This window comes from Dromiciops gliroides, chromosome 2 (genome assembly GCF_019393635.1).
Source record: "Dromiciops gliroides isolate mDroGli1 chromosome 2, mDroGli1.pri, whole genome shotgun sequence".
In the NCBI taxonomy this organism is placed as follows: domain Eukaryota; kingdom Metazoa; phylum Chordata; class Mammalia; order Microbiotheria; family Microbiotheriidae; genus Dromiciops; species Dromiciops gliroides.
In genome coordinates, this window is record NC_057862.1 from 101,620,377 (window position 1) to 101,764,555 (window position 144,179).

Here is a 144,179-nt window from a genome sequence, read left to right on the forward strand (position 1 = left end):
TGGAGGAGCCTCCTATGGTCTGGGAGGAGACAGGAAGGAGGAAAGGGAGCCTGCGCAGAGAGCGCTGGCCCTTTTGACTTGCGGACTTGATGGTGGTGGCGGCAGAGGACTTCACAGGAAATTTGAGGAAAGATAGGAATGCCAGGCTGTTAGAATTCTGTTCTCAATCTTTTTTTTTTCTATTTTCCAATAAACCCTTAAAAACCTAAACTCGTTTTATCAGTGATTTTGTCAGTTTCCCCCAAACTGGGGGAACACATTAGAATCCACATTTAGAATCTTAAATTACACAATACATTTAAAAAGAAAACCAAGCTTTTCATAGAGATAAACATTTTTTGTACAAATTTTCAGTTCTACTTTTATTTACTAAAATGCTTGTTTTATTTGAATTGTTAAGTAAAGAACTTTTTAAAAAAAGAAATAAAGTTGATGTGAAAACGAAAGATCAATGAATTTTAATAAAATAAACTAAATTTCTAGGGAGTGTGCACTATAGAAGAATTTGAATGTTTGTTGAAAATTCTTATGTCATAATTAAAAAAAACAATATCAATGTTATAAAAGGTTAAGGAGATGGATGTATTTAATATAACTGAGACTAAGAACCTAGCCAAACAGGAGGCGAAGGGGTCTCCATGTAATAGAAGAAAATGTCAGAGAATCCTAAAGAATCAACTAAAAAACTGCTTGAAACAATTAACAACTTTAGCAAAGTTGCAGGATATAAAACAAACCCGCATAAATCATCGGCATTTCTATACATGACCAACAAAGCTCAGCAGCAAGAGATAGAAAGAGAAATACCATTAAAGGTAATGATAGACAATATAAAATATTTGGGAGGCTACCTGACAGGACAAACCCAGGAACTCTATGAACACAATTACAAAACGCTTTTCACACAAATATAATTGGAAAAACATCAAATACTCATGGATAGGCTGAGCTAATATAATAAAAATGACAATTCTACCTAAATTAGTTTACCTATTCAGTGCCATACCAATCAGACTACCAAAAATTATTTTATAGAGTTAGAAAAAATAATAACAAAATGTATCTGGAAAAACAAAAAAGGTCAAGAATATCAAGAGAACTAATGATAAAAATGCACAGGAAGGTGGGCTAGCTGTATCAAATTTGAAGTTATACCATAAAGCAGCAGTCATCAAAACTACTTGGTACTGGCTAAGAAATAGAGTGGTAGATCAATGGAATAGGTTAGGCACAGGAGACACAGTAGTAAAGGACTATAGTAATCTACTGTTTGATAAACCCAAAGACTCCAGCTTCTGAGATAGGAACTCAGTATTTGACAAAAACTGCTAGAAAAACTGTAAGATAGTATGGCAGAAACTGGGCATAGACCAATATCTTGCACCTTATATAAAAATAAGGTCAACGTGGCTTCAAGATTTAGATATTAAGCATGATACCATAGATAAATTAGGAGAGAAAGGAATACTTTACCTCTCAGATCTATGGAGAGGAAAACAATTTATGTGCAAACAAGAGATAGATAATATTAAGAAATGCAAAACGGATGACTTTGTATACATTAAGTTAAAAAGGTTTTGTACAAACAGAAGCAATGCAGCCAAAATTAGAAGAGAGGCAGTAAACTGGGAAACAATTTTTACAGCCAGCATTTCTGATAAAGGCCTAATTTCTAAAATATATAGAGAACTAAATCAAATTTATGTCATTCCCCAATTGAGAAAATGTCAAAGGATATGAGAAGGCAGTTTTCAGATGAAGAAATCAAAGCTATCTATTACCACATGAAAAAAATGCTGTAAATCACTATTGATTAGAGAAATGCAAATTAAAACAACTCTGAGGTGCCACATCATACCTATCAGATGGGGTAATATGACAAAAAAGGAAAATAATAAATGTTGGAGAAGCTGTGGAAAAATTGGAACACTGATAATGTATTGTTGGTGGAGCTGTGATCTGATCCAACCATTCTGGAGAGCGATTTGGAACTATGCCCAAAGGGCTATGTGACTTTTCATACCTTTTGGCTAGTGGTACTGCTGCTAGGTCTGTATCCCAAAGAGACCATAGAGAAGAGAAAAGGACCCACATGTACAAAAATATTTATTTCAGCTCTCTTTGTGGTGGCAAAGAATTGGAAATCGAGGGAATGTCCAGCAATAGGTGAATGGCTAAACAAGTTGTTGAACATGAATGTAATGGAACATTATTGTGCTGTAAGAAATAATGAGCAAGAGGAGTTCAGAAAAACCTGGAAGGACTTACATGAACCAATGCTGACTGAGAGGAACAGAACCAGGAGAACATAGTACACAGTAATGACAACATTGTGTGATGGACAATGGGGATAGACTTGGCTCTTCTCAGCAGTGCAATGATTCAAAACAGTTTCTAAGAACTCATGATAGAAAATGTTCTCAACATCCAAAAAAAGAACTGTGGATTGTGAATGCAGATTGAACCATACTGTTTCTACTTTTGGTATTTTTTCCTTCTTTTTTGAGGTTTGTCCCCTTGTGCTCTGATTCTTTTTTCACAAGATGACTAATGTCAAAATATGTTTAATGTTATCGTACATATATAACCTATATCAGACTGCTTTCCATCGTGGGGAGGAGGGAGGGAAGGAAGGGTGGGAGAAAAATTTGGAACTAAAAATCCTAAGAAAACAAATTTTGAAATCTACCCATATATGGAACTGGAAAATAATAAAATACTTTTTTAAAAAAGAATAAAAGGTCACTAAAGAGTACTTTATAGAGAGCTTAGATGTGAACCCAGACAGAGCAGTACAATGGAAGACAAGGGAGCAGAGAGCACCCTGGATGAGGAGCTGGTCAGCACCATCCTGAGCTGGAGAGAGGTGAAAGAAGATAAGAAATGAGAAATGACAATTTAATTTAGCAGTTAAGAGATAACTGATAACTTTTGAAAGATACATTTAAAGTCGGGGGGGTTGGCAGTCATAGGTTGGGAAGTAAAAGGAAGGTAAGGATGTAAAGGCAGTGTATGTAGATGACCTTTTCTAAAAGTTTGATAATGAAAGTGAGATTAGATGTAGGGCAATTATGGAGTAACTACATGTAGTAAAGTAATAATAATAAAATGTAAAATATGTTTAGGAGGAATGAAGCAGACAGGTGGAAGAAAAATACATTATTATTGTGATCAAAGAAGGGAATCTTAAATTTCAAGATGATGACAGCGGAACAATTCATAAAACCTTAAGGATTTTGAGGAAAGGAGTAAAATGAATATATTTATAAATAAGGATGATGAGCTTGACATTGATGCAAAACATATATCAGAAATGGGAGAATGAATATTAAATGATCTATTAGTAAAATATTGCAGTATTTCAGAGAATGGTGATCATTTGAGTTTATACTAGGGTGGTAGAAATGGGAATCCAAACTGACTGGAAGGAGGAGTGAAGAAGATGAAATCAGTTTGTAGCATGGTGGGCTTGAGGTACCAACAGAACACCTAAGTCTAAACATCTATGTCCTGAAAACATCTGGAGTTTTGAAGGCCTGGAGCATGGGAGAGAAAATAATGCTATAGATTCAGGTTTGGAAATTATCAATATAGAAGTGTTCACTGAACCTATGGAAGTGAATGGAATTACTAATGAAGCAGAAGACCTTGGAGGAAGGCACACTTTAAGGAGCCAAAAAGATCCAGCAAGAAGAGACAGAAATGCATGCTTAAAAAAAAAAAGAAAAAAAAATGAGGAGTGTGTGTATATTAGAAGCCAAGGGAGGAGAGTGTACCCTGAAGGAGAAATTAATCCATAGTGGTAAATGGTAAAGAAGTTTGTTGTTGTTTTTGTTTTAAAGACAAGGATAGGGAGAAAACATTAGGTTTGGTGATGAAGGAAGCTCACTGGTGATCTCTGAAAAAGCACTGAGTGGGGAGTGAGGAAGGGGATGCACCTACATGGTAATGACAAGGAGAAGACAAATGGCTCAGTAGCTAGATACAGTAGCAGGGTCAAAGGAAGGCCTTTTTAAGGCAGGATAAAGAAAACAATTTAATGACCAGGTAGAAGATGTCAAAGGGAAGATCAATGTTTCTAAATTTGGCAAAAGCCTCCCAGGAAGAAGAAATTTTTAAGGACTCATGTGACCTACATTCTTAACCTCCATTTCTACATCTGATCCATCAGGGAATAGTAACTACTCCCTAGAATTCATTCTCAAGACTTTCCCCTCATTCAGATGAAACTGGCATCAATTTGCTAAACTTAGAATAATTCCTCAGTTGATATTAGATCATGATGGCAAAGCCATAACTCCATTTTTCAAAAAAACATTTTTATTAAACTCTTATTATGTTTAAAAACTATGCTGAGAACTATGGAAGATAAAGATGCTCAGAAAGAAGATCAAAGTTTCTGCCCCCCAGGATTGTTTGAGTAAGGTAAATAATTATAGCTCACATCTTGATAATGTTTTATGGTTTATAGAATGAAGAGATTCTTCCTCTGAAAAATCAAGGGTTTGGATTAGATAAACTCTGAAGTCCCTTCCAACTCTACATTGATAATTCAAGGAAGTGAGTTATGGAAATAATCCTAGCTTCATTATGTAGATGTAAGAACTGAAGATCAGAGAGGTAAGGTGATTTGCCCAAGTCCTTGAACCTAGAACCTTCTGATACCAAGGCCAACACTCTTTCCACTATACTATAAAGGACACAGACCTTAACGACATAAGACCACACATAATGAGTAATGTGAATAGAAGAAGTGAGATATGAGATAGTATTTCAGAGGAGGGAAGGAGAAATCCATTTAACTGGAGTGGTCAAAGAAGGCTTTCCAAAGGAGACAGCTTTAAGCTATATCCTCAACAGAGAAGTAAATAGAGATGGCTATAACCTTGTGAATTTCAAAAGGTCAGAAAATCACGTCACCAAAGTTCTAAGAACTTGAGTCCATATGAGAGTTTACTGACAGTGACATGCCATGAGGCATGACTTGTGGAATCCAGCCCAGTCATAAATAGACCCAAGGAACCTTAGAAAACATTTTCTGTAAGTGAGAGGGTGATTCTGTCCATCAGTTAGGTTTTTTTTTCAAAGTGAACTTGGTATTTCTAATTCATAGACAAATGATAGAAGGGAGAGTGGCCAACGGTTCAAGGGGAAGTGTAAAGGTTTCCTACATTCTTTCTTCCTATATATTTTCAAAAATATCCCTTTAAAACTATGGAAATTTTTTTACATTTACATATTTTATTTGCATTTATTATCAGTTCCTATCTCTCCTCCCCATTTGTTTATAAATAAATAATGTCCTTATAATAAATATGTCTATTCAAACAAATTGCCACAATGAGCATGTCCCAAAATGTATGTCTCTTTCTACATTTTAAATACATCACTTCTCTGACAGGAGCTGTGTATCATGTTTCATCTTTAGGACTCTGGGATTGTGGTTTATGATTTTATTGATCAGAGTTCTTAAATCTTTCCAAGTTGTTTTTCTTCAATAAATATCCTTTTATAAATGTCTTTTCAAAAAGAGGTATAGCATTTCAATTGGTGGAAATTAGGGAGGAGGTTGAGTAAGAGAGAGACCAAGGGAGTACAAGGCAAATTACACCTGAACCATACCCTGTACACATTCTGAAGTTAATTGATGTGTACAGATCTACAAATGATTGATATGCCAATTAGAATATTACTCTTCATAAAAATTAAATGGCTGCAAAAGCAATTCCCAAATGGTGTGGCAAACTATCAAAGCAGTAGCACCATCCACACTGGGAAAGTTGCCCAGAGTTTGCCTCAGTCTGACAGAAATGAGAGTTGGAGACAGATCCCCTCTGACACAGAAGCATCTGCCACAGTGGGTCACATCAAACTCAGGCACATGCTAGGTTTCCACATTTTCTACAGCTGTTTAAAAGCCTATGCCCTGCCTACAAACAACTTGGAGACTCACCTGTTGCTTCCTATGAGTAGGAATTAAATACTCCTTAGTTTAGGGGATTGACCTCTTAAATCCACTCTGTCCTTTTCTGTCTCTCTCCCTCCAGAAGGATCTAACCAATTCCATCTACAGAAGCCTCATCCTAGGGAGAATAGCACAGTTGGGGGAATGTACCTATACAGCTGCAAAAAATATATTTTCGTTCACCTTTGAAAGACAGGATCACAAAGAGAGCCGAAAAAAAGTTGAATTCTGAAGCTGCCCTTAATCTGCAATGAATTTGGAGGGTAGTTTTGCCCTTGAGAAGCAGATTCATTGAAAAGTCAACAGGGCCCCATTCTGCATGTTGGTGTCAAAGGAGTTACATGCAACCCATAAGTGTATCTGTCTTTGTTTTTGTCTGTGACCTTGACATATAGATGTTGCCTTGAAGACGGTGTGAGCAAACTGCAAATTCCTGCAGTGGGTTGCTGCTCTCAACACCTCCTAGATAGTTTGTTATTCTCTAGACAAACACTAGGTGGTAACTTGCTCTCAGTTACATAACTCCTATTTCAAAGTGCATGGAGAAACATAACAAAATATTCATAGCAGCATTTCTTGTGATTGCAAATAGCTGGAAACAAAGTAGGTGTTGATCAATTATGGAATGGCTGGAGGGGAAATATGGCATATAAACATAATAGATTTGCTGGGCTGTAAGAATGTTAGGAATTCAAGAAACATGGAAAGATTTCTGTGAACTGATAACATGGGAAATAAGTTCAGTCAGGAAAGCAATAAAAAAAATCTAAATGTAAAGAACCCTAAAAGAAAGCAAAATGTAAAGTGATTATGTTGAGCAATCTTGACCAAGAAAACAATCGTGCAAATGTAGCTCCCACCCTCATTTCCTTTCATTAACTTATTCATTCAGATAAAGGGAGAGGGGATGCTCTGGTAAAGAATGTTGGGGATCCTATCAGATGTGGCCAGGTGGTTATTTGGTTTGAATTTGGTTTTTGTCTATGTTACAAAGGAAAGTTCTTTGGAGAGGGGATGGGAAGGAGGTATAGCCCTCTGGAAAGGATTGTGATGTGAGAACAAAATTCATTCATCAAGACATCCTAAATCAGAAACAAAAAAAACATGGGACAGCTAGGTGGCAAAATGGATAAATATCAGCCCTGTTTTCAAGAGGACCTGAGTTCAAATCTGGCCTCAGACACTTGACACTTACTAGCTGTGTGACCCTGGGCAAGTCATTTAACCCTCATTGCTCTAAAATAAAAATTTTAAAGTGTACTCTAAAAAAAGAAACAAAAACCATATAAGAAACACATATAGATAACGCTTATTTATATTATTTATCACATATTTGCCTAAACACATTGAATACTCTCTATCCATATGATTGCAACTACCTGTTACATATAAATAATAATATATAACAATATTACACACCCACATATTATAAATATGTACTATTCCATCACATTTTTATATATAGTATATGTAATCCTATGTTTTGATCTAGTTGTATCACATATGTGTAATGTCATATTACATATATAATATACACACATTGTATTAATGCATATTAACACTTCATTACTACATCATGTAGGTGATAGTTCATATCACAAATAGGTAAGATTACATGTAATACACCATAAACACATACCTGTGTGTCATGGTTACACATTTATATGCACATATGTATTCATACACATACACACAGAGACACATATTACACACCCAGATGGTCCTCAATGTCTAAATTCCCTGGAATAAGTGAAGATGGGGAGAGATCATGTTGCTTATAAAGAAGTGTTGGGAAAGTTGGGAAAGGGATACCACATAAATAGAATGCTAAGGGTAGTATAAATGTCAATGCAGTTATATGTGTATGTGTGTACACATATGTATAGACACATGTGTATTATACATATATACAGATATTTTAAAGGATGAACACTGTATCCATGCACACACACATACATGCACATACACACATGAAAACAAATATATATATATACACACATGCATGCACATGTGTGGTATGAACGTATATATGTTGTATATATACATATCTGTATATATCCATCAAGTTACATTTCTTAGGTTGTTGCATATCCAAAATTCTTGGGCATCACAATTTGGTGGGACTAAGGTTTTACAAATTACTCAAATGAAGAACTCTTTGAGTGGAAGAAACAAATCTTATGTATTTTTCTCTTTCTCCCAGGGTCTGGCACAGAGCAAGAATTCAGACAATATCAGCTTCTTTGTCACTGAATGTGGTATCTTACCTGTGATTATACAGTTATTTTGTATGCTTATTCTTACTGGTGCCAAGTCCTTCATTGGGTCTACTCAATCCTATACCTCTAAATCCAACCCTAACTCTAACATAATGGAGAATGGGAATAGACACTATAGAACTCGCCCTAAGACTCATCTGGAACTTTTGTACCTATTAACAGCTCAGAAAACATGCCAGCCACTCCATGGATTGTTGAAAGGTCCATTAGGTTGCTCAGGTATAAATTCCTGAGGGGTTCCTTGGCTTCAGGGAAAACAGAGTCTAGCTATATGGATCATTCATTAATTTAACAAGCATTTATTAAGTACCTGCCACATGCCAGGGACTCTGCTAAAGGATAAAAGATAAAAATTAAGCAGCTGATATTCTCTTGAATAGAAACAGAATGTGTAAAAATAAGCGAATACAAAATATGGACAAAAGAGGCAGAATGGTACATCAGAAAGTGATCTACGTTATGAAAACGCTGGTTCATATCTTAGTCTTTCTTACAACTTATATGACCTTGGACAAGTCATATAACTTCTATTAGCCTCAGTTTTCTCAACTCTAAAATGAGCAAATTGAATTAACTAGCTTCAGAGCCCCTTCCCACTTTCGATCTTCCTTGTCGCTAAAGAAACTTTCTATGGTCCTCACCTTTCTCTGTTTGCTCATCTTGCCTTTCTTTTACTTTGACTTTTAGCTCCTTAAAGTGGGTCACTGTTCCCAGGCTGCACTATCCCAAGCTTTAGAAGGTCCCAGGTGGTATGATATAAGGAGGAAGAAGTTCTTCACCTGTTCCCTGGTCTGTGGATGACCCCAGACCAACTTGCTAATCAACCAGCTTTACGTGTTGTTGTTGTCAGCTCTGATGAGCCTGTGCCCCTCCCCCACCTGGGCCACTGCTACTCAAGCCTATGTCCTAGTTCCCAGCAGGGGTGAAAAACCGAAGTTCTGCCTCAGCACCAGCATACACCCCTGTAATCTCCCCCCTACCAAGGGCTCAGCCCTCTCACCAGACTGTGAGCTTAGTTCCATGTGACACTGGCACTACATCTGATTCAGGGGCTGTTGGGGGTCTCTTTCTCTGGTGACGTCTTCCTGGGATGGGATCTGTGTCAGGGTGACTGTGGGGTTGGACTCTCCTCCTGTCTCAGCAAGCAGTTCCTCTTTCCAACCTTCCAAGCTGTCCTTGGTTGGAAGATGATTTCAACACATTCTTCTGTGAGTTTTGCTGCTCCAGGAATTGTCCTATGGCATTATTTGGATGTTTTTTGTAGAGATCATGTCATGAGTTCGAGAGCTCACTGCCTTTCCTCCACCATTCCCTTCCCACTTTCCATCTCTGCTGTTGTAATTCTTGGATAAAATCTGAGTACTTTCAGTGGGGGCATAGAGAAGTAGAAAATTAGCAACTAAAAGGTTCAGGATAGGAAGAATCATGGAGGAGTCACCACTGCCATTTGTTATCTAGGTGACTTTGGCTAAGCCAGTTTCCCTTCCTAAGCCTCAGTTTCCTTTTTTGGGGGGGAGCAATGAGTGTTAAGTGACTTGCCCAGAGTCATAGAGCTAGTAAGTATCAAGTGTCTGAGGCAGGATTTGAACTCAGGTCCTCCTGAGTCCAGGAGGGTCAGTGCTTTATTCACTGTGCCACCTACCTTCCCCCTTCAGTTTCCTCTTTTTAAAAAAATGAGGGAATTAGACTCCATAGCCTCTGAGGATGCTGACAGCTCCAGATCTGCAATCCTCTGATCTTCTCTAAGAAACATCCCTGGCATAGCCCACCCACATGGTGAGTCTCCCTATCTCAACACCCTCAACACTAGTGCTCATATAACATAATTATATACTTGCCTAATTACTTCTAATTGTTGTTTTTTGTCTAACGAAGCTGATTGTAAATCTTGATGGTAGTGGCTTACTTTATTTTATTTTTAACAAAATGTCATTTACTCAGTCAATAGGGTAAAGTGTGTGTGTGTGTGTGTGTGTGTGTGTGTGTGTGTGTGTGTGTGTGTGTGTGTGTGGTAGGGGGGGTGTATATGTGCATGTGCTCTCAGGGTTTTTTTACAACCCTAATATAGACTTCAACATACTCCAGGAACTAAATAAACAACCACAAACTGAAGGACTTGGTCCTCCCACAACTCCCTGTTTCTCTTCTAATGAAACTGAGCCAGGTATCATAATGTTGCCATTTGTCTCTCCTTCTTTCCTAACCCAACTTAAAAGCCTCTTCAGATCAGATCCAACTGGGTCTTTCACTATTGATAATCAAATATTTGAAACTCCTCAAAGCACAAACAGAAAATAAGTCCTCAATATTGGCCCTCAGAGATTTTGACAGGAAGTCAGGCAAGTAGGACACATTTTCCAGGCAAGAAATGTTATTCATGGGAATAGCATCCAGGGGGATTATTTGTCAGAGTTTCTGAGAGGGCGATACCCTAGCCCTCTTAAACTGAAGTGGGGGGGGGATGGAGAGAGGGGAAGGAGTATCTGGGAAGGAATAGGTTATTAACCTGGTATCTGTGAACTTGCTTTTTAAACTATTTTGATAATGATATTTTTGTATAATTGTCATTCTTTATAATACCGTGTACAATTATGCCTTCCATATAATGGGGTTTGGGGGCATGACAAACCTGAGATCTAGAAAATCCACAAACAAATTTTTGGCCCTCCCTTCATACAAAAGAAGAAGTCTGAATTGTTTCTTTTTCCTTTATGGAGTGTTCACAGTACCTTATTGTAGAATTTGGGTTAAATATTTGGATATAGGCTCTGTGTCATTTGCTGGCCTTCACATATCATCTGCAGCTTCTGCAAAACTCCCTCAAAATTCCTGTTTAATTTCTTTTGCCAACCTGTGATGTATTAAAACGGTGATGAGGAAAGTCACAATGTGGAAGGGATAACTGAATTTTCTTTTATGCATTTAAAAGCACTATGTTGAGAAGGGGTCTATTAGATTGTTACTTAGATCTGGGCATAAAGGGGTCCATGAGGAACAGAAATGCTGATAGGAACTCCCCTGCTGGGGACCATGATGGTGAGGGGGAATGGCCTAAATAAAGGTGAAAGTGCTCTTTATTCAGAGTCTACATGTAACACAAGGATCTGCAGATTTTCTCAGGTATGGGAGGTAGCATGGCATACCATAGTCTATAGTATTTAGAGTTGTCTTGGAGCTAGAAAAAAGACCAGGAGCCAAGTCTCTGCCCCTGCCTCATGCTGTATGTATGATTCCAGTTTGATTCATGTTTACTACTAAGTGCCCTAGGAATCCCTCTAAAGTCTAAGTTGCAGAAAAGGCACCAACCAACAATGAAGAGGAAACATTCTCATCTAAGAGTTCCCTACATGTTGTTGCTGTTGCAGTTTTTCCGTCCGTTTATTTTCAAAGAGTACCATTGCCATCCCAGTTAACATCTTGACTCCGAGGGTGAATTGAATTTAAGTGAGGCAGATGTCCACACAGTTCAGTCAGCCTCACTCTCTCTTCCAGAGTTATCAAAGCACCAGTAGCAAGACAAAAGTCAAGATAACGGGTGATGGCCCAGATCCAGTGGATGACCTTGGAGTCTTTGATGCCTGGACCATGCTCTAATCCCTCCTCAATGGCCTGTTTCACAGCCACCCTCATGGCCACTGAACAAATTGTTCTCATCAGCTCATTCTACTAGGGGAAGTCTTTCTCATGCTTAGGGTAACATCCCCCTAACTCACTGATAGGATGGTCTGTTGGTTACACTCAACCTGGCTTTGCCCATGTACAGAGAAAGTTTTACCATGGTGTGCATCTGTACATGATATGGCTTCTTGGAGCCAAAGGTGAGAGTTGAGAAAGGTGGACACCGAAGGGGGTGAGCATCCCTGAAAAGGGCGCAGCAAGAAGCATCACACCAGAGCTAGTCGTCCCTGAACACCCCATACACCCGTCTTTACATGTAATAATGAAATCTCAACGCTAGTCTTATCTCTACCTCTATGTACATTGTGGGAATGAATAGAAAACTGACATTGGAGTCAGAAAGACCTGGTTCAAGTCTTGACTTTGTCTCTCATACATCCTGGCTATGGGTGACCCTGAGCAAGTAATTATTCTCTAAGGTGCCCCAGAGAATTCAGCTAACCCAGTAAGTTTCAGAACGGTACCCATCAGGTTAACTTGAGGAAGTACCTCTATGACATCACATATCCAATTAATTTTTTTCCAATGCATTATTTTTAAGGGTTAAGAAAGAAAAAATACCAATACTAGTAGCACTCATATCTTCAGGTGCTGCTATATAATTCACCAAAACTTGGTGAGATAGGCAGCAATAATATCACTGTGTCCCAGTTTGGCAGATGAGGAAATTGAGCCTGAGGATATAAAATAACTTACGACCATGTCACAACTCAGAACCAAGAATACCAAACTCAGGTCTTCTGATTTTAGGTCTAGATCTCTTTCTGTTACATAACATATGTGCACATAATAATTGCTAGAAAGAGCTACAGGGTTAATAGTCAGGAGATTCAGGTTCTAATCCTGGCACTTATTAGTTATGTGGCTATGGTTTCATTGATGCATATATTCCCTCCAGTGGTACAGAACACAACCTACCTGTGCCTTATGTGATTTTTGTTGACTGTAAATACCACCAACCCAAGGCAAGCTTGTGAAGTGTAAAAGTATCACCCCATCCTTGGAATATTCCCATTTCAACAAAGATGAAAATCTCAAGCTAAAGGAATAAAGTTCTAAGAGTAGAATCTGGGACATCAGACAGTAGGTGAGATAGCAAGCACTAGTAGGAGTATCAGGGCCTTCCTAGAGGGCTGAAATCCTGCTCCCTAGCAATTAACTAATAAATCTAATTTCTGGCGAAGAAATGTTGTCATCATGTGGACGTATCCTGCAATATCTCATGTCAGTGAAGCAGTATTTGTAGAGAACCTGCTTAAGGACCAGAGTGGAAAATGAGAATTCATCTGCATAGGTGACTCAAAAGCCAGGAAGCCAAGCACATCACAGCCAATGGGGAGCTCGGCTGCCTGGAGCCCAAACATTGCAGATGCTTTCAGCATGACTGAGTTTATTACCATAGTAATGGGGCTAATGGACATAAATCAAGTCTGGTGTCTGGTCATTTCTTGGCACTATTCTTTATAACTCTACAGTAATTTAGATTTGATATGGAAAGAGATTCCTTTATTCACATTCACACAAAGCAATATTTCCATTTCTGCTCCTCTCTTCCAGTTTTTTAGCCACTGCCTACATGCTTTGTCTGGACCCAAAACTCATCAGACCCAAAGTCATCTCCCTTCCAAATCATGGAATCATTTGTCTTCCCTTAAAGTAGAATAGAAAGGTCCTTGAAGGTGGAGGATTGTTTCTTGTTTGATCTTTGTATTCCCCAATTCCTCTCACCATCCTTGTATGAGCACAGATGATTAAGTAAATGTTTGTTTTAATTCAATTGAATCACAGGCCTTTAGTATTAGAAGGCAGCTCAGAGGCATCTAGTCCAACCCATAACTTTACTTCAACCCTTCTGGGGATTCAGTCTTTCTATAAAGGGCGTCTAGTGCTGGGTGGAAAGGTGATGTAATCGAGATGAAGAACAAGACACATATTTGGGGGCATGGCCAATGTGGGACATTGTTTTGCTTGATTGTGTACATAGTTGTGCCAATTGGTTTTTGGTTTGTTTCCGTTCTTCTTTTTAATACAGGGAGGGAGAGAAAGTTGTGTGGACCATTTTTTAATTGGGGATGTTAGCTAAGTGGCTCACCGCAATATTGGGGCAAGAAAGGAGACGGGCAGCCTCCCTCAAAACAGAGCAGGATTTATTAACAAGAAAAAAACTTAAATAACCACACAAACAGGATCAGTAGGATCAAGGGAATGGAAATAAAATGGGGAAAGGGAAAGTATACAACCTGAACAACACAACCACCCTGGAATCAGCTGAGAACGACACAGCAGTGTCCGGTCACCTGCCAGCTTCAAGATAGGATGGTGAGAAAAAATCTCCCGTCTTCCCACAGACCCCAGGCTGACCACCTACAGCCCCCAGCCAATTGGCTGCCACTCTGACATCACATGACTTCCCACACTGGCTTCCAATCATTATAAGTTTGCCAGGCCCATGTAAGCATCTGCAAGTGGTAGGAAGAAGTGCCAGCTCCATGGGATGGCTACAACCAGTGGGTGGAGCACTGTGTAAGCCAGTTGCGAAGCCCCAGAGGCCAGTGTGCGTGCTGAGGTTGTTGGGGTTTTTTTAAATTCTAGCCAAAAGATTGGGTCATAAAAACCTCAAATAACAATTAATTCTTTACAAAGTAAATGCTTATTAATTGAAAAATATAGAATGTTAATTTAAAAACCTTATCTCAAAACAGTCTACTCTTGTTTTCTTCCTTCCTTCCTTCCTTCCTTTCTATTTTTTGGATAGCTGTTGGCATCAGGAAGTTTTGCCCTACATTGTTTTTTACATTTTATTTCATTTTTAATTCATGATAGGAAACAAGTATTTCTATAACATAGCATAATAAAAAGATGATTTAGCCTGAAACAACAAATCTATTATGTACAACTACCTATTTCTTTTAAATATAATAAAGGTAGCATGTAAATTTCTTTTTTTTCTTCCCTCATGCCCCCACCAGCACCCTAGAGATGCCTACCATTGGATCTTTCTGCACCCACCAACCATTGCTCACCATTCTTTCCTTTGGATTCAGATAGAAAAAGTCTAATCCCTCTCCCACATAATAATCCTTAAGATATTTGAAATTAACTTTCACTTCCCCTTACCTCCACTCCATTTCTTCTTTTCTCCAAGCCAAAATATTCCCAGTTCTTTCAATTGATTTTAATATAATATTTGCCACTAACTGCTCTTCTTGGTTCTGACTCCAACATCATTGTCATCATGCTCCACCATACAAGGATAAGCTTGTCGCTAGGAAATTCATCATTACAGAGATAGTTTCAGTTTTGAAAATTGCATCTCATAGTATCCCTCATTGCTACTGCTCCTCTAATTTTGAAGTTGATAACAGAATGAAAAACTTTTTCCAAATACTTACCTTCATAGAGAGCTCAAAAATGCCAGTCATCTTTTTATTTTCCACGAGCTGTTCTGCTTGGTTTCATCTTTCAACATCATGCCCCCCGCTTTTCTTCAATTTCCTTTTGCGTGTTTCTTTTCCCTCCTTATATTTTAAGCTTCTCAAGGACAGAAATGGACTTTCTTTTAATTATTTGTCTCCTACTTGTATTTAGAAGGCATTTGTTAAATGTTATCATATAATATGAAACAGTTCTCAGTCCTCTTAACATCTTGATTTTCCTCCCCTAAATCCATTTCAGTGCATTAATGTCCTTCCTAAAGAATGAAATCCAGGAACGTGTCCCTCATGAAATCCTTGGGTATCCCAAGCGCCTAGAACAGCATCTTGGGACATTTCCTTCCTAGAAATTTCTGGCTTCACTTGCATAGGACAGTGTAAAAACTCCAATGCTGTAGTTAAATTATCAGAGTTGTCTAGGGGGAAAAGAGGGGAATTTTAATTCAGTTGAATAAGATAATTGCAGTCATCACCAAGAGGACTCCTTAGGAGAGAATGTTAGGCAAAGGGATATATCATCTGTGGCATCCTTGATAATCCAACAATGCTAAAACGAGTTAGTTCTGTACAGTAACAGCATATTGTTTGTAAGAACAACTTTGAGTGACAAATCATTATGAGTATTATAAAACCTAAATTAACTACAAAGGACATATGAAAAAAGATGCTTAGTGCATTCAGATATGCATCCAGAATGATTTTACATATATTTACATTACATATATACATACATATGTGTATATACACATATACATATATACGTTTGTGTGTAATGGTAGCCATATGGGGGAGGAGAAAAAAGGAATAGAAAGTTACTTGATAACTCATATATTTAAAAGGAATAGCAAGTTATATATAATATAGTTGCAGTTTCATGTACAATCATCTATTTTCTATTCTACTACTATTATGGAAGTGCTTCTTTTTTATTTAAGGTTAGAATTGTTGTAAAGTGACATAAATTAATAAGAAGTAAAAAAGAATGGCATCCAAAATGAACATGACACTACAGATATAGTCTGGCTAGAGCAGGGTCTGCCTTCCACGAGACTGATATCAAATCAAGGAAAAGCTGTAGGCTTCCTCAACTAGTCACTAAGCGTTTATTAAATGTCAATTCTGTGCAAGCTATGCAATAAAGGATAGATCTGTTCATCTGTCCACTAATTTCTCTCCTCCCTGACTCCGTTCTGCATACACAGATGCTTGTACAGACAAATACATCATGATTGCCTTCCTCCCTATTCTTTCTACCACAGTTACTACTGCTATAACCTTCAACCCTCCTCCCCCACTCCTAGAGGGAACTGAGAAAATGAAACGTATGATATCCAGAAATCTTCATACTGCATTGTGCAGGAAAACAGTGGCCTGCATGATCAGCCTCATGCTTCCTAAAGAATCAATAAAAAGTATTCATTGATTAGGGAAGCAAGGAAGAGTCCAGTATAGTCATATCAGTTCAATCTTTGGGGATGCATGGGATCTCTCTTTTTCTGCTCTTTCCTCTATCTCTGCCCTCCATTCCTCTCTCCATCTTCTTTCACTCTTGCCCACTGCCACCTTACAGTTCCTGGAAGTTTCAGGAGACTTTGGAATTACATATCAACCAATGATGATATGGCTGAATCCAAGATTTAGTCAGACATCTCAAACCACTGAACAAAAGTTTTCCAAATGCCTTCCCTGCCTATAATCAAACCACAGAATTATAATAGGGCATTATTTTGAATCTCCATGGATACAGAGCTTTAACTTGGTGTGGTTTGCATGATTATCAGGGTTGTGCTTTGTTTTGATAAATCATAGTAAGAAAGGACCATTGGGGAAAATTTGAGAAGAGACATAGATGTCAGTAGTGGGAATTACCTTAGAGGTCATCGGCTCTTTTATTTCTATTTGTATATCCAGAACTTAGCACAGGCCTGGCACATAGAAAGCTTTTAATGCTTTTTGACTACCTTATGTATGAATCCCTTGATTCTACAACATCCTCAATGATTTTATAGTCTTTCCCTTTCTTCTAGACCACCATTTCTCCTGCCTACATTTTCATGGTACTGTCTTTCTCTGGTTCTCTTTCTAGCTGTCTTTCTCATCAGATTTATAAGATAATTACCTTGGCCCATTCCCTATGCATGGATGTCTTGCAAGACTCTCTCCTGGCCCTATTTCTTGTCTCTGCATGTTCTCCCTCTAGACTTTATCAGTTCCTATGGTTTGAGCTTCTCACTAATATGCAGATGACTCTCAATTCCATATTCCAGCCCTAGGTTTCTTGTGTACTGTAGGCCTCCACCAATTGTCTATGAGCCATTTCTAACTGGATGTTCTATCGCATCTCAAACTCTACATATCCAAAACAGACCTCATTATTTTTTTTTTCCTCTTCCTAACTTCTCTTTTCATAGCCTTGGAGTCACCCTTGATTACTTCATTTCCTCACTCTGTCCCCACTCCCTGCCAGACATCTAATAACTCAGAACAATCTTATTGAATCTACCTTAGAAGCATCTCTAAAAGTTATGTTTCTCTCCACTCAAATAGCCATAGCTCTAGATTGGAATTGGACCATCTCTCTTTGACTATTGAAATGTCTCCTAAGTGACCTCCTTGCTTCTCTCCTCTCCAACCCATCTTCTGTAGAGCTATCAAATTTTTCATTCCAATACATTACTCTGTTTGAGAGGCGCCAATGTCTCCTTACAGTTGGCTTTTAAAGTCCTTCAGAATATGATATCCAATTGCCTTTCAAGGATTATTATATATCACCTCCTTCATGCATGACATTCCAGTCAAACCAGTTTGCTTGATATTCCCCACATACTGGCCTCACCTTGCATTTCCATGCCTTGTACAGGCAGCCCTCATGATAAGAATGAAGTTCTTCCTTACTTCTGGCTTATAGAAACCTTAACTTTCCCCTAACATAGTCCCAAGGGCCCACTTCTATCAGAAGACTAGTCAGTCTCCCAAGTTGTTAGTGTACTTACCTCCACTACGAGAAATTACACAATACATTTTGTATTTATTTATCATGGTATATATTATTTGCCCCAGTAGAGCAGAAACTCTATCATTTGTATCTTTGTATTTTCAAATGTTTCACAGAGGCATAGAGTAGCCTTTAACAGATGCTCATTAAATCTAGCCTCTTGAGTGAAGCAGATAACATTTACCACTAAGGGGATAAGGAGAACTTGAGATGAACCTCAAGTAAAACCGAAAATGTCATGGGTTAGAAAATGTGACTTTATGTTGACCCCAAATCTACCTCTTTATAACCTCTACCCATTTGTCCCAGTCCCATCATGCCTAATGGTATGGGGGCATAGGAAGCCTTTAATTCACTGCCATGTCCTTCCTTTGCTTACTGACATACTGGTTTATAAAATGAAAATTTAAACAGATTTCACAAAGGGGTCCTTACTATGTGCATACCTGGTTCCAGAGCAGCAAGTTCAACTGGGGTTTGTTTTGTTTAGATAGAAGATAACAGTATCACTTGAAGGAAGTTGGCTCTAGGAGATGGTGTCCTGTCCTGCAAAGCTGTTATTTGCCCTCTCACGCTGTAGGAGAGAAGAGGTGGGCCCTGGAAGAGGAACTCTGGGTATACAGACAATAGTCAAAAAAGGATATAGAAGAGGGGAAATGCATTCTCCTGAATGTTTCATTCACTTCCCCTCCCCACTATTCCCCAGAGATCTTTGCCTCACTAAAGAACTGTGGTGACCTCATCTTTCCTCCTAGCCTCTACTTCTTCCAAAGGGGAAAAGCCAAAGGCCACCATAGCATTATGTACAGAAGATGTGGCATTTATTTTCTCTTTTAAAATGCAAACAATCCATTTGCCACATTCTCATTCTGTCACTATCCTGGACTAGGCAGACTACAAGGAATGTACCTGCCTTGGGTTAATGGCACTGCATTTATCATTATGAAGCCAGAGTGAGGGAGGCCATTATACTGAGTATAGTGCGTTATCAGGGCAGGGTTTATTTTTTTCCCCCCTGAGGTCTGTGACTCTGCATAACACAATAAATAAAAACGACCTAAATTTCTCATCATGAGATATGTTCAGACTGCACTTATTCAGTTTCACAGACCTGGTGATGCTTTCGGTAAATAACATCAGGCTTCAGTTTCAAAGAATGATTGAAGACACATTGCTCTTTATGTCCAGCAACAGCACCAACCCCTTATGAAAATTCCTGGATCCTTCTTTTTGTTTTGCGCTGAAGGAACATCAAGGTTTTATGGAACGATAGGATGTCTCTACCATGCTTGAAATGAACAACATTAGGAACAAAAGACTTATGGTTGGGGTGGTAGTTGTTTAAGAAACTCAAAATAGGGCTTAAAACTGCTCATTTCCTATAGTTGCCTGCTTTGCTAGGCTCAAGTAATCAGTAATAGCTTCCAAGTTGCAATGGATTCAGGGATGCCAGCTAGTCACTAATCATTTTTAAAAATTATTATTATTGATTTTTTGGTGGTTTTAATATTACCTACATTTCTGGATATACCCTTCCTCTTCTCCCTCCCTTGAGGCATCCCTTGTATGGAGAAGTGGGGAAAAGAGGAAGTAGGTGGGGTTCAGCCAAATTAACCAACATATCCAAAAAAAGTCCACACTCATAGTTGCCCACCTCTGCAAAGAAGCAAAGGGAACTGCCTTCTAATAACTCTGCTTAGGGATCAGGGCTTATTAATGTCTAACAAGGACACTGGTTTATAAAGGACTGTCCCAGAATGAAGGGTGGGTCTCCATCTCTTTCCTCAGGAAAATAAAATAAGTTTCTGTGACTCAGTTACTTCAGAATAAATTAGAAGAGCAGAAATATCCATTGAGAAGAACTTAATTATCTCCCTAGGAAGTCAGCTATCTTGACCCTCAGGCTCTTGCTACATATTTAGAAAGAAAAACAAGAGAAGTATAAGAGCTCACAAAATGAATCTGGTGGCATTGTGTTCTGCCTTCTTAGGCACTCCTATGTTTCGACTGATGGATCCTGGAGTCAGAACTTCACTTGTTAGCTCTGCTGGCAAGCAGGACTTCTTCCACAGCTCTCCTTCAAAAGGCAGCAGATACAGCAAGGGCAGCTATATGCTAAATACCTCTCAGTCTTCGGGAATCTGGAATTAATTTCATATTGTTGACACAAAGACGAGATAGTGAATTTCAGCCACCAGGTTGGAAAAGATGTTCATATTACTACAAACATTTATTTTATGTATAGACATATAGGCACAGAAACACAAATATACATGTTATATACACATACATATATTCATATTTATGCATACATGTACATAAATGTATATGTATATTTACATGCCATATATATATATATATATATATGAGTTTTTTAAAAGAAGGAATAAACAAACATTTATCAAATGCCTACTTTGTTCCAGGACACTGTGCTAAGCACTTTACAAATATTATGTCATTTGATCTTCACAACAACCATGGAGGTGTTATTATTATCCCTATTTTACAGGTCAGGAAACTGAAGCAAACAGAAGTTAAATTATTCACTGAGGGTCACACAGCTAGTAAGTCTCTCATTTCAGGACCAGCTCTCTATCTACCACATAGCTGCCTCCAAGTGATGAATAGAATGTGAAATAGATTTAAATTCCCTGAACTTCGCTAGGGCTGCTTTAAGTCTTTCCCAATCCATTCTGGACCTCTTAAGTAAATGGATGTTTAGCCTACTTGATTGGCACATATCTATTTTTAATTGGGAAATTTGGCAGTATTCATAGGACTAAGAGACCTGAGTGCCAAAAGGAACCTCAATGTGTATCATAAAATAAACATTTTAGAATTAGGTGGGAATTTAGAGGTCATCAAGTCTAACCTCATTAATTACTAATGAGAAAAAGGGAGCTCAGGAGCATCTTCACTGCTACTTTCTGCTGACCTGATATGACATGTAAGTCATTTAACTTCTATGAATCTCCATAAAATAAGGAAGCTGGGCTTGATGCTGTCTTATGTTCCTTCCAACTAGAGGGATCCTATATATGACTTCATCAATCAGTTATCACACACTTACTATGTGCCAGGCACTGTACTAGGCACTGAAGATATAATGACAAAAAATGAAATAATTCTTGCTTATTCAGGAGGGAAGGAAAATTTAATTGAAGGAGACAATAATGAGACAGACAGGCAGACAGAGAAACAGACAGGTAAAAGGAAGGAGGGGAAGGTAGAGGAAGGGGAGACAGAGGGAAGAAGGGAGAGAGACACAAAAAGAGATAGAAGGAGGGAGGAGAGGTAGAGGGAGGGGAGGTAGAGGGAAAGAGACAGAGACAGAGAGATAGGAGGGAGGGGAAGGAAGGGGGAAGTAGAGAGAAGAGGGGAGGTAGAAAGAGGAGAGAGATAAAGGAAGAGAAGGAGAGAAGGAGGAAGGGAGAGACAGAGAGATAAAAATGATAGAACTAGAAGTAGAGGTAATAGACATAGATATATAGTTAGAAATAGAGATAGAGATACAGGTACAGACACAGATATGGCCAGCTTCCAGATGCCAAAGAACACCTGACTTGCCCCCATTATAATTTGTCCAGGCCCATGTAGGCATGCAGGTAAACGGTGTGAGGTCAGCGCTCACAGGCACGCACTGGTGTTTCTAATTTTAGCCAAAGATGGGGTCATGGAAACCCCAAATTCAAACAATTATTTATAACTAGAAATGTTAGCTCTAGCAATAAGAGAAGAAAAAGGATTTAAAGAAATTAGAATAGGCAAAGAGGAAACAAAACTTTCACTTTTTGCAGATGATATGATGGGTATACTTAGAGAATCCTAAAGAATCAACTAAAAACTACTTGAACAACTAACAACTTTAGCAAGTGCAGGATATAAAATAAACCCACATAAATCATCAGTATTTCTATACATGACCAACAAAGCTCAGCAGCAAGAGATAGAAAGAGAAATGTCCATTTAAAGTAATGGTAGACAATATAAAATACTTGGGAGGCTACCTGCCCAAGACAAACCCAGGAATTATATGAACACAATTACAAAACACTCTTCACATAAATAAAATCAGATCTATATAATTGGAAATATATCAATTGCTCTTGGATAGGCTGAGCTAATATAATAAAAATGACAATTCTACCCAAATTAATATACCAATTCAGTGCCATACCAATCAGACATACCTGAAAATATTTTATAGAGCTAGAAAAAATAAGAAAATTCATCTGGAAGAACAAAAGTCAAGAATATCAAGGGAACTAATTTAAAAAATGCACAGGAAGGCAGCCTAGCTGTAATCCAGTCTGAAGCTTTACTATAAAGTATGCAGTCATCAAAACTATTTATTACTGGCTAAGAAATAGAGTGGAGGATCAATGAATAGTTTAGGCACAGGAGGACACAGTAGTAAATGACTGTAGTAATCTACTGTTTGATGAACCCAAAGACTCCAGCTTCTGGGATAAGAGCTCAGTATTTGACAAAAATTGCTGGGAAAACTGGAAGATAGTAATGGCAGAAACTAGGCATAGACCAATATCTTACACCTTATACAAAAATAAGGTCAAGTGGCTTCATATTTAGACATTAAATGTGATACCATAGATAAATTAGGAGAGGAAGGAGTACTGTACCTCTCAGATCTATGCAGAGAAAAACAATTTATGTGCAAACAAAGATAAGAATATTAAGAAATGCAGAAAATGGATGACTTTGATTACATTAAATTAAAAAGATTTTGTACAAACAGAAGTAATGCAGCCAAAATTAGAGAGGAGGGAGAAAGTTGAGAAACAATTTTTATACCCAGAATTTCTGATAAAGGCCTCATTTCTAAACTATATAGGGAAGTCAATCAAATTTATAAGAATGTAAGTCATTCCCACAAATGAGAAAATGTCAAAGGATATGAGAAGGCAGTTTTCAAATGAAGAAATCAAAGCTATCTATTGCCACATGAAAAAATGCTCTAAATCACTATTGATTAGAAAATTGCAAATTAAAACAACTCTGAGGTACCACCTCATACCTATCAGATTGGGTAATATGACAAAAAAGGAAAATAATAAATGTTCGATAAGCTGTGGAAAAATTGGAACACTAATGTATTATTGGTGGATCCAACCATTCTGGAGAGCGATTTGGAACTATGCCCAAAGGGCTATGGAACTGTTCATGCCCTTTGACCTAGTGGTACCACTGCTAGGTCTGTATCCCAAAGAGATCACAGAAAAGGGAAAAGCACCCCACATGTATAAAAATATTGATAGCAGCTCTCTTTTGTGGTGGCAAAGAATTAGAAATCGAGGGAATGCCTATCAGTTGGTGAATGAACTAAACATATTGTGATATATGAATGTAATTGGAATACTATTGTGCTGTAATAAACAATAAGCAGGAGGACTTCAGACTAAACCTGGAAGGATTTACATGAAACTGATGTTGACTGAGGAACAGAACCAGGAGAACATTGTACACAGTAACAGCAACATTGTGTGATGAACAATGGTGATAGACTTGGGTCTTCTCAGCAGTGCAATGATCCAAAACAATGTCAAGAACTCATGATAGAGAATGTTCTCAACATCCAAAGAAAACAACTGTGGATTATGAATGCAGCTTGAATCATACTATTTTCTACTTATTGGGCTGATTTTTTCCCTTCTTTTTTGAGGTTTTTTCCCTTGTACTCTGATTCTTCTTTCTACAAGATAACTAATGCAGAAATATGTTTAATGTGATTATACAATATATAACCTCTATCAGACTGCTTTCTGTCCTTTGGGAGGAGGGAAGGAAGGAAGGTGGGAGAAAATTTTGAACTAAAAATCCTATGAAAACAAATGTTTGAAAACTATCTTTACATGTAACTGGAAAATAATAAAATTCTTTTATTAAAATAAAAACAATAAAAGCTGATGGGATAGAATGTTTGAGAAATATCTGATGGTAACTAAAATATTTTTCCCATTCAATTCTTTTTTTGTTTTGTTGTTGTTTTGAGGTGGGTTTTTTTGAGTTTTTTTGCTATTTGTTTTATTTTGTTTCGTGGGGCGATGAGGCTTAAGTGATATGCCCAGGGTCACACAGCTATTAAGTGTCAAGTGTCTAAGGCCAGATTTGAACTTAGATCCTTCTGAATCCAGGACCGGTGCTTTATCCCACTGCACCACCTAGCTGCCCCTTTCAATTCTTAATCTTTTAAATTTCACAAAAAGCAATACTTCAATTTAACCATCCAAATATCACATATAGACAGAGCCGAGACAGGCCTCAAGAGTCCTCTAACCCAACACCTTCATTTTATATATAAGGAAATTGAGGCCCAGAAAGGTCAAACAACTTGCCTAAGCTCAGTGGGTAGTAAGCAGCAAAACCAAGACTTGAACTCAAGTCTTGTGATGCCAAGTTCAGCTGTGCTAAAATCACCAGGTGCCTTACTTGCCTAGCAATGTGCAAAGTAGATATGAATGAGTACAATTTCTGGCTTGACTGGTTTGAGAAAGCATTGGCCAAGAAATCAGAAGACCTTAAATTGAAGTACCAGCTCTCATTCCTTCTCTATGGGACTTCAGTGATAAACACGCATTAGTTCTCTGTATCTCAGTTTTCCCCCATCTGGAAAATGGTGGAAGTGTGTCTTGACTGCTTTGAAATGGTTGGAAAGAAAAGTAAGATGATCTATAAAATACTTTAAAATGCATGTTGTTAGGTAAATACTAGATTTTATAATAATTACTTGATTATATTTATATGAATATTAGCTATTTAAGGATCTCAATGCCTCAGAGTGCCCATTCCAAATGTTAATTTTGTTATATATATCAGGAATAAGATAGATAGATTAGACAATATCTACTGAGTCAAAGACATAGCCATAACATCTTTGTAAAATATGTTATTTGCTGCTTTCCCTTAAAAGGTAACTAAGTACAAGGAGAAATATCTGTAAAGTCAAAACTTTTGGTTCTTTGAATTCTGATTCATAAAGGTTTTCTTATATCTTGTTATTTCAATGTTACAGATTTACCAAGTCAGGAGAGAAGCATATGAGAACTAACCAGATGTCTTTGGAAATTAGGGCTTTTCACCAAAGGAGTTTGTTCCACCTGATTTTGGAAAGGCACCCCATATAGAGCAGCCACAAACTGTCAAGAACAGATGCCATCACAGTCCAGCAAATGAGGCCAGCAATAGAGAGAGACAATTCATATCTCAGTTTCTGGCCATTCCCATGTTGGGGGGTCTTAAGGTCATATAAGGTATGCTTAAGTTGAGAACTGGAACACAAGGAAATAACATTTCCTCACAATGGTAGGAAAGCAATGGTAGTTCCATTCAAGGGATGGTTTGGCTCCAGTTTGAATGAGGTAGTAGATAGAACTAGTAAGATTCTGGGAAGTGGATCAAAAACATCTCTTATGATTATGAAGTTCTTCCATTGCACAGTTTTTACAGATGGCAAAAAGGGAGACCAATCCAAAAAATGATTTTATTCCAATATCTTTAAGTAGCAGGGACCCTATGAGGTGGTAATGTCTCAAAAAATAGAAGCAGAAGAGCATGGCAATGGATTAAATTGAAATGTACATGTGTAATGTTCACTGACAATTTGTTTTTAGAAAGGGAGGAAGGAATCACTTTTATGCCAAATTTTTGAGAAAACAAATATGTACTTTCTCATCTATGAGATTAATCTTCTGCTTTAATAGAATAACAAGAAATAAATGAATCTGGGAAATTATGTTCAGTGTATGATTTCCAGCCATGTAATTATTTTGTAACGATACATGTCTTCAATTCCTCTGTTCCTTTTGAAACACAAATCCATTTCAGATTTTTTTGTTAATAAGCAACTTAGCTCACAGGAAATATTTTCTTTGTGTTGGCGATGGAGTGCTACATGTACACAGAAGCGAATTTATGAACTACAACCTCATAAAGAGAGCATTAAAAATAATTTCATTGAATGCAAGAACCATTAACATGAATGCCTCAACATCAAAATTCCTTTCAGTGACCTGAGGGAAAAATAATGGTTTCTCCTTTCCAAAAAAGTGAAGGTAGATCCTCCCAGAGCTCTATCAGCTTAAGTGTGGTGTAAAGTAAATTGAATCAAAAAAAAGAGAAAAATAAACCAACTTATCAAATTAGGAAAACTGACCCTGCTCAAAAGCTTACTACATTGTGGTTTCCCTTTATATAATCAGAAATCCAGCTTGTCAAACCTAAGGTTCTCTTATAGGAGGAAATCTTGGGAAAACTAACATTTATTTTCCTCTGTAGTAACATGCATTTATTAAACACCAATTATGTTCAAAGCACAGTCAGGGGCATCATGGTTCCAACTGGGACAAGAATCTCAATGTTCTATGATTAGGAATGTTGGTGTGAGGAGCTTTGGACCAATCCTTTATAAGCTGTAATATCCCAGATCTCACTACTTTTAAAGAAGTAGCAGACAGGAGTAATGTGAAAAAATCTCTGGTTTGGGGTTTCCTTCTTTTCTTCATACTCTTTCCTTTCCAAATACAAGAACAATTGGGATTTTTTTTTCCGCTCTGGTCCATTTTACCAATTTCTGGAGTCAGTTTATTTCTCCTAATTGCCTTTCAATCTGGTTGTTATGTGGGTCATTTGTGAGATAAGAGCACATCTTAGAGGGGAGGTGTGTGAGCTAAGATCAGCATAATTCTAGTCTAGTGTACTATATTCAAGGAAAAACCCAGCAGGCAGAGAACAGTCCATTCAGAAGGAATGTTGTAATTTGCATCAAGTGTCTCTTCCAGTCAGATTCTGAGGTGGCGTTATTATACAGAGCACTGAGATGGTGAGTCCAGTTTGTGTTGAGGATTGTCATTTAATTTGAGTCCATAATTTCCCTGCCAATCCATCCTGGGTCAGACATTTGTTATTCCTGCTCTGTCCAAATTGGAATAATTTTTCCCACTGGAGCTAAGCTGTCTCTTCTAGTGAGGTTATTTCCAATTATCTGAACTTCTTCCTGGGAGTTTATCAGGTGATAAATTGTATCAAGAAATTAAGCAGAAACCCATTAGTAATGTTGACATTATTCTCACATACACATGAAATATTAAATAGATTAGAGAGCTCTTGGGTGAATTTTGCATACAAGGGAATTGTGTAACTTAGAAACTCTTTTAAATGCAAATGCAAGTTTTCCTTGAATGTGAGAAATATCCATAAATATAATTCCCATGAGTCATAGCCTATCTTACTAGTGCTATTATCAGTGTTTTCACTTTGATTCCACTTAATAGTATGGAGGACCACTCATTGTTTAGGTAACTGACAGTTACCTTTCAAGCTTGGGAAATCTGAGAAAAAATTATTTCATGGCTAGTTTAAATATACCCCTACCCATCTGGTGATCAATGGTGAACAACTCAGATTTAAACTAAAGTGCATTGACTACAAGCTCTTTAGGTTTATGAAGCAGCATATGGGGGAAAAATCATGGCATCTTATTGAATGGGAACATTTTGTAAGAAAAATATTTTAGTTCTCATGGGCAATATTTCCATTAAATTGGTTCTAAACATGTAAAAAAAAAACCTCTAGTGGCAAGAGAATACCCTAAGGATTCTAGGAATCGTGCAAAGCTGTGGTATTATTTTGATAATGAAAACAGATAGTGGATAATGATATTTCCTAATACTTCCTTTCCTTTGGCAATCTTTTTCTTTCTCACACTGTGATTTATTTTCTAAATATGGGAACTATTCCTTATAAGCCAGCTATCTGTCTCTGTCACGTCTCTTTCTGTCTCAATATCTATCTCTCCATTTCTCTGTCTCTGTCTCTCTGTCTCTGACTGTCTTTCTGTCTATTTCTCTCTGTCTCTCTGTCTGTCTCTGACCTTCCCTATCTCTTTCTTGCTGATTTCATAAGTCTACTCCATTACTTTAACAACCAACTAATTTTCATCTGCAATTATTAACACTTTCTCTGTCATGTTAACATTTTCTGTCACCTTCTTAAGTCTAGACAATCAAAAAACAATAAATAAAATTTGCTGCATTTACCAATTTCCAAAGTACAAGTGCTCACGCTAAAAATTTAATATTCAACTCAGTACACCACTGATTGCAGTGATCTCTTCTTGTGTGCATGTGTGGAGATTTGAGAACCAAACCAATATTCCCTGAAACTTCATCCCCACGTGAAGGGAACCTACATACAATTACATGTCGGGCTTAATACTGCCCTAGATGTCTTTGTTCTTTATTAACTGATCTACCACCTATATATGTAAATGAGATTAGGAATTCTAGAAACCTAATTCAAAACTGTAGCTATAAAGGTATATGTTTGGGTTTGGTGTATTCTTTTCTTCACTTAGATAACCCCCGAAAATAAACCTTTCCGTGGCCACATTTTTTTGGATTGTCTTCCTATTTTGCCCAGGCCAAATGAAGCCTAGCAGCTTCTCATGGGCCCAATCCCATTGTTGGTAAGAAGCTTGGACTTAATCCATTTCTGATATGGGATGTTTCACCTCTTGATAGGTAGCCTGGTGACCCCCACTCTTAGAGGCTTACCATATTGGTGCTGAACTTAAAGTTGTAGACATGCCATCAACTTAGTTCATATCAACATAGCTTACATCAGCTCAGAATTCCTAACCTTAAGCAACCCACCAGCGCCACATTTACATCAATAATGTCAAAGTTCTTTCCTGTCAAAGCCATTCAAACATCCACAGTCCTGGACAATTACACTTTACTCCTTGAAAGGACTAACTCTACCAATCATCTACTCACAATTCCCTTGCTGCCTTTTATCAGCTCAGATATGGCCCACAGAATCCCACACATCTGTTTGGACTTTGGTTTTCCCTAACACCAGGAACTGCCTTTTGAATTCCAATCTAATAACACTGTGTTTGTCCCAATAATGTCAATTTACTTCAGAGCCAATAATATGCCTTATTTACTTTTTTAACTTAACCAATTACTGGCATCTTTTGCCTATACAAATATTCTTCTTTCAATGTTTTAGGGTGCAAAGTGGTCAATAAGAAATATAGCTGTGTTTTTTAATGTCACTTAGTTGCATCTGAAAGTGTTGGCTCCTTGCCCTTTATTGTCTGATTTGTAGTTTGAATCCCCAGCATTTAACATACAATCACATAGTTGAGAGATTGTTGATTATTTTATTCATTCATTATATGGACTGCTCACTATCATTTGTACAATTCCAGCTATTCCAGAAAGACGGGAGATAATACCTCTACCCATTATGTCTACTTTTGAAATATTCATCCATCAAGCCCTACCTCAAATGGCACCTCCTCCATAAAAGCTTCCCTGACACTCCTGATAAGAAATGATCTTTCTCTTCTTCATCTTCACATAGCACTTGCTTCTCTTTTATCTTTTTCTGCTAGCATGGCATCTACTTATCATATACATTTTAATATCTCACCCCAATCTCCCTGTTATATTACAAAGTCTTTGATGGCAGAAAGAATGTTTTATTTATCTTGAACTTCTCATAGCACCTGACTGTGCTTTGACTCATAGTAAGCACTTAATTGTTCATTAAATGAATGGATAAGTAAATGGATAATTGAATGGATGTATCGATGAATGAAGGAATAAGTGGGTGGATGCATGGGAGAGGGTTCATTTTTTCATGTTATAAACTTCTCCCCTTTCTTTTAATTATTGTTCATTTGTTTCCTTAAATATCAGGTAGGACATGAGAAAAGGTCTACTCAAGTCTGAGAGACTGAATCGGCAAGATTTTGTTTGTGTGTGCCAATGTGCCTTTGTAAAGCTCAGCTGGCAAGGCTTAACTACTTGCTAAATGGACTTCACTTAAAAGCACAACAAGAGAAAAAAAAAAGCTCAGAATGAGGACCCTCCTAGTTGTGTAATCTGTGAATTAGAAACAAACTCGAGTCTTCTCTATCTCCAACCCTTCCATTTCTCAGTGCCTATGTATGTAGTAGATTAGAACAGGAAGTCTCTGCTGATCTTAAACAATCCCTCCCTGCTCCACCCGCCCCCCTTGCCACATACACACACACACACCACACAAACACACACACACACACACACTGGCCTGGGCACAACCTCCTACTTGTCAGACGGAAGGCAGATTTTGTGTGAATCATCCTCATTCCAAATACAGTTTTTCTCACTGTTCCCAAAGTACTTACTTTCACAGATGACAACTTACATAGTAACTCTGGATATTTTTAAAGTTTCTATGTTGGTATGTTAAAGAGAAGTCTTTGATTTGACGTCATTAAGACCATCACTGTACTTCTTTAGTGGGGCTGTTGCTGCTTGAAAAAATTTGGAAATAATTTCCAGACTTATGAATGACAAGGAGGAGGAAGATGGTAAATATGGTGATTCTTTCCTAAGGTCAGGAGAAAGACTTCATACCTGTGGTGCCTCCCAAATTTGCTCAGCTATCACCATCCCTCAACACAGTCACTGCAATCACTAAAGGATGAAGTGTCCCTTGATAGAGCCTCTGCCCAGACCAATGGGAAAGAAGTAATGATGGATAAGAATGTTATGAGTGAGTTTGGGGACCACTGAATTCTGTTTGACTACATTGTGAAAAAGTAGAGCAACATGCCCATGGGGACTAGATTGTGGCAAATGTTGACCACTACCATAATGAGAACTAGGGAGGTGATTGCTGTTATACTCGGTAGCTTATGAGATTGCTAAAGGAAACTGGTGTTGTTTCTCCCAAGAAAAGAGTAGAGGAGGACAGATGGATGTAAAGTATTTTAAAGGACTTTTTTGTGGAAAAACTATGTCAGGTTTTTCTTGTTTGGTCTCCGTTGAGAGGAAGAATAATGTGTGCTGAAGTTGCAAAGAAGCCAATTTCCAGCTAGCTATAAGGAGAAAAAAACTGATTAATCATAAGAGCTGGCAAAGGTAAAATGGGTCTCACGAGCTTGTCCCTGTCCACAACCGAATTGAATTAACTCCATAAAAAGTCAATACAGATGTTACATCAAAGTCACTGTACTATGAAAGCAGCTCAAATATATCCCCTCCCCATCAAGCCACTCTACAAAAGTAAAAAACAAAAACACAAGTTCCACCTCCAAAAAATACCCAAAGGAATAATAACAAGGATCATAAGATGAACTAAAATAAACCTGAATGATGACTTGCTAGCTATGTTGCAGAGAGAATTATAGGTTAAAGTAGAGAGGAATCAGAAGTACCTCTCAATTCTAATTCTATAATTGATATTGCTGTCTCTTTGGGGCTACCTAGGCCTGTATTCTTAAATAGTCCATTATATTGGGCTGCACAGCTGATTGTCTTATCGGAAGACAAAAAAAGCAGGTGGGAGCTGTTCATGGAAAAACTGTTGAAATAAATTATTATTTTTTTATTAATAACCAATTATTAATATTAGAATCCAGTGTTTTCTCTTTTTCCTTACTCATTTAAAGACTAGTCCTTCTAGGTCAATCAGTCTCTGAAGGACAGGGCTGATAAAATTGGCCTAACCCTCTAGGAAATTTCCTCTATCTTAGGGTGGGGCACCCAAATGGAAGACCTTATTTCTGGTTAAAGGGTACAGAAAATCCAATTTAGGTAATGCTGACACATGTGTCAATTTAAGTGGTCTGGGTGGAGATGGATTATTTTGTCCAGATAGCTGAAGGTAGCTGAGTCTCATGATCAAGTCAACTACTCAACAGGAGGAACTGAAGACTTTGGGAGAACCTCCTCTTTAATATGTCCACCCCCTCATTAATTGTTCATCCAGTCAGGGTTAATCTCCACCTGTCAGCAACTCCCACTTCTCTAAAGGTATTTAAAGCATTCAGTGAGATCTATGGCTTGTCTTTGTTACCAAGAGAAATCAATGACCTCAATTTATTGATTATTGCTACCCTAATTAATAAATGTTTATTAATCACCCAGAAATTCTTCTCTTGCACTTTTCATTGATCTCACTTTGAATCTCCTACTATATGATAGATCTGGAAATATTTCCTTATATCCTCCTGTGTTGTGCATATTCCTGTGAAGTTGTGTATGTTGGATTAGCCTGAAAGCTCTCTGAGGTTATAGGTACAGAATGTACTGATGAATTTGAGTGATGATGATTCTTTGTCATAAGATCAGCAACAAGATATGTCCTGAGAAAACTTTCTGAGCTATTCTTCAATGTCTTTGGTGGGACTATGCCAGTGGTCCAAAGACCCTAGAAGTCCATATCTGATAGGAAGTCATATTTGGTATGCTGAGTCAGTAAGATATAATGCCCTATTTTATTATTAGGGTAAAGCATTTTGGAAGGGGTAACAAACTGGGAAGGACATTTATGATCATAAGGGGGTTACTGAAGACATGTAACATGATGACTGAAGGTATTTAGCCTGGAGAAGAGAGAAAAAATGAGGTAGAGTACATAACTATATTCAAATATATGAAAGTTTGTCATTTCTAAGAGAGTATAATTTTTTTTCCTGTATAGTTCCAGATAACAAGACTAGTAATAGTGGTGGAAGTGATAGAAGGACAATTTAAGGTTTATTATAAGAAGGCTTTTCTAAGTTGATACATAATTAGAATTGAACTCCCTTGCAAAGTAGTATGTTCCCCACAACTAGAATTTTCAGACAGAAACTAGAGCAAGATCTGTCAGGGATATTATAGAGAAGATTACTTTCACACACAGAGTCAAAACTTGATATCCTTTGAGGTTACTCTGAATCTAAGACTGTTGTGGTTGGTGTTTTATTTTGTTTTGTTTCCATGATTTTAAAGTGATACTTTACAAATAGTCAGATTTTGGATCAGATGGGACCCACATTTGTATCTTTCAGGAGAATCAGGGCATAGTAGCAAAAGCATTGTACCACATGTATACCAAAACATTTATAGGTTGTACTTTTTGGTGGGAGCAAAGAAAAGCAAAGTAAGTGCCACACCAATGAGAATAGCTAAAGAAATCTTGGAATATAACATTAAATTGGATACTATTGTACTATAACAAATAAAAAGTAAGACAATTCAGAGAAACCTGGGAAGGCTTGTATGAATTGATGCAGATGAAAATAAGAAAAACCAGGAAAACAAAATTTGCAATGACTACAAGAATGAAAATGAAAAGAACAATAAAAAGAAATTAAACACTATGTCATTATAAGCCAATCTTGGTCTGCAAGATGAGATGAAGAAATGCCAATTCTCCTGTTGGATAGGTGGAGGACTTTGGGTGTGGAAAAGTTAAAAAAAAATAGTCAGATACGGTCAATATGTAGGTGGTTTTATTTAACTCATTGTTTCATTGTAAGAAACTCATCTAGAAGATACCTCTTGGGGCAACTAGGTGGTGCAGTGGTAGAACCACTAGCCCTGGAGTCAGAAGGACTTGAGTTCAAATCTAGCTCAGACACTTAACACTTACTAGTGTTGATCGTGGGCAAGTCACTTACCCCCAATTGCCTCACCCCCAAAATATCTATAAATTATATAGCAATGTAAGTAGAAAAAGACATCAATGATACTTTAAAATAATTAGAAACCTATAAAAAAAAGAAATAGCATTGGGCCATAAATTGAGAACCCTTGATCAAATTTCAACTGTCAAAATCTGTGTCATATCATCTTTACCTCCTGAAGGCTGTGTTCCTTTATCTATAAAATGAGATACTGCATGTCCCATAGAAATGTTCCTTCTATTACCTTGTTCTAGAAAGAGATTGTGCCAATAAGGAGTGGAAGTAGATATCAAAAGTGACTTTGATGCAAATTCATTACAATAGATATTTGCTAAACATTTACTGCATGCAAGTTAGGAGGGAAAAGCATAGCCCATATCTAATTCAAGTCCTATAGGTAACATAGACAATATAGAGCCTATTAAAAGAGTCTTTTAACTTCTCTGAAAGCCAAGAATACTCTGAGGTGGGGGAGAATAAAAAAGATTTCCTGGACAGTAATTGAACTCTATTCTCATTCCCTTTGGAAAAATAGACATAACCAACTGATAGTCTTCTTTGGAAAAATGAAGATCATATATTGTGCAGGCAGGTCTCAATAACTTGCTACTTTCCCAGCTGAGCGTTATAAGAAAACCCTATATCTACCTCAAAAATTCAGGCTATAGAAGTTCATAATCTGTTAACAGAGGAAGATGTTGCAAGAGGAACACTGAAACGTGTTCTCTTTAAATGAGATTCTGGAGTTTGGTTCCATGCTATACAGCCAGCTTTGGCTTTTGAAACCTATATGTTTATAATTAAAGTTAATGGGAGTTCCTTGGATGTAGAAGTCCTAGACATGTTTATACCTGAATTACTGCGTGGGTGTAAAATGATTTGTCATGAAAATTCTGGTATGACAAACTAGGGGCATAGATGATGACAAATTAGAGATGACTAGGAGACATTACACTTTGGCACCTTAAAAAATACTATGTTACTATGTCCTAAGTGCTGGGGATACAAAGAAAGGAAAAAAGAGGGTTCCTATCCTCAAGGACTTCACAATCTAATGTGGAAGGAAGACGCTGAGTCAAGATAGGAGAGTAGAGACAACAACTCAGATGAGTTGTCTTAGCTTTCCCCTTCAAACAACTTTAAAACAATGCATCAAATCAAATTCTGGAGCAGCATAGGCAATAAAGGGTCAAGGTGAGATATTTTTCAAGCCCAACACAAATTAGAAGGTCAGAAAATTTAGCTGCTTCCACTTTAAAGAAGTGAAGGATTTGGGATATGATATCCTAGAAAGCAAAGGATTTAGGATCCTTTACAAACAATAACCTACCTAGCAAAACTGAGTATATTCTTAGGGGGGGTGGGTGGATATTTAATGAAATAGAGGGCTTTCAAGTATTCCTGATGAAAAGACTAGAGTCGAATAGAAAATTGAATTCAAATGTCTCAAAAGAGGCTTAAAATGTAAATATGAAAGAGAAATTCATAAGGAACTTAATAAAGTTAAACTATTTACATTTTTACATGGAAAGATTATAAATGTAATGCCCAAGAACTTTAATCAGAAAGTAGGGCAGTTGGAGCAACTAGGTCGCATGGTAGATAAAGCACCGGCCCTGGATCAGGAGGACCTGAGTTCAATTCTGGCCTCAGATCTTGACACTTACTAGTTATGTGACCCTGAGTAAGTCACTTAACCCTTATGCCCCCACAGAAACGTAGGCGTTAGAAGGAGTCTGCCATAGATAGAAGGTATGGGTATAAGTGATTATGTTTGGGTAGAGGTGGCATGCACTGAGAAAAGGGGAAAGGGAGAGAAGAATGGGGAACATTGTCTAATTTTTATCTTAAGTTTTTTGTTTTTGGTTTTGGTTTGGTTTTTTAGTGAGGCAATTGGTGTTAAGTGACTTGCCCAGGGTCACACAGCTAATAAGCATTAAGTGTCTGAGGCCAGATTTGAGCTCAGGTACTCCTGACTCCAGGGCCCGGTGCTCTATCCACTGCGCCACCTAGCTGCCCCTTTTATCTTAAGTTTTAAGCAGCTTTTACATGCTTCTCTTTCACCCTCAATCAAGGGGCATTTTAATTCTTCTTCACTTTCTACAATCAGAGTTATATCACTCTGTATGTCGCTGAGATTGTGGATATTCTCCTGGTAACTTTGATTCCAGCTTTTGATTCATCCAGTCTGAATTTCATATGAAGAAATCAGAATATAAATTAAATAAATATGGTGACAATATATAGTCTTGTCATACTCCTTTTCCAATCCTAAATCAATCAGCTTATCCATGTTTGATTCTAACTTTGCTTCTTGGCCCACATATAGGTCCTCAGGAGACAAGGAAGATGGTCTGATCTTTTTGAGGACTTGCCACATTTTGTTGTGATCTATTGTGTGTGAAATGAGCACAATTGTTTGGGAATTTGAACATTCCTTGACATTCCCCCTTCGTAGGATTGTGACATAAACAGATTTCCGACCCAATGGGCACTGTTGTGTTTTCCAATATTGCTAGCACATAAGTATATTGTATTAACACCATCATCTTTAGGGTTTTAAATATATCAGCTGCAATTCTGTCACTTCCACTAGCCTTATTGTTAGAAAGTTTTCTAAGCCCTACTAGACTTCATTCTCCAGGATATTTGGCTCTAGGTCAATAACCACACCCATCATGGCTATCACTGCATTTTGGATACTTTCTGACCTGAGGGGTATCTTCGGTTTTCTCTTTTTAATATTTTAGTACTGTTTTCTTGCAAAGATACTGGAGTGGTGACCATTTCCTTCTCCAGTGGATCACTTTTTGTCAGAAATCTTCACTATGACCTATCCATCTTGGTTAACACTGCATGGCAAAGATGACAGTTTTCATTGAACTAGGCAAGCCCATCTGCCATGACAATGGCAGTGATCTAGGGGGAAATTACATGGAATACTTAACTCAAAGGTCTGGTCAATGCATAGAAAGTGAGTTAGATATGCATTTGATATGAGATACTTTATATTTTTATTCTATTTTTTCAATCATTTCACTTTAATATTTCTTGTATCATTACACCATAACTTCTCTTTTGTCCTTTCCAATTTTCCTTACTTGGGTAAGATTTTGTACCTCATGTGTTAAGCTTGTTTTTTTTCTCCTTCTAAGTCTTTCTCCCCAAAGCTCTCTTTCTTTTACAATTCTTTCTTCTGACACTCTCATTTCACTGTACAATGATAACTCTTTAATTAAAAGAATACTCTTCTTCCATTGCCTCTAGCAATTCCAGTTGACATTGTGGCCAAGCTTGAATTTTTTTTGGCTTCAGTTTATAGGTATTTTTGACTAATCCTCTTCCTTTGGGTTGTGTCTTAGACATTCCTGGCATGACAAGGGTTCACATCATGCCATTTGACATGGAGTGAGAACACTGAGAGAAGAGATGCAGGGCCAGGGTGGAACCTTAGGGGATACTAAGTCCAGGAGATGGATGTGGGTGTTGAATGGGCAGGAAGAAGAGAGTAAATAGGAGAAGGAGGAGCTGGCAACAGTGTCAAAAGCCTCAAACAGGTAAAGAGAGATAAGCACAATTAGCAAATGGGAGAGAACAGCTTAGGTAAATTAGTGATCAGATGCTAGATTGCAAAAAATTGAGAAACAAGTGAATAGAAGTAAGGAAATGAGTTGCAAAAACCTTCTATGAATGGGAGAAAAAGATATAGGTATTGCAGAGTAAGGAGATGGGAGCATTAAGGGAAGAATATTTTGAAATAGGGGACCTTGTCATAGTTGTTAGCCACATGAAAGGATCTAATAGATTGTGATGTTTAAAATCTAAATGTGTTGTCTAAAAATCTAATGTATTGTTGCCTTAAATTAGAAGCTTTAGCACCAGCTCTTTGGGCATTAAACATTTATTAAAGCACACAAGGTATTCGTGTGAATTCAGAAAGTTAGACAAGCCTATCTAGCTGAGTTCCAGCTGGGTCAGGTTCTTCCTCAAGTCCTCTTCCACAAGCCTGCTTCAACCATGATCTGCACAGCAAACTGATATGGAAGCATTTTTATGTCCAGAGCAAAGTGGTTCTTATACACTGCTTCAAGCTGATTGGTTAGTGTCATTCAAATCCATTGGTTCACTGGACTTTGAAGGTGGTCTCGAATTGAGTTCAAAGTGCTTAGACTTCTGAGAACACTACCTTCTTAAGGGCCAGCCAGGTGTGGTTAAAATCTAATAGCTTAAGTAGGCTAATCAGCAAGCAATCACTCAATTCAATCAGTTTAAATTAATCTCTAGATGGGCCTTTGATTATCTGCCAAATCCGATTATTTTATCACAAGATAAATAATGAAATTGAGAGGAATTTATGAATTACTGTAGGATGAGCAGCTAGAGTACAAATGATATGAGATGGAATCAAGGGTACAAAGTTGGCCTTGGATGAAAGGCAATGGGTTATCAGAACATGTAGCAAAGGTAGAGAGAATGGAAATTATGTAGTTTTTAGTGTGAATGGAAGAGGAGCTGTTAACATGCTAAAGTGCCTTCATATGCTTATCAAAGTAGGACCATAATGTCATCTGATAGGGAAAGAGAGAGATTAGATGATTACAAAAGTAATATCAGATTTAATGACTAAAGATAGGTCTTAAACAGTCACTATATTGTGAGGGAATAGGAATAGAGTCAATCAAGAAAATATATATTATCACACAATGTTCAAGTGAATAAGCATTTGTTAAGCATCTACTATGTGCCAGGCATTGTGCTACGTGCTGTGGATCTGAAAAAAGAAGGCAAAAAGCAAACAAATAGGCCTCTACTCTCAGGGAGCTTCCAATCTAATGAGACAACAAGGGAGGCAGAACAGTCATCCAGAAGGATATTGCAAATAACTACATACAAACCATAAGAAGACAGGATAATTTCTTCTTGAAATTAGTATTTTTTCTTATGTGTTTTACTTCCATTTAATTTATTTTTTCCAGTTACATGTAAAGGTAGTTTTCAACATGTCATTTTCATAAGATTTAGAATTCCAAATTTTTCTCCATCTCTCCCTTTCCTACCCCCTCCACAAAACCAATCTGACATAGCAACCAATCTGACATAGGTTATATATGTACAATCTACAGGTGCTCTTTTTTTTAGTCTGTGTTCAATCAATAATCGATATTAGTTCTTTCTATGGGAGTGGATAGCATGTTTCATCATTAGGTCCCTTGGGATTGTCTTGGATCAGTGCTTGCTGAGAGTAGTCAAGTCATTCACAATTGCTCATAGAGTAATACTGCTGTCACTGTGCACAGAGTCCTCCAAGTTCTGCTCACTTCACTATACATCAGTTCATATGAGTCTCTCCAGGTTTCTCTGGAATCATCCTGCCTGTCACTTCTCATAGCACAATAACACTCCATCACAATCATATACCACATCTTCTTCAGTCATTCCCCAATTGATGGACATTCCTTTGATTTCAGATTCTTAGCCATCACAAAGAGTTGCTATAAATATTTTTGTACAATTTCCCCCCACACCTTTTCTCATTTGTCACAATTACTATTGTTAATTGTTTCACTCCATCCTATTCCCTTCCCATGATATTTACTCTATTATCTATCTTCTTTCATCCTTACTCACTTTCAAAAGTGGTTTGCTTCTGACTGTCCCCTCCCCCAATCTGCCCTCCCTTCTTTTGCCCCTCTCTCTTTATCCCCTTCCCCTCCTATTTTCCTGCAGGGTTAGATAAATTACTCTACCCAATTTAGTGCATATGTTACTTGCTCTTGAGCCAATTCTGATGATATTAAGGTCTTTGAGCCATTCTGATGTGTTAGACTTATTTACTGCCTAGTTGAAACAGATTACTCCACCCAACTATTTGTGTGTTAATCCCTCCTTGAGGCAACTCTGGTGACATTAAGGTTTTTGAGCCTATTTTGATGAGTGTAAAATTCATTTACTGCCCTGCTCCTCCCCCATCTCTTCCCCCACTCCATGAACCCTTTCCTGTTTCTTTCATATGGGATTTCACCCCATGCTAACTCAGCCCCTCTCCCCCCCCCAGGGCATTCCTCTCACCCTTCAATTTACCCCAAAAATATCATCATGGGGTAGCTTGGTGACGCAGTGGATAAAACATCCACCCTGGACCCAAGAGGAGTTCAGCCCCAATCCTGACTCAGACACAAGACACCCACCCATTTCACAACCCCAGTAATGTCACCTAAGTCCAACTTTTTATGGTTCTCTAGGGTCTTGTATTTGAAAGTCAAGTTTTCTATTCAGTTCAGGTCTTTTCATCATGAATACCTAAAAGTCCTCTTTTTCATTGAATTCCCATTTTTTTTCCTGTTTTGCTGGATACGTGATTCTTGTTGGTAATCCCCAATTCTTTGCCCTCTGGAATATCATATCTATGCCCTTCAATCCTTTAATGTAGAAGCAGCTAGATCTTGGGCAATTCTGACTGGGGTTCCACAGTACTTGAATTCTTTCTTTTGTTCAGCTTGCAATATTTTCTCCTTGACCTGGGAGCTCTGGAATTTGGCTATAATACTCCTGGGAGTTTTCCTTTTTGGGATCTCTTTCAGGAGGTGATTGGTGAATTCTTTCAATTTCAAAAAGGCAAGGTAGTTAAGGTTGGTTTAACTATACAGTTAGGGTGGTGAAGAGAGAAAAGTGATACCAGAATAAAGTAATGCATGGGGGAAATGGAGGGATTGAGGTATTGGGGTTTAGATGAGGGTTCTATTTAAGTTTAAGAGGAGTAAGGCAGAAGCAGAAATAAAAGGATTATAATTAAATCAGAGAAGAATTCCAGAGTTCCAGATAATAGATTTAGTGATTTTAAGATCAAGGACATAATCATCCTTGTGGATGGCTGAGGTGAAATAAAGATATAGGACATGGCAGTTTAACATCCATATAAATACTGAAGCCACCAAGAATGAGGACAGGAGTTGAAGTAGAAAAATAATTATTAGTGATTAAAACCAAGATTTTGATGGTATGACATAGACCAGTGACATGTACATGAGAGGAAAAGGTGTTAAATGATGGCATCCAAAGGAGGGTCTGGAAATGGCAGTGAAAAAATGCAAGAGATATGCAAATACCTGATTTTCCAGTGTATTGAAAAGTACTCTGTGTTGGAGAAAGAGCCAGGGATACAGTGTCTTCCATGGAGAACCAGATTTCCATAAGTACAAGAAGTTGAAAGAGAACAAGAAGAAGAGGTCTATGATAAAGTGAGGTTTGTTTTTAAAAGGATGGGGCTTCCAGGGGAAGCAGAGGTGTCCCAGTCCTACTCTTCCTATTCCTATTATTCATGAACTTAAAAAATAATTCTGTGGCTTATCAATCATGCCACCATTCTACTCAATAAACTCCTGTGGCTCCCTATTGCCTACAGGATCAAATACAGAACATTCCACTTGGCATTTAAAGCCCTTCATAAGAAAGCTCCCCCACCTTTCAAGTCTTCTCATTCCTTACTCCCAAACACATACTCTTCAATCTAGTAACACTGTCCCCCTGGATGTTCCATGAACAAGACACTCCATATCTTGACTTCTGGCATCCTCTCTGGCTATCCTCAATTCTTGGAATCCTCTCCCTCCTCTACTCTAATGATGACCTCCCATAATACCTTTAAGATTCAACTAAAATCTCACCTTCTACAGGAAAATTTCCCAAACCCTCTCAATCTCAATGCCTTCCCTCTATTGATTCATTCCTATTTATCCTGTATATAACTTGCTTTGTAATTGTTTGCATGTTGTCCTTCTCCCATTATATTGTAAGCTCCTTGAGGGGAGGGGACTGTCTTTTGGTCTCTTTTCTTATCCCAGAACTTAGCACAGTGCCTGGAACATAGTGGGGTGTACAATAAATATTCATTGAACTAAAATGAATATTTCTTTGAATAGTCTGAATTGTAATTTTTCTCAGTCTGACAATTTGAACACATTGGGGGCAGTTTAAATTATCTTTTAGTGTTTTCAGTTTTCTAGCATTTTAAGCCACTCATAGCCATTTTGTATTCAGTTCTTTCCAATCCAAAGATCATTTTCCTTGGCAGAAAACAAAGTGAAATAAAACATGGGACTTGTTTTCATAGTCAATAATCATTGCCCCAGTCACTATGAGAGGTTGTACTATCTATTGTCAAAAACAGAAACCTGCCCCCCCACATACACACACACACATAAAACTGAAACAGAGTGAATCACAGTTATAAGACAAGCACCACTTATTAAAATTTTCTCATCAACCTGTTACATCTATTGCATTGGAAACCTCTCAAGAGCTTCTACCAAGTCTTGTGGAAGAAGACCATTTAAGCAGTTGAAGGGGGACAGAGGACGTTGTGAAGTCCCTGGACAATTAAGATTTTTTGTTTTGTTTTGTTTTTGTTTGTTTGATTTTATTTTATTTTTTGTGGAGCAATGAGGGTTACATGACTTGGCCAGGGTCACACAGCTAGTAAAGGTCAAGTATCTGAATCTGGATTTGAACTCAGGTCCTCCTGAATCCAAGGCCAGTGCTTTATCCACTTTGCCACCTAGCTGCCCTCTGGACAATTAAATTTTAAGACTTTATTGATAAATCAGGTCCAGATTGATTAACTCCCTGCTTCCTGGTTTTGCAAAAAGACACTCATAATTCCATTTACACAATGCAAATCAACTTGATAGCTTACTCCTTGAAAGTAAACAAGGTGATAGGAAGTCTCAGGGAATCTTTGTACATAAGGAAGGTCCATGTAACCATCAAGTTGTTTCAGGAATGTTGGAGAGGCAAGATATCAGACTTTGAAGGTTCAGGAGAAACCTGCTTGGTTTGTGCTTCTATTGTTCTCTGGAATGTCCGACTATTTGCATATCCATTCAAATAGATAACTGTCACCACAGAGAAATTTTAATGTGTTAGGCTAATCTGCTACATGGTTCATATGGAAAAAATAAGGAAACTTTAATGAATCATCATTATCTATGTATTCTTCCCCTTTTCCCTAACATAACTATAATTATGTGTATGTATGAATGCATGTATGCAAGTATGTATACATTTTCCTAATCTATGGATATATTTTTAACATAATTACATATGTACATACAGTCATACATCTTTGTGTTATCCCTGGAATTAATTTATTCATTTTTAAGTTAAAAGTATAACTCATAGGGCCCCACTGTAAGAGGGAGCTAAAAGTCAAGTAAAAGATGACAAGATGAACAAGCAAAGAAAGTGAGAATTATTGAAGGTTTCTTTAGTGACAAGGAAGATCGAGGTACACCCTCAGAAGAGGATAGCAATGAAGGGCCCCTACATCCAAAGTTTCCAAGAAAAATATGAATTGGTCTCAGGCCATGGAAGTGCTCAAAAGGGACTTCAAAGAGAAAGTAGGAGAGATAGAAGGAATATTTAGAGAGGTGGAGGAAAGAATTGAAAGCAAAATGGGAGCGATGCAGGAGAGTCATGAGAAAAAAGTCAACTGCTTAAAAAGCCAAATGGAAAAGGAGATACAAAAGCTCTCTGAAGAAAATTATTGCCTACGAATTAGGATTGAAGAAATAGAAGCTAAGGACTTTATGAGAAACCAAGACACAGTAAAGCAATCCAAATAAATAAAAACTAGAGGGCAATATGAAATATCTCCTTGGAAAAAAAGCTGATGTGGAAAATAGAACCAGGAGAGATAATTTGAAAATCATTGGACTACCTGAAAACTATGACCAAAATAAGAGTTTAGACTGCATCTTCCAAAAAATAAAAAATAAAAGCAGCACTAATTATTAAAATATAACCAATATCTCTAAGCATTATTTTCAAATAGGAAAACCTACTTAACCCAAGAATTAAAGAACAAACCTTCTAAATATCACTTAGTAGCTTTACCACTTTATCTGTTTTTAAGCAATAATTAAACTAACACAGTCTTTATCCTCAGGTTTTAGTAGAATGCTTATTGTTTATCTGCCCTGCTTTAGTATTTTGAAGACAGACTCTTCCCATGAGATCGCCAAGATTTTAGACCAGTGTGAAATCAGAATATTGTCTTTCAGTGATTTGTCCTCAACTGTTTTTTCTTCTATTTAAGCCTGATGAAATTTATTTACCTGGTCTTGACAAGGCATAAAATTTTAGCCTTAAAAATTTCCATGAATTTTGCATTCTCTAGTTTCTTCTTCTGCAAGCGGCAGAACCTGAAAAAAATAATTATAACCACATAGATCATCATTATGTATGGGGACCTCCTAGAATTGCCTTTTTAAAGGGAAGCTGAAATATGGTAGGGAAGGAAGGAAAGAATTAACAAGAATTCTTGGAGTACAAAGATAGCAGACTTCTTAGCCAAGAAAAAGGACATTAGAACAATAATAAGGACAATTAAAAACTTGTATCTATAGGATGTTTTAGAATTTTTAACTGCTTTCCTTATAAAAATCCTGAGGGAAAAAAAGCAAATGTTAGTATTATTATTCCCATTTAATAGTCTGTAAACAAGCTCAGAGCAGTTAGGTGATGAATAGATAATACTTGTACTTAAATCTCCTGTATCTCCCAAGCAAGCCAAGCAAGGAGGGAGAATGCCTGAAACATCAGAGCAAGGTCTGGAGAAGGAAAGAGGGAGAAAGGGGAGAGGATCAAATGCTACTCAAAGTTTGTAGCAAGACAGATCATGTCAAACAGTCATTTCACCAACACTCCTAATTCATGAAAACAGTTGTCTCAGCTAATGCTTCTAAGACCTTTTACTGCCTCTGTTTTCTCCTCTGGATTTTCTCCAACATCTCACCTAAATTGTGGCCCTCAGGATGAAGAACCCTGAGGCAAAAGACAGTAGAATTTTAACTTATTCCTTTTTTTTAGGGGAGCCTCAAATCATATTAGCTGTTTGTTTTGGTTTGGTTTTCGGTTTTTAGTTTTTGTTTTGTTTTTGCTTTGTTTTTGTTTTTTGGTGGCCACATCACACTATTCACTTAGATAAAAAGCACTAAAAAACAAGGGAAAAAATGACAAACTGTCCTTCCCCAGGAATATGATGCCATTTGGTGGGTGATAGCTGCTATGATTGAAATTTCTCATCCTACTCCCTGTAAATAACCTCCCATTGGAGTTGAGGCCACCAGATATTTCATGAAACAAATTTTCTAGCTCCATTCTTCTCTTTCATATCATCTTTGATTGGGGTCCCCAGTTTATGTTGGGTTATACTATTCACCAATTTCAAAATATATATTCACCATTCCACAAGGTAATACCCTCAATTCAGTGGGGAGACAGAGTAGACCAACTATGGCTGGAACATTTATTCTGGCTTCCACCATCAATATGACCAAGCTGCCCTTTTGTCGACCACAAAATTTTATTATGGTTTACTTAGCCATTCAGAATACATTGTTTTGTAAATCATTGTTTCCACTCTCAGTTCTTCTCTAATACTCAGTGGGCAACTGTTCACAGGGTCATTGACCAACTGGCAAAAATGGAGGCTGCACCCAAACGCTGTGCAGTGGATCCCAAGAAACCACAAATTCATACAAACAAGGCATCAAAAACCCCAGAATCCTACCCCACCCCTGGTAGCCCCTGGTAGACCAGGTGATGAGACTTCTGAACCAGAAGACGTTATTTGAAATTGGGAATTCTTCTCCATCATACTATTTCATGATCATGCTATACTTCATTGGTCATTATGATGAGTTCATCTTGACTCCACCAAACCCTTGACTAATATTGCTAATTGAGGATGGGAAGAATACATTTTTCTATTTACCCTCTGTTCACAGGAGCAATGGTATTGCCTGCAGTAGCTATTGTACTTATAGTAAAAGGAGAGAAGGTGGGGAATCAATGAACACAACATTTATGCTAACAAAGTGGTGGCAACCTTCTATCAATAGTAGCCTCAAGGGCCATGAAAATATTGTGGAAGGAGGAATGGCATCTGAATCCATACCTTCACTGTCACTCAGTTGTGTTGATGCAGGTTAAATGCCACTTAGACTAGATGTGAGAAGCAACTTCTTATCTATTACAACTGTCCAAAATTTGGACCAAGACCCAGGATTCTTCTTTGGAAATAAAGCATGTGTCCATCAATTAACTGCCTAACGAACTATGACATATAAATGCAACAGAATGTTGTTGTGTCAAGTGAAACGATGGCTATGATTAATAAATGACAAACATGACAAAAGTTGAATGAACTAATTTAGAGCAATTAAAGTCATCAAGGTGGCACAGTGGATAGAGTCTAGGCCTGGAATCAGGAAGACCTGAGTTCAAATCTGACCTCAAACATTTACTCTGTGATCCTGGGTTATTTAATTAACCCTGCTTACCTCATTTTCTTCATCTATAAAATGAGCTGGAGAACAAAATGGCACCACTTTATTATCTTTGGCAAGAAAACCCCAAAAGAGTTCAGGAAGAGTTGGACATGACTGAAAATGACTAAATAACAACAAAGTCAAAAGAAAAATATTTGCAAGTAAAAAATCAAGTCAACTCTAAAAAGCACATAAACTCTGAATAATGCTGATGAGAAATTGATATAGTGACAAAGTAATCTGCTGTGGATTCTGTGAGAAAATAATTATTAATAATGGATTTCTAGGAGAAACCCAGACATTAGTTTTAGCTGCTCTCCTGCGCTCACCATAAAACATCCTAGAATGAGCCTTTACATGAACAAAAGGAATGCAGATTGATCCTTTTGTTTATCTAGGGAAAGAAGCACACCTAGATGATTGGAATTTGATCTCTAGACCACCCCCCAAGTCATGTCAATCAATGGAGCTGAATGATGTTAACCAATTAGCTTAGATCAATGTATGGTGACCTTCCTCTACCAAAAAGAGGCTAAAAAGACTGGACCACGAGGGGCTTGCTCTCTTCTTCCCTGGACTCTCTTTTACTCTCCATGCACCCTTTCCTCACCCTCTTGGCTCAATACACTGGATATGCAATTTTTTAGGCCTGTAAGCCTGTGACTAGTGGGGAAATCAGGGAGACACATGGTCAACACTTTAATAATATATGATATTAATTAATAATAAATGTTTACTGCCCCCAAATGGTAGAATAGCCATTAATATATAATTTAGTAATATTTGGGAAAACCCAAGCCTAATCCCCCAATAATTTAAATAACACAATTCAAATCTAGGCTCTACCACTTCCTACCATGGTAATTGTAGGCAAATAACAACTTGTTTCCTCAACTGTAAAAATAAGAGGTTTGGCCATTGTGCCAATGTTAGACATGGATCCTTTATACAAAAAGAAAAAATACTGATGGCAGCACGTTTTATAGCTGAAAAGAACTAGAAACAAAGTAAAAGCCCATTCACTTGGGAATGGCTGAACTAAGTGAGGTAAGTTAATGTTATAAAATATTTTTCGTGGTATAAGAAACAATAAATATGATTAATATAGAAAAGCATAGGAAAAATTTATGACATTATAAAAGTGAAGTAAGCCTAAGCAAGAAAACAATGTACATAATAACAATATAAAAAAAGAACAACAGTAATAAAAAATCAAATCTGAACATTGTGAAATTATAAAAACCAAATGTGGTATCAAATTATAGATTTGAGTATGTATTTACCTCCCTTCTTTGAAGAGGTAAAAGACTATGGACAGGGAATAGTCCATATGATGTCTTATTTGGTTGATGTGTTGACTTAATTTTGCTGGACTTTTTTATGTTTTTATTCTTAATTCTTTATGATGAGAGATGTATCTCTGGGATAGGGAGAGATGAGGAATATATTGAGAAATGTAGGCAATATAAAAACAGAATATACATACATAAATATATGTATATTAATGAGGCAATTAACTAGGTGATATTTATGATGACTTCCAGATTAAAATCTATAAATCTATGATCCATCTTGGGTCATCAGAAAACAGATGATGAAACATATTTCAAAAATGTCATACATGTATCATTAGATGAGACCATTTTTCTCTTTTTACAAGAGGGAGTTCAATTTTGGTGGAAGAGGCATATATCAGAAAATGTATGTGGTATTTAAAAAAGAGGTATTAATAGAATTTTAAAAACAAACTATAACAAGGGGCAGCTAGGTGGTGCAGTGGATAAAGCATTGGCCCTGGAGTCAGGAGTACCTGGGTTCAAATCCGGCCTCAGACACTTAAACACTTACTAGCTGTGTGACCCTGGGCAAGTCACTTAACCCCAATTGCCTCACTAAAAAAAAAAACAAAAACAAAAAAACCAAACTATAACAGAATGAATTAATTGGACCAGATAATTTCTAGGATCTCTTTCAGCTCCAAAATTCTATAATCATCAATGAAGTCCTAATCTAAAAAATATCAAAATTTCATAGTTAGTCAAGATCATATGTCTTCTAACCCCTAGCTTCTTTTTTTTTTCTTTTTCTTTTTTTTAGGGCAATGAGGGTTGACTGACTTGCCTAGAGTCATGTGTCTAGTAAACGTCAAGTACCTGAGGCCAGATTTGAACTCAGGTCCTCCTGAATCCAAGACTGCTGCTTTATCCACTGTACCACTTGGCTGCCCCCAACCCTAGCTTCTTAAACTGTGGGTTGTGATCATATATTGGGTCACATAACTGAATGTCAGGGTAGTGAAAAATCTGGCAACAGTAAAAGGTTATGTATACCTATTTTATATACCTACATACCTGGGGTCATGTAAAAATCTCTTGGGCAAAAAAAGGTCACGAGTAGAAAAATTTAAGAAGTCCTGATATAGGGGCAGCTAGGTGGTGCAGTGGATAAAGCACTGGCCCTGAATTCAAGAGGACCTGAGTTCAAATCCGGCTTCAGACACTTGACACTTACTAGTCACTTAACCCTCATTGCCCCACAAAGCCAAAAAAAAAAAAAAAAGAATAATAAGAAGTCCTGATATAGTCCAACTCCTACCTGAAAAACAAATCCCTTCACATTAACTAATTAATTTTAAATCATTTGAGTATTGTGCTAGCCACATAGAAGAAGAATACAAAAGTGAGACAGATCTGTCCTAAGTGAACTTATATTCTTTTTAAAAAATTTTTTTTTAAATTCTATTTTGGTGAGGCCATTGGGGTTAAGTGACTTGCCCAGGGTCACACAGCTAGTAAGTGTCTGAGACCAGATTTGAACTGAGGTACTCCTGAATCCAGGGCCAGTGCTTATCCACTGTGCCATCTAGCTGCCCCATGAACTTATATTCTAAAAGGGGAAACAACACAATGATGTTCAGGGAAATGAGTTTTAGTCTAGGGAGTCATAGAAATGGTGAATGAAACCAAATATCAATTAATTGCCGTGCCTTTTCAGAAAGAAGGGTAGTATCAATATAGATTTGATTATTACTACAAGGTGTAGGGAGGTGGGAAGGGAGGAATTACTCATGGTGGTCAGGCAGATGGCAAGAGGTACAGGTTAGACAGAAGTGTGGTACAGCCTCTTGTTTACCAATCAGGACAGCTAAGCCCCAGTGCAGTTTTGGTAACTCCCCCAAGGCAGGTCCATAGTCTCTAGAGCGATGATGATAAGAATATTGGTCCAGATGAGGAAGAGGGCAGCTTCTAGGTGGACAGGAAGAAGTAATGAGGATAAGGAGGAAAGGATGAGCAATGGTGAGAATAGATTTGGGGACAGTCAGTCCTGTGTGACCCCTACAAATGTTCAGCCATGGCCTGTGCTCTAGTGGACAAGAGGTTAATCTAAGAGAATGACCCTATTAACAGCTTTGCATGAGGAAAGTGCATGCTGGACAAGCTCAAAAAGGAACAAACAAGGCTAAGATGGGACATGTCTGCTAGAGTTAAATCTTTACTCATAGAGGAGGTTAACGAGATTTTTATTGACAGGAAAATAAAGACTTCAGAGAGAAATATGATTCACTTTGCTCTGTCTTTAAATGAAAAATGAGTTGAGCTTGAGAAATAACAAATAGCTTCCCCCCTTTGAAGACAATGACTATAGTTTCTCTTCAGTGACAGTAATACCACTGAGCTAAACACAGGGCAACTGGTTAAATGGCTGCCTAGACAGTGGAGCAAGGAGGGATGATATATGGAGTTCATGGAAAAGGGAACAACCAAGCCTTATGCACCATCGAGAATCTTACAACAATAATAAAGCAAGGATTTATTTAAGTGCCTTCTATGTGTCGAGCACTGGAGATGCTAATACAGTGAAATAATTCCTGCCCTCAAGGGGATCAGTTCTTGAAGGTTCTCAAGGGCTTTAAATATAGTGCCTAATTGGATTCTCATGACAACCATAAGAGAGGGTGCTATTATTATCCCCATTTTACAGATGAGGAAACTGAAGCAAACAGAGGTTAAGTGACTGCCCAGGATCATACAGCTAATAAGTGTCTGAAGCAGCATTCAAACTCAGGTCTCCCTGACTCATACTTAATGTTTGCTGAAATAAATGAATTTTTCTACATACAAATAATTTTATTCATTCAATAAACACCTATTAAGCATCTACCATGAGTGCACAAGTTCTAGATGCTATGCCAAAGGTCAAAAAGGTCAAATCAGATGCAGTCCTTGCCCCAAAGGAGCTTAAAATGAAAATATAAGACTGACATATAATAATTGCATATTTGTATAGCCATTTATACTTTACAAAGCATTTTTCACACATCACATTTGACTTTCACCTACCTGTGAGGTAGACAAGACAAGAGACTTTTTTATCCTCATAAACCAAGGGATTAAATGAAATATTCCTGCTTATATAGCTAGCATCACAACACGGATGTCCTTGACTCTCAATGTAGTTAATTTCTTCCTTACAAAAAAAGAAAAGTTATATAACAATAGAAGTCAAAATAAAATTAAATGTACAAGAGACAGAATAAGAGATGGAGTGCTCAACTTAGAGCCAAAAAAGTCTAGATCTTTCCACTGATATTTAATAGCTATGTGACTCTGGGTAAGTCAATTTACTTCTGGAAACCTCATTTTCCTCCTTCAACTTAAAATGAAGGAATTGCACTAGGATGATCTCTAAGGTTCCTTCTAGTTCCAAAGGTATTATTCCATCACAGGCCCAAACTATGATAATGAATGATACAGAAGTTTAGAGGGGGAAAAGTCACTGTAGACTGGAACAGTCAAGAGAGACTTGGTATTTGAACCTAACACTAAAGAATAAATGAAGAAATGGAAATAAACATGGTGCATTTTGGAAGAGTAACAAGAATTGTCTGACTCAAACTGTTGGGAAGTTTGGAAACAAAAGTATTGGGGAGCAGATTTGAGAGACCACAGATACCAGGTCCACCAATTTAAAACTTATTGCAAAGCAAACAGGGAACCATTGGACTACAGGGCAGTAACATGTTCAAAATAATGTTTGGGAGAAATGCATCAGATACTTTTGCAGGATAAATTAGAGCACAGAGAAATGAGTCAGGGAAACTATTTCAGAAGATAATTCAAAAGCAATATAGTTCCTTCATCTATAAAACTAGAAGATTGTATTAGAAGTACACTGAGATGGCACCTAGGTCTTAAAATTCTATGATTCTATAACATGCAAACAAGTATGTGGTACTGTAGTGAAGACAGAATTTCATCAGTACCTGCTCAGACAAAGGAAGGAGGGTGATTGCTCTGGTTGAACTTGGTCTTAGTGTTTGATTTGTAGAGAGAAAGTTTCATTCCACAAACTATAAACAACCATCTAAAAATTGTTCAGATTCACTAATAATCAGAAAACAGAAATGAAAGAAACCCTGAAGTATCATCTCAAAACCATCAAATTAGCAAAGATAGGAAAATTCATTGCTGGAGGGGCTGATAGAAAATAGACTCACATTCACTGCAGGTAGAACTGTGAATTCTTTCAACTGCTCTGGAAAACAAGTTTAACTTCTGCCATAAAAGTTATTAAATTGTCCTCAGACTCAGCAATTATACTTCTGAGGCTATAGCTCTGTGCCTCCCCCCCACCCCAGCAAGCTAATGATATCAATATTTTAAAAAAATTCCAAAAAAACAATAATTCAAACAACTAGCAAAATATTTAATGATACTTTATTTGTAATAAAAAAGCTGGAAAAAATAAATGTTTCCAACAATTAAGGAATAACTGAGCAAAGTGGTATATTAATGTAATGAAAAGTTTCTTACATTGTAAAAAATGTTGAATATGAAGAATTTGGAGAAATATGTCTAGACTTTCATAAAGTGATCCAGGTGAATGAAGGAAAGACAAAAGGACTATATACATGATGGCTACAACAATTTAATAAAGTCAATATTAATGAGTGGCAAAGTGTAGAAGAAGCACAAAGGCCATTATTACTACCATACTATCAAAGTTAAAGTATACTTATTACTTTCTATTAATAATCAATAGATTACAAGAATAGAAATTAACACATTCTCCTATTCACAAGCATTCTGTGTTGAGAAAAAGTACTTTGGAGAGTTGAGTGTTATTTGATTGATTTCTAAGAAGTGTTTGTTGTGTCAAACAAAATGGAGCAATTTGAAATTATAAAAAAAAAAAGAGAAAATGTCCATTTATACTGTGGATCTTCCCCCAGGAAATATCTTTAAATTCCTTTTCTGAGTATGTAGAATCTAGGAAATTCACTTTTGCTGTATGATATATACATTGGGTTGAGGCAAAAAGGATTATAAGAACCAAGAAGAAGAAATAGGGAATGAAAGGATGTCAGGTTTCATCAAATGAACAAAGCTGGTGAAAATCATGTTAAAAGGGATATATAGGGGCACCTAGGTAGCACAGTATATAGAGTACCAGTCATGGATTCAGGAGGACCTGAGTTCAAATTGGACCTCAGACACTTAACACTTACTAGCTGTGTGACCCTGGGCAAGTCACTTAACCCCAATTGCCTCACCAAAAAAAAGGGGGGGATATATAGCAAGACAGAATATCAAACTGTCTCACATCTCAAGAAGTTTATATTTCACTGAGGAGATACAAAATGCTCACAAATAAGAAATTGCAGAGCAATTATAATTTTTCAGAAACAATTTCAATAGGGAAAGAGTGCTAATAACTAAAGGAGGGAAGCAGAAGATGAGTAAAGGCCTCATAGGAGATAGCACCTGAATTGTCCCTGAGGGAAGCTAGAGATCCTAAGAATTCAGGATGGAGTGGTTTTTACTGGAGCAAAGAGTAAGTAAAAGAATATTAAGAAATAATGGAGGGGCAGCTAGGTGGCACGGTAGATCAAGCACCAGCCCTGGATTCAGGAGGACCTGAGTTCAAATTTGGCCTCAGACACTTGACACTTACTAGCTGTGTGACCCTGGGCAAGTCACTTAACCCTCATTGCCCTGCAAAAAAAGGAAAGGGAAGGAAGGAAGGAAGGAAGGAAGGAAGGAAGGAAGGAAGGAAGAAGGAAGGAAGGAAGGAAGGAAGGAAGGAAGGAAGGAAGGAAGGAAGGAAGGAAGGAAGGAAGGAGAAAGTATTAATGGGAAACAAATTGTAGAGGGCTTTAAATACCAGGCTGAGGATTTAAGAGGGAGCCATTGAAGACTTTTTTAATGGGGGAGGGATAAGGGGACTTTTCAGTTCTTAGTGAAGAACAGATTAGAGAAGGGCAAAACCAGAAGAAAGAGGACCAATTAGGAGGTTTTTGTAATAGTTCATCTGAAAGCTAATAAGTACCTGAATCATCAGTCCAGGTGAGTAGACAAAATGGTATAAAGGGCAGAGATGTAGAAGAGGTAGAATTCACAAGATATCGAATCTAATTGGGTTTGGGAATTTAGGTAAAAGAAAGTAATGGATGACTTTGATAGCATTGATAAAAATATAAAAAGATATAAATTCTTAATTGAACAGTAAGCTTTACTTTGAAGGGGTGACAAATGATATCAGGAACCAAATATTATTTTTTAAAGTTGCATGGCATCTTTATTATATACCTTAAAAGAATAGCAAATTGAACACAATAGATTTGCAGTTTCATGTACATTCATCTCTCCCCCCAATTCTATTATGCTATGGAAATGCTTGTATTATTTCTTAAGTCCAACATTATTTTAAGCTTAAGAGGTCCTTTGCCCTAAATATTCAAGACCTTGCTAATAACAAGATACAAACCATTTAAACCAAGTCAGAACAGCTGCATCTTTTTTCATGTTCCATCCCTTTGATGACACTCTCTACAAGCTGCAAATTGTCCTAAACTTATAATGCTTTCACATCTGTGTCTATGAATAAAAACCTCTGTGTGAAACTTATTCTTTGGGGAGAAAGATCTAACTAGGTATTGACCTTATGGTTTCTATTCATAGTAATCAAATTTTAAATCTGTTTCTGGTAATAATTCACTTTGTTAATGGAAATTATTTTCTTTAACATTGTTCATCTGGATGACTGGAAGGATGGTGGTAACATGAATCAAAGTTTGGAAGAGGAATACATTTGGAAAACAATATAATGGACTCTGTTTTGGACATGAGTTTAGGTGTTTATAGTATTTCAATAATAGTAATAAAATAATAACAACTTTATACACAAATTTCCATATATTATCTCATTTTTTTCTCACAAGCCTGTGGTAGATGCTGTTATTATCCCCATTTTATAGATGTGGAAACCAAGGAAAGAGAAGTTGTGACTTGCTGAGGGTCACAATGCTAATAAGTGTCTCAAGAAGGAATGGAACTCAGTTCTTCTATCCACTACATCACATAGCTAACAATTAATAATGAAAGACTAAAGTTCAGGAGAAAGATTAGGTCTGTATATATGGATTTGGGAGTATAAAGGGATAATAATTGAACTGATAGGAGTTGACAATATCACCAATGGAGAAAGCATGGAAAAAAATAAGACAGTACAGAGTCTTGATAGCCACCCATGTTTAGTGGGCATGACATAGATGAAGAACCAACAAAGGACACCAAGAATAAGTAGTCAAATAGGTAGGAGGAAAACTAATAGAGAGCAATGTCATTGAAATGGGGGAGGAAAAATTGTCAAGGAGGAGGGTATGCTTCATGGTGTATAAAGCAGCAGAGAAGCCAAGAAGGATGAGAAATAAGAAAAGGTCTTTGGATTTAGCAGTTCAGAGACCATTGGTCATCTTATAAGAGTTTTTCTAGAAGTGTAGAACTTGAAAGCAGAAGAAAGTGTCATATAGCTGCCTCACAAAATTAAAAGCCAGTCAATAAATACATATTTTCCACCCCATTGGGCAGACTTTTTGATTCTATTACATCCCTGGAGAAATAGAGATATTTAGTATTGAGACAGTTCTTTCCTAGCTATGGTATAGACTCTTCTATCTCTACTACTTCTTTGTTAACTGGGTAAATTTCAATGGGCTCCTTTTTCTTTACACACAAAAAGGTAGGATCATGCTACCTACTTATTAGAGTTGTTGCAGAAAAGTATCTTGGAAACTATGAAGTGAGCTATTTTTATTAACATCTTATCTGCCATTTTGTGGCGGTAGTGATGATGATGATGATGATGACGATGACGACAATGACGACAATGACGCCATGCTCTGGCCCTGGTTTCCTGATTTGAAATTGCCTCAGATAAAGTTTGCCATATTATAGCTTCTCTGGTTCATCCTATTTAGGTTCATGTACAAGCAGTTCACTGAGGGTCTTTAAAACTAAGGCTGTGGTTTCATGCTCTACTATTAAACACGTCTTCTGAATCACCTGGATTATATTCTGACTGGAAAGATCACTCTGAAAGGAGAAATGCTATATTTTGACAATTGATTTATAGTCAGTCACCAGCTAATTCCAGGTTTCCGAAGACTGGTTTGAGTTCAATCTATTCCAATTAATCCCCATGAGATCTCTCCTCCCCAGACCAATTGTTATTAAATCACTTGACTTCACACGCTCTGAAAAAGAATTTACTCAAAATAGAAAGCTTTGTAATGTAAAGAAACATCAAATGGCAGTGGACATAAAACACGGCTATCACTTTCACATCAATTCCCAAAAGAGCCTCCTTCCTCCTCCCTACCCCTCTGGCTGAATTCTAATCTCTCCACACTCTCCAAAGAGATGGTACTTAATGGGAAAGGAAAGGAGGCAGCTTTGCCGTCTTTTAATTAACCCCTCTGTCTATCAACACTACAGGAAAGGGAAAAACTCATTCACCCACAGAGAGTAGTAAAGAAATTTGCTGCAGTTGTAGGGAAACATTGGCCCACCTAGCATGCCTAAGATGATCACAAGAAGCTTGACTACCCTCTGTATCCTGGCTTTCTCTGCTGCACTATTAGATCCTAGAAAATCCCCTTTGCTGTATCACTTCAATCCAAAATGATCTATCTGAATTTAATAGTCATCAGAACTTTTCAATAATTACCCTGAGACAAGGAGATCTGGCTCCCAGATTGCTACTGTCAATGCAGTCATTATTCTTTCTATCAACTAAAATTTTCTCCTCTATTTGGTCACCCTATTTCTTTAAAACGCCTATATGTAGAGACATATACCTATGGTTCATGCCTCTTATAATATTAGTATTGTGCTTAGAACATCATGTTTTCTCCAGGATAAGCTGATCACCTGAAATCTCATCATCATACAGAATGATTTAGGCTTTGTTACTCAACAGTCTTTCTTTTTTTTTTTTTTTTTTTTTAGTGAGGCAATTGGGGTCAAGTGACTTGCCCAGGGTCACACAGCCAGTAAGTGTTAAGTGTCTGAGGCCGGACCTGAACTCAGGTACTCCTGACTCCAGGGGCAGTGCTCCATCCACTGTGCCACCTAGCTGCCCCTACTCAACAGTCTTTCAACTCCCTCAATTGCCTCTCCTCTCTGATTGGAGGGTAAGAGGATAGAGTGGTAAACTCCTCCAAAAGTCTTCCATTAAAGAGGGCTCAGAACTTTCAAGACTTTCCAGTAACTCTCCATTTTCCATCAGAATCCTGGTTTTGACCCCATGGAGCATCACACACCCTGTTTTCAGCTTGTTTTTGTGTATTGTTTTCATTAAATTATAAGTTCCACAAGGGCAGGGACTGTCTTTTTTTTATTTGTACCCCCAGGGTTTAGCACAGTGCCTGTCATATAGTAGGCACTTACTAAATGTTTATTCAGTTCAATTTCCTGAAAAGATGCATTCAGGATGATGGTCAAATGAATATGCACCTTGAATCTAAACCTACAATTTCATTCTTATAGAGAGCTCCTAGTAAGTAATTCCTTCTACCAATTTAAATGAGCACATGCTTTATAATTTCTAGTCTTAGAGAACTGCCTGGGGACACTAAGAGTTTAAGGGACTTGTCCAGGGCTATGTATCATTCATGTATAAGCTGTAGGACTTGATCCTAGTATAGGCTTTTAGATTCAGCCCTGGAAGGGAACTCAGAGGCCATCAAGTCCATCCCCCCACCCCAACCCACCCCTATCAAGTCCAACTCACTATAAGCCAGGGCCACTAAATCATCTCTAAGGATCCTTGCAGGCCACATATTGATTTAGTTTTTAAATGTAATATTAACTATATTTTATCATATTTTCACTTATTTTGTTGAGTATTTCCCAATTACATTTTACTCTGATTCAGGTCACACACTCTGGAGTGTTGTGAACAGCCTGGGGCCTGTGTACTTGATACATCTGCTCTATACTATGCTGCCTCCAAATCCATCATGGAGGGCAAAACATGGACTATGAGAAGTCTGAGGGGGAAATGGCTAGCCATTTCTTCATGCTGGTAATCTTTGGCCTAATTTCACTCTACTTATTTTCAAATATTCTATTCTATAGTCCAACCAAATTGATCTACTTGTTGGTCAAAAAATACATTCTTTGCTTTTCTGTCTCTATTTCTTTGCTTTATGCCTTTCTGTATTTCTAGTGAGGTTCCTCTTTGGAGAAAGAGAGGGAGAGAGAGAGAGAGAGAGAGAGAGAGAGAGAGAGAGAGAGAGAGAGAGAGAGAGAGAGAGATTCCAACATAGGCTCAATTTTAAGTCTAGGTTAATTTTTCCAGGGTGATCCTTTGTCCTTTCTGATAGTATGGTCACCCATTTATAGCAAACACTCAGAATATAATAAAATCAGCTTATCTTTATTTGGAAATAAAACATACTATACAAGCAGAACAAGTCAACAAGATTTAAGTGATTTTTTTAAAAACTATTTGACAAAAACTGCTGGAAAAACTGGAAAACAGTACGGCAGAAACTAGGTATAGACCCACATTGCACACAGTACACTAAAATAAGGTCAAAATAGATACATGATTTACACATAAAGGGTAATAACATAAGCAAATTAAGAGAACATGGAATGGTTTATGTGACCAATTTCCAAAGAAGATGCAGAGAGCATCTTACATTTGTAAGATACAAAATGTAAAATAGATCATTTTGATTATAAGAATTAAAAAGCTTTAGCACAAACAAAACTAACCAAAATTTTAAGGAAAGCAGAAAACTGGGAAAGAATTTTTGAAACAAGTATCTCTGATAAGGGGCACATTTCTCAAATATATAAAGAACTGAATCAAATTTATAAAAATACAAGTCATTTTCCAATTGATAAATGGTCAAAGGATATGAATAGGCAGCTTTCAAACAAAGAAATCAAAGATATAGTCATATGAAAATTGCTTTGGATCACTATTGATCAGAGAAATGCAAATTAAAACAACTCTTAATGATCACATCTCACCTATCAAAGTGGCAAATATGTGAAAAAAGGGAAATATCATATGTTGGAGGGAATGGGGAATGTGGGGAAACTGGGATGCTAAACCACTCCTAGTGGAGTTGTGAATGGATCCAACCATTCTGTAAAGCAATTTGGAATTATGCCCAAAGGGCTATAAAACTGTACCTATCCTTTGATCCAGCAATACCACTGCTAGGCTTATACCTCAAAGACATCCCAAAAAAGGGGAAAAAAGACCTATTTGTATAAAAATATTTATAGCAGCTCTTTGTGTGGTGGCTAAGAATTGGAAATCAAAGGAATTCCCATCAATTGGGCAATGGCTAAACAATCTGTGGTATATGATGGTGATGAATATTATTGTGCTATAAGAAATGATAAGCAGGATAATTTCAGAAAGGCCTGGAAAGACTTGTATAAACTGATATATAGTGAAGTGAGCAGAATCAGTAGAATGGTGTGGACAGTGGTAACAATATTCTTTCATGAAGAACTGTGAATGACTTAACTATTCTCAGCAATACAATGATCCAAGACAATCCCAAAGGATGAATTATTAAGCATATTATCCACCTCCAAAGAAAAAACTGAAATTGGCTGAACAGAGCCATTAAGCATGCCATTTTTCAGTTTCTTTCATTTTTTTCTTTTATTCAAGTTTTCTTATACAAAATGACTAATATGGTAATGTTTTTACATAATTGCACATGATAACCTATATCTAATTGCTTACTGTTGCAGGGTATGGAGGGGAGGAAGGGAAGGAGGGATAGAATTTGGAACTCAAAGGTTTAAATAAAGATGTTTATTATTATTTTTATAAAGATGAATAAAATGGTAAGTGATTCTAATTCACCAGGTAGGATCATGCAGAAGAGGTAGGGAAAGTAAAGAGGGGATAAATTCACCACATCCTCTAGTAGCAACACTCTTAAATCTTGTCCCAGCAGACCATTCTTTATATGGGTCACAGCAATCCAAGAAGGCTCCAACTGCTCATGATAATATCCAATTCCTTACAATAACACCTTTCACTTAGAATTGTCTCCCATTTTCCTTCAATCTATTCTTAAGCTGCAAATAATTACACTTCACATCAGTTGCTTTGATAATAAAGGGCTATATTAGGATGCCCTCTCCCAACATGTCTACCTGTTAAAATCCTACCCACCCTTCAAGATGCAATTTAAATACAACCCCCTAAAGGAAGCCCTCCCTAATGTACCATAATCTAAAATTATTTGTTTCATGAGCTCTCATAGTACTTTATTCATACTTTTCTTATATACTGAATATGTTCTATTTTGTATTACAGTTATTTACATATTGTTGTTTATCTCTTCCCCCACTAGACTGTTGAGGAAAAGGATAATTTCTTATTTATCTTCATATGTCCCCTTAGTACTTGGAAGAGTGCTTTACATATGGCAGGTTAAGACATGCTTGTTTTTATGGAAGGAACACAAAAGAGGTTTAGAGCTCTCCAAGTTGTGTTTTCCTTCTAATTTTCAGACAAGCTGCATATTCTAAGTATATATAGACACTCATGCTATGGATTTAAGGAGAAGAAGAGATAGTCAAAGTGGAGAGAATTACTTTCTTTTGCCTAATTTTCCCTTTCCCAGGCTTTAGGGGTTGTGGTGGAAGAGGGATAGAGTATTTAGGAGAAAAAGTGTGACTCTGTGTGCACACGCACACATGTGCACCCACTAATGGCATAACTGGCTTGATCTTCTCTTCTGGAAAGCTTTGTAATTATCTCATTCACACATAGAGAGGGTGAGAGACAGACAGAGAATAGATCCATTCCCCAGCAGTAATCATGTTACAGAAAAACACCAGGAGTCATCTCATTTATTTTTCTTATTTACCCAAAGTCCAAATAGCCCTCCACTGCAAATCACATTTCAGTAGTGTGGAGGATTCTGTCTGCTGTTAAAACTCCTCACTGGGTATCTCCTTCAGGAGCATCATTCCTGGGTAAATATCAATCTTGCTCTAATGGCAACACTCAAGGAAATAAGATTATTTGCTCTGACTTATGGAAAACACAATATAGACTGGGGGTGAAGCTCCATTTTGCTTAAAAATTCATCCAAGGTATATAATTCAATGTGGACAAAACTAGGCTGTAATGAATGAGAGGGATGGATAGGATTTTCCAATCATTTCATCTTTAAATAATGGGAAGAGAGCTCATTTGCCTAACCCTTCATTTTGCAGACAATGTGAGAGGGACCCTTATGTTCACCTTCTGGTGGGTGAGAGACTTTAGAATTCCAATTTACAAGATTCAAGCAGAGTTAAGGGAAAATAAAATGACCATCTTTGTACCCCAGGGAAATGAGAGAAGTCAATAAAATATTGACCTGCACATTGGTAGGGGAGTGGCTGAGAGTACAGTAAAGCAGTCTACAAATATAGCCAGAAATGTTTTGAGGGGGGTAATGGAGTGAACCCCCTTCCTTTACTGCCAGAAGTAGAGATATCTCACATTTAGACAGCACTTTAAAACTGGCAAAGTGCTTTCACCACAACCACCCTGGGATATAGGCAGTGTAACTTCATCTCCATTCTATAGATTAATAAACTGAGGTTTAGTCTTCCTCCATCTACAAACCATTATACATACATCTGCCATATTGAAAGTCCCAAAGCACATATCTGACCATGTCAATTCTCCACTCAAAAAGCTCCAGTGGAACCGTATAGCTTCTAGGATCAATTATAAACTTCTCTGTTCAATCTTTGCATGATCTGAGTTTGGCCTACCTTCCCAAGATTATTGCACATGATTCTATTTCTCACGCTCTGCATTCTGACCCAAAAGGCCCACTTGCTAGTATCTATACCTGACATTTCAACTTCAGGCTCCATTCCTTGGTGCACACTCACCCTGGCTTTGTTCTTGCTGTCTTTTTGAATCCCTGGCTCCCTTCATGATTCAGCACAAGTGTCATCTTCTACATGAAGCCTTTCTTATGCTAACTCCCTTCCCGTGTAACTTTCTTTTTATATTGTATTTGATAATTTCCATATAGCTAGGTTATGGTTACTGCAAGTAATGAATCCTGTGAAGTTGTCACATTAATCAAAATCACATCGCCTATTTCCACTGAAGTGGAACCAATGCCCATAATTTGCATATTTATAACTTCAAATATTGTGAACTTGGAGATGTGTCCACTTCATGGAATTCATTGTTTCCACTAATTGGGACTAGCTATATGTAATATCCACACCAACCACCCATCCACCCAATGAAATGGAAGTTCTATGAAGGCAGGGTTGGTGCCTCAAAACCTGGTAAAGGGTCTGTCATATAATAGGTTTTTAATCAAGTGCTGAGGAATAAGTGAATGAAGAATGAATGAATGGATAGATGGATGAATGAATGAAGAATGAATGAAGGGATGGATGGATTAATTAATCAATTAATCAATGCCTATCTATAGGCATACAGTAAGCAGGCATTCAAACTCAGGTCTCCTGACCATAAGTCTATCTCTGCTTCCACCACTCCACAACAAATTCTATGGTTCTAGAGTATAAAAGGACACTCCTGGCACCTTTTCTAGTATAGACTTATAGCACAGCAGAACCAAAAGGAACTTTTGGGATTATGCTGTCTAAGTATAAAAGAACTAGTGAGTAGCAGAGCCTCGCCAACCTCAGGACTCCCTGACCAGTACTTTTTCCACAGCCAGGTGGTCTCATAGTACAAAGAACACTGGGCTTGCAGTAGGGAAGATGTGAGTCCAAATGGGACAGGTGAGTTTATTCTCTGTTTGCCTCAATTTCCTAATCTATAAAATGAGGGTAATAATAGCACCTCCCTTCCAGTGTTATTGTAAGCATCATATGAGAAAATACTGGCAAGTGCTTAACATGGTATGTGGGACAGAGTAGGTGCTTTATAAATGCTTGCTTCCTTGGTTTCTTTTACTCATTGTCTCCAACTATTGCCCCAGGGGATCTAATGGGTAAGCAGTAAGATGAAAGAGACTAAATCTTTACTAAATAGACAGAGATACATATATTCAAACATCAAGCGTGTATTAAGTTCCTAGGATTTTCCCTAAACTGAGCTAGGTACTAAAGACTCATAGACAAAAATGAACTAATCCCTGCCCTCAAGAAGCTTATATTCTGTTGAGGTAAACAATATACACATAGATTCATAAATATAAGATAAAATAACAGTAAATATAAAGTGATTTAAAGGGGAGGGGAGGGAGATTGCTAACAACTAGGGGAAGGAGTCAGGGAAGGCTTTGTGAAAATAGAAAACTCAATAGAAAAATCCTTTTAGAAGCTAGGATCCTAAGAGTCAGAAGGAAGCAGAGAAACAAGAATAATGTTAGGTTGAAGGGAACACAATGGAAAGGGAGGGAGAGTAGGATAAGGATCTTTGGTGGGGGAGAATTTGAGGTGGATGGGAATTAGGGATGGAAAGCTAGATCAGGGGAAGGACATTTGCTCTTAGGCAGCCTTCAACTCCAAATTACTGGGTTTGGGAGAGAAGAGGAGACTGCGAGACAAGGACACTGTTTGCTTCGGAGATATCGTTCCTAGTAGCAAAGGGAGCTGTGCTTCATGTGACAACTTGGATTTTGACTTGATATTTTTTCTATTAGGTGGAAGCCTGCCACAGATTCCTTATTGTCAAAATCTATAGCAACAACTTGTCCTCAAAAGCTATAGTAGCAACAAAGTCAAAGAAATATTTAAACCAATTGAAGGTAGGGCAGACATTCATTATTGAACAACTCCAAATTCCATTTTGGTCACTGACTTCCTAATTTCTATCCCCACACTGTGCAGGGAGCTAAAGGTTCCCCAGTGCTTAATACAGTGCTTGGCAAAAAAAAAAGGAGGTATTTATGATGATTGTTTAAAAAGTCTTCTCAGCTGAAATAGTGGTTACAGTAGCTGCTGGGAGAATTGAAGCTTGGAACTAATGGCTGATGGGATGGACTATTGCTATAGCCCTTAGCAGCTATGCCTGCCATAGTGTACATTAACCAGAATTCACCCAGAGCCCACCTCTATGAAACAGGAAGGAAATGAGGAACTAATTCTCCCAATGTTTGGGATAAAAAGAGAAAGGAGTGAAAGGACAACAGCAAAGAGACTGAGAAGTTGATCAAGCAATAAAAAACTGGTAACATAATTAAGGAGTCTATGGGATAAGAGAACCTCAGGATAAAAAGTCAGAAAAGATTAATTCAAAAGTCACAGAAAAGATTATGGGATGGTCTCAAGAAAACTGAAAGTAGTTGAAAGGAATTATGAAAGAATTAGAAGACAAAATAAAGAATCTAATAGACAGCCTAGATCAAACCCCACAAAACCTTCATAAAGCAGTGGATGCTCAGGAAAAGAAAAGATTAGAGGAAATATTATTTAATAATTCAATGATCCAACAAAAAATATTAGAGCATAGTCAAAAAACCTGGAAGAATTAGTAATGTAAAAAAACATTAATTGAAGAATAGTTCATGAAATAACCATCTAATCAATTTGATTCAATCCAATAAACATTTATTAAGTACCTACTATGTTTCACACACTGTGCCAAGCCTTGGGTATAGAAAAAAAGAGGCAAAAGACAGTCCATGCCCTCAAGGAGCTTACAATCATTCTTCTAGAACATGGTAAAACAAACAAAAACCTCTGAATACTATGTTTCAAGAAATCATAATTTAAAACTGTCCAAGGCCATTGGAACCAAAGGTTACCACCTAAAATATAACTCCAGAGATATAACAGAGAAATCTGAGTTACAACACATCCAGAAACATGATTGCTAAAATTAAGATATCCTAGATCAATGAAAAAACTACTGATAGTCACCTATATGAGAAAAATCAAAAAGCATGAATCCCTGTCAGAATCAGAAAGATGTTATATGTCCTATGAAATAGGGCAGAAATTTTTTAAATATGACATAAGAAAGTAAGAGAGGAATTTTGAAATTTACATTTTATAATAATTATCTCTGACACCAGATGTGGAACTTGTTTTTTGAGTGAGAGAACAATAGCCCAACAGTAATAACTAGAACCAATTTAGTGCTTTGATATTTTCCCAGTACTTTACATATATCTCAATTGAGATAAATGAAGGTTATCTGAAAATAATATCTTCCATCCATTAGACCCTACCTTCTCAAATTGTGGGTCATGACCCCATATGGCATCACATAACTGAATATAGGGATCATGAAAAATTTGACAACAGTAAAAAGTTGTTTATACCTATTATATACATGGGATTATAAAAAAATTTCTTGGGTTTAAAGGGGTTGCAAGTGGGAAAAGTTTAAGAAGCACTACATGGGACCACATCATGTAACAGCAGGATTATGTCTCAAGCCTATTTCCCAAAATTCAACATAAAATTTAGTCTTTGTAACTCAGCCTTTAACTGATGGCCAGTCCATAGAATAAAATCTCCTTCAAATAAAGCCTTCTTAAGAATATTACTTTACATTTTTGTATCCCAAGTGTAAAAACTCATGCTTATAATGCCTGCTACTGGAGAAGCTGAGGCTAGTGGATCCCTAAAAATATGGGAGTTCTAAGCTGTGGTAGGACAAAGGTGAACTGGGTTTCATCAATAGGTCTATCACCAATATAGTGAGTCCCCTATAAGGAGATTAGAACAGCGAGTGGTTAATTGTGGGAATTGAGCAAACCATACTGGCTCCATCTTGTGACACAATCCTGGAGCTAATTTATTCCCTTTCTATTCAATTATGGGTCTAGTCCAACTTCTGCCTTTTAAGAAAACCTTATTCAATTGAGGGAATTGGGAGAAATCCTTATTGTATTGTATTATATGGTTTGAAAATGAGATTAATTTATCCTAAAATGTTGAGCATAATGTTATGGTGATATTCAGGAAGATAGACTTTTGGGGCAGCTAGGTGGTGCAATGGATAGAGCCCCAGCCCTGGATTCAGGAGGACCTGAGTTCAAATCTGGCCTCAGACACTTAACAATTACTAGCTGTGTGACCCTGGGCAAGTCACTTAACCTCAATTGCCTCACACACAAAATTTAAAAAAAAAACATGAAAAGGAAAAAGGAAGATAGACTTTTAATAGAATTGATGACTTTTGAGTATTACTTTTGTGAATTAGAGATTTCAAAAAGCAAAAACAATGCATCATAGAAATTTAAGAAAAAATGTTTTAATAATTCAAAAAGAGCTAAATGATCTACTATTTCCTGAAAGGACACTATCATCACTTAGAATATATTATTTTCCTTTCTTTTCCTTTTTCTTAGAAGATACTATTTTTCTATTATTATCTGGAGTAGGAAGGAAATGCCTAACATTTAAAAGCAGACAGATAGAAAGATAGACAGATAGATAAATGATAGATGGGTAAATGAATGAAACCTAAATAAATAAATAATATGAACAAACACAAATAAATACATAAATAAATGAGTGAAAAAATAAATGGATGAGTGAATGAATTCCAAAAAAAGAATATAATTTTAGAAATATAATGAAATAAGCAAAGGACTGGCCTGTGACAATGAGAAGGTAAAAGGGAGATGGAGGGGGAGATTGAGAGCAATAGCAGACTATGAAAGGGAGACCCTTAATCAAAGGAAGGGGGAACAGAGAAGAAATATTTTTAAAGCATCTGATCATAAAAAGACACACTTAACTCTCATGACCATGAATGTTAATGGCATGAACTCACTCATAAAAGATAAAAGTGACAAACTAAGTTAGAAAGTAAAACGTAACAACTTACTGTTTGTCCAATTTTAAAATGTTTATAATGTAACATACTGAGTCAAAATAATGGTTTGGAGTAAAAGTAATCATAATTCAGCAGAATCCAATATTAAACAGAAAACTTAATTGAGAAACCATTACCTAATTTGAGAAGGTAAGAGAAGAAGGGGAAATAGGATTTCAATACAATTATAGTTTAAATTACAACACAAGTTACAGACAGAGAAGAGTCCACAAGTAATTCAAGCACAGTGCATGGAATATAGTAGTAATTTAACAAATGCTTGTTAGTTTGTTCACATTATGGTCACTATACTGAGTGCCAGAGATACAATGAAAAGTAAAAATATCTCTATCCTCAAGGACTTTATATTCTGATGGGATCGACAATGTGTGAATAGATATATGCATAGAGATACACATAAAGTAGATAGATGGTGACCTTAGAGGGGAAGATTCTAACAACTGAGGTTATAATGAACGGGAACAGAAAAGTTTTGCTTGTAGGAGATAGCTTTTGAGGTGAATCTTCAAGTCAATATCAAAGTCAGAAATTATGCCATTTATTTAAACCTTTTTTTCTTTTTCTTTTCTATTCTTTTTTGTTTGTTTGTTTTTGTGAGGCAATTGGGGTTAAATGACTTGCCTAGGCTCACACAGTTAGTAAGTGTCAAGTGTCTGAGGCCAGATTTGAACTCAGCTTCTCCTGACTCCAGAGCCAGTGCTCGATCCACTGTGCCACCTAGCTGCCCCTTAAAACTTTTTTCAATAAAAATTATAAATAATATGTCAACCCTCACCAGATCTTTATTTTAAAGTCCACATTAATGAGATTTAAAGTATTTTGTATGCATGCTCTTTGACCATTAGCTCATGTGCACTATGGTCAAAGAGCTAAGATCCAATCTCCAGATTCCCAGGTGACTGAATTTAAAATGCTTCTTGATATAAGTATTGTATAACACTTATACATTTTCTAAAAATATATTATCCAGTATAAATGTGAAACCCTAGGACAAATCTCATGATTTTTGCTGCTTAAAATTTAAGAATTAGCTACTGAGTGACTTTCTCATACCCAAGTTTTGGATATTTATGTTATCTATATGATTATCTTTGGAAAATGAGTGAATAAGGGAATACTGATTCTGAGTGCTTAGAGGCAAAGCAATACTCCTGATCACAGTTCAGACCTCAGCTACTGAGTCAGTTTCCTTTGTGAGCTCCAGAAATGTGTGATGAAGAAAGGGCAAATTTTTGTCAAATCAAAGTGATAGGTGTTTTTTTTTTTCCTAACTGAGGATTCAGGCAAGATTTAATAATTCCCTCCCTAAAGTTTGGCACAATTCCTGAGCTTAGGTGGAGAGGGGAATTGTACAGAGGCCAACTGATACCAAGTGCCAAACTTTTTTTCCCAATAATTTAACAAATCTTCAATGTAATGCAAATTGGTTCCTTTTGATTCCAATGAGGAAGACAGTGGGTTTCTGAGGGATGAGCACCAGAGACAGAGCAGGAAGAAAGAGAATATACCAGTTTCAAAAGATATTTCCCTTTTCCTAAGTCTGCTGCAGAATATCTAAGTGGAAGGGGAGGTATTAAACTCAGGGAGGGTAATGAAAGCACATAGAGTTTTCTTTCCAGAAAGATCAAAGCAGAAAAATGGGTTTAGACACAAACCTGCAAATGATGGTCTACATAAGTACATAGAATCTATCTTACCATGCAAGAGTAACTAAAACCTTACCACCACCACCCAGAAATTGTTTCTAGAGAATTCCCTGATGAAACTCAGTGCAACAAAGTCTCCATTACTCTTTCCCACAGAGTGGAAAATTCCCAAAATGGTTTGGGGGAGTGGATACCAGGAAGGGGGGAATATAATAAATTCTATTTGGAAATGGAGCTGAACACAATTAATTTAGATAAATAAATTGGGTCTCCTTGGTATTATAATTAATTCTTCTGTTTATAAATTGATGTTTATTGCCCCTGCAGGCTCTTTGTGGAATTAATTTTCTATGGAACTTGCTCAGTGGTGAAGATTCTGTTTTGTATATTGGTCTCAGTCTGCCTAAATAGATCATAACCTATTTGAAGGCAGGGACCAGATCCTCTGGGTTTTTTTGTTTGTTTGTTTGTTTGGCTTTTGTTTTGTTTTGGGGTTTTTTTGTTTTTACCGAATTATTTGCGAGTGAGTGGACGGGTTTATCTGGAGCTTCAGGGACCAGATCCAATACAATCCAGTCCAAAAGTATTTGTACTTACTAAGGGCAAGGCACTGTCATTTGTGCCAAGAACTAGAGACAAAATTGAAAAACAATCTCTGTCATTGAGAGACATACATTCTTATATTACTTTGTATTTCTTTGGCCCAGAGCCAAACAAGAGGATGCACATATAATAAGCCGCTTAATACCACGTGCTCAGTTATAATAAAGAGTCAAATAATCTGAAGCATATCTGGAGACCAAGTTTGTTGGTACTGTTGTTGATGGTGGTGGTGGTTGCTGTTGTTTTTCCTTCTCAAAGAGGACCAATGACATCAGGAAGATGATGTCTTTCCTTGGAAGTAAATTGGATTTAAGTGAGGCAGGGCTGTGCAAAGTCACCAGATTCATTCTCTCCTCCAGAATCATCTGGATCCAATGATAAGATATAGATCTCAGGATGACTAGAGATGGCCCCAGATGCAGTAGGAGACCTTGGCCTTTTTAAATTAAGTTTGTCCATAGGGGATCTTGAAATGAGGACAGAGAAATAATTGAAGGAGCTATATAACTGTCTATCAAGATATTATTCAGGAATTTATAAATTGGGTAGATGACCTAAGTTCCCTTCCCACCCTGATATTCTACAACATAAAACTTAGAGAAGAAAATCAAGTTTATCTTCTCATAAAAACAGTTTCCGCTTGACTTCTTACTTCTGTCATCCAGTGTTCTATGTTCAAAGGTTTGTTGTTACCAAATTTTCTGAATTACACATATTTATGTGTGATTTTATTATATATTTATCATTATTTGTTATTATTTCTTTATAAATGTTATATATGTCCCTCTTAAAAGGGCAATCCTCATCTTCTGACTGTAATGCTAAATGGCCAATGGCTTGGTAGTAGTAAATATGCATTTAATGTTTGGAAAAAGGAACACACAGATTTCTCTAAGGCCATGCCAACAGAGGACATGGTCAAATTGAACCCTATCAAGTTGATATGGTTTTAAATATAGCCTATACAACATCCAAGGTTCACCCAAGCTAAATTTAAAGATGCTTTACATAAGACTGGCCATGGGTTGTTAAATTTTTTGGTTACAGAAACCCTAATGAATTACTGCAAGGCAGCACAGTTTATTTGCCATAGGAAAAAATCCGGACAGCATACTAAAAAAGCAGAGACATAACCTTGCTGTCAAAGGCCCAAATATTCAAAGCTATGTTTTTTGAGTAGTAATGTATGGCTGTGAAAGTTGAAGTATAAGGAAATCTGAGTGCTGCAGAATCGATGCTTTTGAATTGTGGTGCTAGAGAAGATTTTTGAGAGTCCCTTGGATGGTAATAAGGTCAAATCAGTTAATACTTAAAGAAATTGACTATTCACTCTAAAGGCAAATACTGAAGCTGAAGCTTAAATGCTTTGGCTACATAATGGGAAGGAACTCATTGGAAAAGATTCTGATGCTGGGGAAGAGTGAAGGCAAAAAAGGGGCATGGCAGAGGATGAGATAGAGAATGTCATGGAAGCAATGAACATGAGCTTGAGCAGACTTTGGGAGATAGTGGAGGACAGAAGGGCCTGGTGTACTAGGGTCACAGAGCTAGAAATGACTGAATGACTCAACAACAACTACAGCAGAGTGGAGAAAGCACCCAACCTAGAGTAAGGCAAACCTGAGATCAAATCCAGTCCCAGATATTTACTAGCTGTGTGGCCCTGGGCAAGTCACTTACCCTCTGTTTGCTTCAGTTTTCCCACCTGTAAAATGGGAATATTAATACTTTCCAGGGTTGTTGTGAGAATCAGATGAGATAATAATTGTAAAATGCTTAGAAGTGCATGTACAAAGTAAACATTATATGAATGTATGCTTATTATTAGCCATGATAAAATAAGATGAGTATAGTTCACATTTGTAAAGTACTTTAAAGGTTTACAAATAATTTCATATAAATTATCTCATTTTAGGCTATCAACAATCTTCTAAGTCAGGTGCTACAGTTTTCCTCATTTTACACATAGAGAAAGTGAGTCTCAGTAAGGCTAATTGATTTGCCAAGAATACATAGTCAGAAACTGTCTGAGGAAAGATCCAAATTCAAATTCAAACTTGGCTTCAAACTTCTTGACTCTAAGTCCAGTGCTTTTTGCACTAGATATCATGACTTATAAAATAATAGAATAGCTATATCTATGTTTGTAGAAGTAGCATATACAACAAGGAAATAATAGATTCTGAAAGTGCAAGTAAAATATATAATAAGAGGCAACAGAGCATAAAGTATGGGAGCCTGTCCTTCAAGTCAGAAAATCCTAGGGGGGAGAGAGGGAGAGGAAGAGGGAAACAGAGAAGGAGAGGGAGAGGGAGAGGGGGGGGAAGGAGAGAGAACATTTATATGTTTGTTGTTGTATAGTTGTTTCAGTTGTATCCAACTTTTTGTGACACTATTTAGGGTTTTCTTGGCAAAGATACTGGAGTGGTTCGCCATATCCTTCTACATCTCCTTTTATAGATGAGAAAACTGATACAAACAGGGTTAAATGATTTGCACAGGGTCATATAGCTAGTAAGTTTCTGAGGCCAGATTTAAACTCAGGAAGATGAGTCTTCCTAACTCCAGGCCCAACATTCTGTGCACTGAACCACCTATCTTCCCACCAGACACATACACATACACATATACACACATACAAAAATACATGTGTGTATGTGTATATATTTACATACATATAAATGTACACATATGCATATGCAAATGATTGAATAAATTACAGTATATCAATGGAATAAAATATCATAGTGCCAAAAGCAACAAAGCATACAAGAAATATGGAAGAATCTGTAACAAGGTGTTGGATAATTAAATCCAAAGAACTAGAACTATTTATATACTTATTACAACTACATTTAAATATTAAAAAGAAATGAAGGAAGAAAGAAATCAGTCCCAAGGATAATAGAACTTCCTGGAAGCCTGAAATATATTTTCATTGCTTGTTCTTTGTCTGTTAATTTCTTTGATATTATACCCTTAAAACTTAGTGATTGGGGTAAGATTTTCCCCTCATTGTTTTCTTTTGATTTGATTTTGCTGACCCTTATAAAGTTGAATTAATTTAAAATTTTATTTTTAACCCAGCAATACCACTACTGGGTCTTTTTCCCAAAGAGATCATAAAAAGGAAAAAGAATCCACATGTACAAAAATATTTATAGCTAATTTTTTTGTGGTGGCAAGGAATTTGAAATTGAAGGGATGCCCATCAATTGGGGAATGGCTGAACAAGTTGTGGTATATGAATGTAATGGAATACTTTTGTGCTGTAAGAAACGAAGAGCAGGCAAATTTCAGAGAAACCTGGAAGGACTTACATGAACTGATGCTGAGTAAATTAAGCAGAACCAGGAGAACACTGTACACAGTATCAACAACATTGTGTACTGATCAACTGTGATGGACTTGACTCTTCTCAGCAATGCAATGGTCTAAGATAGTTCCAAAAAACTCATAATGGAAAATGCTCTCCAAATCCAGAAGAAAATGAAAAAAAGAATTATGGAATCTAAATGCAGATTGAACCATACTATTTATAATTTTTGTTTCTTTTACTTTTTTGAGGTTTTTCCTTTTTGCTCTGATTCTTCTTCCACAGCATGTCTAATGCAGAAATATGTTTAATGTGACTGTACATATATAACCTATATCAGATTTCTAGCTGTTTTGGGAAGGGGGGAGGGAGGGAAAAAATTGTAATTAGAAATCTTATAAAAACAAATGTTGCAAACTTTCTCTACATATAACTAAAAAATAAAATAATTTTACGGAAAAATTATTTTTAAAACAAATGTGTGTGAGGTATACAATTATATATGTGTGTGTATGTCTCTATATAAACATATACATACATATATACATATATGTATGTGTTTGTGTGTGTGTGTGTATATATATATATATATACATATGATGTGTTTAGTTTCATTTTTTGAAATTTGACTATCACCCCCTAGCTGACTAGCTACAGATGTTGTACAGCAGTGTAGCAAGAGGGTTCCAGAAGAATACCCCAACAATCTGTGTTCAACTGTATACTGTTTGCTATTTTTTATCTAGAATAGAGTCATTAGACTTTTAACTAGAATAAAACTATGGGCAGCACATTTATCTATATTATTAAATGATAGAGACAGAATCCAAAATTATCTTAATGGGCTGGGAACTTGGGCTGAATCTAGTAAGACAAAACTCAACAGGGATAAATATAGAATCATACACTTGGGGTGCAAAAAATAATCTTCACAAGCATAAGATGGGGGAAGCATGATTAGACAGATATAGCTCTGAAAAATATCAGGGGATGGGGAGTGGGCTGGTTAGTGAGACACAAGCTCAATAGGAGGCAGCAATGAGTGGTGGAAGCTTTCAATAAAGCTAATGCAGTATTAGATTGTGTTAAGAAGGTCCAGGCTCTCAGGAATAGGGCGGTCCTAACCCCACTGGACTTATTTCTCATCAGACCTCCTCCACAGTATTATGCTCATTCAGGGTGTTTTTAAGTATATTTAAGTATATTGATAAACTGGAGAGTATCTAGAAGAGAGTAACCAGGTTGGGGAAGGGTCTTCGGTTCATATTATATGAAGATTGGATGAGTGAAATAGTCATATTTAGTCTAGAGAAGACTCAGGGGGGATATGATAGCCATCTTCATATATCCAATAGGTTATCATGTAGAAGAGAAATCAGTCTTGTTTTGTTTGTTCCCATAAGGCAAACTAAGGGCAATCAGGAGAAGCTGCAAAGATGTCCACTAAGACTCCATGTCAAATGAAGAGTTTAAATATTAATAATATCAATATCATATTAATATAAGTTAATAATAATATAATAAATTAAAAGATTTTTGCACAAACAAAAACCAATGAAAGCAAGATTAGAAGGAAAACAGAAAACCAGGGAACAATTTTTTACAGCAAGTGTTTCTGATAAAGGCCTCATTTATCAAATATACAGAGAATAGAGGAAACTTTATATACAAGTCATTTCCCAATTGATAAAAGGTCAAAGGATATGAACAGGCAGTTTTCAGAAAAAGAAATTATAGCTATCTACAGTTATATGAAAAAGTGATCCAAATACTTATTGATTAGAGAAGTGCAAATTAAAACAACTCTGAGGTACCACCTCACACACACCTATCAGATTGGCTAATATGACAGAAAAGGAAAATAATAAATGTTGGAGAGGGTGTGGGAAATTTGGGACACTAATGTACTGTTGGTGGAGTTGGGAACTGATACTACTATTCTGGAGAGCAATTTGGAACTATGCCCAAATAGCTATAAAACTGTGCATGTCCTTTGATCCAGCAATACAACTACTAAATCGAAATCCCAAAGAGATCATTAAAATGGGGGAAAGCACCTACATATACAAAAGTATTTATAGCAGCTCTTTTTATGGTAGCAAAGAATTGAAAATTGAGGGGATTCATATCAATTGGAGAATGACTAAACAAATTTTGTTACATGAATACAATGGAATAATATTATGCTATAAGAAAGGATGAAGAAGTGGATTTCAGAAAAAACCTGGAGTTACATGAACTGATGTAAAGTGAAAAGAGCAGAACCAGAACATTGTACACAGTAATAGCAACATTATGTAATAATCAACTATGAATGACTTAGTTCTTCTCAGAAATACAATGATCCAGGACAATTCCAAAGAACTCATAATGGAAAATATGATCCATATCAAGAAAAAGGGGGGGGCAGCTAGGTGTTGCAGGGGATAGAGCACCGGCCCTGGATTCAGGAGGACCTGAGTTCAAATCCAGCCTCAGACACTTAATAATTACTAGCTGTGTGACCCTGGGCAAGTCACTTAACCCCAATTGCCTCACAAAAAAAAAAAAAGAATGGATAGAGTTTGAATGAAGAGCAAAACATACTATTGTCACTTTATTTTTTAAAGTATTTTTTTCTTTTGGTCTATTTATACTTTCACAGCATGAACAATATGGAAATATTTCCTACATTATTGCACTTTGGTTACTATTTTAGGAAGGGGGCAGGAAAAAGGGAGAGGAAAATATTTGAAACTCAATTTTTTAACATGAATGCTAAAATTGTCTTTACATATGATTAGAAAAAATAAAAATAAAATACTATAAAAAATTTTGAAGCCTCAATGTCAGGAAAAACTTGCTAAAAATTAAAGCCTAACAAAAATGTCAAGTTGATTCAATTATTGGAGTGCTGAGCTTAGAGTCAAAAAGCCCATAAGTTCAAATATCACCTCATACTCTTAACAGCTGTGTGACCCCTGGACAGGTCACTTAAACTGTCTGTCTCAGTTTTTCTCATCTGTACAATGCGGGTGATAATAAAAACACCTACCTTGCACAGTTGTGAAGATCAAATGAAGTGATATTTTGTTTCGGTATATGTGTGTGTGTGTGTGCATACATATATATATATATATATATATATATATATATATATATATATATATATATAGGCAGAAGGAATAAAGTGATTTGCATTGTTATTAATTTCTTTTTTTCCCTTTGCAACAAACATTTATTTTATTTTTCCAGTTACATGTAAGGGTAGTTTTCAACATTCATTTTCATAAAATTTAGAGTTCCAAATTTTTCTTCCTTCCTCCCTTCCTTTCCTCCCCCCTCCATAAGTCAGCAATCAGGTTATATATGTACAATCCACATGTGCTCTTTTTGTCAGTTCTTTCTATGGGGGTGGATAGTAAGCTTTCTCATTCGTCCCTTGGGATTGTCTTGGATCATTGCATTGCTGAGAGTACTTAAGTTATTCACAATTGCTCATTGAACAGTACTGTTATCACTATGCTCAATGTCCTCCTAGCTCTGCTCACTTCACTATACAGCAGTTCATGAGTCTTTTCAGGTTTTTCTGGGATCACCCTTTGTGTCATTTCCTATAGCACAATACCATTCCACCACAATCATATACCATAGCTTCTTCCGTCATTCCTCAACTGATGGACATTCCCTTGATTCTCCATTATTAGCCAACACAAAGAGTTGCTATAAATATTTTTTGTACAATTTTTACCCCTTTTCTCTTTTTCATGATTACTATTGTTAACTGTTTCCCTTCCATCCTATTCCTTTCCCCATTATATTTATTTTATTATCCATATTCTTTTATCCTATCCCTCTTCAAAAGGGATTTCTTTCTGTCTATCCCCTCCCCAAATCTTCCCTTCCTTCTTTTGCCCCTCTCTCTTTATCCCCTTCCCCTCCTATTTTCCTACAGGATTAGATAGATTACTCCACCCAATTGAGGGTGTGTGTGTGTTATTCCCTCCTTGAGCCAATTCTGATGAAATTGAGGTCTTTGAACCAATTCTGATGAATGTTAGGCTCATTAAGTGCCCAGATTAAATAGATTACTCCACTCAGTTGGGTGTGTGTGTTAATCCCTCCTTGAGGCAACTCTGATGAGTTTAAGGTATTTTAGCATTTTCTGATGAGTGTAAAATTCATTTATTGCCCTGCTCCTCCCCCAACTCTTCCCCCACTCCATAGCCTTTTCCTATTTCTTTCATGTGTGATTTCATGTCTGCCCTTCCCCCTCCCCCAGTAAATTCCCCTCACCCCTCAATTTAACCCTAGTAGCTAAGTGACACAGTGGACAAAACATCCACCCTGGACCCAGGGGTATTCCAGCCAAAACCTGGCCTCAGACACAAAATAGTCACCCACTGCATGACTCCAGGTATATCCCCCAACTCCAATTTTTTATGGTTCTATAGGGTCTTGTATTTGAAAGTCAAATTTGCCATTCAGTTCAGGTCTTTTCATCATGAATACCTAAAAGTCCTCTTTTTCATTAAAGTCCAATTTTTCCTCTGAAAGATTATGCTGAGTTTTGCTGGGTAGGTGATTCTTAGTTGTAATTCCAATTCCTTTGCCCTCTGGAATATCATATTCCATGCCCTTTGGTCCTATAATGTAGAAGCTGCTAGATCTTGTGCTATCCTGACCAGGGCTTCACAGTGTTTGAATTCTTTCTTTTTGGCAGCTTGCAATATTTTCTCCTTGACCTGAGAGCTCTGGAATTTGGCTATAATATTCCTAGGAGGTTTCCTTCTGGGATCTCTTTCTGGAGGTGATGGGTGGATTCTTTCAATTTCTATTTTACCTTCTGTTTCTAGAATATCATGGCAATTTTCCCTGAAAATTTGTTGGAAGATCATGTCTAAGATTTTTCCTTCATCATGGTTTTCAGGTAGTCCAATAATTTTCATATTATCTCTCCTGGACCTATTTTCCAGGTTAGCAGTTTTGCCCAGAAGATATTTCACATTGCCCTCTATTTTTTATTCATTTGGATTTGCTTTATTGTGTCTTGGTTTCTCATAATGTCACTAGCTTCAATTTGTTCAATCCTAATTCTTAGGTAATTATTTTAATCAGAGAGCTTTTGTACCTCCTTTTCCATTTGGCCAATTTAAATTTTCAAGCTGTTGACTTTTCTCTCATGTCTTTCCTGCATCATCCTCATTTCTCTTTCCATTTTTCCCCTACCTCTCTAACTTTTCAAAGTTGTGTTTTGAGCACCTCTATGGCCTTATACCAATTCATAATTTTCTTGGAAGCTTTAGATATGGGGCCCTGACATTAACATCTTCCTCTGAGGGTGCACCTCAATCTTTCTCGTCACTGAAGAATCTTTCTATTGTCCTCACTTTTCTCTGTCTGTTCATCTTGCCTTTATTTTACTTGACTTTTAGCTCCTTAAATCGGGGCACTGTTTCAAGGCTGCATTATCCCAAATTTCAGGAGGTCCCAGGTGGCATGACCTAAGGAGGAGCAGGTTCTTCACTTGCCTGGCCTGTTCCCTGGTTCTGTAGATGAACACAGACTGACTTTCTAATCAACCAACTTTGTGTGTTGTGGTTGTTAGCTGTGACAAGTCTGTTCCTTTCCCCCACCTGGGCCACTGCTACTCAAGCCTACCTCCTGGTTCCCAGCAGGGGTGAAAAACCCAAGTTCTGCCTCAGCACCAGCATACACTCCTGTAATCTCCCCCCTGCCAAGGGCTCAGCTCTCTCACCAGACTGTGAGCTTAATTCCAGAAGACACTGGTGCTTCAGCTGATTCAGAAGCTCTGGAGGGTCTCCTTCTCTGGTGAGGCCTTCCTGGGATTGGATCTGTGTTAGGATGACTGTGGGGTTGGGCTCCACTCCTGTCTCAGCACAGCAGCCCTCTCCTTCCTACTTTCCAAGCTGTTCTTGTTTAGAAGATGATTTCAGCACATTCTTCTGTGGGTTTTCCTGCTCCAGGAATTTTTCTTTGGCATTATTTTCAATTGCTATTAATTTTTTGAGAGGAGGTGGATTCTCTCTCCTTTGAAGCTCTTGATCAGAAGTTGGATGGGTCATTCACTTGACATATATGTTACAGTAGGGGGATTATTTTTCTATATGGTTTATAGTAGATGGCTCCTAAGGGCTCTTCCAGCCTTCAAACTCTGTGCTTACATAAATTCCACCTTCTAAGAAAGTGGTCTGGTACTCCAAGAGAGAAGCTCTAACTTCAAGTTTTTTGTTTGTTTGTTTTCATAAAAGGATTTTATTATTTTCCAGTTATATATATAGTTATCAATATTTGTTTTTATAAGATTTCCAATTTCAAATTTTTCCCTCCCCCCAAGACAGTGAGCAATCAGATATAGGTTATATATGTACAATCTCATTAAACATAGTTCTGCATTAGTCATGCTGTGAAAGAAGAATCAGAGCTAAAAGGGGAAAAAAGGGGGAAAATGTAGAAATAGTATGCTTCAATCTGCATTTAGATTCCACACTGTTTTCCTCTGGATTTGGAGAGCATTTCCCATCATGAGTACATTGAAACTATCTTGGACCATTGTATTGCTGAGAAGAGTCAAGTCCATCACAATTGATCAACATACAATGTTGTTGATACTGTGTACAATGCTCTCCCGGTTCTGCTTATCTCACTCCACATCAGTTCATGTAAGTCCTTCCCGGTTTCTCTGAAATCCACCTGCTCAGCCTTTCTTACAGCACAGTAGTATTCCATTACATTCATAAACTACAACTTGCTCTACCATTCCCCAATTGATGGGCATCCCCTCAATCTTGAACTCCTTGCCACCACAAAAAGAGTAGTATATATTATTGTACATGTGTGTCCCTTTCCCTTTTTTATGATCTCTTTGGTAAAAAGACCTAAAAGTAGTATTGCTGGGTCAAAGGGTTTGCACAGCTTTATAGCCCTTTGGGCATAGTTCCAAATTTCTCTCCACAATGATTGGATCCTTTCACAGCTCCATCAACAATGCATTAGCTTTTCAATTTTTCCACACCTTCTCCAACATTTATTTTTTTTTTCCTTTTTTGTCATATTAGCCAATCTGATAGGTATCAGGTGGTACCTCAGAGTTGTTATAATTTGAATTTTTCTAATCAATAGGTATTTAGAGAATTTTTTCATTTAGCAATAGATAGCTTTGATTTCTTCATCAGAAAATTGCCTATTCATATCCTTTGACCATTTCTCAATTGGGGAATGACTTGGATTCTTATAAATTTGATTTAATTCCCAATATATTTTGTAAATGAACCCTTATCAGAAATATTGGCTATAAAAATTATTTCCCCGATTTCTACCCCCTTCTAATTTTTGATGCATTTCTTCTGTTTGTACAAAACCTTTTTAATGTAAAGTAACCAAAATCACCCATTTTGCATTTCATAATATTCCCTGTCTCTTGTTTGGTCATAAACTGTTCTGCTTTCCAAAATCTAAGAGGTAAACTATTCCTTCCTCTCCTAATTTACTTATGGTATCCCCATTTATGTCTAAATCATGTACCCATTTTGACCTTATTTTAGTATAAAGTGTAAGATGTTGATTTATGCCTAGTTTCTGCTATACTATCTTCCAGTTTTCCCAGCATTTTTTGTCAAATACTGATTTCCTATCCCAGAAGTTGGAGTCTTTGGGTTTATCAAACAGTCCATTGCTAAAGTCATTTACTACTGTGTCTCCTGTACCTAACCTATTCCATTTATCCACCACTCTATTTCTTAGCCAGTACCATGACTGCCGCTTTATAGTAAAGCTTCAGATTTGGTAGAGCTAGCCCCACTTCCTGTGCATTTTTTTTCATTAGTTCCCTTGATATTCTTGGCCTTTTTTATTTCCAGATGAATTTTGTTATTATTTTTTCTAACTCTATTATAACGATTGGAATGACGCCACCTGCTGGAGACTTACTGTAGAAGAGTTCTGCCCATGAAGTGAAGGTCTTTGAGGGCAAGACCAGGAGTCTTTTCTTTGGCATCAGGAAGTGACGTGGGGTAGTGGGAGGAAGAAGGAAGAGAGTAGCGCTCTGTCTGGCTCTCTTTCCTTTGGACTCTGGTGGAGAGCGGAGCTAGAAATGCGCTCTCCCTTTAATAGATAGGAATCTAGGTCTTTCTCTCTCTCTTTACCAAATTCTTATTCTCCTTAATAAATGCTTAAAAGTCTAACTCTTGCTAAAGCTTATAATTTATTGGCGACCACTCATTAAATATTTTAGACAGACTAGCTAGAATTTTAGCTCTTAACACTATAAAATAATTTTAGGTAGTCTGATTGGTATGGCACTAAATAAATAAATTAATTTAGGTAGAATTGTCATTTTATTATATTAGCTCAGCCTATCCATGAGCAATTGATATTTTCCAATTATTTAAAATTGATTTTGATTTGTGTGAATACTGTTTTGTAATTGTGTTCATAGAGCTCCTGGGTTTGTCTTGGCAAGTAGACTCCCAAGTATTTTATATTGTCTACCATTACTTTAAATGGCATTTCTTTTTCTATATCTTACTGCTGAGAATTGTTATTTCCATTACATACAATGTTTGCTGATGGTTTTAGGTAGATACTGCTTATTAATTTTAGGAAAGCTTGACCTATTCCTATGCTCTCTTGTTTTTATTAGGAATGGGTGCTGTATTTCATCAAAAGCTTTCTCTGCACTTACTGAGATAATCATATGATTTTGGTTCATTTTCTTATTGATGTGGTTGATTATGTTGATAGTTTTCCTAATGTTGAACCAGCCCTGCATTCCTGGTATAAATCCCACCTGATCATAGTGTATTATCCTGGTGATCACTTGCTGTAACCTCCGTGCTAATATCTTATTTAAGATTTTTGCATCAATATTCATTAGGGAAATTGGTCTATAATTTTCTTTCTCTGTTTTGGCTCTGCCTGGTTTTGGTATAAACTCCATACTTGTGCCATAAAAGGAATTTGGTAGAAGTCCTTCTTCACCTATTTTTCCAAATAATTTGTATAATATTGGAATTAATTGTTTTTTAAATATTTGGTAGAATTCACCTGTAAACCCATCTGGCCCTGCAAATTTTTTCTTAGGGAATTCATTAATGGCTTATTAAATTTATTTTTCTAATATGGGCTTATTTAAGGATTTTATTTCCTCTTCAGTTAACCTGGGTAATTTGTATTTTTGTAAATATTTATAAATTTCATTTAGATTGTCAAATTTATTGCCATACAGTTGGGCAAAATAGTTCCTAATTATTGTTTTAATTTCTACTTCATTGGTTGTGAAATCACCCCTTTCATTTTTCATACTGGTAATGCGGTTTTCTTCTTATTTTAAATCAAATTAATCCAAGGTTTGTTTATTTTATTGTTTTATTCATGAAACCAGCTCTTAGTTTTATAGATTAATTCTATAGTTTTCTTGCTTTCAACTTTATTAATTTCTCCTTTATTTTCAGGATTTCTAATTTAGTATTTAATTGGGAATTTTAAATTTGATGATTTCTAGCTTTTTAAGTTGTATGCCCAATTCATTGATCTCCTCTTTCTCTTTTTTATTAATGTAAGCATTTAGAGATATAAAATTTCCCCTAAGCACTGCTTTGGCTGCATCTCAAAGTTTTTGGTATGTTGTCTCATTCTTGTCATTCTCTTGGGTGAAGTTATTGATTGTTTTTATGATTTTTTGTTTGACCCACTCATTCTTTAGAACGAGATTATTTAGTTTCCATTAATTTTCATTCTACTTTTCCATGTCTCTTTATTACATGTAATTTTTATTGCATCATGATCTGAGAAGAATGCATTTATTATTTCTGCCTTCCTACATTTGATTGTGAGGCATTTGTGCCATAATACATGGTCAATTTTTAAATATGTGCCACGTACCACTGAGAAAAAGGTATATTCCTTTCTGTCCCCATTCAATTTTCTCCAGACATCTATCATATCTAACTTTTCTAATATTCTATTCACCTCTTTAACTTCTTTCTTATTTATTTTGTGACTAGATTTATCTAATGCTGAGAGGAGAAGATTCAGATCCCCCCCCACACACACACACACTAATATAGTTTTGCTGTATATTTCCTCTTGTAGCTCATTTAATGTCTCCTCTAAGAATCTGGATGCTCTACCACTTGGCAAATACATGTTTAGTATTGATACTACTTCATTATCTATAGTACCTTTTAGCAAGATGTAGTTTCCTTCCTTATCTCTTTTAATTAGATCTATTTTGCCTTTGCTTTGTCTGGGATAATGATTGCTACCCCTGTGTTTTTGTTTTTTTTACTTCGGCTGAAGTATAATATATTCTGCTCCAAGCTTTTACCTTTACTCTATGTATATCTGTCTGCTTCAAATGTGTTTCTTGTAAACAGCATATTATAGGATTCTGGTTTTTAATCCACTCTGCTATTCACATTCCATTTAATGACAGAGTTCATCCCATTCACATTCAAAGTTATTATTACTATCTATTTCCCTCCATTCTATTTGCCCTCTTTGTACTTTTCCCCCTTCTTTCACTCTATTCCTCCTCACCAACATTTTTCTTCTTACCTTGCCTCCCCCAATGTGCCATCTTTTTTATTATCCCCCTCCCTTTTCTTTACCCCTTTGTCCCCTGCTTCTGCCCTCCCTTCTATCAGTGCTCCCCTTTTTCTCTTACCCTTTTATTTCCCTAAAGAATAAGCTAAATTTATTTATCCAAATGAATGCATCTATTATTCCCTCTTTGAACCAAATCTGATTAGAGTAAAGTTGAAACAATGCTCACCCCTCCCTTGTTTCCCTCTATTTTAATGGGTTCTTTTTGTGCCTCTTCATATGATGTAATTAACCTAATTCCACCTCCCTTTCCTATTCTCCTCATAAATTCCTTTTTCCCCCTCAATTTTCTTTATATCATCACATCAAAGACAATTTATATTTCTATCCTCTGTGTATTTGCCTTCTGCCTGCCCAAATAGATATAGAGTTCTCAAGAGTTATAAGTATTATCTTCCCGTGTAGGGATGTAAACAGTTTAACCTTATTGAATAACTATTTAATTTTTGAAACTTCTCTTGAGTCTTGTATGTTAAAATCAAATTTTCTATTCAGTTCTAGTCTTTTCATCAGGAAACTTTGAAAGTTCCCTATTTCATTGAATGTCCATCTTTTCCCCTGAAAGATAATGATCAGTTTTGCTGGGTACTTGATTCTTGGTTGCAATCCAAGCTCCCTTGCTTTCCAGAATATCATATTCCAAGCCTTGTAGTCCTTTAACTTTGAAGCTGCCAGGTCCTATGTAATCCTGACTGAGTTTCCATGATATTTAAATTGTTTATTTCTGGTTGCTTGTAATATTTTCTCCTTCACCTGATAATTCTGGAATTTGGCTACAGTATTCCTTGCAGTTTTGCTTTTGGGGTCTCTTTCAGGAACTGATCGGTGGATTCTTTCAGTGAAAATTTTATCTTCTGATTCTATAATATGAGGGCAGTTATCCTTGACAATTTCCTGGAGTATGGTGTCTAGACTCTTTTTCTGATCATGGATTTCAGGTAGTCCAATAATTTTCAAATTGTCTCACCTGGATCTATTTTCCAGATCAGTTGTCTTTCCAATGAGGTATTTCACATTTTCTTCTATTTTTTCATTCTTTTGATTCTGCTTGACTGATTCCTGGTGTCTCATGTAGTCATGTTTTCTTCAGTAACTTTTTGCAACTTTTTTCCATTTGGCCAAATGAATTTTTTAAGGAATTGTTTTCTTCAGCAAATCTTTGTGCTTCTTTTTCCAAGCTGTTGATTCTTTTTTCATAATTTTCTTGTGTTGCTTTCATTTCTATCCCCATTTTTTCTTCTACTTCTCTCAATAATTTTTAAAATCCTTTTTGAGCTCTTCCAAGAATGCTTTTTGGTCTTGAGACCAATTTATCTTCCCTCTTGAGGCTTCACATGTAGGCAATTTGAGAGTATTGTCCTCATCTGAGTTTGTGTTTAGTTCTTCCCTGTCAACACAGTAACCCTCAATGGTCAGAGTCCTCTTCTGTTTCTTATTCATATTGTGGCTTATTTTTTTTTAATGTTGAGGTCTGCTTCTGGGGCACAAGTGTCACTCTTTCAAGATTCTTGTGCTGGGGGATAGGGACTGTGTCACTGGCTTTCTACTCTGAGGCCTCTATGGCATGTGGATTTCTCACTGCCCTGGGCTTGCTCCCTGTGCTTGCTTCAGGTCCTAGGATGACCAGGCCTGGTTGCACCTGCCCAGTGTATGGCCCTCTAGCTGGCAATCTGCCTTCTCTGCTGGTGCTGGTGGATCTCACAACTGGCCTGCTGTGCCACCAGCTTGCTGAGCCAGGATCAAGGGGCCTCTGTTGCTCTGCTGTGGCCAAGAGTTTCCTGCTGACTTGCCAAAACCCTCTCTGTGCTGTGCAGTGCTGTGAGCTGTACTGGGCTCCCCTTTTGCCCTAGTAAGACCGACCTTTCCTGAAGTCTTCTAAATTATCTCAAGTTGGAAGATTGTGTCTCTGTCTTTTTGTAGGTTCTGAAGTTTCAGAATCCATTTAGAGGCTGGATTTTTTTATGTTGTTTTTGAGGGAATCTTGGGAGAGCTCAGGCAACTTCCTGGCTTCTTTCTGCCATCTTGGCTCTGCCTCTAACCTCAAGTTTTGAAAACAGGTTTATAATTCAGTCACACTAATAATCTGTGCCTAGATGCATACAAGCAAGTCTTGCTGTAACATCTATGGGCCTTCAGGCTGTTCCCACACTCACAGAATCCCATCAGTGAGAGAAATTTAGAAGACATTAAATCCAATTTAGTATCTCATGCATGCATAAAACACCTCAATAGCCTTCCCAACAAGGGATCATCCACCTCCTCTTAATCCAGATTACTCTGTTGTAAAAAGGCCTTTACATTAGCCTCCCTATAAATTCCCAAATGGTCCAAATTCTGTCTCTTAGCATCAAAGATTTAGAGCAATAAGAGGCCAGAAAGATCATTTAATTATGTCCCCTTGTGTTTTAGATGAGGAAACTGAAGCCCAGAAAATCACAGGTCACAATGGCCCAAGGTCACATAGCCAGTAAGTGGCAGACTCAGGACTAGAACCTAGGTTCTCTGAGTCTGATCTGATAGTCTTTCCATTATGCCATATTGTCCTATCCTCCCATACCATGCTCCAATCTTCATTACTCTCATGATTTCAGTTGTCATTCTCTGTAATTATTTCTGATTGTCAATGTCCCTTCTAAACCATGCTTCATAGAACTGACAATAATAATCCCTCCAATCATTACTTCTATTAATATGTTGAGGAATATATGCTTGTTTTGTAAAGAAAAAGATATTTCCCAGTTGTGTTATTAATTTTACACAATCATCAATTCCATAGGGAACTACCCACATACTTATTTTGGAAGGCCTCTGACCCCATAGGTTAGTTTTCAGTTTTTTCTGACCTATCCCATGGTCAAAATCTCTTATTTAACTCTAGTTCCCAGGGCTTCCTGCTGTCAAGTGAATAGTCTAGTTTCCTTTTCAAGTTGGGTACCAATTACAAGCCAGGACATTTTACAAAACAGTAAAATCTATATTGCTGAGTTTGTGATAGAAAGAGAGTGTGATTCCATCTACTATGAGTATCTCACTAGCTACCATATGGTGTTAATAAGGCCAAGGTCATGAGGTTGAATCTCCTATAGGATAACTAGCTTTATGAAGACAAAAGCTCTTTTTCCCAGTTACAGACTTTACCCTCAAGTCCACAGACATTCTTGATACATCTCAGATTTCTCCACTGAAAATAATACTATCTGTTGCCTTTAAATAGCTACTTTTGATTATATTAAAATGCTTTTGGGCTTTTTTAACATAAGACTAACTGTCATAAGTTTAAAGTTGCAAGGAATCTGAGCCTTATCCCCTCATTTTACAAATGAGGAAAATGGAACCCAAATAAGTTAAGTGACTTGCCCAAGGTCACACAGACACAGACAGAGTTGGGGAAAGGAGGTTCAGATCCAATTCCTCTGACTCCAAATCCAAATGTAATGCCATTAAATAGATGGGATGAACGATCCTCCTATTAGAAACAGTCACAAATTTCTTCCCCCAAATAGGAAACTGAAACATGATCCCACCAATAGTGTATCAGTAACATCTTCCTTGAGATGGACTGTGTTTTCTTTAATATAGAAGTCTTTCAAAGAAAATGAAAACCATAGCTTCTGAGTATAGTATTAAAGGGATTTGAATTGCATCTTGATTTTAATTCTGAATTTCTTACTTTTCTATTCTCTACAAATTATTCGAGATCCTTCAATAAAATCACTTGGAAATACTGCAAACCATTAGGGCTGGTACTGCAGAGGTTGTGAGCCAAGCCTAATAAGTCCTTTCCACCCCAAGCATGCTTTGATTCTTTTCAATGACACTGAAAAATGCCAAGTGTCAAATGTTCTGAGTTACTTAAATCCCACAAGGTGGAGGCCTTTTTTTAAGAGAACAATTGAGCAGGAGACTTCAGAGAAATTTCCAATTAAAATGACCCAACATGATTTTCCATTCTGCAGGATCAGAAGACAGAGGAGGGAGCTACCAATTAAAGCAGCCCCTCCGGCACAGATGGTTCATTACAGGCATATGTCAAGTGCAAACTTGCCCAGGACCACCTCCAATTTGCAAGGCCTCATTTCAAATAATTGCCAATCTTTTAGAACATCCATAGGGCTAATGATGGAACATAACTTGAGCCATTCCAAATGATAACCCCCAAACCCCAAGGCAGGTAGCTGACACTTTGGTCTTTCTTTGGGGTCTGTTTAGGACATGACTCACTACAGTTATAGCTTTAAAAAGTACTTGTCAGTCTGAAACTCAGGGAGATGCCTCTATGGATATGTGTGTATAGATATAGAGGTAGATATAGAGATATATAAATATATAGATATAGATATAGATGTATATAAATATATAGATATAGATATAGATGTATATAAATGTATGTATACACACACACACACACACACACATATATATATATATATATAGTATGTGTGTATCTATCTATCTGTTAATCTATCTGCCTATCTGCCTATATATAAATGCATTTAACAATAGGTAGAAATGGGTTTTATTTCCTTCCTCTTTCACAATTAGTAAGCACTCACCTTTGGGATGTGTTAATGTTATCAAGCTTCATTCTTCCTACATAGCCAATGACAATCTCTTCTTTGGTGAGGTTTTAGCAAGAAAGAGGGGGAAAGAAGATCACATATTAATCTAGTTAGGAAACTAGAGTCTTAACATGTTGCTTTTCATGCCTGTGGCATATCTAGAGTCCCTACTTAGTCTGTTGATTTATGCCTACGTGTGCATCCCTGTTGGTCTGAGCCCTGGTTATAATCCTTTGGGGTGCTTTAAGTACAACAAGGCTTCCACACCTATTTCACAGCTTAGCTGTAGTTCAGAAAAGTCTGTGAGAAATGAACAACATGAGGTAACTTCATAAACAAGGGAATAACATCAAAATCGTCAAGGGGTCAACTCATTCATCTTCATTTGCCAGGTTTAAATAAATAATAAAGGTGAAGGGAGCAAAAGAATGAAATATGAGAAATGACTGCTTATGTTGAGCTATACCATAACATAGGAATTCCTCAGTCATTTTGGAAAGCTTGTTGTTGTTGAGTTGTTTTCAGTTGTGTGTGACTCTTTGTGACCCTATTTGGGGTATTCTTTGCAAAGATAGTGGAGTGGTTTGCCATTTCTTTTTCCAGCTCATTTTACAAATGAGGAAACTGAGGCAAACAGAGTTGTGACTTGCCCAAGGTCACCCAGGAAGTGTCTGAGGCCTTGTTTGAACTCATGAAAATGAATCTTTCTGGTTCCAAGCCCCGTGCACTATCCACTATACCACCTAGCTGCCCCTGCCTGACACCTAGTGGGAACTTAATAAATGTTTATTGCATGAAAGAATGAACTTTCCTTTCAACTCTAAATTTATTATTTTATTACAAACTCTAAAGTAGTAGCCACACCAGTCACCAAAATAATTTTCCTCATATGCACATCTAACCATGTCACCTCCCTACTCAATAAATACCAATGGGTCTATATAGATACAAAATTAAATATAAACTTCTCTATTTGGTATGCAATGGTTTATAAAATTTGGCCTCTTCTTATATCTTCAGGTTTCCATGGCCTTCTTGCTGTTACTCATACACACTGGACCAACTCCCATCTAGAGGTCTTTATACTGACTGCCCTATGCCTGTAATACTAGCCTTCCATACTTCTGTCTCAGAATCTCTGGTTTCTTTCAAGGAGTTAAACTTCTATCTTTTGCAGGAGGTCTTTCTTCATACCCCTCAGGTGGGAGGAAAGGTCTGCTTTGTATATGTCTTGTATATGCTTATATGTGTACATGGCATTGCTCCAATTTGAATCTAAAGTCCTGGAAAGTAGATCATCTTTTTTTTTTTCTTTTATTCTTCTATCCTCAATCCTGGGCACAATTCCTAGCAAACAGCAAGCACTCAGTAAATGCTTGTTGATTGATTACAATCACTCTCACTCCCCAAAACTTCTCCTCAGTCAGATACCACTACTCTTGAAACCTCAAATTCTGTAGGTAAAGGTCTTATCCTCAAAATATTCCTGTTAAAATGTGGTTTTAGAGAGTTAACCCTTCCCTACTAACATACAGACATAAGATTACATAATTGTCACCATGGAAGGCAACATTCATATCCCTCCAGGATAAATGATAATAGCGAGGCAGTATGGTGCCCTACTTAAGTCCCATGAGGTGTACATTTTATTCTTTTTTTTATCCTGCTCAATTTTCTCTTAGAATCAATCAAATAAATAAATGGATAAATGGATGAACAAACAAATGATTGAATAAAACCTCACACCTTTCCAGTTTTCTTACACCTTAGTCTCTGACATGTATTCTTTGATCCAGGGAAACTAGTCTCCTGGCCCATCCTTAAAGAAGACATTCTATTTCTCATCTCTGGGCACTTTTTCTGGCTGTCCTCCATTGCTGAAAAGCTCTTTCATCTCTGTTTTGATTACTGATTTCTCTGGCTTCTTTCAAATCCCAACTAAAATCCTACCTTCCACAGGAAACCTTTCCTAAACTCTGTTAATTCTAGTGCCTTACTTCTGTTACTTATCTCCTATTTATCCTGTATATAGTTTCTTTATATATATTTGTTTGCATGTTGTCTCCTCCATTAGGTTGCAATCTCCATGAGGGGAGGGATTATCATTCGCCTCTTTTTGTATATCCAGCACTTAACATAATTCCTGGCACATAGTAAGTGGTTGATAAATATTGATTGATTGGGATAGTTGGAGTGTTTGGAGTTAGTCTACATTTGAAAGTTAGTTATGCCATTTTCCAGCTATAGAAATTTAGGCAAGTCACTGTAACCTCTCTGAACTTGTTCCTCATCTCTAAAATGAGAAAATTGGACTAGAGGGCCTTCAAATTCCTTTCCAACTCCAAGTCAATGATCCTTTTGAACTCTAAAACTGTGTGTCTACAACTTTAATATTATGGAGCTCAGAATGCTGTTCCAGGAAACAAGAAACTTGGTTTTGAATCCAAGGTTAACAATTTACTAGCTATGTTCACATAGCTAGTAAAAGTCCACTTCAATAAATGATTTCTTCTTTGAGTCTCTGGTTCCTTATTTAGAAAATATAGTGTCTGGAAGATATTGTCCCTATGGACTATTCTGGGTCACACATTCTAATGTTCAATTATCCTACTTTAGGATAGAAAATAAAGGACAAAAAAAAGTCCCAGAGTGCTGCTCCAAGGAGGGCAGACACAAACAGGGTATTTATCAGACTGCACATGTAGGAACCAAATGTGGTATTTGCCTAATAAGAGGGAGGGACTACTGAAGATGGATTTTTCCTATTTAATTATTCTTTATCTAATTAATCTTGTAATGCTGTCCTTTGGGGAAAGTTTCCAATTCCTTTATGGCCTGGTCTTCCTTCTGTAAATGTCAATTTTATTGCACACCTGCTTCATTTGCCAGAGGTAAGGAAAAGATTGAATGAGCAAACACAATTATAATGAACTTATCAAGGTAAAAAGTTGAGGAATTTGGGGAATATGGCAGAGTAAGAGGCTACCTATTAGCAGTACTTCTTCTACCATCTCAAATAAACAAGTAAAGACCTATAAAATGCTGGAGAGGGGAAAAACAATACAGGAAAAAGAAATTGGGGGAAAACACAAGCTAATTTGTTTTAATTGAGTCTCTTTATCTCACCCAGGATAGAAGTTCAGGGCTATTCACAGGCATAATCCCACTCTGACCAGAATGGAAGTTTTGACCTGCTCTATTTCTTACCTAAGTCAATTCTCCTCTCCTTAGGCAATCTGGTGATACTCTCCATATGCCCAGAGGCTCAACATATTAAAGTCTGGAGACCTAACCACTTTAACCCACTGTAGCTCAGAACTCCTGAGCTCAAGAGAACCACCAGCTTCAATCTCCCTAATAACTAGGATTGCATATATGTACCACCACATCCAACTATAAGCTCATTCTTACAAAACAAAAACAAAAACAAACAAACAAAACCCTGAAAGCTAAATCACCAGTCCATTATTCCTGGGTCTTCAAATCCAACATCTTCTCAAAACATGGACCATGACCATACAAGCATAAGGCACCCTGGAAGCTCTCAAAAATGTTATACCTTGGTGTATTAGATAAAACACCAACCCTGCATTCAGGAGGACATGAGTTCAAATCCGGCCAAAGACACTTGACACTTACTAACTGTATGACCCTGGGCAAGTCACTTAACCCTCATTGCCAAGCCAAAAAAAAAATGCTATATCTTTAGGCAATGGATTTTAAAGAGTCAAGTGGATATATTACAGAGTCCCAGAAAAGCTTTTACTCCTAGAACAATGTGAAACCCATGAATCAAACCAGCACTGAGGCTTAACTAGGAAAGAGGCCACCTTTAAATGACTATGGAGCTCAAGGGACAAGAATGTAGAGGAGGGTGGAGACCAGAAGTGCAATGCTTGTTACTGATATTTAATACAGCACAAAAGTCAGCCAACAGAAGTAGTAAGATAAAGGTGACAAGATAATCCACTAAAAAGGCTTTTCAGAGACCTCTCTTCATCTATATATTGGGAAACTTTTTTTGAATTCCATCATGATTAATCCCTCAGGTTCAGGCTAGGGACAGAAGACAATCTCAGGAAAGGACAGAGCTCAGTAGAGTAGGACAGGGAAAAGTCAATAATAAGACCTGCTACTGGGACTTCTCAGGGTCTCCCTATATCAACATTCAAGTTGATAATGCTCATCTCTTGAGGAACACCAGTTCTACAATTTCAGAGATCTGAGAAAACAAAAAATGGATAGCAAAAGATGAAGGAATATTAAAATAGCTCTGAGACTAAACCTGTTTACAGCAAGGACACTCTGGACAAAGCAGAATAATTGATAGAATTATATGAAAACTTCTTGGAGAGGAGAAAAGAATAAGTATTCCAAGGAAAAAAGTCATCTCAATGGACAAGTAATTCCTAATAAAAGAAACTAAGCCAAATTCACATGAAAAAAGTTATTTTAAAAGTGTTATGACCATTTCTGAAAGACTCCATTAAATGGCAAAAAAAAAAAAATTCTTCTAAGATTCTCCAGAGTCTTCCCAAAGACCAATAATGGAATTTTGTTTGTTTCTTTGTTAGGCAATTGGGGTTAAGTGACTTTGCCCGGGGTCACACAGCTAGTAAGTATTAAGTGTCTGAGGTTGGATTTGAACTCAGGTCATCCTGAATCCAGGGCTGCTGCTCTATCCACTGTGTCACCTAGCTGCCCCCCAATAATAGAATTTTGCAAATATATCAAAGAAATAGGGACAGAAATTAATTCTTAAGAAACAAATCAGCAAGACTACCATGAACTTAGGGAATTTAAAAGATTCTCTGAAAAGAGAGATGACAGAATTAGAACACAAAAATATAAGATAAAAAGAAAGACAAAGGGAAAAAAAATTAATGAGAAGAACACACAGAACTCTACAAAGAAAAAGTATTGAAAAAGATTCTAAATAGGTCATTTAAGGATTATAGGTCTTCTGAGGTGAGGGGGAGGTCATGAAAAAAGAAAGCCAGTTTAACATGGTTCAAGAAATCTTACCTAAAATTTTGCACAGAAATATTGGAAGCAGATTGCAAAGTAGAATTCAAGAGAATCCATGTAACTAACACCTACAGAAAGAAATGCCAAAATGAACTCACCAAGAAACATCATAGCTGAACTACAAGATTAAAAGATAAATTTTGAAGGCATTAAGGAAAAGTTCATTTACAATCCAAATATAACTACTGAAAATAGTTTTGTGTTTACAAGGCATGAAAAGAAATGCAAACACACCATATTCCAAATATCAAAGAACCTCCATTTACATTAAAAGATGATATATCTCACAAAGCTGAGCCTAATCATCAAAAAATGTAATTAGGCATTCATAATAAATCTAATCATACCATCAAAAATTCCCAGAATTGAATAGGATATAAACATGAAAACTGGCTAAAAAGCAGGAAAATTCTTTCAGATAGTAATGAATGGCAAATGTGTGTGTGTGTGTGTGTGTGTGTGTGTGTATAGCTAGGGCTACAAAAAAGCCTTGATTATAGGTAGGGCTGACAGATCTTTTTTCTTTGATCCAGCAATATAACTGATAGGTTTATATCCCAAACACATATCAAAAAAGAGAAAAAGACCCATTTGTACAAAAATATTTGTAGCAGCTCTTTTTGTGGTGTATAAGAATTGGAAATCAAAGGAATGCCCATCATTTGGGGAATGGCTAAACAAGCTATGGTATATGATTGTGATGGAATATTATTATGCTAAAAGAAATGACAAGCTGGATGATTTCAGAAATGTAAATACTTATATGAACTGATGTATAGTGAGGTGAGCAGAACCAGGAGAATGTGTACAGTGACAGCAATACTGTTCAATGAAGAACTATGAATGACTTGACAATTTTCAGGAATACAATGATCCAAGACAATCCCAAAGGACTAATGATGAATCCTACTATCCACCTCCAAAGGAAAAAAAAAACTGATATTGATCAAACACAGACTGTAGCATGCTATTTTTCACTTTCATTTTTTTTCTTTTATTTAGGTTTTCTTATACAAGATGACTAATATGGTAATGTTTTACATAACCGTACATGTATAACCTATGTCTGATTGCTTACCTCCTCAGGAAGAGGGGAGGGGAGGGAGAGGAGAGATAGTAGGGGGAAAAAGATATAATCAGAAAATAATAGGAGACTAGGCAGTAGTAAATAAATATTTCAAATGAAAAAAATAATCTCTTCATTAGTAAATCAATGGTCAGTGATTAGGATAATAGAGTGGAACTCCTTAGTGGTGGGAAGAGTGCGAGAAATGGGTGAACAAGGAAAGCAAACTAGTTACTACTACAGGATAGGTGGACTAGAGGCTTTCAATTTGTCCCCCTGCCCTTGTGTTTCTGGGAAAGTAAGTATAGAATGTTGGGAAACAAATCACAGAAGAATAGAGGGAACTAGAAACAAGCAAAAAGAGAATAATTTGGCAGCATGATGAAGTTCTATTCCAGTGGCAGGACAGAAGAAAGTGAAACAGAGATCTTGCCATGAATTTTTTTTTTTTTGGGGGGGGTAGAAAATTTAGCACGTCAGCTTCTATCAAAAGAGACCAGAAATGTTATTATTAAATCTCACTTGCTGGCGGGGGGGGGGGGGGAGGATGGCAATGTAGTTGTGGAGAGGAATGACTCAGAGAGGGAAAAGCAAAGAGAGAAAAGTAAAAGAATATGATCCATCCTCCATTTTATGGTTTCAGCACCATATTGTCTCTTAGAATGAACATTCCTGAGAATTGCTTCTGGACTATCCTAAAAGAGGAGAGGAATCAGAAAGCAGGGGAAGTGACAACCCTTCCTACAAAGGAGCATTATACATTAATGCCCCTGAAAGCAGCAGTGGTACTGTCCCCTGGTTCTCGGCTGAATCTTGGAGGAAGGAGAAGGTAGGTAGCACAGGAGATGACAAAACTGTGAGGGAGGGTGGGGGGTATGTGGTTAGGTGGGTGGCTGGAGAGGGAGACATGGTCAGGCTTGTAGTACAATAAATCAGGAGTTCAAGGAGGTGTTAGAGAATGGAGAGATGTGTAAAAAATCAAATTTAAAAAGCTCTTTCAAGGCATAATAGCACAGTGGGTAGAGATAGAATTTTCTATACATCATGCCCAATCAGATGTGGTTAGATCTGATGGTGTATCTTTTTATTCCCCAGAAATGATTGTGGTGCAAAGGCAAAACTATACCAATAAAACCATCTAAATATTATAAAATGTGAAAAACTGAGTAAAAAGCCAATTATTTTATTTTAAATAATATCAAAACCTATACTTGGCTCTAAGTGTCAGCCTTCCTGTCATTTGAATATCTACATTTGATAGCAAAAAGAAAACAAAACCAAATCCATGGACTATTATCCTTAGTAAGACAGTATTCATTCAGTTCCTCTCCCTTTGGGAAGTAGGGCTGCTAGATGATGCTTGGATTAGCATCAGGTGAGAGAATAACTTATCATTAAGAAAGAGCCTTCTCCCTCAGGTTTTCCCTTCAAAAGACCATTCATTTGGAAAATTCAGCTGGCCATGAGAAAGGTTAGTGCAAGTTCCTCAAAAGCATCAATACATTACAAAGACCAAGTTGAAATGGACTGAAGTGGATAATATTGGCAGCCAGAATATTCTCCCACTGGATTTCCCAGAAGATTGACTATAGCGTGTTTGGAAACATTGAACTATTTTTGGTCAGAAGCTATTCTCAGCTATTTAATATCCATTAACTATTTCGTGGGTTTTCAGGGACACCCATTAAAAATCCAGGGTGAAGTTTATAGAATGGTCTTAAAGGGTAACCACATTCTCTCTCTACATAGATAGATAGATAGATGATAGACAGAGATACACACATTTACATATAGAAATACATATGTGTATATGTGTGCATATCTATATGTATATGTGTATGTTATACATATGTATGTATACACACATGTGTGTTGAATTAGTTGATTCCTAAGGCTATTGAGACACACATATATACAATACACATATATCTACAACCATATTGTAGTATAGAAATCTAAAGCTGGCAATAGCCTTAGAAATCAACTAGTTCAACCCACTTATTTTTAGATGGGGAAACTGAGTCCCCAAAGAAGTGCTCTGCCTAAGATCATATAGAAAATCTGAGATTAGATCCATTTTTATACACATACACACATGTGTACCCTACCAATCTATTTTTCCTTCTGTCATATTCCAGGTTTATCTCCTCTCATAATAATCCTTTACTGTTCCATTACAAAACACTGTCATGCATATCATCTCTTTTGTTTTACTAAACCAGAAAGCATTTCAGTGCTAATACACCAGATATTTTGTTAGGTGCTGCAGACACAGATATAGGCAGGCAAAAGAGTTTTGGCCTTCATGCAGTTTCTAGGGGAAGATCACACATATGGAGTGGTAGCTAGAGAAGAAAGTATTGAGATTAAATGAAACAAGGTGAATGTTCACCAGTCTGAATCCAAGTTCAATCTGAGCCCAAAATCTAAATGGAAAAGAAAGATGGAAATGACTGGATGATATTACAGAAGGCCTGGGTTTCTTATATGACTCTATAAAAGTTGGTTAAGCCATCAGTCAGTCTCCTCTCATAAACACCAAGTCCATTTCCACCCCAGTAACTTTGTTCCCTCTTCCTAGAGCCTTCTGATACCAACACAACCTATTTTTCAGGAATCTCTCCTCTTCTAGAGCAAATGTCCAGATACACTAGGCTTCATGATGTCCCTTTCTCCTGAATTCCTGTAGCATATATACATGTATAGTATATAATAAATCATATATGTGAGCCCCTGAAATTAGTCTCAGGCACCCCAATTGGCCACCCCTCCCCCAGTTCAATTGCTCTCCTGAAACTGCCCCAGACACATAAGCCTTCGCATGCCCATGCCCTGCTCAGCGGGGATATACACAAAAAGCCTCAGGGAAGCCCCAGCTTCCTTTTCCCAGCCTTCAGCTCCAGGAGGGCCCAGCAAGGGGCTCCTGGTGGCCTGGAGGAGCCAATGAATTAGCTTGGTGTGTGTGGGTGCAGTTAGCCCAAGTTTCAGGAGGACAAAGAAGGGATATATAGCCTAGAGGGTAGAGATGCTATATGGTTGGTCCATAGGAGAAGAAGTGCGGGGGAGCTGGAGTGAAGGAGAAAAAGAGAGACAGAAAGAGGGGAGACTGAGAAAGGGGAGGCTACGGAGAGTGGGAGCAGCTGACAGTTTCAGAGGACTGAGGACTGAGAGTTAGTGGGGGGCTGGCTGACAGTGGAGGAAGAGTTGAAGAGTGAAAAGGACATAGTGAAGACATAGGAAGAGAGGTCAGTCGGTAGTGAAAGTGGGCTCAGTAGGAGGAAGCGTGAAGGAGGACGCTACAGAGACAGATGGAGGAGCGGAGCAGTGAAAGGAGAGAGGAAGCCATGGAGAAAGTTAAAAAGCAGTCAGGTCATATTTTATTTTTTTATCCTTATCTTTAAGTTTATTCACCTCAATAAACCCTGGTATTTGCTTAAATTGAAAGAGGCTTCCTAATCTTTTTTCTAATCAGGCTGGGAGAGGCAGTGGGGGAGGGGGAGCCTCCCAATTGGCTCTTCCCATATTAAATTAAAAGCAGTCAGATAACCAGCCAGCCAGGAGTTCACTGATTAAGACTGAGTTAATATATTTTTTTACATATAATATAACTATTAGATCTGTTTTGTTTTGCTTCCATTTGACCTATGGGAATCTTGTATTCTCAGTTAGACTGTAAAACTCCTTGAGAGAAGAGACTACAATATTTAATTCTTCTGTGTCTCCCTGTGGTACCCAGCATGAGAACACAGAGCATAATGGGAATTTCAATTCAATCCAACAAGCATTTATTAGGATCACAGGAGCAGCCAAGTAGCTCAGTGGCACTGGGCTTGGAGTCAGGAAGACCTGAGTTCAAATGTGACCTCAGATACTTACTAGCTGTGTAACCCTGGACAAGTCACTTGAGCCCTATTTGCCTGAGTTTCCTCATCTATAAAACGGAGGTAATAATAGCACCTACTTCCCAGGGTTGCTGTGATGATCAAATGAGATAATATTTGTAAAGAGCTCAGCACAGTGCCTGCCACATACTAGGCAATGTATAGGTATGCTTATTATTATCATAGAATCACCATTTTCACAGTACCATAGACTTAATTGAGGGTTTTTTGTTTGTTTTGTTTTGCTTTTAGTGAGGCAACTGGGGTTAAGTGATTTGCCCAGGGTCACACAGCTAGTGTTAAGTGCCTGAGGCCGAATTTGAACTCAGGTACTCCTGAAATCCAGGGCCAGTGCTCTATCCACTGCGCCACCTAGCTGTCCTTACTATTTTTTTTAATTGAGGGGGTTTTTTTGTTTGTTTGTTTGACCATAGATTTAAAGATGGAAAGGATCTCAAAGTCCATCTACTCCAATGACCTAATTTGGCAGTTTATATGAAAGGGGGGGGTAAATTTCTTGGCAAAGATCTTAGAGCGGGTTGCCATTTACTTATCTAGTTCATTTTAAAGATGAGGAAACTGAGGCAAGCAGGGTTAAGTCAGTTGCTCAGGGTCAAACAGCTTAGTATGTATTAGAAACTTAGGCACAGGGAAATTAAGTGACTTGTTCAGGGTCATATAGGTAGTAAGCATAAGAAAAAAGATTTAAACTCAGGTACCTCCCTTACTCCAAAGACAGAGATCTTTACACTGTACTAATCTGTTTCCCTTCTTAAGCACCAAGAGAATGTGTGCAAGACATCATGATTATTGTTCAGAATTGTAACGATTGGAATAACGCCACCTGCTGGATACTTACTGTAGAGGAGTTCTGCCCATGAAGCGAAGGTCTTTGAGGGCAAGACCAGGCATCAGGAAGTTACGCGGACGAGTGGGAGGAGGAAGGAAGAGACTGGCGCTCGGTCTCACTCTCTTTCCTGAGGACGCTGGCGGAGAAGGGAGCTAGAAATGTGCTCTCCCTTTAATAGATAGGAATCTAGGCCTTTCTCTCTCTCTTTACCAAACTCTTATTCTCCTTAATAAATGCTTAAAAGTCTAACTCTTGCTAAAGCTTATAATTTATTGGCGACCACTCATTAGATATTTTAGACAGACTAGCTAGAATTTTACCCCTTAACAGATGGCTGACCACGAAGAGGAAAGCTAACCCTCAGTCTTCTGATCTGCTGGTTGGGTAAGAAATTTCCCCTCCCTCTCCCTTTAACTGCTAAGTACTGGCGCACTGGCTGTGTTTTTCCTTTGAATTTTTTCGAATGGACCTTTTAAACTCCCTAATTATCCTATTTTTGATTTTGGTCTGTTTAACCAGACAAATGGGAGATAAGATCATGTTAATGCTTTGTTTTTGTGGATTTTCTATTTTTCTTTTTATTTTTGTTAAAAGAGCCAGCAACTTACTCACACAAGGAAATATCTCTCCCTCTCCCAACCATGCTTTTTCAGAGAAACCTGAAGAGATTCCCGCAGCTTTTCCCAGTTCTAACACTAATTGTTGCTCTAATTTTGCATGCCTGGAGGCAATGACCCACCCTCTAGAAGCTTTTAATCCCCTAGCACCTGGAGGCAAAGTGGGGGAAGAGGAATCCAGGCCTGAGTTCAAAATCAAGTCTGATTCAAATTGCTCTGGTCCCTCCCCTCCTCTCCAGACCCCACCCTCTACTCCTCCTATGGCCAAGCCCATTGCTTCCCCTGCCTGGGAAGTCCAGAGATCTGATGCGCATGCTCAACTTTTTCTACCTGCATTTGCAGCTTCAGGCTCAGCCCTTCCCCGGCCTGGCTGTGCTTTTGAGACAATCTTAGAAAACTCTTTAAATTCCAGATATACTCGTTTTGTTCATAATTTTGCTAACCTGCTTTTGTCTTTAATTAGTAATCTTATAAAGCATTTGTATGGTGAAAAGACTGACAGACAATATAGAGGGGTTAAAGAAGAAAAACTTAAGCTGAATAAGAATGACAATCAACATAGTTCAAGACTCTGCCTCTTTTGCCATGGAAGGGTATATATTTTACAGAAATGTAGAAGTAAGCAGCAAGGTATTGATATGAGTATTGGGGATTTTAGATATCGGAATCAAAAGTGTTCTGAATTCACTCAGAGTATTAATATCAGTTCAGAGGTTACATAGGATTTCTATGCTATTACATATACATTTTGAAATTAATGGTATGGGTTTATTTTCATAGAGATTTTCATGCTTTTGAGATTGTGTTTTATATTTAGTTTTTAAAACAAGGAGAATATTTGTAAAAGCTTTTTATAGTCATGTGATCAAGTTTATATTTTATAATACTCTTATTAATATTAAGTTCACATTCATTTAGACTTCCTTAGTTTGAATTTCATTGTCTTTTATTGTTCCATGTGTATTTTCTTCTATTCATTTGTCTATCTAATTTTGAAACATTGCAAGATGGTTTTGATTTTATTATACAATGTTAATTCTAGGAGTATTGTGCTCCCATATTCTGAGTTGTTTGTTTTTGTTATTTTTTCTCAACTGATTATTTGATCAAACTCTTTAAAGCATTTCCCTGGCAAATTGGTTGCCATGGCAAGTGTAAATTGATTCTAGAAGTATTATTTTTGATAAGCATATTCCCAAAAAAAAAAAAAAAGAGGGGAACATTTGTAAAAGTTTTCTATTTTCAAAAAAAAAAAGTTCTTTGAGATTCTGTTGTGCTTTAACTTGTATTTAAGTATGTTCTGATTTTTCACAAAAGTAATTGTATACTAAGTAAAAAAAAAGGGTATTATTTGAAATTGTTGCATAATTATATATTATATTTTGAGTCAAGATGTATTCACATTTTGTGCAATCATTTATTATCCTCAATTTTAAATCCATATGAGACTTGGATTATGGGAACTTACCATTTAAGACATTAATTGCCTTTATTCTGAGTTATCAGATGCCAGTTGGCCAAGATGCCATCCAATCACAAGAGGAATACATGCAAGAGCAGACACTGAACTGTCACATGAGGGGAGACATGCATGAAGTCAAGGTATGGCCGAGGGAACGGCTTTTGACAAATGTTGAGGTTGGATTCTCTTGGTTTAATATTTTATTCTCTTTTTCCCCACAATATTGTACAGATGGCTGGAAGTATTCATCCCACCCATCTCACTTCTACACCTGGCTTCTATGCTCCCTCCTATATGCCTGATGCCATGGACATCTCAATCCCATGCATCTGATTAAGTCTGACTCAGTTTCTTCCAATATGTTCGGTGGCATGGACATATATTCCATCCACCTATTTTAAGCCTGGCATACTGTATGGGCAGTACATATTGCTCAAGTGTGGGAATGCTCATATCCCATCATTTCTCTGTTCTTTTATGGTAACCCCCATAATTATCTCAGGTGTCATGATAAATACAGTGTTGAATTTGGCCTTGACACCTGTTACCAATTATATTAGATTTTTTAATTTCTCATAATGGCATGAGGATAATTAGGCAGATGATGCAAAAAGTGATGAAACAAAGATAAAAAATTATTTTTAATAATTAATATCGCAGCAATTGTCTTCTCAATTACCCTCCATAAAGGGGGGACTATAGTAATATTATAATTTTAAAGAATGTTTTAATTTTTGTTTTATTATATGTTTCATGTGTAACAACTAAGATTCTGAATTCCCTTAGACATGTTTTTGAGAACTTTCATTGTTTGATTTGATTATTGACAAAGCTATTTTAAAGTTGTGTTAAGCTCAATTTTGCAGGAAATTTTCCTGGCTGATTACCAGCATCCACACATCAACCCCTGAAAAGACTTCCATTCCACGACTACACCTAGAGGACATCTGAGAAAAGACTTTCAGAGACTTTAAATGAACAGTTTTGATTTGTTCTTTTTGTTGGTTTTTTTCTCTTTCTGTTATAATATACACCATCTGTAACATGTATTCTCTGCAGAGGCCCTCCCTTTGCAAGACTAATGTCAAAGCGTCGGTTCATGAGGACAAAAAAAATCGCCCCTCTGAACAAAACTTTCCTCTCTTCCTTTTCTATATTGTTGTTCAGCAATAGTTATCATATTGTTTTTACTGTTCCGTCAAGGAAACATTTTGTTTCTTGAGGAACAACAGGGGGGACTGTAACGATTGGAATAACGCCACCTGCTGGATACTTACTGTAGAGGAGTTCTGCCCATGAAGCGAAGGTCTTTGAGGGCAAGACCAGGCATCAGGAAGTTACGCGGACGAGTGGGAGGAGGAAGGAAGAGACTGGCGCTCGGTCTCACTCTCTTTCCTGAGGACGCTGGCGGAGAAGGGAGCTAGAAATGTGCTCTCCCTTTAATAGATAGGAATCTAGGCCTTTCTCTCTCTCTTTACCAAACTCTTATTCTCCTTAATAAATGCTTAAAAGTCTAACTCTTGCTAAAGCTTATAATTTATTGGCGACCACTCATTAGATATTTTAGACAGACTAGCTAGAATTTTACCCCTTAACAGAATTCAAAGATAGGGGCAGCTAGGTGGTGCAGTAGATAAAGCACCAGCCTTGGATTCAGGAGGACCTGAGTTCAAATACGGCCTCAGACACTTGACACTTACAAACTGTGTGACCCTGGGCAAGTCACTCAACCCCCATTGCCCTCTCCCCAAATAATAATAATAACAATAATAACAACAACAACAACAACACAGAGGTAAAATGAAGGCCAGATCAAAATCTCTTAAAAAAAAAAAGATTTCAAAGATAGCCTGCTGTGGAGGAGCTTATATTTTATCATGGATAGAATAAATGTTGCATCCTTAGAGGTTACTTAGTCTAATACTACTGCATTCAACATCCCTTGTCCTTATACTCTTAGCCCCTAATAAATCCCTATCGAAGTTCTAAGTAGCTGAAACTATACCTAGTTGAGGTGGGGAAAATCTAAGGACAGTTTCAATGTCAAGGGGAATTGTATGAGAGCACATGAACTGAGCAGAGATGTCCCAAACCCCCAAAAGACTATTAGAAGTGGTTGTGCCCTGTGAATCTAGAGGAGAGGAGGCACAGTTATGACAGTTACCATAAGGAAGAAGCATAAAAACTTGCTTTCCTAAAGGAAGCATCCCACCCCATGTCTATACCCTAGGGGAGAGCCCCATTCATTATTTTTGTTTTGTTTTGTTTTGTTTTTTGTTTTTGTTGGTTTTTTTTTTGTAGGGGCAATGAGGGTTAATTGACTTGCCCAACGTCACATAGCTAGTAAGTGTCAAGTATCTGAGGCTGGATTTGACCTCAGGTCCTTCTGAATCCAGGGCCAGTGCTTTATCCACTGTGCCACCTAGCTGCCTTCTTCCATTCATTATTTTTGGACGTGTTCATGGTACCTCTGCTTGAGTATATCCCATAACAGGTGTCTCACTATCTCCTGTAGTAGGCTTCTACTCCATTTATGGACTAACCTAATTGATAAATGTTCTTTATATTGAGCCAACACCTATCCCCTTATTTCTACTTATTAGTGGATTTCTAGAGCCATCAAAAACAAATTTATTCCTTCTTCCTTTCTGTTATTTGAAGACATTAGTCATGCATGTCCCTCCTCCAAAGCTTCTTTTCTTCAAGCTAAGCACCCACAATTTTCTTCAGTATTTCTGAAATGACCTAGTTTCAAGGTTCTTCACCAACCTCATTACTCTGTTCTAAATGTGTTTCATCTTGTCCTGGTACCTGGATTATCCATTGAATGATAGATTGCATTTGAGTCAAATTTTGAGCTAAAACATCTGGGCAAACAGTAACATGGATGGCTCTCAGTAATATCAAATATCCTGGGATGCTGTTAAGACAAAAAAATCAAAAATCAAAAATCCAACATCTGGAAGAAAACACTTCTTCAGATAAGAAGGGTAGAATCTTTTTTTTTTCATTTTTGATTTGTTTGGGATGGGGGTGGGGGTAAGTGAGACATTATTTGTGTTGAACCTGCTGGCCAAATATGTCTGGTCCACAGCTGGCAGATCGTGGAAGATGCCTGAATTAGTCCTGCCTATCTTTCATTAGCCAGCTTTGCCATGCACATCAGTGACCCTCAACGCAGATGATTTTGCCCAAAATTCCATTTTCCCCCTCCTCATTGGGACACCACCCACACACAGATACACCAATTTAATTTTTTCACTCCAATAAATTCCTAGTTGCAAGAACCTGTCTACTAATGAATAACACAACAGTCTGAGCTGCATATGCAGGCACACATACATATGCCCTCACCTCCAACACACAAACACACACACACACTCACCAGTAGCTGTCTTTGTACCACCACCATGGAATTTACAGGCAGCCTACAAAGTCATGATTCTGACTCATATGGAATTGCAATGATCTTATAAACAGGAGACATGCTGCAGATCTTTTTAAAAGCACAGAATGCTGGGGGGCAGGGTGGGAAGTGTGGAAATCTTACTGGGTAGGATACAATTTCCTTAAAGGTTTGTAAATGAGAAAATAGTCAGACCAGTGGAGAATCCTCCCTTGGCAAAGCATGCTTTCACTGTAGCACCTGGTTCCTATCCCACAGGTTATAGAATAGGATTTAGAGTTGAAAGGGTCCTGTAGTCCAACTGCCTCATTTTGCAAATAAGGGAACTGAGGCTTAAGGTGAATAGCTTAAATTGATGGAAGGAGCAAGAGAGAAAAGATTTGAACTCAGGTATTCAGTCTACAGGTCCAGCCAGCGACATTCATTGTCATGCCATGCTGTCTCTGAAAATGAACCACTTAAGATCATCAAAGTCTCCAAAGAACTCTCTTCTCTTGGTCTTCAGCTGGCATGACTTCCAGCCATGTTCACCCCATTTTCCCAGGATTGTACTTCAGCAGTCATTATTGGGACAAATGACTCCTCTTTTCATTGGCTTCAATCAATTGGTTAGTATTTACTGAGTATCTCTGGTGTGTTCACTCAGCCCTAGCAGGATCATGTGAAACTATAAACTGAATGAGACCATAAAACAGAGGTCTCTGACCTTGAAGCCTAGCTGGGGAAACTGGTCTAGCATACATGAAACAATCATCGGCCTTGGAAAATAACATAATGCAGTGTGCAATTGTGTGGTGAAGATGGCAAGGGCCTGAGGAGTTCAAAGAAAAGCCAGTCAAGAAAAGCTTCACAGAGGAAGTGGGATTTCATCTGGGCCTTAAAAGGATAGAGAGGATTTAATATCCTCACTTAGAATGTAAGTTCCTTGACAGGGCAGCTAGGTGGTGCAGAGCACTGGATAGAGTACTGGTCCTAAAGTTGGGAAGACCTGAGTATAAATCTCACTTCAGACACTTACTAGCTGTGTGACCCTAGGCAAGTCACTTAACCCTAATTGTCTTAAACATCCAGGACCACCTCCAGTTGTCCTTATGTATATCTTACCACAGGACTCAGATGGCTCTGGAGGAGATTGTGAGGCTGGTGACTTTGCACAGCCCTCCCTCACTTAAATCCAATTCATTACAAGTCATGATATCACCTGATGTCATGGTCTTCTTTAAGAATGAAGGATTTCAAAAAAAAAAAAAGGATGAAGGACAAACAATAGGGATGGTTTCCTCCTTTATATTATTTCATTTTACATGTATTTCCTGAACCTAACACACAGTAGGTGTTACAAAATACTAGCACCTACTAGGCATATAATAAATACTAGTAGCTAGTAGATAATAAATACTAGGATCTAGTAGGCACTTAATCAATTTTTGTTCATTGATTTACTGTCAAGTTCCCTAAGCTAAGCTCAATATGCTAAGGGAACATAAACACCTAACCATAGAAATCAAAAACAAGACAAAGGAGACAACTTTTAAAATGTATCCATAACCCTGTCTGATGTCTGATGCCATTGTGAGCACTGATCTGGCAAGATGTCTTAGTTATTTTGACTTGTTGCTCATTGAAGTTGAGGTCACAGTGGGCAAGTGATCAGGGCAGGTGGCTAAATGCTGGTCATATTGGGAGACATTGACAGGGTAAGTTTAGCCTAGTCCAGTGTAATAGAAAAAGCACTGGATGAGAGGGTCCAAAGGTCAGCCTTCTAGTATTGGCTCTATCATTTATTAGCTGTGTTACCAGCAAATCACTTAGCTTCTCATGCTAATTTTTTTTCTAGCTTACATAATGAGAATAGTAATCTTTACCCAGAATCTCTCAAAAGGATGTTGGGAGGAAGAAATAAAATAATGTACACAAAACATTTTGTAAAGAACTATATAAATATGTATCGTTGTTGTTGTTTCTCAGTCATGCCCAACTCTTTGTGACCCCATTTGGGGTTTTCCTGGCAAACATCTTGGAGTGGTTTGCCATTGTCTTCTCCAACTCATTTTTCAGATGAGGAACTGAGGAAAGTAGGGTTAAGTGACTTGCTTAAGGTCACATGGCTAGTAAGCGTCTGAGACCAGGTTTCAACTAAGGAAGAGGATTCTTCCCCACTCTAGGCCCAGTACTCTATCCACTGTGCCACATAAGGAATCATTTTTGTCATTAAGAAAGAAATTCCTTCTTCCCCACAAGAAAAGTAAACTGAGGTTGTTTTTTGGTTTGGTTTGGTTTTGTTTTGTTTTGTTTTTAAGAATAATGGGGATGGGGATGGAGGGGAAGGTGGAAAATGGAAAGGGAAGAAGGATGGGGGTGGGGAGGGAAAGGGAAGGCTAAACTTGGAATCTGAACTGAACTCAGATCCTGCCAGAAATATATAGGCTGTGTGTGAGACTAAGAAAGAAATGTATCTTCTCTCAGCTTTAAGTTCTTTAGCAATAAAATGAAAATATTAATAGTACCTTTCTCAAAAGGTTGTCGTGATGAAATCAAGTTTGTTGATAAGATCAAGTATATGCACTGTGCAAAACCTCAAGGGGCTATATGGATGCTATTTGTTATTCTTATTAATATTCAACAACAGCAGCAGCATCTCCTTCCCAAAATCTCTGTTCTAGTCCAGCTCACTGGCCGGACTGTGCTGGCTCGCTGTGTACCATAAACAACATTCCCCCTCTCTCTTTAAGGCCTACCTGGTCCATGGGTCTGGAATACCTTCCATCCTCTCCTCTGCCTTATAGAATGCCTGTCTGCCCTCCCAGCATTGCTCAAGTTCTCCTCCTCCATGATGTCATTCCTGATCCCCACAGCTGACAGAGCTCTGTTTCTCCTGAAAATTACTCTGTACTGCTCTGAATATAATTGTTCTTCGTTTATGGACCCTTAGTTAGGTGGCACAGTGGATAGAGAACTGACCCTGAAGTTGGGAGGACCTGAATTCAAATTTGACCTCAGACATTTCCTAGTTATGTGACCCTGGCCATGTCACTTAACCCCAACTGCCTTAAACATTTGGGGCCATCTCTAGTTATGCTGATAACATATATTGCTACTGGACCCAGATGGCTGTGGAGGAAAAAGTAAGGCAGGTCACTTTGCACAGCCCTTGGTCACTTAAATCCAATTTATTGGAGGACAAACAATAACAACAATCCTCAAGTATAATGCAATTTCCTTTTAGGGAAAGAACTGTTTCACTTTTCCCATTGTATACTCAGTGTCTTGAATTTTTTTAAGGGAGAGGAGGGTATTCTAGATATATTTATTATTATAATTATAAGGAACTTCTAAGTCAGAAACCCCTTCTGCTAATAAAGCTCAGGGACTTTCTGTTTTAGAGAGTTATGTGGGAAATTAGATTTGAAGTGTATCTTGCTCATTTTCTTATAATTAGTATATGTTAAAGGCAAGTCTTCTTGGTACCATGACTGACCCTCTCTCCACCATGGCAGTTTGTCTTTTATGTCTGGCACTTAGTAGGCATACAATAAATGTTTACTAAATTTAATTGTATTGAAAATATATCCTTTCTTTCCTCCTCCAGTCCTAACTTCTAGGCTACCTGTACTCCAGCTGGTGACCACCATATACTGTGGGAGAAAATTGAGTAATTAGAAAAAACCCACACACTGATGATTCCATCCTATGTTATGATGTGGTCTCTCTATTTCCTTTCCAGTGTATTTGTTTTATTGTCTGGAAATGTACAATTAGGTGGACTTTATTGTTTCCCTCAATTTCAGGCCATGCTTTTCAAGGCTGGCTTTTGATAACCCAAGCAGGTCTATTATTGCAAAGAAAATTAAGTTGATATATTCCCCCCTGTCTCACAATCACACCTCTCATAAATTCCAAGCAGCAAATAGAAATTCAGTAAATTCACCCATCAGAGGTGCTTTATTGTAGGCACTCTCTTATTTTTGAGAGTATATAAAAATGAAGAGAATGTGGATCTGGAATAGCACATATATGGCAGCAAATACAATGGGTATTGATTATCTGCTACCTCCAGATATTACACAATATGTCGACATGTCAATTTATCCTGTTCTCTGAGACCACTTATCGATGCAATGGTTGAAAAAGGAAACCAAAAGCATCTGGATTACTTTAAATATTTCTCCTCCCCTAGCCAACCAACATTCATTTTTCAGATCAATGTGTCAAGAGTGGAGAATAGTGCCATCGATCTGCAACAAACATTTTTATGGCCTTCAATTGCTGAAACGTCTGCCCAAGCTGTGTATGGCCTGGATGGAAGAAAGAAGAAGAGCCAATGAAATCAGCTTGGTGATAACACTTCTATTGAAAAGGTTTATGTTCACCAAATGAAAAAGGACCCAAGGGAAGCAGCAGGGGTAGCAGGGAATTCAGAGTCAAAGGAGACAACACTGATAGTGCACAAAGACTCTACATGAGAACTGCTCGGTCAGGTCTCAACCAACCATCCTTTCACCTCTTTTTTTAAAAATGGAGTTAGATCATACATAGACCTCTTTTTTCTTTTTTTTCTTTTTGCTGGGGCAATGAGGCTTAAGTGGAAGTGATATAAAACAAAAGATATCAAAAGTTCTAAAAACTATTTTGAAATTGGTATGGTATAGTGGAAAGAGAGTTTCTCTGTGAGTCAAGAAGGCAGGGATACAAGTCTTGTCTCAGACATGCACTCCTGAATGGCCCTGGGCAAATCAATTAACTTTTTAGTGCTACCCACAACTCCAAGCCTGTGTTGCAGAGAAGGTGCTGACCAGCACTGGCAGAGGAAGTCTCATCCAATAGCTCTCTATATCAATGAATCACAGGTCTAGTGTCTCTCTGTCTCTCTCTATCTCTGCCTATCTGTCTCTCTCATCATCATCATCATCATCAACATTTGAGAGATAAATGCTGTTCAAAAACATTTGTTCTTAGCACTGGACTAATGTTTTTAAAAATGAAATAAATGTCTGGTTTCTTGCCTTGGTGGAGTATGAAGAAAATAATTTTCTGTGTCTTTTATGATTAAGGCTCATGCAATGCCTTAGCATCCTCATGCACATCATCTGCAGGTTTGTACAAGGATAGAAGGTGTTCCCAGGAGTTTTGTCAAGACTGACAGGTTTGAAGAATGAGGCCTTTGTTGAAGAGGCCTTTCTATGTAGAAAATAGACATTCTTGCTGACTCCACATTTGGGAATTTAATGATGGCTCCTTGATGAGGTATAAAGCAGTGTTCAAGGTTCTGGATGATTGATTGCATAATGCCCTTTGGAAGTTGACCTTTTTTTGTTTGTTTGTTTTGTTTTTTGAGTTGTGACTAGGACACATCTAAAACACAGCCCCTGGCCAAGGCTTTAAAGGGGAGCAGAGAGAATCAGAGCTGAGACAAAAAAAAATCCAGTCCAAAGAACATAGACCCTATCTTCATGGATATGAGGTGAGATTCCAAAGCAACATGAGCCCATTTAAATATCCAGGTAGCCCCAGGAGGAACTGCATAGCATGATACATGATGGAGGCCTTCATAATCTATATATCCAATAATCATCTCCTCATCTTCAGGTTTGTATCAACAATTGCCTGATATATGTAACCAACATAATTTCCATAGGCTTCTCAAAAGTAACATATTAAAATGGAACCATTTTATTTCTCCCTAAATCTATTCCTACTCTAATCATCCCTATTTCTAGCTAGAGCACCACCATCCTCCTTGTAACTCAGGTTTACAAACTTGGAGTCATTTTTCATTCTCTCCTCTCACTCGGTTTTCATAGACAATCAATTCTTGTCTTGTCGATTCTATCCCCATTAGATCTCTCATCAGTCTCCTTCTTTCTACTTCCCCACCATCTACACTACTTCATCCCCTTTATGCTACTCATCATTTCTCACCTGGACTATTATAATAGCTTCCTACTAGATCTCCTGGCCTGTTGTCTCTTTCTTTTTTTTAATTTATCCTCCAAATAGCTGTCAAATTGATACTCTTAAAACACTTATCTGACTATATCAATTCCCCACTCAAATATATTCTGTAGTTCCTTATTGCCTCTTGAAAGAAATACAAATTCTTAGCCTGGCAGTTATAGCCCTCAATAATGTGAATCTCAACTACTTTTTCTTATTTCATAACCATCTATGTCATCTCCATGTTCTATAAACTTCAGTATCTCCCTAGTTGCAATTAAATATTGTTTTGCATGTAAAGTCCTTTACAACTTTACTCTAATATACCTTTCCAGCTTAATATATATCAATGTCTTTTGCACATTCTATGTTTCAGCCAAAATGACCTTCCTCCAGAACAATGAAATCTCTTGAGTAATTTACACTATCTTCTATTTCTTTCTTAATTCTTTTGGGTTTTTTTTTGGTCTCACAATAATGCTCAGAGGAAGCTTATATTTGTGGATAGAGTTAACCAAGATAGCCTGGGTTAAAGTCTCACCTCTGATATATATTGGCTATATAACCTTAAGGAAGTCATGCAACCTCTCAATGGTCAAATCTGTTTCAGTGAAGGTGCTGACCATCACCCTCTGGTTTCATTATTATAGCAATATTATACCAATGAAATCATAGGTGTACTGCCTATTTCCAGGCCTCATCCCACTATATTCCTCATCATAGTGCTGGGACCATAGTATGCATTCAATAAATATTTATTAAGAATCATTTTAAGGGGGAAGCTAGGTGGTATAGTGGATAAAGGACCGGCTCTTGATTCAGGAGGACCTGAGTTCAAATCTGGCCTCAGACACTTGACAGTTACTAGCTGTATGACCTTGGGCAAGTCACTTAACTCTCACTGCCCAGGAAAAAAAAGAATCATTTTAAGCTGTTCTTTTAAGTAAAGGAAGTAGCATAAACTGTTACCAAGAGTGGCCTGGAGAGATGGGGTACTCTGATTTACCCAACAATCTGATTAACTGAGAGCTAAAGCATATGTTATACTATATATAGATGATCATTTTTCAAAGAATTCATAAACAATAAAATACACTTACCATTATGACAATATTAAACATAAATTCAAACCTTTTTTGACGATTCAGAAGGTATATCATAATTTCTTTTTTTTTTTTTAGTGAGGCAATTGGGGTTAAGTGACTTTCCCAGGGTCACACAGCTAGTAAGTGTTAATTAAGTGTCTAAGGCCGGATTTGAACTCATGTCCTCCTGACTCCAGGGCCAGTGCTCTATCCACTGCGCCACCTAGCTGCCCCCATCATAATTTCTTAAAGCCTCAAAATGAAAGCAATCATTGGATTGTAGATATGTGGAAGGGCTGACTAATGGAGATTTCAGGATCACAGATGAATCTGGTTTTGCTATGGAATATTTTTTACTGGTGTTGTTGTTTTTCCCCAATTGTATTCTTATGAAGCAGCTGGGCAATTCTTCAGTCCAAAAATGTTTTAAAACTAAAATGGCCCAAATGTTCTATTCCATCAAAAACTACTCTATCCCCTGAAAAATCCTACTTTAAAGTACATGTATGCATGTGGTCACGCACAAACACACACACACACACACACACACACACACACACACACACACACACATGATTGTGCTACCAAGCTGTTTAACCTTTAAAATCACATATGTGTCCTGCCAACTGGTTTCACATGCAAACCCTCCCAGTGGACAGATGGGTTCTGGTTCCCAACTCAAAGCTATAACCACACAGCAGAGAACACAAATAACATACATTGACCTTTTGTTTACATGGTTGACCTCCTCCCCTAAGCTCCTAAGGATGTCAATAAGTAAAACTGTGTTACCAAGACCGTTTAGGATTGTCAAGAGTCTCCTACTTAATATCTTATAAAGAATAAAGAATGTGTCCCAACTTTCCCTTCAAAGGTAGTAGCAGTAGCCTTCAGGATCTTAGATATTTGAAAATAGTGACTTTTAATAGGCTAAACCACTCTTCCAATAAATCTCACACTTTTTTTGCTATATTTTTTGTAAAATTTTCCCCTCTTTTCTCTTTTTCATGATTACTATTGTTAACTGTTTCCTTCCATCCTATTCTCTTCCCCATGATACTTACTCTATTATCTATCTTCTTCCCATGCTATCTCTCTTCAAAAGGGATTTGCTTCTGTCTGTCCCTTCCTCCAATCTGCCCTCCCTTCTTTTGCCCCTCTCTCTTTATCCCCTTCCCCTCCTATTTTCCTGCAGGGTTAGATATATTACTCCACCCAATTGAGTGTGTATGTTATTCCCTCCTTGAGCCAATTCTGATGAGATTGAGGTCTTTGAGCCAATTCTGATGAGTGTTAGGCTCATTTACTGCCCAGATTAAATAGATTACTCCACCCAATTGAGTGTGTGTGTTAATCCTTCTTTGAGGCAACTCTAATAACATTAAGAGCTTTGAGCCAATTCTGATTGAGTGTAAAATTAATTTCCTGCCAGGCTCCTCCACTATCTCTTCCCCCACTCAATAAGCCTTTTCCTGTTTCTTTCATGTGGGATTATATCCCATGCTACCCCTGCCCTTCCCCCTCCCCCAGTGCATTCCCCTCACACCTCAATTTAACCCTAATGATGTCATCACGGGGCAGCTAGGTGACACAGTGGACAAAGCATCCACCCTGGACCCAGCGGTATTCCAGCCAAAACCCAGCCTCAGATACAAGACAGCCACCCATTGCATGACCCTAGGTATGTCCCCCAACTCCAATTTTTTATAGTTCTCTAGGGTCTTGTATTTTAAAGTCAAATTTGCCATTCAGTTGAGGTCTTTTCATCACAAATACCTAAAAGTCCTCTTTTTATTGAAGTTCCAATTTCTCCTCTGAAATATTAGGTTTAGTTTTGCTGGATAATCACAATTGTAATTGTAATTTTAATTGTAATCACAATTCCTTAGCCCTCTGGAATATCATATGGCATGCCCTCCAATCCTTTAATGTAGAAGCTACAAGATCTTATGTTATCCAGACTGTGCAGCTCCACCATACTTAAATTGTTTCTTTGTGGCTGCTTGCGATATTTTCTCCTTGACCGGAGAGCTCTGAAATTTGGCTGTAATATTCCTAGGAGTTTTCCTTTTGAGATTCCTTGCAGGAGGTGATCAGTAGATTCTTTCAATTTCCATTTTACCTCCTGCTTCTAGAATACCAGGGCACTTTTCCCTGACAATTTCTTGGAAGATGATGTCTAACCTCTTTCCTTGATCATGGTTTTCAGGTAGACCAATAATTTTCAAATTATGTCCAGGTCATCAGTTTTTCCCAGAAGATATTTCACATTGCCCTCTATTTTTTTTATTCATTTGGATTTGCTTTATTGTGTCTTGGTTTCTCATAAAGTCACTAGCTTCCATTTCTTCAATCCTAATTCTTAGGCAATTATTTTCATCAGAGAGCTTTTGTACCTCCTTTTCCATTTGGCCAATTTGACTTTTCAAGCTATTGACTTTTTTCTCATGTCTTTCCTGCATCACCCTCATTAATCTTTCCATTTTTTCCTCTACCTCCCTAACTTTATCTTCAAAGTCTTTTTAAAGCACCTCTAAGGCCTGAGACCAATTCATATTTTTCTTGGAAACTTTAGATATAGGGGCCCTGACATTGACATCTTCCTCTGAGGGTGCACCTTGATCTTCCTTGTCACTAAAGAAACTTTCTATGTTCCTTCCCTTTCTCTGTCTGCTCATCTTGCCTTTATTTTACTTGACTTTTAGCTCCTTAAAGTGGGGCACTGTTTCCAGGCTTCACTATCCCAAATTTCAGGAGGTCCCAGGTGGCATGACCTAAGGAGGAGCAGGTTTTCACTTGCCTGGCCTGTTCCCTTGTCCATAGATGACCCCTTCCCAACTTGCTAATCAACCAGCTTTGTGTGTTGTGGTTGTCAGCTCCAAGGAGCCTGTGCCTTTCCCCCACCTGGGCCACTGCTACTCAAGCCTAACTCCTGGTTCCCAGCAGGGGTGAAAAACCCAAGTTCTGCCTCAGCACCAGCATACACCCCTGTAATCTCTCCCCTGCCAAGGGCTCAGCCCTCTCACCAGACTATGAGCTTTGTTCCAGAATACACTGGTACCGCAGCTGATTCAGAGGCAATGTGGGTCTCCTTCCCAGGCTCAGCCTGCCTGAGACTGGATCTGTGTCAGAGTGACAGTGGGTTTGGCTTCCACTTCTGTCTTGGCATTGCATCCCCCTCTTTCTGACCTTCTAAGCCGTCTTTGGTTGGAAAATCATCTCAGCACTTTCTTCTGTGGGTTTTGCTTCTCCAGGAATTGTCCTATGTCATTATTTGGAGGTTTTTTGGAGAGATCATATTGTGAGTTCAATAGCTCACTTCCTTTCCTCTGCCATCTTGGCTCCACCTGCCCCCTACCAGTAGCTTTCTAACAAGAGTATTTGATGTTATAAATGCATCAAGGATTACATAAATGAAAAACAATCCCTTCAGATTCATGTTATTTATCCGTAGGGAAAAATCACATAAATCCAATTTGCCAGGTGACAAATCAGAGATCTAGCCATGTTTTTCTCCTTTTAACATGAATTTAAACAGACACCATCTTTCATCCTGAGTATTACAAGACAGACAGGAAGGTAGCAAGATCATACTGTTACTCTGATTTTCTAAATCTCTTAAAATACATTTGAGAAAAGGTGAAACTTCCATCAAAGGATGTGATACACACAATAGACACCAAACCCAACTCTGACAGAGTCAGTGATTCCAACTGAAATCCTACCCCAGAAATTAGCCTTAATAAGTTTTGAAGGATAAACAATACTTACTTCTGAAGTCTCAGCTTATTTGTGAGCCATTCAGGTTGCACAACCATTTGAATGCTCTGCAAGGCTCCTTTGAACATCTTTTCCCCAGATCACATAACTTTAACCATGTACAAGTTGATTTCTAAAGGGTCTTACCTATTAATGAAACATCAGTGAACTGTGCCCTCATTGTAAAATTTTCAAGGAGAAGTGGCTCCTTAGAGAGTAAATTCTAACCTCAAAACCCAAGTGCTGAGGATTTAGGGGATGTGATACTTTGCAGGGAAGGTCTTTGACAAATATCATCTCAAAGTGCCCATCCACTTGGCAAGATACAACATAGAACAGATTTGATTCTTTTCTCAGGGATGAAGAAATGCAGGAGAAAATATTGTCAAGGCTGATTACTTAATCTCATAAGGTTGCCATACTACCCTAGAAGATGCTCAGTTATGGAATTTGGGGTAGGTTGAGAGGTACCAGGGAGTACTGGATTGAGTACTCCATGTGGAGTCAGGAAGACCTGGGCTCGGATTCCATATCTGGCACTTCCTGTGCAACAGGGAAAGTCATAACCTCTCTGAGCAATAGCTTCCTCATCTGCAAAATAGAGTTTGTAGAATCATAGATTTCACTCTATAAGAGGTTATAGAAATTGCTCCATACAATCACTTCTTGTTACATGTGAATAAACTGAGAATCAGAGAGGTTGTGACTTGTCCATGGTTATATAGGAAGAAAGTGAAAGAACTGAAATTGAAGCCAAATCCTCTCACTCTAAATCTATCACTCTTTCCATAGTACCATGAGAGAAAATTTGCAGTACCAAGTGTACAGGATTGCTGAGGTTCAAATGAGATAATTTATGTAATGTGCTTTGCAGATTTTAAAGTGCTATAAAAATGTCAGTTGTTGGGTTGTTTTCATTTTTAAGACGGATTTCTTTCATTAAGTTTTCACGTTTTTGACTCAAGATACAATTCATACTTATGAGCTTTACACATAAGCAAATGTAATCCTTTATTTTAAGTAGTTGATATCCCAGAAGACAAGATTCCCTTTATTTATGTGCCAGGTAAACTTAAAAAATTTCAGAATATTAGATATGGAAGGTATCTTTGAAATAATCTACTTTGTCTCATTTTACCCATGAGGAAGTTTAGGCCCGGAGAGGAAAAATAATTTTACTATGGTCATAGGGTTAGTCGAAGATGAAACTAGGGTTCCTGGCCATCAGTTTAGTTGGTATCCTATCACATCCTTTGGGTCAAGAGTTAAAATGACTTAATAGTTTGATTGTGGGTTGTTGGGTATTTTTCCCTCACCACAAGCTAGAATTTTGAAGTTACAGATTCATCCTGGATCTTTAGGACAGGAAATATATTTCACCTTAGCATTCCTACCCCAAAATCATTTCTCTCTTATGGTAGCTAGCCGTAGTGACCTCTACAGAAAAAAAAATGGAACCCAGAAGTTGCAATTTATGACCAATTAGAAACTTTGGAGAACAGGAGCCAAAAGATGTCATCACAGATATGCATGACATAAGAAAAGAAAATGGGCTGGAAGCAGAAGGGACTATAATTGTGCTCTACCACACCCAATAATAAATGGATGTTTAATTAAACTAAATTAAGTTTAAGCCCATCTCCTTTTGAGACAGATGTTCCACATCTCAAGAATATACTTACTCTTTCACTCCCCTTAGAAGCTATAACTTCCTTCAAGCCTCAACTCTAGAAGTGCCACTCTCCTCTTATTATCCTCCTTATTTTATATTAATTATTTATACATTGAGTCCAGTCTACTTCCAAACAAATAAAATGTAAGCTCCTAAAGGGTAGGAATGATTTTTTTCTTTCCTTTTGTCTTTACATTTCCATTATCTAGCACTTCCAAACCATCTCCACACTATGCCAACTCTTTTCTATTTACCAGCTATACCTTATCACCATAGAAACCATCAACACTGCACCCTGAAGTATCCTCAGCTCTGATAAGTGAACTTTTACCTATCCACTGTACAGACTAGCTGCCTAGCTCATGACTTCTCCATGAGTAATCCCAATACTCTATCATGTATGTCATTAATGATTTCCCTTCAAGAGTTGCTAAATGCTTGTAGTTTCAGCTCATGGTCTATTGCCAGTCTTAACTATCCTACAGAAAGATGGGTATCCTTAAGGCCATGGTCTTTTTTGGTACAAGTCACCTCTGACAGTGCTGCCTTCTGATGCTATGTGTTGCTTCTATGCAGTGAGATGCTCCCTCTGTGCCTTCCAGACTCAATTATAATAAAAATAGTTAACAATTTTTTTTAAAGTTTGCAGACCCCAGGTTAATAAGCTTTGTTAGAGGGAATTCCAGTTATTCATTGTCAAATCATTAGGATATATACCATTTCTTTGGTCTCTCTAGCTATGCCCTGAACCGCTCACCCAAGATTGTAAGTCAGCTATTGTGTTGTCAAAATGGTACCATCAAATACTTTCTAGGCAATACACTCAGAATGTCCCAGACTTTTTCAAGGAGACTTACTTGAAGTTATGCTATGCAATATTCACAAAACCCATAAGTTCATATAAATACACAAAGATGAATAATAATTATGGTAAAAACTAATATATCTTTTCAAGTTTTGAAATGGATAAAAATAGGATATGAAGCTTCAAATCTATTAGGGAGGGAGGACAAGGTTCTCCCTACTTGTACGTATCTCCCCACACCCTCTATTATGGAAAGTGATGTGAATGGCAACAGAACTAATGACAGTCAGTAAAACAAACAACAACCTAAATGACAAGCTTTATGACAGAAAGAAGTCTTTCTCATAATCTTAACAATATACTATTTTTTCAGAAAAGGAATGAAAGAGAAAAATTAGCCTAGAATGCAAATAAGAAGTGATTTTTAAAAATAAAATATAAAACAAAATATAACAAGAGTTTCCCTTCCAAAGCTAAAATTGATAGTATTTGCTGTCATTTAATGGTCATTAATGACACCCCAGCCATGCTTTAAGAGTAGTAGTCACAGAGCTGACCTGCTGAGCTGAATATCAATACTGCTACCTGATGACTTAGCTCTGGTAAAGGTGTCAGTTATTTGGGAAAATTATCTGATCATTAACTCTTAGCCCTCCAGGAATAAAACACCATTTGGCAGGAATCGTGCTTATCACTTGTATGCAAATGTGATAAAATTCAACTCAGCTAACATTTATTGATTGCCTACTATGTGCAAGACACTTTATTAGATGTTGGGGATACAAAGTCAAAAGCAAAGAATTCCCAGATAAATAGAATAATGAAATAGTGTATAGCCTAAAGATTAGACATTGAATTAGAGGGTAGACCTCTAATGTGATATCTATGGATTTGTTTTAAAAATATTTTGGTAACTATTTTGATATAATTGCACTGAAGCAATTGTCCCTGCTCTTTAGTTTATATTTTTCTGGTAGGATGCAACATGTATACCAGTAAGTAACCATGAAATAATACATAGGAAGTTGCTGTGATATGAAGGGCTTCTACAAGGTGGAGTTAAGCAGGAAGTACATTTGAGACATGATGGACCACAGACTCAAAGGCACAAAGGTGAGAGATGTATATTATTACTTAATTTACACTATAATGGAAAGTGATAGAGATGTCAACCAGTGCCATAGAATTTAGAGCAGGGAGAGTACTTAGGTGTGACCATCTTATTTCACAGAGGATAACTCTGAAATCCAGAAAGGTTAAATTGCTCATTATATACCTAGTATATGACACAGAAGCCCCTGAAAGCCAAGTCTCTTGACTTCCAGGACACTCATTACATTACAGTACCAACTTTGATCTACAGAATTTGTGATTCACCACCAGGACTATCAATGTCTGATTCATCACTAAGAAACTGTTCTGTTTATTTAATTAAATTTCTTTAAAAGTTTCATTTTGAAAAGAAGTATATTATCTAAATATGAGGTGGTTAGAAAGTGAAATGATAGCCATCAAACACAAAGACCTGAATTCAAATCTTGCCTCACATAGTTACTAGTTCTGTTACCTTGGACAAGTAATTTAAAGCCTCAGTTTCTGGATATGTAAAATGAGAAGATTGAATTTGATGGCCTTGAAGGCACCTTCCTACTCAAAATCTATTATAAAACATTTCTTCCAGTAAATTATGCATGTGACATCATTGCTATGGTTTCTTGTATTAAATAATGTAGAAAACCTTAATAATTTATGTCAACTGAACATCCCTTTGAGGTTTGCAAATTAATATAAGTGATTATTTACCAATGGGAAACCTAGTGGGACAAAAGAGTTCAGGAGAATTCCTGAAGTACCTCAATAAGTTCCAAGAAGCTACAAACATGGGTAAATCACCTTCACTCAAATGTCATTTACTAGCATGTAAAAGGTGAAAAAGCATCATTTTTTTGGCCACCAAGTCTAATAAGCTATCTTTGTAACAACAACTCATATTTTATGTCATTCAAAGGTCAATGAAAAATATTTGACACACCTACTATGTGCCAGGCACTATGCTGGGTGGTAGGGATGCAAAGATGGAATTAAAACCAAACCTTCCAACAAAGAATGTTCATTTTGTGTGGTACCTTATAGTTTATGCAGTGCTTTCTTCACAACAATCCTGTGAGATATTAACGCAAGTAATATTTTCCTTATTTTATAAATGGGAAATCTGAGGCTGAGGGAAACTGAATGACTTAGTTCTTTTTATTCCCAGCGTTCTTTTTCATACATAATGAGTAAGTTTTTTTTTTTTCTGGGCACCATATGAAACCCTATGAGATTAATAAATAGAACTAACATTTCCCAAGGCATGTCGCATTGAATTTCCTCCCCCATAATCAGTTGAATTCTATAAAAATTGACTTTCAAACAAAAGCTTTACTGAAGAGGTAAAGATAGACATAAAATAGAAAGTTATGATTTACTTTTGGATGTAGCCTGGAGTTGTTATTCTCTCTGCTAGAACCAGAACTATTGGGGATTTCAAGATTCATATTTTCATACATCCAAGGAATACTCTTAGAGTTTAAAACTTTCACATATGACAAGTCTCCTTGTGCAAAGCTGATGTCTTTGGAACTGAAATTAATATGTTTGTGTAAATTTTCTACAAATATTAGAAGGCCTTCAGCACCCTACCTGACTTACTAAGAAAGCCAACATTAACCCTGTGGAAGGCAATATGACAGAGTCAGGAGAACTCAGTTTGTCCTTTGCTAGCTGAATGAACTTGGGCTATTAATTTAATTTCTCTAATTATCATTTTTATCATTCATAAAATGGACATTATATAACATGTGTTATATATCATAAATAATGTATAATTGTATAATTATTATTAATTATATAATAGTAATACTTAGCCTATGTAAGTCATAAGCTTATAGTGAAAAGGTATTTTGTACAATTTTAAATTCTATAAATATATGAATTATTTTTATAGAGTATCATTTTCCTGAATCAATGATAATCTTTGCCTGTCTATGGTTGCTATTATTCAGACACATATTAAATGTAAAGCCTGCGATTTATTGCACTTACTAATAGTGCCCAATAAATTAATGGTATTTGATTTGAATTTTAGTTTTATGAACTCATTATAATGGGATATAATTATATGATAAATATTTTTAAACTGTAAGTGTTGGAAAATGATAAAGAAGATATCAGCAATGACCAACCTGTATGCCTACTTTCTCATTGCTATTGCATATTTATAAGAATCAAGATCAACTTTCTTGAGTGATTTTCTATAGCAGATCACGTCTTCAAAGTCACAGAACTGACTGGGGGTGTAGAAAATATAAGATCTCATTATTTTTATTGACTTAAAGCATTTAAGTCAGCAGAACAAAATGTTCTTTTTTGATAAAATGCTTCCCACACCTGCATTAATATTAGTCAAGACTTCAGTAAACATGTAACTCAGAATATAACTTAGTTCAATAATCTCCTGAATACTGACAGCAAACCAAACATAAAACAGGAAAATGTATGCTCAATTTTAAGGTGTCTTCCAGTATTATATACTGCATGTAGACTAAATAAAAGATTATTTCTTTATCATTAGCAAGGGTTCTCATATATTCATATTCTCAGATAAAATTCAGAAGATCATTGCATTTTAAGCTGGACAGTGCCTTGGTGGTCACCTAGTCCAACCCCTATATCTTATAAATGGTAAAAATAAAGGCCAGAGAGGAGAAATACCTTCTTATGATTCATTAATGATGTGAAGCCCCACAGTACTGAAGTGTTGCCTCTCTGTAGTCCCCATTAAGGAGCCAGGGAATGGTCTATATTACCACCCATAAAAAGAAAAAAAGTGGAGGAAGAATACAAGTTGCACACACAATGAGCAAACCTATGCTTTTAGACTTCCCAATTTAAATCAGTACTTACCAGACAATGAGATGCAGTTGGCCAGAGAGACCATTGAGTCAATTCATCTAGATACCTATATCTAGATATATTTCTATATAGATATATGCAAATATCTATCATCTATATCTAATCTGTATCGAGAGAGAGAGAGAGAGAGAGAGAGAGAGAGAGAGAGAGAGAGTGTTCTTGGACAGCTGCTACAGAGAGCCAATGAGTTTCGGTCCAGAAAATAGGAGGGGGTTATTTATCCAGGATCATGTCTGGGGGTGGGGGGAAGGAACCCATGCTCTCTGTAATACCAAACTTTTTGCTGCTACAAAAGTCTATCTCTTTAACCTCATTATTTTCTCAGTGATACTATATGTCTGAGAGTAATCATAGCAAGATGAATAGAGTAACAGCCTTAGAGGCTGGAAAATCTGGGTTCAAATCCCAGTCCTGACACTTATTATCTATGGGCTATGAACAAGGTGCACCCTTTCTGAACCTTATATATCTGTCTGATTTAAGTTATAGAAGCATTGTAATGTGTCAGAGTAGGGAGTACTTGCACTCACCAAATAACAGGTTCTTGATATCTGTACTACATGGTTCAAAAATATGGGATACAACCATTTTGGAAGAATCAAGACTAGAAATAACACAGAAAGAAATGTAAAGATGAAAGGTGGTTGTAAGTAGGTGGAAGCAATCAAATTTGTACATGAAAATGGTATAAAAATTATTATCAAAGCCTTGTATGACCTAAAAAGGAGGTGTGCTGAGTATCAAGAGTTAAAGACAACAGAGACATCCAGGTGGTACACTAGTGTACCTGACTTATTAAAATAACCAGAGTAAGATCTCCAACTTCCTCTATGGAATATTTATGAAAAGACCTGAATGAAAACCTGGCAAGACTAAAAAGCATAAAAGAGTTGTAAATATCCACAACTAAAAGAAAACCGTGATTCAATCAGACTATCAACTACAATATGGCTTGTGGATCAACAATGTGGAAAAATGAAAAGAGTATTAGGTTTCAACTCAGACAAATTCGGGTGCCAATATTTACTAAAGGTCTAACTTTGAGTAAGTCATATGTCTCAGAGATTCAGTTTCCTCATCTGTAAAATGGGCATGATAATATTTTTCTTATAATACCTAACTCATAGGATTGTTAGGAAGGAAACATTTTGTAAATCCTAGTATACTCTGTAAATGTGAGTTGCTTTTATCATCATTGGGGCAAATTACAACTCAAAAATAAAACTATCTGCAATTAAAGGTAGCTTTTATATATATAATTATTAAATGGGTATTCGTTCTCAGAAGGCAATGAGGGACAATGAAAAGAGCTCCAAGCTTTGAGTCAGAAAAGGTTAACTAGAATCTCAGCTCTGGCACGGATTAGCTGTCTGACCTCGAATAAATTATGAGTCATATCACCTTTTTCAATTTCCGTTTCTTTATCTATAAAATGGGTATAATGTTTCTCTGCCTCCCTCTCAGGGCTGTTTGGAGGAGCAACTGAAATAATAAGTCTAAAGCAGTTGGCTAGAGTTGGCCAGGCTCTTGGAAACCATAAAATGATATCTGACAATAAGGAGATAATATCATTATAACCTGAATGCTTATTCTAAAACTTTAGAAACTGGCTTTGCAAAGGAGCTCTACCTTTTAAATGTGGTTTCTGATTTGATCCCTTCATTGTCTCTAAAAGACACCTGCAGTTCATATCCCATTGCTCTCTCTGTCTGCTATCCAATATCCAAAATAGAACACCAATTCTGAGATAACAAAAAATAGAAAAGGAAAGTGAATGCAGGGGTTTAGTAAACAGAATTGGAATAAAGTACATGCACAGGGGGCAGCTAGGTGGCAGAATGGATAAAACACCAGCCCTGGATTCAGGAGAATCTGAGTTCAAATTCGGCCTCAGACCCTTGACACTTACTAGCTGTGTGACCTTGGGCAAGTCACTTAACCCTCATTGCCCTGCCACCCCTCCAAAAATACATGCACACATTTCATAAGATTGACCATAGAAAGAACATGAAATCTATTTCTATTTGGGAGAAAAACTTTCAAAGCTGTTTTGCTCACCATTGCCTTATACCATGACAATAAAAATCAAGAAAATGGACACTTCCACCTTCCCACACTTCACTTCTGAAGACCTGTTCCTTGTGATATTCACTTCCCTTCATCTCCCTAATCAGATTCATTTAATAAGTAGAAGGATAGTCTACACCCTGCCTGGGAATTTCATATGTTGCTTCTTTGTGTACTTTGTCAGTTAATCAATAAGCATTTATTGACCACTTATTATATGCCAGGTTCTTTGAAGCAGCTTTAAAATCTTCCTTGCGGATACAATAATGATGAAAAGCTCATTCCATCTTTGGAATGGTGATAGGACCAAATCTACCAAGACACACAAGTGTAATTAGACTTGCTTTTTTTCTATTTGGCCCTAAAGGGCAGAACTTGGTCCAATGGATGGTTCTATGGAGGTAGATTTCTTTTGGTAAAAGGAGGAACTTTCTAACGTCAGGGCTGTATAACAGCCCTCTCCAGAGATAGCAATGTCCCCATTATTGAAAGACCTTAAGGATTATAGGACCATAGATTTAGAGCTAAAAAGGATCTTAGAGGTCATATAGTCTAAACCCCTCAATTTTACAGATGGGGAAAATAAAGCCTAAGAAAGTTAACAGTCCAAGTTCACAAAGGTAAGTAAGTAATGGAAACAAGATTTGAACCCAGGACTTCTGAGTGCAAATTCATTACTCAGTTCCATTGTGACACATTATCTACAAGGAAGGAATTAATCTCTTATCGGGACTACTGTAGGGGAGCATTCATGGCATGGCTAGATACTGGATTCATTTGTTTCTTCAAATTCTAAGATTCTATGGGTCTATGATATGATCAAAAGACTAAAAGAATGCCATTTTTAAAATACCACTATTTCTGGAATATCCCATAAGAAGGGAAGAAAGAAGTCTCCTGACCTATAACAGGGATCCGCAAACTGTCACCCATGGGCCAATTACAGTCCACTGCCTGCTTCTGAATGGCCTGCAAACTAAAGATTTCTTTTTTACATTTTAAAATGCATGTCTTTGAATATGAATATATTCAAATTTATGTTGTATATAATATAGAACATGTAGCATATAATTTATGTATAAACACAATGTATTATGTATAATGTCATAAATGCATGGTATATTACAAATATATTATGTTTTTATAGAATATAATTATGGAATTTATCTTTCGATTTAAATATATGCATTTAAAATACTGAAAACATTCTTAGTTCATTGGACATGTAAAAGCAGGCAGCAGGCCAAATTTGGCCCACAGGTCACCAGTTGATGACCCTTGGTCCATAAAATCAATTTTTAAAGATTCATTTGACCAAGGCAAAAGGAGATTGCTTGTATATGAAAGAAACAGTATCCCATAACATAATTCACAGTCTCTCCCAGAAGACCATTCAAGGAATACTTATCATCTACAAATCCAAGCCAACCTTCAGTTTTGTGCTAGAGTGGCTATGGTCTATGCCTCCTTCTGCTAAATCAGCAGAGCTGGAGGAATGAAGGGAGATTACAAACAGGCAGCATGTTATTTTCTAAGAAGGTCAGCCCTCCTATCTGTCAAAACCTAACTTTTTAGGCATCTTGGTCCTCAAACTTTTACACCAAAATAGGCATAGGTGAGTTTACAGGTTCCTCAGAAAGAAGACACCACGTAGAACATTAGTGGCTAAGTATAGGATAGGATGAATACTAAGACACTCAGGACAATTCAGACATTTAGCAAGTCCTTCAGATGGGGAGAAGTAATGCTGATCAGCAGTTCTCGGCAATCGATCCTGGTCCCTGCTCCCTGACCTAGGAGGATTGGCAGCGTGATGGACCGCCAGTATGAAATATAGAGCACTTTCCAAGTGACTCATCTACCTCTGGTGCTGAAAGGTTCAGTGCTTTTGGGACCTGACAAGAGACTTTATTACTGTCCATGAGACATAACTGAGGCGTAAGTGGTATGAGAGATTTCTTATATTTATAAGAAGTGAGATCTTGCTCTGGGCAGCTGCAGAAGCCCAGGACTAATTCTATATGCCTGACATATTGGTATTAATGTGGTGACCATTAACTACTGTTTTCCCTGCCATTTCTATGTGTGTTAAAAGCACTGGCTACTGAGCCTGGCCTTTCCTTCACTTATACCTCAGCTCTCAGAGCTCCCTCATTAGGCAGCTGGTGTTTTGGCATTTAGTGAGGAGGAGGGACTGACAGTCTAATGCCACTCAGGACTAACAAACAGTAGGGGTTTGGCAAAATTCTTAGCCCATCATGGTTGTTTGTTTTCTCTCCAGGGGAAATTTAATCAATACCTGCTTTGATTCACTTACACATGTATCATCCAAAAGTCATTTTAAAAGAAGTATTTCATTCCCAGGAAGATTTTATAAACTGGTTTCCAGAGAGATAGTAAATCTTCTCCCACCAAGAGAATGAAAAATCAAATCCCTCAAGCTTCAGGAGTCTCAGAAAGGAGATTTAAGGTGGTTCTAAACCCATAACATAAAAAAAAGCTCTTCCATAACTACTTACAGCACTACTTACACCTTTTAAATGGCAATGAGAAAAATCATCAGAAGGAATACTAACTTATTTCCAGACAAATTACCACAAACACTCTTAAATACAGGATGGTAAAATGTAATCTCTTTCAAGGTGGCCCTAGTCTATGAATGCCCAGGTTGGTCTCATTGCATTACTCTAAACACCCAATAGATCATTTAATAAAAAGCTCATCTTTTGGTCCCAGGATATTCAAGCTACTGATTATCTTCCAAAATGTAACCATTTTTGCTATTACTTCATAACTTACTCTACTTCTACCTTTCCAGTCTTTTCATACCTTAATCCCAAACACATACTCTTTGATTGAGTAGCACTGGCCTTCTGACTGTTCCATGAACAAGACACTCCATCTCTTGGCTCCCAGCATTCTTTCTGGCTCACACCCATGTCTGGAATGGTCTCTCCTCTGCTCTGACTACTGTCCTCCCTGGCTTCCTTTAGTTCCCAAATAAAAACCCATGTTCTACAGGAAGTCATTTTCAACCCCTTTTAATTTCAGAGCCTTCCCTCGGTTAATGATTTCCTATTTATTCTAGATATAGCTTGCATTGTATATATTTGTTTACATCTTGTCTCCCCCATGAGATTGTAAGCTCCTTTAGGGCAGGGACAGTCTTTTGCCTCTTTTTTTGTCTTAAGTGGTTAATACATCTTCTGGTATAAAGTAGATGTTAATAACTGTTTATTGGTTGATTGATTGATTCCCAATACACGCAGATAAAAGAAGTATTCATAATTTATAGATATGGAAACTGGAGCCAAGATAAGGGAAGTGACTTGTCCAAAATATCTTCACTCCTAGTCTAATATTTGCTTCTAGTAAGGGGCAGTGAAATGCAGTAACTAAAGTACTGGACCTTGACATCAGGAAAACCTTGATTCAAATTATATCCTAGCACTTACTGGCTATGTCACTTAATAAGTCACTTAATATTTTTAAAGTCTTTTTTTTCCTTGGGTGCCAAACTGAGAGAATAATAGCACCTACCTCTCCAAAACTTGTGAGAATCAGGTAAAGTAATGTGTGCAAAGTTCTTTGCAATTTTTAAAGTATTATCAGTCAGTCAATCATTCAAAAACATTCATTATACACCAACTGTGTAGGACTCTCTGCTGAGCAATAATGATACAAAAGGAGGCAAAAGATAATCCCTACCCTTGAGGAGTTCAGAGTTTTCTTTTATATAATAATGGGTCACAACTTCTAAGTGGACAACTGGGTGGTGCAGTGGATGGAGTGCTGGCCTCAAGTTCAAATTTGGTCTCAGACACTATCTGTGTGACCCTGGGAAAGTCATTTAACTCTGTTTGCCTTAGTTCTTCATCTGTAAAAATAAGCTTTGCCCATCTTTGCCAAGAAAACCCCAAATGGGGTAATGAAAAGTCAAGAATGATTGAAAAACAATAAACAACAACACAAAGTTTTAAGTTCTTTATTGAACTGCCATATTGAATTGATGTTATAGTTCAAGTATCCGTAACATCTTTAATGAAGGGGAAATAACTACAAAGGAAGACTGTAATGAGCTGGGTAAGGAAATTAGCATCTCATGGTTAAACATGGTTAAACAAGGTACTAATGAAAACTTGCCATTGATAAATGAAAAGTTACCTATCCCTTCTTGATTCTCATTTAAGAAAAAAGGATCATAGACTTTCCATTGTAACATGAAAGGAAAACTTTCAAAAAATAATGAAAGATTTAGAGTGAAAGGTACTTCTAGTTTTACTTCCTCATTTTACAAAAGAGGAAACTAAGACACAAAGAAGTATTTTGACTGAAGTTCATTCAAGTATTAATTAGCAGAGCTGGGATTTGAAAACAGGTTGTTTGAGGTCAAATCTAGTGGGGGGGGCGGTTCACTGATCCATATGGCCTTCAAGGTAAAGAATTCAAAATCTATAATCTATTAAGAGAAAACACCCCAAAATTTAATTATTTTGGGGAAAGACATGGTCTGCTTCTGAGAAGAACATTCCAGTAGGCTTCGAAAGCTACAGAAATATCTAGAGGAAAGATTACTCAGAGAAGAAATATGATGTTCCATAGGATCCAAAAAGGAAATTGAGAAATGGGCCAAATACTTCCACTTTTCAGAAGAAAGTGCTTTGGTGCTAGCAATGTGCTCTAAAGCCCACTTGAGATAAATAGCCAAAGTTGCCACATAATTGAAAGTTCTCTTTATTGGAAATGCAGCATGGTGCAACAGAACATTGGACTTGAAACCATGTTTGGGGTTCAGATCCTGGATCAGTCACTATCTTGTCATTAAACTTGGAATGAATTATTTCCTCCTGTCTGGTCCTCTGTTTCCTCATCTATAAAATGAGAGGACTGGGCAAAAGAAATTCTGGGATTACTTCCAGCCTTAAAATTGTATATTTTTATGATCTGATTTTAGGCATAGTATAACTTTCTTTCTAATTCTCTTTTCTCTTTGTGACACATGAAAACTTGTCATGAAAAATTTAGTCACCCACAGTCCTGTTGCCAGGGACCAGAGCCATTCCCACCAAAAATTAGATGAGTTTCAAATAAATTTTCATTGATTTGACTTTTAAGGAAGAAGGAGGCTGACTTCCCTTCTCAGCCACATCAAATTCTAGTCACATGGCTCCCATCTGCCAAGGTGGCTAGAAATAGACAAGGAACACATCAAGTATCTCTGTTTTGACTAAAAGAGCCATAGGGAGCTTGTCAAAGTTAGGAGACTAGGTGGCTATAAAATGCAGCTTTCTGAAATGAGTCTCACCATTAGCATGTAATACCCTAACCCCCCCCCCAGGCCTTTAGTCTACCTAAAGCAGTTACTAAAGTCAAGATTCCCACCTCTGATATACCATCTTTGGAATGGCCAACAATGATCTTATTACAGCTCCCTGAATATATTCTCAGCCTGAGGAGCTGTCTGCTTTCTCTAAGAAGGGACCACTGCCTCTATCCAAATCCTTAAGATCAGACTTCCATGTAGCTAATGAACATTTGATCTATCTAGTATCTTAACCCCTAAAGTCATCTTTGGCCACTGATCTATGCTTCTTTCATTTTCACAAATTCCAATAAGCTTCAGGAAGTCACTCAGCTCTTAAACTAGATAGATCAGTTAATAAGAGTTCAGACTTCACAAAGTAGTTGTTGAGATGCCTTCAGAGGTAAAGGACTGTGCTAGAGGCTGGCTAAGAAAATACTTGGAATCATTAAATATTTGTGAATGACTGAAAAACCTAGTCCCCAGGTCACAAGCTACCATCACCATAATAATTTATAAAATATTCATTTCTTCCATAACTGCATCTGGCAGTATCCCTTCCACCCAGCAATAAAAGCAGATACATTTGTTAATGCATATTTTCTCAAGATAATGAAAAGTCTTAAAATATGAGAGATAAAATGGAAGGCATGTTGTTGGTGTGGAACCCCAGAGGATTGTGGGCACCTGATGTACACAATGGTTCTTTAAAGAGCAAAGAAGAGGGGACAGAGAAATGGTCCATATATCCATTAGGCAATGATGATGAAGGCCCCAAGCTTTCAAAGTCTTTATGATTTTTTCCATCTCTCAGTTACTCAGGAGTACTGTTCCCTATATAAAAGGGGTAAATGATCAAACTAGAGTAGAAAGAACAACCTAGAATTTAATAGAAAGAAGTAGGTTTAAGAGAACTTCTTAAAACTATGCCTATGTATGGGGCAGCTAGTTGGTGCAGTGGATAAAGCACCAGCCCTGGATTGAGGAGGAACTGAGTTCAAATCTGGCCTCAGACACTTGACACATACTAGCTGTGTGACCCTGGGCAAGTCACTTAACCCTCATTGCCACACTAAAAAATATGCCTATGTAAATTAATAATATATGTGGTTCTAGAGTATTTTAGTAAAAGCTAATGCCTTTGAAAGACAATGTTTGATAGAGTAATATCAGCTATATGACCTAGGCTTCTTCATATGTGAAATGGGGGTATTATCTACACTACCTACCTCACAGGGTGTTGTAAGGAAGATATTTTGAAAATTTTAAAGTACTACCATGATGTGGATTATCATTACTTAGGAAGGTAATTCTGACAGAGAAATGAAATTAGCTCATTCATTCAACAAACATTTGCTGTCACTTGCTTTATGCCAGCCTTGGGATGAACTTATTCCCAGAACTGTCCCAGAATCAGAGAATCCATTTGTATTTGATTTGAGAATCTACTTGTATCCCTGGGAAGCTAGATGGTGCAGTGGACAGAGCAATAGGCTTAGAATGAGGAAGACTCATCTTTGTAAGTTCAAATCTGGCCTCAGATACTTACTAGCTATGTGATTCTGGGTAAGTCACTTAACCCTGTTTACCTCAGTTTCCTCATATGTAAAATAAGATGGAGAAGGAAATGGTAAACCATTTCAGTATCCTTGCCAAAAGAAATCCCCAAATGGGGTCACAAAGAATTGGAAACAACTGGAAAACAACAGAACAATAACAATAATTTGTATCCCTAGTGCTTTAGACACGAGTACTTAACTTTTTTCATTGATCTCTACTAATCCCTACTATTATTAGGATATTTTTCCTTACATCAAGTTAAATCTATCTCACTGAAACCTCCACACACTGTTTCAATTTATTTCCCCTGGAGTTGAGGAGAAAGAGTCTAATTCTTTCATATGAGATCTCTTCAAACATTTTTGAGACAACTATTACCTTTCCTAAGGCTACTCTTCTCCAGAAAAAATAGCTCCACTTCCCTCTTTACTACAATATTTGATGAAGTAGCCCTTCTCTTTGTCAAGCCAATTCCTCTGCACATGATCTTAGTTCCATCTTCTCTTGCTTCCTAAAGTAGATTGCCACCCTCCCCCCAGCAATCATCTCCTCTCTCTAATCTTGTCTCTTTCCATCTACTGGCTCCTTCTCTGATCTATACAAATATGCTCCAGTCTACTCCATTATTTTAAAAGAAAACTCTTACTTGATCCTACCAACATCTCAAGCAATCATAATTTCTCTCTCCTCTGTTTTAGAGCCAAACTCCTAGAAAAATCTGTCTCCTCTTGAGCACTTTTCAACTCCTTGCAACCCAGTTTCCAAATTTATCATTATGAAATTGTTCTGTCCGAAGTTGCCAATGGTTTCTAAGCCATTTTCCAGTCTTCATTTTTCTTGAACCCTCTAAAGCATTTGACATTGTTTATCATTCTTCTCCTGGATGCCCTCTCCTCTATGGTTTTCTTGGTTCCCCTCCCAGCTCTTCTTCTGTACAGGTAGGTGGTTCAGTGGATAGAGCACCGGACCTGGATTTGTTGGTGGTGGTTGTTGTTGTTGTTGTCATGTCTGACTCTTCATGACCCCATTTGCAGTTCTCTTGGCGAAGGTACTAGAGTAATTTGCCATTTCCATCTACAACTCATCCTATAGATGAGGAAACTGAGACAAACAAGGTTAAGTGACTTTCCCAGGGCCACATAGCTTGTACATATCTGAGGTAAAATTTGAATTCAGGTCTTCCTGACTCTGGTCCAACATGTTATCCACTGCACCGCCTAGTTGCCTGGACTTGGATTAGGAAGACTTGAGTACAACCTCAGACACTTTCTAATTGTGTGATCTTGGGCAAGTCACTTACCTTTTTTCTGTTCAGTTTCCTTGACTGTAAAATGGGTAGCATGATAGCACTTACTTCTTAGGGTTGGTGTGAGGATCAAATGAGAAGATATTTGTAAAGTGCTCACCATAGTGACTGGCCCATATTAGCTACTTAATAAATGCTCATTCTCCTTCTTTCTCCCACTTCCTTTTATAAATCATCATTCAGGTCCCATCCCTAGGTCTCACACACACACACACACACACACACACACACACACACACACACACACACAACTATCTCATTAAAGAAAGTAGAATAGAAACAAGATTAAAATAAAATACAAATTTGTGTCTATCTCAAAAAATCACTTCTTTACATGTTGAAAATACTTTTTAATACTTTTCTTCAATATCTCTATGGATCCATGATCTCAAGAATATGTGTTCTAACTTCAGTGATGCAGTTCACAGTCCTTCCATAGCTTCTCACAAAATGATAGGTATAGAATTTGAGAATTGGGAAGGACTTCAGTATCCATATGTTCTTATATGTACATGAAAGGAATCTTTACTATAATATACTCAACAAATGACAATGTGTCTTACTAGACTCTTTTTGAGTGACTACAAATATTGACAGAGACTTTGTGGTTTTCTAGGGCCTAAACTAATCTGTACATTAGTATCCACAAACAGGAGCATCTTGCGGACCTCATCATCATAGAAAATCCCTCCTCTATTTGAAATGGATTCAGTGTGTCCTCCTTAGCAATGGCTAAACTCTTTATAAAGTATCTGTCTCAGGGGCAGGTAGGTAGCACAGTGGATAAAGCAGCAGCCCTGGATTCAGGAAGACCTGAGTTCAAATCCATCCTGAGACACTTGACACTTGCTAGCTGTGTGACCTTAGGCAAGTCACTTAACCCTCATTGCCCTGCAAAACAAACAAAACAAAACAAAAAGGGAAAAAAAAGAAAGTATCTGTCTCCCAGTCTTGGGTATTTTTATGATAATACTCAGAGCATCATTGAATAAAGGTGTCTTTGGTTGTATCTATTAAGGCATCTTGCACAACCTATTAAGAGATACACAGTATGTTCCTTGGTCTGGGAAAATCCATAAGGCAGTACTTTGCTCTAGTCTACAGAATCAATTGTGTTCATGGTTACAAAAGACAACAGTAGGATCTTGTATTCTGTATACATGTCAATAGAGAATTGAGAACTTGGCTGCAAAGATGTGGTTTGCTGTAGAAAACCCTCAACAAAATCCTGTGTGCTCTCTTCTCATATTTTTTTAAAATCAGGGATACCATTGATAGTTACCATCCTTACAATGATTTTATGTGTTTAGATAGGTAGTGTCTGACATCTTCACAATTTCTTTTTATTTTTCATTCTCTTGGAAATCTCCTGTCTTTGGGATATGCCCCATCCAATAAATGGAGAGACAAAATCTCTATCAAACTGTTGACCTAATACAGGGATTTCAATGAGAACTTCTCTTTTTTTGGTTAAGTTATTTTGTTTTGTTTTTTGTGAGGCAGTTGGGGTTAAGTGACTTGCCCAGGGTCACACAGCTAGTGTCAAGTATCTGAGGCCAGATTTGAACTCAGGTCCTCCTGACTCCAGGGCTGGTGCTCTATCCACTGTGCCACCTAGCTGCCCCTTTTTTTCAATGGGTACTTCTGAGAAAGCTTTCCTCCTTGGAAAAATTCAGGCCCACTTGGAAGGGGATGATTTAGCTGAGTTAAGAGAAACTTTTGGAATTATACTGAAAGATCCTTTCCTATGCCAATACCCACATCCCTTCTTATCAGAACTCAGGAAGGATGTCCACAGCATGCGTGTCTATTTTCTCCTAAATATGCTTCCCCTGAATACTTGGTGGAATTAGAGAGACACAGGAGTGGATGTTTATTCTGCTGGCATTGTTGTTTCTGTCTGAAAACTCATAAAAGGTCAACTAATGTAAGCAACAAATGTCTATTACATTGGGACACAGATCTGACACTCAACAACAAATGTCTTAAGTAGCAGAATAATGAGTTTCACAAAGCAGGGACATGTTGTGCATGTTAGGCAAAGGGTAGATATTCAGTAAGTACTGGTTGATTGCTTGGTTGACAAAAGATGGAAAAGACATCCCATGGACTGAATCCAAAAAAATGGGCAGAGGATTATAGATCAAAGATGGAAGAAAAGTCCAAAAGCAATTCCATCAAACTCTCTCATTTTATAGATGTGGGAATTAAGAGACAAAGAGGTAAATTAATTTGCCTTACACAGGAAGAATAAGAGGTAAGATTTGAACCCAAGTCTCTGATTTCAGACCACTGAGTCTGTAAGTTGTGCCACACTGCCTCCTACCTTAGGCCTTTAATACAAATTCCCCTGTATGACCTTCAAGAGGTCAGCAGCTTCAATGAGTAGATTATCTTGGCAGAAACTCAAAGGGTTCATACTTCTGGTTTCCTCTCTAAAAGACTGAGTTTATCATCTGGCCCCACTTTACCAGTGTGTTATAATAAGGACCTCATTGAAAAACAAAAACAAACATCTGTTTCCATTTAAATGTTTGCTATATCAAAATAATCATCCTCTTTGACCCATTAATTCTATTGTTGGGAATGCACCCTGAATGTGTTACCAAAATCAAGCCAAAAAATCTAGCTATTCAAATATTTGCATAGCCGTATTATTTAAAATTTAAAGAGAAGGAGCATAGTGCAGTAAATGGATCTTGGATGTGGGATCAGGAAGACAAGTTCAAATCTTCCCTCAGATACTTATTGGAAACAGACACACATAATCAGCAGTACTTATAAGGCACATCATTTGAACTCACTGGGTCTCAGTTACCTCATTCAGAATATGAGGAAGTTGATTCCAATGCCCTCTAAGTTCCCTCCAAGCTATGATTTCTATGTTTGAAATTGGAACCAAACTAAATGTTCATCAGTGGAGAAGTGGTTAAGCAAATTATAGTACGTTAATGAAATGAAATACTATAATTTAATTAGGATTGGTGAGCATGATTAACATAAAGAAACACAGAAAGACTTTTATGAAATAATTTAAAGCAAATAAAAAAGCAATCCAGAAGAACCGAGTAAACACTAATGATATAAGGCATGTGAATAGAAATAAATGGACAAAAAATTCTGATGGATACTGAGAGGAAATGGATGGAACATTATGGCATTTTATGAAATGAATTCCATTTATGTAAATTTAATTAGTTGCAAACCAAATTTAATTAATTATATTTGCTTAATATTATTTATGACAAATCATTTTTTAAAAGGATTTGTGATATCACCATGATAGGTGTCATCACCTGCACAAAGAGAGAAGTGGAAATATTCAGAGTAAGAAAAACATGATAAGCCCTTTGAAAACAGGGCAGATTGAAATGTTTTCATCATTATAATCACCTAAAACTAATGGCATGGAAACATGGAAAGATGAAGGGCTGTTTAAATGTTTTTGATCATTAATGCACAGTAGAAATTCACTTATTGCTTCAAACTAAAATTCATGCTTCTGCCTTGCCTTCTGGGCAAGGTTGAGTGGGAGGACCATTCTCATTATGGAACCAACAGATATTTTGTTTTATTGCAGTATTATCACAGTCCTGATCCAAAACATGCACACACACACACACACACACACACACACACATACACACAGACCACATATTTTATTTTATTCAATTTCTAAGCAGAGATGCACTCATATTTGAGCCTACGGAACTTAGCTGATGATCCTCTTTGGAAAAAGTCAGCTTTTGCCATGGGTACCTAACATCTTGATCAGGGATTATAAAAAATCAATGTGAGGGGCAACTAGATGGTGCAGTGGATAGACCACCGGCCCTGGAGTCAGGAGTACCTGAGTTCAAATCCGGCCTCAGACACTTAAGTCTGCTTAACCCCAATTGCCTCACTAAAAAAATCAATGGGAAAATAAAAAATTAAGTATTATCCTTATAAGCTTTGAAGAGATGACCAGAATGGGAAGAGATGGAGCAAAGATAATTAGCACAAATTCTCAGAGCATCCTCTTCAAGTCCTTACAAGTTTGGAGCCAAACTTGTAGAAGTTTGGGAAACATTTGTTAAAGAATATGCTCTGGAAAGAATAGGCTTAAGCTTTCAAAGATGTAGAAGTGAGCCAGGTATCAAAGAATATTTTGTTGTTGTTGTTGCTGGTTGTTGTTGTTGTTGTTGTTGTTTTGTTGTTGTTGTTTTATTGTTGTTGTATTGTTGAGGCAATGATGGTTAAGTGACTTGCCCAGGGTTACACAGCTACTAAGTGTCAAGTTTCTGAGGCCAGATTTGAACTCAGGTCCTCCTGAATCCAGACCCAGGGCTTTATCCACTGCACCACCTAGCTGCCCCCTTTTATTGTTGTTGTTGTTGTTGTTGTTGTTGTTTTGTTTGTTTGTTTTGTCAAAGAATATTTTGTGAAGAAAACATATCTTATAAGAGAAAGATGAAGGAATAGGAGAGAAGCAACAATCAAGACTGTTCCTATGTCATCAGCAATGAGCTGATGGGAGCTCTCTGGAGTTATTTTGAACCTGGTAGAAAAAGATTAGGCACCTAATTTGCCCAGCAGAAATCTTATAATTCTATTTCCTTCCATTCCACAGAAGTATTATCTAGGAATAGGTGTTGCATGTGAATTGACTGTGAACATCACCTCTTCCCTTCCTGTCTCACTGGCCTTTTATGCAATGTCTGTGGTAATTATCTGAGCTGAAATTAGCTGCCCCTCCCTACCATCTCCTACCTTATAGTGTCCTCCATGCTGAGAATAAGCAACATCTCTCCACAACTAGACAATGAAGACTGATATGGTAGCATCAAGCATTACAGTAACTAGATATTTCCATTTTCTGGGACTTCTATGTATCTACTAGATCATAATAATTAACATACATAAAGATGCCTCTGGGTCATTGTACAATACAAATGCCTTCTGAATCCCTCCCCTTCTACCTTATTCAGTTATATTCAGATCCTTTCAGTGTTGAGTCTAATTTGTTTTCTAATTCCTTGAAAAGTAATGATTTCAGTATGATAAATATGGTAAATTTTCAATTAACTATATTTGGTGAATGTTTATTCAGCTAATAGAAAGATAAATAGGGCAAAATTCCTGCCTTCAAAGAATGTATAATCTAGTTAAGGAGATTGGAAATGTATACAAATAACTACTGTACAAAATATAACAAATATATAAGGAAGATACAAAGAAATAACTGTAAAGGGTTACCGAAGGACAGAGAATAATTCCTGAGTGGGGAAATCAGGGAAGATTGTTGAGGAAGTAGTATTTGAACTAAATCTTAAAAGATGTGTGTGGGGCAGCTAGGTGGCACGGTGGATAAAGCACCAGCCTTTGATTCAGGAGTACCCAAGTTCAAATCCGGCCTCAGACACTTGACACTTACTAGCTGTGTGACCCTGGGCAAGTCACTTAACCCCCATTGCCCCACAAAAAAAAAAAAAGATGTGTGGGATTTTAACAATCAGAGTTAACAGTCAAAGATGTAGAGGCAGGAAATAATAAGATATCCATAGTGGATGGCAGGTAGTCTACTGAGTAGTTGGGACAGGCATAGAATCAGATAAATTCTACCATCTTCACTGCCACATAAAAGAACTGGATTTAGAAACAAGACTTAGGTTCTCAAGTCCTTCTCTATCACTTACTAATTGTATGACCTTAGGCAAATTATTTTATACCTTTGTGCTTTGATTTCCTTACTGATTAAATGGAAAAAATAATAACCACCATACTACCTACCTCATGGAGCTGTCATTAGGCTCAAATGAAGTAATGTATGTATAGCACCTTACAGACCCCAAAGTGCCATATAAATACAAGTATTGTTATGATATTCTACTTCAGTAAGTTCTATATATCAGGGCTTCTTAAACCTTTTCCACTTGTGACCCCTTTTTGCTGGAGAATTTTTTTACATGCCCTAGGGTATATAGGTATATAAAATAGGTATACATGACATTTTCTGTTGCCAAATTTTTTGCCATTCTCACATTCAGTCATGAGACCCCATATGGGGTCACAACCTCCATTTTAAGAACCTAGGCTACAGCTAGAAAGGTCTACCAATTGAGGTGCTACTAGCTATTAGCTATGTGGCTTTAGGCAAGTTAACCTCTTGGGCCAAAGGATCTCCACTTTAAAATGGGGGAAGGAGTGAAGGTGAGGAGAAGGGAAGAGAACTGGATTCAATAACCTGTTACCTTTCAGCTGTTATCTTCAGCTGTTGCCTTTTCTATGATTTTATCTATTCATTCTGAGCCAATATCTCCTCTGTCCAGAGGGATTAGAGAAGAGCACAATTAATAGACTAGGTAGAGAATTGGCCTTATATAGAAAGATATGTTTGTTTGTTTCTTTTCCTCCTGAAGTCAAATTGACCAAGGAAGAATTCAATACCATTCTTTCTTCAGACTTAAGAAGGTATTCAAAATAAGCAGAACTAACAATCACCAATTTTCTTGTCTGTAAAATGCAAGGGCAGGATTAGATGATATTAAACATCTTTTCCAGTTACAACATTTTACAGTCCAATAAATATCCTCAGGTCTTCCCCATTTCTTTTCTTTTCTTTTGTTTTTTTGTTGGGGCATTGGGGGGTTAAGTGACTTGCCCAGGGTCACACAGCTAGTAAGTGTCAAGTGTCTCAGGCCGGATTTAAACTCAGGTCCTCCTGACTTCAGGGCCGGTGCTTTATCCACTGTGCCACCTAGCTGCCCCAAGGTCTCCCCCATTTCAACTAAAAATAAACTATGACAGGGGTTCAGATTATAGCAGGATGACTTTAGGATAGATCTCTGGAAGATCTTCTTAGTGAGGGTAAATGTGGAATCTTCCTATGTGATTATGAAGAGAAGGGGAGAGAATTCTGGGACCATCTCATCCTGGAACATTCCTCCACCATGCCACCCTTCATCACCCATTGGTGAATTCCTTCTGGAATCTCCTTTTTGGGGAAAGGTCCAAGCCAGCCTTTTGGGCTATGCTTGTGATTCTCCAAACTTAATTACTGTGACTCAGCTGCCTTCTCACCTTCTGTCATTTCTTATCATGCTGGTCCCTTTTTCCCACTGGTACACTGCTTCTGCAATCTCCATTTTGGGGATGAACCAAGCTAGCCATGTTTCATTCCCTTCTCAGCTATAAGTCTGATTTTGAGGACTTTATCCCCAAATCCATCCAAATAGGAACCTCCTTTACCCTCACTGGTTTTTCAGTTCCCTTTTCTCCCATTAGAATGTAAAGGGTTGTCTTTCTTTCTGCCTGTATTTATATGTCTCTGGCCTTAGCTTAATAAATGTTGCTTTACCTTGATGTAGTCAGAAGAGAGCTAGGAATAGGACTTTTCCAAGATATAATTATTATAAGTTTGTAATTCTTTAAAAATAGAAATAATTTAAATGAAAAAAAGCTTCCAAGCAAATTTTAGCAAAAAAGAAAAGTCAGTTTGACCCTTCTCTGATGTCTTTTCCTTTCCCACTTACTACAGGGTTCATTTGTTAGTGTGATCCAGAAATTGGTAACACCAAGTAGCCAAAAAGTACTGCCATCTTGGAACTTTAGTCATATAAATCAACATCTCTCTGCTTCAGTCTTTTAATCAATCAAATGGGAATAATGACTCAACCATAAAGCTAGACTGTCATTAGTTTAAAATATATACAAACCCATTTTCAATAACCAAAGTATATACTATAGAACAAAGAATGCTCCTGGTAATGTGAGCTCAGCAGGGTGACTTTTACAAAAAACACAGAATACAGGGAATGAAGGCGACGGCAAACAAGACAAAGTACAAGAAATCCATTTGGCCTCCATGTATATTCCCTTTGGCAAATACAGAACAATGATTACGATTTTGTATATAACTCTTTTTAGAGATGTTAACATCTGGATAGTAGCTGCTATCCACAGACTAAAAACCAACTGATTTTTAATGTCTGTCTCTCCAGGCTTCATTGTGCATCAAACCATGATGATAGGCTGTTGGAACAGTAAAGAACCCCAGAGGCCACCTAGTCGAACCCATACATGAACAAAAATCTCCTCTTAAGTTTACTCAGAGTCATTGAAAAGATGATGGTGGAAGATTTCTAGTGGGAGGGAGGACAGCATTCTGTATTATATTCAAAGGGTCTGGGATCCAATTTTGCCTTGGCCATTTTTGCCTTTATCATCTCAGGCAAGTTGCTTGATCCTACTGGTTTTCCACATCTGTAAAATTGAGGGAATAATCTTTGAGTTCCTGTCTTATTAGAAATCTATGATCTTAAAGTCCTGTGGTCCTAGGAAAACTTGTGCCTCATAAGGCATCCTATTCCACTTTTCTGCAGCTCTTATTTGTAAAGAAAGCTTTTCTCTTCATCAAATCCAAACCTGCTTTATTGGAACTTCCAACCACTGCTCCTAGTTTTAGCCTCTGACACCAAGCAGAAAATGTGGAAGTCCTTTTCCTCATGACAGTCTTTGAAGTCTCCTATACCTTATCAGTGTCCTTTCTAACATGTGGTGGCCAGATTTGAACATGATGCTTCAGATATAGTCTAACCAGGGAAGATTACAACACAACTATCACCATAGTCTGGGACACTATGATTCTCCTATAAGCATAATATTGCATTAGCTGTCTTGACCACTGCATCACAATGCTTATTCATGATGTGCTCTCATTCCACTAAAACCCCATCTATTTTTCAGAGAAATAGCTTTTGTGAGCCACATACCTCATCCATCTTGTAATTATGAAGTTGTATTTTGGAACACATCTAAAACTTTAAATGAATCCCTATTAATTCTCATTTCTTTAATGTGGCCCCATTATCTTTTTTTAGTTTCATTTTTAATTTTTTCTAATTACATGTAAAGATATTTTTGAGTTCCAAATTTTTCTCCCACCCTCCCTTCCCTTCCACCTCCCAAGGCCAGCAAGCAATATGATATAGGTCATACATTACAATCATGTCAAACATATTTCCACATTAGTCATGCTGTAAGAGAAGGATCAGAATAAAAAGAAAAAATGCAAGAAAGAATAAACAAGAACAATAACAAAAAAGAAACAACAAAAGTAAAAAACAGTATCCTTCAATCTGCATTCAGATTCCACAGTTCTTTTTGTGGATGTGGAGAGCATTTTCCACCATAATTCTTTTGGCATTGTCTTGTATTGCTGAGAAGAGTTAAGTGTTTGCTTTTTTCAGATTTCAATTAAGTTTTTTATCTTTTTTTTAATTTTAGACTTTTATTTTCCAAATTACATGTAAAAGCTATCACATTTGACCATCCCATAATGTTGTTGATACTGTGTTCAATGTTCCCTTTCTTCTGCTCATTTGACTCAGCATCAAATCCTGTAAGTTTTTCCAGGTTTTTCTGAAATCTGCCTACTTATTGTTTCTTCCAGCACAATAGTATTCCATTACATTCATATATCACAACTTGTTTAACCATTCCCCAATTGATGTGCATCCCCTCAATTTCCAATTCTTTGCTGCCACAAAAGGAGCAGCTATAAATATTTTTGTACGTGTGGGTCTTTTTTTCCTTTTTTAATATCTCTTTGGGATATAGACCTAGTAGTGGTATTGCTGGGTCAAAGAGTATGTACAGTTTTAAAGCCTTTTGGGCATGTTCCAAATTTCTCTCCAGAATGGTTGGATCAGTTCACAGCTCCACCAACAGTGCATTAGTGTTCCAATTTTCACACATCTTCTCCAACATTTATCATTTTCCTATTTTGTCACATTAGCCAATTGGATAGGTGTGAGGTGGTACCTCAGAGTAGTTTTAATTTGCATTTCTCCAATCAGTAGTGATTGAAATTTTTTTTTTTTGGTATGGCTGAAGATTCCTTTAATTTCATCACCTAAAAACTGCCTGTTCATATCCTTTGGCCATTTCTCAATTGGAGAATGACCTGTTTTCTTATATATTTGATTCAGTTCTCTATATATTTTAGATGTGAGGCTTTTATCAGAAACAGTGTCTGTAAATTGTTTCCCAGCTTTCTGCTTTCCTTCTAATCTTGCTTGCATTGGGTTGTTTTTTTTTTTTGGTTGGTTGGTTGGTTGGGTTTTTTGGAGTAACTTTTTAATTTAATGTACTCAAAATGATCCATTCTGCATTTCATAATATTCTCTATCTCATCTTTGGTCACAAATTCTTGCCCTCTCCATAGATTTGACAATTAAATTATTCCTTCCTTTTCTAATTTGCCTTTCATGAAAGGATGATGGTATCCTTAAAGGAAACAGGGAAGTTAGAAAGAAGAGTATGTTGGAAGAATGGAGAATATTGACCTTAGTTTTATATATGTTGATCTCTTCAAATAATTTTCCCTTTTCTTCCTCATAAGCATGTCCCTTTGTATCTTCAGAATCTCATTCTCAGGATATTCCCATCTTTCCTACTCTGATTTCACATGTTGAATTTTTACCATTATGGGATCTAGCATAGTTTTTCTCACAACCCTTTGAAATTCATTCTCTCAAAATCTAGATTCCCTGTTTGACTATTCCTTATTTCCTCTCCTACATCATATAAACTGTAAGCTCATACCTATCATCTAAACTGTAAATGGAGAAGGGTTCACCCCACTCCTCTTCACTCATTCCATGGTTCTCAACTTTTCAACATGGGCAACAAGATCCTCCTTGTTGGTCAGAATCAGGTCCCAAGTAGCAGTTTCCCCTATTTTTTATTAAAGGTTTTAAGGATGAAATTATAATGAAGGCAGATTAAGAAAGTATTATGTGCTCTGTTTCTTGCAGATGGAATACGATAGCAGATGCCCAGATAACTAAACTTCCTTATCAATTCTATCCCCTGCTTCCATGCCAGAAAGAGAAAGAGTTTGGAAATATTGCATCATTCTATCCCAGCAGTCTTTGTCTTTACTATACTCTGACGACAATATTGTTTATATTTCTGCCTCTGTGGCTCTGTCCCCTAAAACTCTTCCTCATGCATTCACCCTCTGGTTCCTGCATTTCATTACTAAAGTAAATTGTCTAAATTTGGAATACTAGTACACCCCTGCAACATTCTTTTAACTACCCTATTACTTTTCAATAAGGTTTATTTTTACAGAATCATGTCCTTGACTTATGATAGCCTCATCCCATCAAATCTTAGTGATATCTATGAGGTTAAATAAATATCCTAAAATGTGCATCTCTAATTCATCTTACCTGTTAACTCTACTTTTGTGCATTGGTGTAGTGTTGTCTGAGGTCATGGGTTTTGATGCTGGGTCTTTTATTTTGTCTCCCTTGCATCTCTGTTATCCTTCCTACAATGTAGTTGATCTCCATGGCATCTATATATCTGTAGGTTTCCACCATCCCCTTTCCTTTCCAGACTAGCCTTTTAGTTATAGTTGCAAGAATACAGGTAAAAATACATTTTACCAGCCCTTGTTAAGTGTGCTCCATCCCTTGCAAAGAACTTATCATTATAGTATTTTTTTTGCGGGGCAATGGGGGTTAAGTGACTTGCCCAGGGTCACACAGCTAGTAAGTGTCAAGTGTCTGAGGCCGGATTTGAACTCAGGTACTCCTGAATCCAGGGCCGGTGCTTTATCCACTGCGCCACCTAGCTGCCCCATCATTATAGTATTTTAAGCTGTGCTCCAGAAATCCAAATTCCATTATCAGACACTATCTTAAACAGCCATTTACTCCCCAGATCTGCCTAAACTCATCTGAAATCTTGCCTTCAATAAGGTGCAGTGATGAAAATGCTGTCTGTGGATGAATATTTTCAGTTACTCTTTCACAGATCTATGGCATTTTGTTTCCCAGATTTGAAAATGTTATGATGAGAGGCAAGAGACTTTTGATTCCTAATCATTCCTAATCCAGAGGCTCTCCACAATGAAGAATCAGAGCTCCAAAAACCAACATATATTCACCAAAGACCCAGGCTTATTCAATAATAGTCCCACTCAGGGATGAGATAGGAAGAATGAGATTTCTGTCTCTTAAGATAATATCAACTCTTATTTCTATAGTATATCAGGATTTAGAGAGATATGTGCTTCCTGGGTCCCTACTCCTTGAGGGCCAGGTGTGTTACATTTAACCTCTCCCCCTTGGGTTTGGGGAGGCTGGGAGGAAAGGAAGTCTATGTTCTCTGCCAATGGCTAGAGCCTCACCAGTTGTGATCCTTCAGTTTTAGGGATCCAAGAACCATAGTTCTATTAACCACTTGTATCAGATTAGCTTTTACAAAAGAATATTGACTTTGAAGATATAACAAGAGCAAATATATAATATCTCCCCTCAAGGTGTGTGTGATGGAGAGGGAGATGATCCTCTTATATATCATCTACATCTTTGGGGAGGAGAGAAGAATTAGGTTCATAGTTTAACTCATTTCCTACTTGGAATTAGTCCCACCAAATTTAAGTCTCAATCTTCACCCTCCCCACCCTCAGTATCCCAGTCTCTAGACTTCTTGGGGTCAGGAATAGCTTCAACATCCAGCCTGGAATTCTGGGCTCAGAGATCCACATTTCTTGAGTTCCCAGGTCAGGAACTCCATTCCCTGCACCTGGAATTGAATAAAATGCACCAAAATTCCAGGTCCATTTTTCAGGACCATATTTGTCTAAGGAGAGTGGGAGGTAGCTCTCAGGTCCTCCCCCCTTCTTTACTTACATGCTGTAAGAAAATAAATAGTTTTCAAGATTGAGTTATGACTAAGAAGACAATGGAAAAAAGTGTTCCCAAACATGTTGTAGACCAATGACAAACATTTACACCTATGCCAGTACTCTTCTCTCCCAGAAGCAGATGGCTGACATTTCTCATGTAGGTGCCTCCATGTTAGGGGATTTGGTCATGTACCAGACCCTGTTACAGATATAGAGATGACAGAAAGACAGACAGACAGAGAGAGAAACAGATACAGAAAGACAGAAAGAAACTCTTTTCCTTCTCATATTTCAGATTGTTATGACAGGAGGCAAAGCAATTCTGATGCCTAATTATTCCTAAATCAGGATTCAGAAGTGATTTGGGGGGGGGGGGCAGCTAGGTGGCGCATTGGATTAAGCACCAGCCCTGGATTCAGGAGTACCTGAGTTCAAATCTGGCCTCAGACACTTGACACTTACTAGCTGTGTGACCCTGGGCAAGTCTCTTAACCCCCATTGCCCCGCAAAAAAAAAAAAAAAAAAAAAAAAAAAAAACCACGACAAAAACAAAAACAAAAAAAGAAGTGATTTGGACTCCAAATCCATTCTTTCCACTCAACAGGGGTGTGGAAATGATGTAGGTCAGAAAGTTATTGGAAAGGAAATCTTTGGGAAAATAATAGACACTAATTCTCCCCTTTCCAAACACTCTCTGACGTATTTCATTTCCATGCCCCTGCCCCCTGGAAATTCCTCAAACTTCAGGTTGAA